The 106,841-nt window shown below is 38.3% G+C and overlaps 1 protein-coding gene and 1 pseudogene across 4 annotated transcripts; both read left to right on the top strand.

The window, feature by feature from the left end:
- Positions 1-28,124: 28,124 nt before the first annotated feature.
- hip1rb (huntingtin interacting protein 1 related b) lies at positions 28,125-100,778 on the top strand. Of its 4 annotated transcripts, none has more exons than XM_036598221.1 (32): positions 28,125-28,549; positions 57,175-57,238; positions 57,407-57,549; positions 58,330-58,386; positions 58,505-58,591; positions 58,947-59,023; positions 62,313-62,374; positions 66,976-67,116; positions 71,322-71,379; positions 71,974-72,049; positions 72,262-72,423; positions 73,545-73,597; positions 73,696-73,768; positions 74,522-74,705; positions 76,573-76,661; positions 76,761-76,877; positions 77,041-77,142; positions 77,285-77,479; positions 83,913-84,060; positions 87,075-87,161; positions 87,369-87,476; positions 87,676-87,812; positions 89,429-89,539; positions 91,378-91,436; positions 91,526-91,556; positions 91,865-91,927; positions 94,851-94,951; positions 95,122-95,227; positions 95,913-96,036; positions 96,275-96,336; positions 96,438-96,665; positions 97,101-100,778. In XM_036598221.1, exons 1-32 carry the CDS (start codon positions 28,457-28,459, stop codon positions 97,107-97,109), a joined length of 3,207 nt encoding a protein of 1,068 aa, XP_036454114.1. In that variant the 5' UTR covers positions 28,125-28,456; the 3' UTR covers positions 97,110-100,778. The 4 variants fall into 4 exon arrangements, with proteins under 4 accessions (XP_036454114.1, XP_036454116.1, XP_036454115.1 ...); XM_036598223.1 differs by having other exon boundaries at positions 28,486-28,549; positions 57,180-57,238; XM_036598222.1 differs by lacking the exon at positions 28,125-28,549 and adding an exon at positions 37,420-37,497.
- A 1,187-nt stretch (positions 100,779-101,965) lies between these two features.
- LOC118827690 lies at positions 101,966-106,636 on the top strand (annotated as a pseudogene).
- The last annotated feature ends 205 nt before the right edge of the window (positions 106,637-106,841 follow it).

Here is a 106,841-nt window from a genome sequence, read left to right as displayed (position 1 = left end):
GGTCCCATCATCATATGACCAACACAAAATCCCTCGCAATAAGACCAAGAACAACCTCTTAAAATAGGAACTATAATATTTGAATGGTAATTTGGAAGTCAAAGCCAACTGCATTTCTGAACTGAGGGCAAGGATGAAAAGAAATTGGAAGACAATCTCTTAACCAATACGTTGTATGAGCCATATTCATTTTGAAAGAGTAAGATAGGCCATGACCTTAAACACAGGCCCAGAGGCCTCTATCCTAATACAATAGAATAGGGAATTAATATTGTGCAGACAAGACCCAGTCATCATGACCCAGACTGTTAGGCTTTGAGTCAAAGGTCATGGGCCCACTGCATAATACCCAATGCATAAGAACAGTTACTAAAATATTGGAATGGGAGCTTGGAGTCGTAGGCTTTTTGAACCAAAATCCCAACCAGTTCAGATGGTTGAACAGAAATTGTGAATGCAGCTCTGAAACCCAGGCAAGGATCTGCTACCAAAGACCAAGACATTGAGACTGTAAAGTATAAAATGTGGAATGGAAGCTATGAGGCCTAGGCCCAGTGTCGTCTCACAAACACAAAACACCTTAGAATATAGCAAGTGATTTTTCTTGGGATGGCTAAGGCCCAGGCCAAGAGTATCCTGCCAAATTGCCTCGAAATAATGAAATATGGGGCAATATACTGAGGCAAATGCCAAAAGCCCAGGAACTAAAACCAACACTTAAGGATAGAGAATATAATAAATCCGTAATTACTCTCCACGGTTGATACGAAATTGCAATGAAATTACTATAGCCCAGGAAAAGAACAAGCAGCAATAACAAAGAAAGGTAGTGTCATGAAAAGGAGCCAAGGCATAACATCATCTCCCCAACATCAAATCCTTAGAATAATACCGAGAAATTTTGTTTGGTTCTCTGAAGCCTAGGACCAGGGTTTTGTTCTTTAGCCTCTTTCCTTTAGCTAAGAAAGATTAAAGTCTAGGGTTTATGTTTTAAGGCTCTGGTCCGAAGCCCCCTAACCATAAACCAAACCTTAAGACAGGTACAATAAGGATGACATAAAAGACCTAACACCCAGGCAAAGTTCCAGTAGTATGAGCCAGCCATTTGGAATATAAAGAATAAAATTTGGAATAGGAGCTCTGATGCCAGGTCCCATCATCATATGACCAACACAAAATCCCTCGGAATAAGGCCAAGACCAACCTCTTAGAATAAGAACTATAATATTTGAATGGAAATTTGGAGGCCAAAACTCAGGGTCATATAACTGCACTTCTGAACTGAGGGCAAGGATGAAAAGAAATTGTGAGAAAATCTCTTAGCCAATACCCTATATGAGCCATTTCATTTTGAAAGAGTAAGACGGGCCATGAGCCCTTAAACACAGGCCCAGAGGCGTCTATAATAATACAATAGGATAGTGAATTAATATTGTGCAGACAAGACCCAGTTATCATGACCCAGACTGTTAGGCTTTGAGTCAAAGGTCATGGGCCAGCTGCATAAAACGGAACACTTAAGAACAGTGACTAAAATATTGGAATGGGAGCTTGGAGTCGTAGGCTTTTTGAACCAGAATCCCAACCAGTTCAGATGGTTGAACAGAAATTGTGAATGCAGCTCTGAAACCCAGGCAAGGATCTGCTACCAAAGACCAAGACATTGAGACTGTAAAGTATAAATTGTGGAATGGAAGCTATGAGGCCTAGGCCCAGTGTCCTCTCACAAACACAAAACACCTTAGAATATAGCAAATACATTTTTTTGGGAAGACTAAGGCCCAGGCCCAGGCCAAGAGTATCCTGGCAAAATTGCCTCGAAATAATGAAATCTGAGGCAATATTCTGAGGCAAATGCCAAAAGCCCAGGAACTAAAGCCAACACTTAAGGATAGAGAATATAATAAATCCCTAATTAGTCTCCACGGTTGTTACGAAATTGCAATTAAATTACCATAGCCCAGGAATAGAACAAGTAGCATTCACACAGATAGTTAATGTAAAAAAATAAAAAATTTGAAAAGGAGCCAAGGCATAACATCATCTCCCCAAGATGAAATCCTTAGAATAATACCAAGAAATTTTGTTTGGTTCTCTGAAGCCCAGGACCAGGGTGATGTTCTTTAGCGTCTTTCGTTTTGCTAAGAAAGATTAAAGTCTAGGATTTGTGTTTTAAGGCTCTGGTCCGAAGCCCACTAACAATGAACCAAACCTTAAGACAGGTACAGTAAGGATGACATGAAAGACCTAACACCCAGGCAAAGTTCCAGTAGTATGAGCCAGCCATTTGCACTCTAAAGAATAAAATTTGGAATAGGAGCTCTGATGCCAAGTCCTAGTATCATGTCACCAACACAAAATCCCTCAGAATAAGGCCAAGACCTTAAGGCCATAAGGCCAGTCATTTCTGCAAAAAAACACCCTTTATATGCAATTGACCAGACCGAAAATTATTTTGAGAAAAAAATACGACTACTTCACTTGTGTGACTACACCTGTACAATCATCAAGTCGGGGTGTTAGGCTTTGCTTTACACCGAAAAGGTGTTTACTTCACTCCTCAAGTTCTCAAACGCTTTACAAAGCCTAGAAATGATACGCAGTGTTCTCTTAATGTGAACACATTATAATGATTATAAACCCATTTGTTTCTGTTGTTTACTTAGTGGCGATGGTGTTTAGATGTTGTGAAGAAAAACTCCGCCGACACTGAGTTGCTAGCAAAAGATTTATTACATAGTAAAACAGCATCATATCAAGCACTATAGAGCACCTGGGAGAGGATCCGTGCCAATTCTAAATGTCCTCCCCCGAACAGACTGACCAACAGCATATATATATGGTTCTTGTTGTTGAAACAGGAGACAGAGCATATGGTTCTCTTTAAAATGATCTCATCTATTTGGACCTAAGAGAAGAAGTAGGGAGAAAGTAAGAGGCCCCCTTCCTCTGGACCTTTAAATTAAGGGGCTATGGACCCGGAGGCCTCCTCCTGGTTCACATTCCTATCCCCTGCACAAACAGAGCACACAGGGAACTCCTAGATACTTGGAACTTCAGACATCAGCTTATACTCCATGTTAAGAGTGTTGTTGCCTTCTTTTATAAAACTACTTTTCTAAATACACTTCATTCCCCCCTTCGAGACTTACTTAAAGTCTCGAAAACAAACAAGTAGCTTATACATATTTGTAGTTGTAACTAAATAACCCTTCTTCCTATAGCATAACCTTAGCCATGCAACAGCTTTCTGGAGTGTGAGAGCGAAAAAACCTGTCAGGCAGCTATCATTCCTGAAATGTCCCTCAAACAATCTAGACAGGAAAAATTCTCTCACGGTCCCTCTGCCTTAGGCGACCACATAAAGTACTCCAGACCACTTTAAAGGAGGTATTCTGACAAATTGTATATGGATATGACTTAAGCAAATACATATGGAAACCTCAGAAAATAAAACCAAAACAATGTCCACATTTAGGCTGGTCAACCCATCGGACCTTCCAATGGACCTTTCCCTGCCTAACACCCTTATCCCTAAGCATCCGAAAAAAGAAAAAAACATTTGAGGTCCCAATGTACTTACCCCATAACAAAAACCATCAGTCTCCAAGCAATTTAAACCCCCTTACCATATAATATACTAAATCCCCTACTATGCAAATATATATGAAGACATAAAAATGTATCACACTGCAGCTCCTCAGCAGCATCGACTCTCAGTGTAGTGTCGATGATGTGTTGACTCCTGGGCATTGTATCACTGTGTCCTTATTTAAAGTCCTTCAGTCCCATCTTATTGTCCATGAACATCAGGGTCCCCGAAGATCCAGCCACTCTTGCAGTGGTCTTCCCCCAGCATTGTTCTTGAAGGAAAGAAAGAAAACCACCAACCAGTATCTTTTGCAAAAACAACAGATGCAAAGTGAAACATCACATATGGGTTAACACCTTATAAGTAAATGTGAAATTCACAGTATCATACTTTCACATTATTCCAAGTTATAAGTCCCCTTTTTCATTTCTCCCTGCTATCATTCCACTCTATAGTAAGAGACTACTAAATACCCTAAATAGTAAAAGAAATAAATGTTAGGATTATAATAAGAATAGATATTCAGAATGGATATTTCTCCATCAGTTCTCCTTCTATCACCACTTCTTCGTCATCGTCTGTGTCAGTCCTATGTAATAATGGCATCTGAACCTGATCTCCAGGCATCACAACTCCAACCCATCTCAATATCATTGCCTTTGCAAAAGTTAACACCAATGTACAGCAACAGAACATCACACTCAAGGATATAAGAACTGCTACCATAATCTGAACCAACACTGCTCCCAATGGTCCTAATTTCTCCTGCAACCAAGCATTCGCCGACCATCCAGCTCCTTCCGCTGGGCCAAACACCCCCCTTATATGCTTCAATGCATCTATGACACTAGTCATCTTGTCAGAACTATCAGGAATCAAAGTATAGCAAGCGTCATCAGTTAAGTTCAGAGCCACACATAGGCCCCCTTGTTTGGCCAAAAGATAATCAAGAGCCATGTCATGTTTCAGCATCGTCAGTCTGTGACTCTTTTGTGTATTTGACAAGTATTCAAAACCTCTTATAGTCTCCTTTGCAAAACCCTGTAGGGTGTGGGTAATATTATCAGTGTCACACCATACCATGGAAATAATCCTTCTCTCCTAGGCTTATCCTCCAATGATAGGACTCCAGATTATGAAATTGTGCTAGTTCCCTTTTCTTCTTACTTCCAGAAATAGCCTCAGATTGAACCTCATCAGAAACTTTTCCCTTCTGGACAGTAAAAACCTCATATGGCTGCTTCAACATTGCCATATAATAGCATCCTATCCACCCATACGGTAGACATCTATGCCTTATCACCACAAACCCCCCTTGTTTCCTTCCAACTGATCAGGGATTGCTGTTATCATTTTTCCCTACTGATTGTCATGCATCCCTATGGCTCAGAGGTTTCCCTGGACTCCTGGAATCCTCTGGGAGATCACATGACTCCTGAGTACTGATCTATTACACCTGTGACCTTTCACCAGCTTCAGTATAAACCTTGGCTTTCAGAACAGTTCAGTGCAGAGTATTGCTTCTTTCTAAAGCTACTGAGCTTTTATTTCCTGTGTTGTGTTTTCCCCCTTTTTGACTATTCATCTGTATTTTGACTCACTCGTTTTTGCCTCACTCCTTTTGGATTGTTTTTGCCTGCCCTTGGGTCTGCGATTTGTAACCCCTAGAAATCAAATCCATATGCCTTCCACTTAGTCTCTCTCTTCTGTAATACACCCTACTAGTCAGTCATGTCCTCTCGTGTCCAGTCAAAGTCAAAAACCCCTCTTCCACATCTAAAATAGTCCTCTGAGCTGTCACAGATTAATCTGCATCATGCTCTTCCTCCTTCTGTTCTCTAGGTTCCAAAAATCTCCTCACTACTTTTCACACTAAGCTCTATTTTTAGCTTAGGTTTCTGAGTTGTATTTACTCCTTCTTTAAAGTTCAATAATGTCATACCAGGTGTCTGTATCACCTTTTCTTCTGGCTCTCTTGACCCTTCAACATCTCCTCTCTTCTCTACCTTCCTCTGTAATCTTTCTCCTAACTTCTCCCCTTGCAACATGAGCTGACCCCTGTGCCTCCTAAATCATCAGACCTCCCTCTGTGTCAGCACTGGCCTGCTGCTTCCTCTCTCTCTCTCTCTCCTTCTCTCTCTCTCTCCACGTGCACTTTTCTCTCTTTTTCTCTCTCCTTTTCTCTCTCTCCTTCTCTCCTCACATGCACTTTTCTCTCTTTTTCTCTCTCCTTGTCTCTCTCTCCTTCTCTCCTCATTCTCTTTTTATCCCTCTTTCTGTTATTCTTCTCTTTTCTGTTTCTTCTCCTCTCTATCTTTTTTTCTCTCCCTCTCTCTCCTTCTCCTCTTCTTACACACCCCATAGGTGTATAAACATAGAAACCTATCAGAATTAAATATCAAATAAACTCACTAGGTATTTTTTAACCCCACAAAAGCCAATCTAATATGATTCACCCCTTTGTTTGCCAACACTTAGGTCATTCTTATCTACACCAAATGTTCTCCTCCTTTACATACCCAGTTATCATCAATATAGACATTTCTGTTTATTTTACTCTAATAACACCTCACATACTCATTCAATTTTCTTCACCCACACACACAAACATCCTCACTGGTCTCTCCACTCCTCTCCAAACTTATAAACGTCCTTCTTGGGGGCTCATGAAGCTTTTTTATTATTAATTTATAAAAGTCCTCTTATTCTTTATGAGGCTCATAAGTCTTAACTTTATCTTAAATCTTAAATCTAACAATGTCCCCCAGGAAAGCTCATTTAACCATCTAAAAACCATCCTCTTTAGAGGCTCATATGTTTTTTCTTTTTTTTTTAATTATCATTTATATAGTCTTAAAGCCATTTACGCAGCTGGAGCACAGCCAAGTCAAGCAACTCACTCACAGAACCCCAGGTCCGCACACACAGTAAGGGGTGGCCACTCCCCTCACACAGAAACGCACAGCGCGCTCTCACAGACACAGAAGACAAAGAACAACACTCAATCTGAAAGTCGACTCATTCATACTGATCCTATAGCATGCTTTTTCTGCCGCTCCTTTTTTCCCTTTTTCTTCTAAATTTTTGCTACCTTTATGAGGTGTGAATATTCAATAAAAAGCTGCTTCAGACACTGTTCGTCAACTAGTGTTTGAGTGGGAACTTTATAATTGAACTTTCCTTCCACACCTCCAGTTCCTTAGAACTGACCCAGAAATTCACCTAGTGATTTTCCCAGGATTTTAGGCCCGTCTAACACCGCCTCCCAGAGGGCTTTGGTCCTAATCTGCGGCTCCTTTTCACTTTTAACTCTTATCATCACTATTCTCTTCCCTTTTCTTATTTCTCTTTTCACTCATCTCTATGCTCTTTAACGTCTTTTATTCTCTTTAACTCTTATTCTTTCTATTCTTTTTAACTCTTCACTTTTCTTCTCTATTTTCTTTAAGTTCTTTTTTTCCCTTTACCTCTTTCCTCTTCTATTCTCTTTCTTCTTTTTCCCAGTAAGCTAATTTCCCCTTAATCCAATTTCCCCTTATATCTAATTCCCCAGGGCCCTGGACTGTTACTTTTCACTTTTCACTATTATACTCCCCCCTTTTATTGCGGCGTGCACAACGCTATAAACCCCCCAAATTTAGAATGGAGAAGCACTCCAAACATCCACACAGCATCGCTCACACACACTTGAGTCTTTACGGTGCAGCTAGACAGCAACCACTCAACAGCCTCCACGAAAAAACCAGTGCTCACCTGAATAGCCGGCCTGGAGCGGGAGTTAGTGCGCTGAGGCCGTCGGCGACGCAGCCAGCCACAACACGATCCCATCCTCGTCGCCAAATAATGTTGTTTACTTAGTGGCGATGGTGTTTAGATGTTGTGAAGAAAAACTCCGCCGACACTGAGTTGCTAGCAAAAGATTTATTACATAGTAAAACAGCATCATATCAAGCACTATAGAGCACCTGGGAGAGGATCCGTGCCAATTCTAAATGTCCTCCCCCGAACAGACTGACCAACAGCATATATATATGGTTCTTGTTGTTGAAACAGGAGACAGAGCATATGGTTCTCTTTAAAATGATCTCATCTATTTGGACCTAAGAGAAGAAGTAGGGAGAAAGTAAGAGGCCCCCTTCCTCTGGACCTTTAAATTAAGGGGCTATGGACCCGGAGGCCTCCTCCTGGTTCACATTCCTATCCCCTGCACAAACAGAGCACACAGGGAACTCCTAGATACTTGGAACTTCAGACATCAGCTTATACTCCATGTTAAGAGTGTTGTTGCCTTCTTTTATAAAACTACTTTTCTAAATACACTTCATTTCCAAAGAAACTGGCCTATAAACAAGTTTTCATGAGAAAGAAGACAACAGCATTAACTAGGGGGACCGAACGCATACAATACTGAAATAACATCCTTTTGTATGCGAAGATACACTGACAAGGCGTTTTCAGCACTCCTCAAGTGCTCAATCGCTTTAGGAAAGCTGGACACTCTCTTCAGTATTCTTTTAACCTAAAGACACCATAATGACTATAAACAGACAATTCTGCCAAAAATACTTTTTATATATAATGGAACAGACCTTAAATAACATTTACTTCAGAAAAAAATATAACTACCTTGACTTGAGCAAAGCACCTGCACAATCATGAAGTTGTGGTTTTAGGCGATTCTTCACACTGAAAAGGAGTTTCCAGCACTTCACAAGCGCTTAAGAAAGACGGAAAACGCTGAGCAGTATTCTCTTAGCGTGAACCTATCATAAGAGACATTTCTGCAATAACAAACCCTTTCTCTTCAAAGAAACTCACCTATATTCAAATTTTCTTAAGCAACAGCACTACAGCTTTTATCAGGGAGACCAAGCGTGTCCAATACTGACATAGTCAGTAGGGTACACTGAAAAGGCGTTTATTGCGCTCCTCAAGCGCTTAAACGCTTTTGAAAAGCAAGGAGCGCTATTCAGTATGGTCTTTTAAGGTGAAAACACTGTAATGATAAACAGAAAACAGAAATTTCAGAAAAACAGAAATAAACAGAAATTTCTGCCAAAATAATAACTTTCATATATAATGGACCAGAACTTAAATCATTTTTTAAGATAAAAATGTGTCACTACACCCAAGTTAAAGTAATTTGAGCGCTTGAAGAGTGCTGGAAACGCCTTTTCAGTGTGAAGAAATGCCTGAAACAACAAATTTATGATTTGATCTGTTGGTGCAGACACCAAATGATCTGTTGGTGCAGACACCAAAGTTAGTCATATTTTTTCTCAAGAAAATGTGATTTACTATTTGTTCCACTACGTACAAAGGATATTTTATGGCACAAATGTTTGTAAATCATCATTTCAATGAGTTTACGTTAAGAGAATCCTGTCTAGTGTTTATAGCCTTTGTAAAGCGTCTTAGCGCTTGTGGAGTGCTGGAAACGCATTTTTAGTGTGAAGAAGCGCCTAAAACCTCGAATTCAAGTTTGTACAAGTGTAGTCACCCCATTTAAAGTATCACATTTTTTCTCAAGAAAATGTGATTTACTGTATGTGCCGAGACAAATAAAGGATATTTTATGGCAGAAATATCTGTTTATTATCAGTGCAAAGAGTTCACCTTAAGACAACACTGAATAGGGTTTCGAGCCTTTCTAAAGCTTCTGAGCGCTTGTGGAGTGCTGGACATCCCTTTTCAGCGAGAAGAAGCGCCTAAAAGCACGACTTCATGATTATCCAGGTGGAGTTACCCCACTTAAAGTATTCATATTTTTACTTAAGAAAATGTGTTCCCACAGATATAAAGGATATTTCATGAGAGAAATGTTTATTTATAATCAGTATAATGAGTTCACGTTAAGATTGCACCGAATTGGGTTTCCAGCCCTTCTAAAGCATCTGAGCGCTTAGGAGCGCTGGAAACGACTTTTTTCATTGTGATGAAACGCCTAAATCCATGATTTCATGTTTGTGCAGGTTGAGTCACCCAACTTAAAGTAATCATATTTTTTCTCAAGTAAATTGTATTTTCCGTCTGTTCCCACACATATTAAAACTATTTTATGGAAGAAAGGTCTGTTAATAATCAGTATAATGAGTTCACGTTAAGATAATATTGAATAGGGTTTCCAGCCTTTCTAAAGCTTCTGAGCGCTTGTGGAGTGCTGGAAACGCCTTTTTCAGTGTGAAGAAGCGCCTAAATCCACGACTTCATGATTGTACAGATGTAGTAACCCAGCTGACTGTGGTCATATTTTGTCTTAAATAAAGGTGATTTCCTGTCTCCTCCCACACATATAAAGGATAGTTTATGGCAGAAATGTCTGTTTCTAGTCAGTATGATGAGTTCACGCTAATACAGTAGTGCACAGCGTTTCTGGACTTCAAGAGTGTACAGCTGGAGTTTCCCAAGTTAAAGTACTCATATTTTTTCCTCAGGAAAATGTGATTTCCTGCGTGTTCTCACACAAACAAAGCATATTTCATGGCAGAAATGTCTGTTTATAGTCAGTATAACGAGTTCACCTTAAGACAACACAAAATAGAGTTTTCATCTTTTCTAAAGCGTCTGAGCGCTTGTGGAGTGCTGGTAACGCGTTTTCAGGGCAAGAAGCGCCTAAAATCACGACTTCATGATTGCACAGGTGTAGTCACCCAAATTACGGAAGAAATATTTTTTCTCAAGACAAGGTGATTTCCTGTGTCCTCCCACACATAGGAAGCCTATTCCATGGCAGAAATGTCTGTTCATAATCAGTATAATTAGTTCACGTTAAGACAGCACTGAACAGGGTTTCGAGCCTTTCTAAAGCGCCTAAGGCCACGACTTCATGATTGTACAGGTAAATTTAGGCCACTTAAAGTAGTCATATATCATTTCAAGAAAATGTGATTTCCCGTCTTTTTCCAACATATAAAGCATATTTCATGAGAGAAATGTCTGTTTTATAATAAGTATAATGAGTTCACGTTAAGACTGCACTGCATAGCGTTTCCAACCTTTCTAAAGCGTCTGAGCGCTTGTGGAGTGACAGAAACGCCTTTTCAGTGTGAAGAAGCGCCTAAATCCTGGACTTTAAGATTGTACAGCTGGAGTTTCCAAGGTTAAAGTACTCGTATTTTTTCTTTACTGCATGTTCCCACACATATAAAGGGTGTTTCATGGCAGAAATATCTATTTATAATCAGTATAATGAGTTCACCATAAAATATCACAGAATAGAGTTTTCAGGCTTTCCCTTGTGGAGTGCTGGAAATGCCTAATCAGCGCGAAGAAGCGCCTAAATCCAAGACTTCATGATAGTACAGGTTGAGTGACCCAATTTAAAGTAATCATATCGTGTCTCAAATAAATGTCATTTTCCGTTTGTTCCCATACATATTGGTAACATTTTATGGCAGAATCGTCTGTTTACAATCAGTATAATGAGTTCACGTTGAGACAATACAGCATAGCGTTTCCACTCGTTCAAAAGCGTCTGAGCGCTTGTGGAGTGCTGGAAACAACGTTTCAGTGTGAAGAAGCGTCTAAATCCACGACTTCATGATTGTGAAGGTTTCGTCACCAGACTTAAAGTAGTCATATTTTTCACAATAAAAAGTGATTAACCGCAGGTTCCCACACATACAAAGCATATTTCATGGCAGAAATGTCTGGTTATAATCAGTATAACGAGTTCACCTTTAGACAATACTGTGTTGCGTTTCCAGCCTTTCTAATATGGCTGAGCGCTTGTGGAGTGCTGGAAACGCCTTTTCAGTGTGAAGAAGCGCCTAAATCAAGGACTTCATGATTGGGCAAGTGTAGTAACCCAACTGTCGTCATATTTTGTCTTAAATAAAGGTGATTTCCTGTCTCCGCCCACACATATAAAGGATAGTTTATGGCAGAAATGTCTGTTTCTAATCAGTATGATGAGTTCACGTTAAGAAAGTAGTGCACAGCGTTTCCAGCCTTTCTAAAGCACGTGAGTGCTTGGGAGCACTGGACTCGACTTTTCAGTGTGAAGAAGCCCCTAAATCCTTGACTTTAGTACAGATGGAGTTACCAAAGTTAAAGAAGTCATATTTGTCCTCACGAAAATGTGATTAACTGCATGTTCCCACACATTTAAAGAATGTTTTATAGCAGAATTGTCTTTTTTTAATTAGGATAACGAGTTCACGTTTAGAAAACACTGAAAAGGCGTTTCCAGGCTTTCTAAGGAGTCTGAGCGCTTGCGAGTGCTGGAACCACCTTCTGAGTGATATTAAGCACCTAAAACCTCGACTTCTTCATCGTACAGGGGGAAATACGCAAGTTAAAGTAATCATATTTATTGTGAAAAAAATTGGACTTACTATGTCTTCGCACACAAAGGATATTTCATGGCAGAACTCTCTGGTCATAACCAGTATAATCAGTTGACGTTATGACAATACTGCTTAGTGTTTCCTGCCTTTCTAAAGCGTCTGAGCGCTAGGGAGTAATGGAAACGCCTTTTCAGTGTGAAGAAGCGCCTAAGTCAACGACTTCATGATTGTGAATCACCCAACTTACAGTTGTCATATTTTATCTTAAGATAAGGTGATTTATTGTCTCTTCCCACACATAGAAAAGATATTTTATGGCAGAAATATCTATTTATAATGAGTATAATGTGTTCACCTTAAGACAACAATGAATAGGGTTTCTAGCCTTTCTAAAGCGTCTGAGCGTTTGTGGAGTGCTAGAAACGCCTAAAACCTCGACTTCTTCATCGTGCAGGGGGAGATACCCAAGTTAAATTAGCCAAATTTCCTTTGAAGAAAATTTGATTTACTGCATCTTCGCACACAAGCAAAAAATATTTGATGGCAGAACTCTCTGTTTATAATGAGTATAATAAGTTCACGTTAAGACAACACTGAATAGCGTTTCCAGCCTTTCTAAAGCGTCTGAGCGCTTGGGAGTGCTGGAAACGCCTTTTCAGGGTGAAGAAGCGCCTAAATCAACGACTTCATGATTGGACAAGTGTAGTCACCCAACTTACAGTTGTCATATTTTATCTTAAGATAAGGTGATTTCCTGTCTCTTCCCACACATATAAAGGATATTTCATGGCAGAAATATCTATTTATAATGAGTATAATGAGTTCACGTTTAGAAAACACTGAAAAGGCGTTTCCAGCCTTTTTAAAGCGTCTGAGCGCTTGGGAGTGCTGGAAACGCCTTTTCCGGGTGAAGAAGCGCCTAAATCAACGACTTCATGATGGACAAGGGGGAGTCACCCAACTTACAGTTGTCCTATTTTATCTTAAGAAAGGTGATTTACTGCGTCCTCGCACACATATAAAGGATATTTCATGGCAGAACTCTCTGTTCATAATCAGTATAATAAGCTCACGTTAAGACAATACTGCTTAGGGTTTCCAGCCTTTCTAAAGCGTCTAAGCACTTGTGGAGTGCTGGAAATGCCTTTTCAGGGTGAAGAAACGCCTAAATCAACGAATTCATGATTGTAAAAGTGTAGTCCCCCAACTTAAAGTTGTCATATTTTATCTTAAGATAAGGTGATTTCCTGTCTCTTCCCACAAATATGAAAGATATTTTATGGTTCAAATATCTATTTATAATGAGTCTAACGAGTTCACGTTAAGAAAACACTGAAAATGCGTTTCTTCATGTTCGCACAAGTGTAGTCACCCAACTTACAGTTGTCATATTTTATCTTAAGGTGATTTTCAGTCTCTTCCCGCACATATGAAAGATATTTTATGGCAAAAATATCTATTCATTATGAGTGCAATGAGTTCACCTTGAGACAACAATGAATAGGGTTTTCTGGCCTTTCTAAAGCGTCTGAGCGCTTGGGAGTGCTGGAAACGCCTTTTCAGTGTGAAGAAGCGCCTAAATCAACGACTTCATGATTGGACAAGTGTAGTCACCCAACTTACAGTTGTCATATTTTATCTTAAGATAAGGTGATTTCCTGTCTCTTCCCACACATAGAAAGGATATTTCATGGCAGAAATATGTATTTATAATGAGTATAATGTTTTCACCTTAAGACAACAATGAATAGACAACTTTTCAGTGTGAAGAAGCGCCTAAATAAACGACTTCAAGTTTGTACACATGGAGTTACCCAATTTAAAGAAGTCATATTTTTCCTCACGAAAATGTGATTTACCGCATGTTCCCACACATATAAAGGATGTTTTATGGCAGAAATGTCTTTTTTTAATTAGTGATAATGCGTTGACGTGTCGAAAACACTGAACGGTGTTTCCAGCCTTTCTAAAGCGTCTGAGCGCTTGCGAGTGCTGGAACCACCTTTTGAGTGATATTAAGCGCCTAAAACCTCGACTTTTTCATCGTGCAGGGGGAGATACCTAAGTTAAAGTAGTCATATTTCTTTTGAAGAAAATTTGATTTACTGCATCTTCGCACATAAATAAAGGGTATTTGATGGCAGAACTCTCTGTTCATAATCAGTATAATAAGTTCACGTTATGACAATACTGCATAGCGTTTCCCGCCTTTTTAAAGCGTCTGAGCGCTTGGGCACGTATTTTAAACGCCTTTCCAGTGTGAAGAAACGCCTTAATCAATGCCTTCATGATTGGACAAATGTATTCACCCAACTTACAGTTGTCATATTTTATCTTAAGATAAGGTGATTTCCTGTCTCTTCCCACACATATAAAGGATATTTCATGGCAGAAATATGTATTTATAATGAGTATAATGTGTTCACCTTAAGACAACAATGAATAGGGTTTTCTAGCCTTTCTAAAGCGTCTGAGCGCTTGGGAGTGCTGGAAACGCCTTTTCAGGGTGAAGAAGCGCCTAAATCCTTGACTGCTTTAATCCTTGAAGGTTGTACAGGTGGAGTTACCCAAGTGAAAGTCATGGTATTTTTTCCTCACGAAAATGTGATTTAGTGCATGTTCTCACACATGTAAAGGATATATTATGTCAGAAATGTCACCATAAGTATAATGAGTTCACATTACTCCAGCACTGACTATCGTTTACAGCCTTTCTACAGCTCCTGAGCGCTTGTTGAGTGCTGGAAACAGCTTCTCAGCATGAAGACGGGCCTCAATACCATGATTGTACAGGTGCTGTCACCCAACTTGCAGTAGTCATATTTTTTCTTAAGACAAGGTGATTTCCTTTTTCTTCCCACATATATTAAAGATATTTCATGGCAGAATATCTGTTTATAATGAGAATAATGAGTTCACGTCAAGACAACACTGCCTAGCTTTTCCAGCCTTTCTAAACCGTTTGAGCGCTGATAATGTGCTGTAAATGGTTTTTCAGGGTGAAGAAGCGCCTAAAACCACGACTTCATGATAGTAAAGCTGGAGTCACCCAACTTACAGAAGTCATATTTTTTTCTGGAGGAAATGTGATTTAATGTCTGTTCCTACACCAAGTATTTTTTGGGCAGAAATCTCTGTATATGACCAGTTTAATCAATTCACGTTCAGACAATACTGCATACATTTCCAGCTTTTCTATTGCGTTTGCGCTTGTGGAGTGCTGAAAATGCCTTTTCAGCTTAAAGAAAAGCCTAAAACTACGACTCCATCATTGTAAAGGTGTACTCACCCACGGTAAGTAGTAGCTTTTCTAAAAAAATATGATTTACTCTGTGTTCCATCACATATACAGGATATTTCTCTGGCAGAAATATTTGTTTCTAATGATTATAATGAGCTCACGTAATGAGAATACTACATAGCGTTTCCGATCTTTCTAAAGCGTTGTCAGCGCTTGTGGTGTGCTGGAAAAGACTTTTCAGTGTGAAGATGCGCCTATTTCATCGTCATCATGTGGCAGGTGTAGACACCCAGTAGTTATATTTTGCCTAAGAATATGTGATTCACGGCTGTTCAATTACTTATCAAAGGTATTTTTTGGCAGAAATGTCTGTTCATAATCATAATGGTGTCTTCACGTTAAGATGAATCCTAAATCGCGATCATGGCTTTTCCAAAGCTTTTGAACGTTTGAGGAGTGCAGTAAACGCCTTTTCAGCGTATCTTAGTGTACGTAAGTAGGATTTCATATTATATAGGTCTGGTCATCCTGGTTAGTGCTTTATTGTTCTATCTGAAGAAAATTTTATTAAAGTTGAGTTCCTTTGGACCCAAACGGTATGTAATGGCAGAAAAGTCTGTTGATAATCATTATCATGTGTTCACAGTAAAAGAATACTTCATAAAATTGCTAGCCTTTCTAAAGCGTTTGAACGACTGTGGAGTGCAGTAAACGCCTTTTCAGCGCAAAGAAACGCCTAACAGTTGTAGTCACCCAAGTGAAGTAGTCCATTTTTTCTCAAAACAGTGTGATTTACGGTCTATAAAGGATGTTTTATTGCAGATTTGTCTGTTTTTGATCATTATAATGAGTTCAAGTTAAGAGAATACTGCATAGCGTTTCTAGACTTTCTAAAGCGTTTGAGCGGTTTTGGCGTGCTGTAAACGACGTTTCAGTGCAACTTATCGTCTATGACAAAGATGTCAGTATTGTACATGTTTAGTAACCAAAGTAAAAGCTTCAGTGTTCATTCTCATGAAAATGTTATTTATGGTCGATTTCATTGCAGACAAAGGGATTTCATGAGAGGAAACTGGGCCTAGACTAGGTCCACTGCACATATTACTCTTCACAGCCTTAATGGCTTGGTACCAGATTCTTGTCTGGGCATCAGAGCTTCATGCACAATTTTTTTTTTAACCATCTTAACAGGTTGGGATTTTGGCTCAAAGACCCTTCGACTTCAAGCTCCTATTCTAATATTATAGTCATTATTGTTAAGGGTTGGTTGTTATTTAGGGGGCCCAAGACCTTTGGCACAAAGGTCAGATTAAATATTTTTTTTAAACCTAAAAGTCTGGTTCCTGGTTATTAGGTCTTGTCTTCACAATATTAATTCCATAGTCTGTTGTAGTAAGATAAATGCCTCTGAGACTTTGTTTAAGTCGTTCATAAGTTTGTATCATAAAAAAGCACATACCTGGTATTGGCTCAGAGATTTCATTGCAATTTATTTTCATCCTTAGCCTCAGTTCAGAAGCGCAGTTATATGACCCTAGGCTTTGGCCTCCAAATTAACATTCAAATTTTATAGTTCCTATTCTAAGAGGTAGGATCTTAGCCTTATATTAAGTGATGTTGTGTTGGTGATATAATGCTGGGACCAGGCCTCAGAGCTCCTATTCCACATTTTATGCTTTACAGTCGAAATAGCTGGCAAATGCCACTCAAATTTACTGGACCATACCTAAACCTAATGACAGGGACAATTTTGTTAAAAAAAAAAAACCTATATAATAACCCTAAAGAACAGTAACTATAATATTGCGATACGAGGTTGCAGTTGTTAGGTCTTTGAACCAAAATCCCAACCTGTCCAGATGGTTGAACAGAAATCATGAATGAGCTCTAACACCCAGGCAAGGATCGGCTAAAAAAAGACCAAGCCATTGAGTATGTAGAGAATAAAATGTGTAATGGAAACTCTCCACGGTTGATGAGAAATTGCAATGAAATAGATAAAGCCCAAGAAAAGAACAACTACCCATGACCTAGACAATTATTGTCTAAAGATTAAACATTTGAACAGCAGCCGAGGCCTAATATCATCTCCCCGACCATAAAATCACTATGAGTACCAGGAAATTTTGTTTGGTTGTCTGAAGCCCAGGGTCTTGGTCTCAACTTTATTTCTTAAAGTTAAGAAAAACTAAAGTCTAGGATTTGTGTTCTAAGGCACTGGTTTGTATCCCACTCACAATGGCCCAAACCTTAAGAGAGGGGAAGGGACAACAATGTTTATGTGAAAAACCTAACACTCAGGCAAAGTGACAATAGTATGAGCCAGCCATTTGAGCTCTAAAGAATAAAGTTTGGAATAGGAGCTCTGATGCCAAGTCCCTGCCTCATGTCACCAACACAAAATTGTTTAGATTAATGCCAAGACCTCACCTTTTTGAAAACTAACTACAATATTTGAATGGAAATTTGGAGGCCAAAGCCCAGGGTCTGCACTTCTGTACTGAGGCCAAGTATGAAATGAAATTGCAATGAAATCTCTTAGCCAAGACCCAGTATGAGCCATTTAATTTTGAAATGATGAGGCATGAGCTCTTACAGACAGTTCTAGAGGCCTCTGTCCTATTACAACAGTATAGGGAATCAATATTGTGAAGACCTGGTAAACATGGAGCAGACTTTTAGGCTTAAAAAAACATTAAATCTGACCTTTGAGTCAAAAGTCATCGGCCCACTGCATAATACCCAACACACAGAACAGTGAGTAAAATATTGGAATGGGAGCTTGGAGTCGATGGGACTTTAACCCAAAATAACAACCTGTTCATATGGTTGAAAAGAAATTGTGAATGCAGCTCTGAAACCCAGGCAAGGATCTGCTAACACAGACCAAGCCATTGAGAATGTAAAGAACAAAAATGTGGAATCGAATTTCTGAGGCCTATGCCCAGAGTCCTCTCATGAACATAAAATACCTTCAAACATAGCTAATTTTTTTTGGGGGGGAGAGCTAAGACCCAGGCCCAGGCCAAGGGTACCCTGCCAAATTGCTTCAACATAATGAAATCTGCGGCATGATTTTGAAACAAACGCCAAAAGCCCAGGAACTAAAACCAACACTTAGATTTAGAGAATATAATAAATCCCTCCTTAGTCTCCACGATTCATAAGAAACTGGGATTAAATTACTAAAGCCTATCAAAAAAACAAGTATCCATGACGCAGACATTTAGTGTCTAAAGTTTAAAAACCTGAACAGGAGCCAAGGCAATAGTGTTGAAAAAAAAAGACCTAACACATAGACAAAGGTCCAGTAGCATGAGTCAACCATTTGAACTTGTGGGGAAAATGAGTATATTATTATCATAATTAACGAGAAATTCATAATTATATATTAAAAGCGTATTAACAAAAGTGTATTAATCCTCTCACTAAGGGTAGGCCTTGTTGTATGTAGGTTAAGGGATTCTGTAATGGAAAATTTCTGAAGCTTCTAGAAGCTGGTGTGTTTTGCTGTAAGGGCAAGCTGACCATAAAGAGTGAAGCCAAGCTGATAGGGAACCGGACACTATCAGTGTTGGAACCAGTTTCAAAAACATAAATTGATTAAAAACCTTGAGAGGATGGGAGTAGCTTGGAATAGCTGAGTATGTAAGCTTTTAAAAAAAAAATCCAAGGACGCGTGAAAGTTGAAATAAGGGTTACCAAATGAAGCGAAAAAATAAGAAATAATGGGAACCAAAGTGAAATGAAGAAAGGTGAGAGGGAGGGGGCGATTACTTCATCTCCCCCAAACAGGGTATAAAAATTGATGTTTCTGTATTGTGCATTGCATTTGGTTGTCCGGAGCCATCTTGCCACCTGAAGCTTAATAAATGAAGAGTGGGCCTTTTCCTTCCTTCAAAAAGAACTCAACGGCTGAAGTCTTTTATTCAACTTTCTTTTATTTTTGACTGAACTTTTTATTTTGCGAGGACAGACAATTAGATTTATTAAAACCCTAAAACATAGTTATAGAACAGAATCATTTAATTTCATCCATATGTTGGGGCTTTGAGCGAGCGGGAATCGCCTTGGTCCCGACAAACTCTAAAGAAAAAAATCTGGAATAGGATCTCTGAGGCCAGGTCCTAGCATCATCAACACAAAATGATTGAAGATAACATTTTTTGTTCACCTGGCATATAAAAGGCATGGCATAAGATCCAAGAGTTTGAACTTACTGTAGTTTTTGTGAATCTTTAATTACTTTATTCATGTCATGTTCTTAAATATTGAATTATCTGTTATTTTAAAAGGGTATAGGGATTATTTGAGTTTACACATGGCTAATTTACATTTTGTTCATTGTATTACAATAGTTTGAAAGGAAAATATGTTTTGGACATTCTTGATTTGGTGTTTGTATGTGATAAGTAAGGCTATGATTTTGCAGTTCTATTATGATTATTAAATGCAACTGGCGAAGTAACTCTGTACTTGAGTAGTCTTTTTGCTAAATACTTTCTTACTTTTACTTAAGTAACAATTTTAATGACTACTTTTACTTGTACTTGAGTAATCATTATTTTAAAGTAACAATACTTTTACTTGAGTTCAGTTTTTGGCTACTCTACCCACCTCTGACTATAAGTAATTTTTATTGAGATTCAGTCCGGTCACATATTCTGACAGCAGCTGTCAGATTTGGTAACCACTATGCCAAGACCAACCTGTCCACTCCAGTCATAAGTGCTTTTTTCACTGAAAAGTTAAAGGGTTGTTGTGTCACCTGAAAAGATTTGGTTGGATAATAAAAATTTTGTGGAGATTAATTGTAGTCACATATTCTGAGAGCAGTTGTCAGATTTGGTGACCCCTATACCAAGGTCAATCTGTCCACTCCAGTCATGTATAATTTTTTTGGTTTAAAAGATGAAGTGATGCGGGGCAACTTGAAAGGTTTGGTTGGACTTTAAGTAATTTTTGTGGAGATTCAGTGCAGTCACTTATTCTGACAGCAGCTGTCAGAATTAGTGACTACTATGGCCAATCTGTCCAATTCAGTCATGAATACTTTTTTTGGCTCAAAAGATGAAGGGATGCTAGGTCACCTGACAAGATTTGTTTGGACTTTAAATCATTTTCGTGGAGATTCAGGGCAGTCACTAATTCTGACAGCAGCTGTCAGATTTATTGACCACCAGGCCAAGGCCAGTCTTTCCAATCGAGTCATGTTTCATTTTGGCTGAAAAGATGAAGGGATGGTAAGTCAACTGAAAAGATTTGGTTGATCATTAACTGATTTTGCTGGAGATTCAGTGCAGTCACATATTCTGACAGCAGCTGTCAAATTTGGTGACGCCCATGCAAAGGCCAGTTTGTACACTTCAGTCATGCATATTTTTTTTTTTTTTGCTGAAAAGGTGAAGGGATGATAAGTCACCTGAAAAGTTGTGCGGCTGTCAGAATTAGTGACCACTATGCCAAGGCAAATCTGTCCACTCCAGTCATGAAGGCTTTATTTGTTTGAAAAGTTGAAGTGATGCTAAGTCACCTGAAAAGATTTGGTTGGACTTTAACAAATGTTCGAGGAGATTCAGTGCAGTCACATATTCTGACAGCAGCTGTCAGATTTGGTGACCCCTATGCCAAGGCCAATCTGTCCAATCCAGCCATGAAGTCTTTTTTCCCCTGAAAAGATGAAGGGATGCAAGGTCACCGGAAAAGATTTGATCGATCTTTAACAATTTTTTGGGGATAGTCAGTGCAGTCACTAACTCTGACAGCAGCTGTCAGATTTGGTGACCACTATGTTAAGGCCAATCTGTCCACTTCAGTCATAAATGATTTTTTGGCTGAAAAGATGATGGGATGCTAGGTCACCTGCCAAGATTTGGTTGATCTTTAACTAATTTTTTGGAGATTCAGTGGAGTCTCTAACTCTGACAGCAGGTGTCAGATTTGATGACCCCTATGTATAAGCCAATTCAAGATTCAAGAGTTTTATTCTCACATTCACAGCAGAAACAGGCAGTTACACTGTACAATGAAATTTTTACATTGCTGTTCCTTCATTCATCAAATGTAATCTTAGAAAAAAAAAATAGAATTATAAAAAAATAAATTAAATACACAGAATAAGAAGAAAATACACAGAATAAGAAGAAATACACTAAAACAATAGTAAAAAAGTAAAAAAGTGCAGTTATATGTGCAAAGTTGAAAGCAAAATTAAAGTTTCGTGTGCGCATGTGCAAGTATGTACAGCAGTGGTCCATAAAGTGCATGTTGCAAGTAACAGATGTAAACGGTAGTGTTCTGTGCAAGTAATAGATGTAAACAGTATTCTCACAGCAGCAGTGCAGTGTATGTAAGGTGCAGTTATCGGCCAAAAGTTAAACCAGTTCAGAGTTGGAGGGGGGAAGAGGTAGTGAGTGAGGTGTTCGCAAGCCTGATGGCCTGTAAATAGAAACTGTTCGTCAGACTTGTAGTCCTGGACTTCACACTCCTGTAGCGTCTGCCTGAAGGTAGGAGTGTGAAGAGTCTGTGCTGGGGGTGTGTACTGTCCTTGATTATATTGTGGGCCCTCCTGATGACCCTGGTGTAATAAGTGTCCTGTAGTGAGGGGAAGGCTGCTCCTGAGATGGACTGTGCAGGTTTGATCACACGCTGGAGAGCCTTTCTGTCCTGAGCAGTGCAGTTTCCATACCAGACCGTGATGGAGCTGGTAAGAACACTCTTGATCATACTCCTGTAGAAGGTGCTGAGAATTTTGGCTGGCATGCCAAATTTCCTCAGCCTTCTCAGAAAGTACAGCTGCTGCTGGGACTTCTTGATGATGAGGTGTGTGTTGTGAGACCAGGTGAGATCCTCACTGATGTGAATGCCAAGGAATTTGAAGGTTTTCACCCTCTCCACCTCTGTCTCACCTATGTACAGGGGTGTGTGCAGCTCCCGCTTCCTCCTTGGATCAACAATCAGTTCCTTGGTCAGCCAGCTCAGCCACCTCCTTCCTGTATGCTGTCTCGTCCCCACCAGTGATCAGTTCAATGACTGTAGTATCATCAGCAAACTTGATGATGCTGGTGTTGTTCTGGGACAGATTGAATATGTCCACAAACACGTCATTCAGTTGTGATGAGCAAACCCTGAGTGCATGCCCGGAGATGATGTCTGGGCCGGCTGCTCTCCGGGGGTTTATTCTCTTCAAAGTCCACTTGTCTACTTCAGTCATGAATGATTTTTTGGCTGAAAATATGAACTGAAAATAAGTCACCTGAAAAATTGTGGTTGGACTTTAGCCTACTTTTTGTGGAGATACAGTGCAGTCAATAATTCTGACAGCAGTAGTCAGATTTGGTGACCCCTATGCCAAGGCCAATCTGTCCACTCCAGTCATGAACGCTTTTTTCACTGAAAAGGTAAAGGGTTCTTGAGTCACCTTAAAAATTTTGGTTAGACTTTAACTAATTGTTGTGGAGATTCAATGCAGTCACATATTCTGAAAACAGCTGTCAGATTTTTTGACCCCTATGCCAAGAAAAAGATTTGGTTGATCTATAACTAATTTTTGTAGAAATTCAGTGCAGTCTCTAATTCTGGCAGTGGCTGTCAGATTTGGTGATCCCTATGCAAAGGCCAATCTGTCCACTCCAGTCATGAAGGCTTTTTTGGCTGAAAAGATGAAGTAATGCTAGGTCACCTAAAAAGATTTTGTTGGACTATAAATATTTTTTATTGAGATTCAGTCCAGTCACGTATTCTGACAGAAGCTGTCAGATTTGGTAACCACTATGCCAAGGCCAATCTGTCCGCTCTAATCAGAAATGCTTCTCGTGTTTGAAAGAGGTAAAAGGATTTTGAGTCACCTGAAAAGATTTGGTTGGACTTTAACTAATTTTTGTGGAGTTTCAGTCCATTCACATATTCTGACAGCAGCTGTCAGATTTGGTGACACCTATGCCAAGGCTAATCTGTCCACTCCGGTCAAGAAGGCTTGTTTGACTGAAAAGATAATGGGATGCTAGGTCACCTGAAAAGTTTAGGTTGGACTTATTAATTAATTAATTTTTGTGGCGATTCAGTGCAGTCACTAATTCTGACAGCAGCTGTCAGATTTGGTGAGCCCTATGCCAAAGTCAGTCTGTCCACTTCAGTCATGAAGGCTTTTTTTAGCTGAAAAGGTGAAGGGATGCTAGGTCACCTGAAAAGTGCTGGCCGGACTTCAATTATTTTTTGTGGAGATTCAGTGCAGTCACATATTCTGACAGCAGCTATCAGATTTGGTGAGTCCTATGCCAAGACCAATCTGTCCGCGTCAGTCACGAAGGCTTTTTTTAGCTGAAAAGGTGAAGGGATGCTAGGTCACCTGAAAAGATTTGTTTGGATTTTAACTAATTTTTGTGGAGATTCAGTGCAGTCACTTATTCTGACAGCAGCTATCAGATTTGGTGAGTCCTATGCCAAGACCAATCTGTCCGCGTCAGTCACGAAGGCTTTTTTTAGCTGAAAAGGTGAAGGGATGCTAGGTCACCTGAAAAGATTTGTTTGGATTTTAACTAATTTTTGTGGAGATTCAGTGCAGTCACTTATTCTGACAGCAGCTGTCAGAATTAGTGACTACTATGCCAAGGCCAATCTGTCCACTCCAGTCATGAATGCTTCTCTTGGCTGAAGAAGGTAAAGGGATTGTGAGTCACCTGAAAAAATTTGTTTAGACTTTAACTAATTTTCGTGGAGATTCACACCAATCACATATTCTGAGAGCAGTAGTCAGATTTGGGGACCCATATGCCAAGGCCAATCTTTCCACTCCAGTTATGAAGTTTTTTTGGCTGAAAAGATGAAGGGATGCTAGGTCACCTTAACATTTTTGGTTGGACTTTAACTAATTTTGACTAAACCTGAAAAGATGTGGTTGGACTTTAACTTATTTTTGTCTAGTTTCAGTGCAGATACTTATTCTGACAGCAGCTGTCAGATTCAGTGACCCCTATGCCAAGGCTGTCCACTCCAGTGATGAATATTTTTTTGGCTGAAAAGTTGAAAGGATGATAAGTCACCTGAAAAGTTGTGTTTGGACATTAACCTATTTTTGTGGAGATTCATTGCAGTCACTAATTCTGACAGCAGCTTCCAGAATTGGTGACCACTGTGCCAAGGCCAATCTGTCCACTCCTGTCATGAAGGATTTTTTTGGATGAAAAAGTAAACGGATGCCAGGTCACATGAAAAGATTCGGTTGGACTTTAACTAATTTTCGTGGAGATTCAGTGCAGTCACATATTCTGACAGCAGCTGTCAGATTTAGTGACCACTATGCCAAGACCAATCTGTCCACTCCAGTCATGAAGGCTTTTTTTTGGCTGAAAAGATGAAGGGATGCTAGGTTACCTGACAAGATTTTGTTGGACTTTACATCTTTTTTATCAAGATTCAGTCCAGTCACATATGACACATAGTTAAGGCATCTGTCTGCAGTGAGATGGCATTAACACAGTAAAGGTTGATGAGTCAATTCAGTGATCATTAGAAAGGTGGACCGCCTGTATTTTTCTCATTTGTCTAATATTTAGCAACTTAAATATTTTTATCTACCACCTAATATCACCTTACCTACCAGCCAGACCACCATAGCAACCACTTTCAAAAACCCTAGCAACCTTCTAAAAACACCCTTACACCCATCTAATCAACACTGGCAACCACAAATGATTGCTAACATTGCTACACAGTAATCCCTTGACTTTCTTCAAGAAATGCATCGTTCTAGTTTTTTTTAGTTTTCCATTGCACGTGGCACATCAAATGTCAGATTTACAAGGACATTACATAAAATTACAGTAAATTATGGTATTTTTAAATATATGTTTTTCCTTGAAATAAACATTATTCGACAAACATATACCATACCTTTAACATCTTTTTTTCTTTAGAAATGATGGGATGATTGTGCTGAATAGTGAAAAGTTTTATACTGTAAACGTAGCAACAAATTCTGTAATTTAAACACAGTTACAGCATTACTTCTAAGGTAATTACTTGCTTATAACATTATGGTATTTTCCCAATAATTTTACCAAAAAATTGTATTTTCACAGTTAAATTTTATATTTTCTACACAATTCAGTAAAGTTCATAAAGTTATTTACTGTTTTTTGATTTAGGGTAATTCAATGTATCTATTAGAGTGAAATACTATTTTTGAATTTATAGTCTTTTACTGTTGCTATTTGATAGTTTTTTACCATACTTCCTACAAACATTTTTTACAGTGTACCATGATTAGCACAAAATCCAGGCTGAAATTTTTTCATGTATGTGATTCCTACGTATGTGTGAAAGTCATTGTGCCACAGCTTTTTCTATTGTCTTTGATGTTAAAGGAAGATTTGAGGTCTATAATTTGATAGCTTGCAGAAATCAATATTAGGTTTCTTAATATTTCAGAGATTTAATTACTGCTAATTACTGCTTAAGATTTTTTTGTGTATGGAAGTGGAAGTTTTTGAGGAGGATATAATTTTAACCAGCTCTGTTTGCTGAAGTACAGGATTCCAATCTCTCTGCAGTACTCAAGATTGGCTTTATAGGACAGCAGATTTTTAGTGGTTAATTATGCGTTTTGAAATTTTTATAATTGTTTCACTTTTTTGGAAATTATTGAGGCAATTTATAAAATCATTGCCACTGTAGGATGATGGTATCTGGAGTTCAGTAGTTCAGTTCAGAACCATTGGCCAACTGTGCTTGCACACAGAGGACTTTGACCTCTGCACTTCACCCATCCTTGAAGTGAAACACCCACACACATTAGTGAACACACAACAGGGGGCAGTGAGCACACTTGCCTGGAGTGGTGGGCAGCCCTTTCCACAGCACCCAGGGAGCAGTTGGGGGTTAGGTGCCTTGCTCAAGGGCACTTCAGTAATGTACTGTCAGTTCAGCGGATTAAACTGGCAACCTTCCAGTCACAAGGCTGGTTCCCTAACCTTCAGCACACAACTGCCCCCAGCAGCTGATTGGTTTGTAGTTAATTTAGAGATTGTGCTAGGTAATAATCTAGAATTATTCTTGATAGTTTCAATTAAAACAAATTTCATATGAGATTAGGTAATGATCTGAGACTGCTGTGCTTTAGGGGAGAATGGCTGAATGATCTATGTTTACACCAAAGGTCAAAATTAAGTTATAACATTATGGAAAACTGCATTTTCAATCAAACCCAACAAAAATCATCAGAACAGGCACATCTGCTGCAAAGGTAAAATAGGCTTTTCCCTTTCTGACTATTGAGTTGCAGGCTTCAGTGCTATTAGAGATCATGATGTAATGTATATAGCCTGCATTTGCATACTAGAGGCCTTTTTGTCTACTGTTTTCTGACATTTTGGATGTATTAATTGAAAAAATACCTAGGAATTTTCCATGTTAAAAAAATGTACCCCTGTAGCTGACATCATACGTTCGATAGCTTGTCAGATGTAGCATCAGTAAGTCAGCAGGACTACATGAAATAAGCCCTGCCACCACAACTCTGACTTCAAAATTAATATTTTAAACAAATAAAATATAATCTTTATGGATTGGGTGATAACATATTTTAGTTTAAGTGTCTTGTCAAAGCAGAGCTAACTAATATTTTTAGCTCAGTGAGTGTGCATCTGCATTAGATTGCTGTTTGTTCTTCTAAGAACATGTATTATTATGTAAGAGAGCATGATCATTTTCGCAACATAATTAAAGAATGTGTGACTTTTTCAAAGAATGTGTTATTAATTTAAAGCAGAAATTGTACTCATTTTTTAAAATATCTACATGAACAAATTGATAAGACAAAGTCCCCTAGCGTTGGGGTTATGTGCCCTGTTCTCTACAATGAACAATTTCTGATCCACATCTCAGTGATTGAGTTATGCAGACATTCTGAAAAATAAGTGGAATTCCCCTTTAAGCATTGCACTAAATTACTATATTTTAAAATTGTGCATGAAATATTTATTCCTTTCTTCTTCTTCTTCTTCTTCTTCTTATTATTATTATTATTATTATTAATGATAATAACAATGGTGATATCAATAAGATCAGTGATAATTTACAAAACAATGGCAAATCAATGCCAATGGGGGCAGTTTTGTAAAGGGGGGTGCACCTCGTCTGGGGGCACTTTTCCCCAGAGAACTTACTTCATATTTTCACCTCAAAAGAAAAAAAAACTCTTAAAACCAAATGTATTGCTCTCTTAATTAATGACATACACTCATTAGTCACTTTATTAGGTACATATTGTATCTACATTTGTTGGCTAGTTTGTCAGGTCAATATAACATATTCCATTGCTTTACATTTACACATTGTAGTCTATCAGGACCACCACTGATTAGGTTTGTTTCAAGTGATATATCATTCTCAGCACTGCGGTGACACTGACATGGTAGTAGCATGTTTGTGTGTGTCACACTGGAACAAGTGGATCACAAACAGCAGTGTTGCTTTTTCAACACTTTGGACACTTTATTAGACACACCTACTTTGTTGGATCACCTTGATGATGTAAGGTAAGAGAAGATAGCTTATTTTTGCTGCAGAGCTTGTGTCAACCCCCTTCATCAGCAGTTGGTTTCTGGCCACAGAATGTTGTTGGCTGGATATTTTGTTACTATTCTCAGCCTTGCAGTGACAGTGAATGGGTAAAAATTCCAGCAACGCTCTTGTGTGTGATCCACTCTGTGTAGCACACACACCAACATGTCACTACCACGTCGGTGCCACTGTAGTGTTGAGAAGTGTCCACCACTCAAACAATATCTGCACCTTGGTGGTACTGTGGGAGTCCTGACACTTGTTGACATGACTTTTATTGTGAAATGCGATTGACACGTGGTATGTGCATTCGTTGACAAAGTTGCAAAGAATTAAGCCACAGCGAGCGAGCCACGACGAGCGAGTGCTGTGTCTCAAGCCATATACTTTTTTCAACCTTTTGCTTTCATAAATGAGACAAGAGTAGGCGTGTTTTAACATAACACGTGACCTATTCAAGGATTGCTCTGATGTTTGACGCCATCCCTACGCTTTTGTGAGCTGCTGGAACATATTACAAGCGAGATGCTCATTATCTTTCCTACAGGCGTGCTGCAAAGCGACATGACTGTGCAAGTTTAAATCCAAGAGGCGAACGTACAGAATTTGCCACTAATGAATCCTTATACTTGACAACGTACAGGAAATTAATATTATATTGTCACTTGGTGGACAAACGCGAACAGTTCTCATTTAGGAATTAGTTTTTTTCTTTTTCTATAGCTTGCGTCAAATCTGTGAGAAAAAAAAAAACAAACTTGGCTACAAGAAAGGATGAACACAATACGACAGGTGCCATCACGGGTGAAGAGTAAAAGATCGGAAACGAATCTAGGAGCAGAAAGGGAGCATTTCGATAAACAGCAGGTAAGCTGCATATACATTAAGGACGCTGAATTTTGTTGTTTTACTGCCCAGTGCTTTGGTACAAATTGTGAACGTTTTCTTGACTAAGACAAGACTGAAATTATCGATAATATGTTGCCGCAGACGATCGTAATTGGCAAGGAAATGCTGGCCTACTTCGACCTCACTAAACACTAGGTGCTAGGTGTCTGAAAATGGAAATATGGAATTTAAAATATTATAATAAATGAAAATGGTTTTTGTCGCTAAATCTCGGGCCTACTATGTTCCAGTTTGTGTCAGGGCTAGACTATGTAATGAATAGTATAAGGAATAACAAGTTTACATTTGTTTTTGGCTTATTGAAGAAAAAAACACGATAGGCCAATGCCTGTGAAACCGGTCAGACGTGTTTTTCGTGGCATTTTGCTAAGAGGTCGTGGCACCTATCCTAGGGACTTCCGTCACCTGCTTAGGAATTCACTGGCGTCGTCGATCACATTGAAACAAATGAGTTATCACTTACTATTAAAGACACAAATGATTTTACACTGTATAGGAATTAACAGTTTTGGGTTGTACATTTGTAAGCCACACAACATTCGCTAAATACTACTACTACCACTACTACTACTACCACTAATAATAATAGTAATACCAATAACAACATGAAAATGCACAGTTCTAGTTTTTAGTTGCAGCTTGTTGAAATGAAAGTTGTTTTGGGCGGACCTATTAGTATTTAGAAAAACACACTAACACATTGGCTCAGCTAACTTCTGTCCATGGTAATGTACACATTGGTATTGAACTGGTAAAATGAAACTAGGCCACTTTATTAAGAGTTCTTATTTTATATGCATAGCCCATACGCAGCTGTGTCTCTCTTGACAATGAGTTGTGACCAAACAGTTCTGGCACTGGGGATGTACATTGAAGTAAGCTGACTAACTTTATTAGAGTTGGCCATTCGTGACTTGTTTTTGACTACAGACAACATGTATTCAGTATGCTTTATATTAAATTATGAATACTATATGTGTGTCCATGATACAATTATACAATAACAACAACATAATTATGCATTAGGATTATATATAAATACTTACAATTCTAACATCACTGTCAGAACAAAACCTTTATAGGAGGAGGAACACTGTTTTTGTTTTTTATGTATGTATGTATGTATGTATGTCACAATATATCCCTGCATTTTACTGCATTTAGAACTTTGTGCTCCCTCCTTTTTAAAGTATGGAAGTATGCTTAAGAGCATTTTCCTGCTCCAACAACAACAGGTCCAACAATAACCCAATCTTAGCCTCCTGACAGAGGCAACCAGCCACATCTTGCGGGCAAAAAGCTCTTCCCTAGGCACTTATATTTGTGGTTTGACAACAGCAGAGCATTCTTCTAGCAAGTCCTCTAACTAGTTTAATTGGACAAGGGTGATGACTGTTAATGCAAACAACATACAATCATGTACAAGTGTTAAAAGAGGAGTAAGCACTATTTATGACAAAAATAAATAAATAACACTATGTATAAAAGTGATGTAATTGTCTTAAAGTTTCTTTCATAACATGAACTTACCTAAGACAAAGACTCAAACTACTTCACAGGCCTTATGTAAACATTATGTAACGTTGCTGTATGTTTTTGGTAGCTGTTGTATGTTGGACAGTTTTAACTGGTTATGACCGGTTATGTCAGTTATAGACTACACATAATCAAAAACAAGCATTTCTTATAGTTACCAGTCACTAACCTCTGACTGAGACATCGTTTGAGCAACACTGACAACACAGCTGTGACCGTTGTTCCACTGTCAATTGCCTCTCCACAACACCGGGGGGTAGTATAGAACCTCTGGATCAGCCCAAGCTGATAGGTATCAGTATACAGTTTCAAGAACACTGCCATACTAGTTGTTTCACATGGCAAAGTAGAATGTCACTTACCACTCCTTTAACTTTGGAGAAAGTTTTGCCCCTCAAACCTTCCTCTTTACTGTGTTTGGCAGTAAAATACATTTACATCGTGTTCAAGTTTTCTAGGTTCATTATGGCTCCACTTGTGTTAATTACTTTCCTGAAAATGAAGACTAGTATTTTCAGGAGTTAAGCTACATTTGTAGTCATTGTGTGATTTATGAAACTTAGTTATCTTTTGTATTACTTAATTTGTGTTTCTCTGATTTTTCCTATGTTGATAAATTACTAAGGGAGTTAAACTTGCATATCACTTTAATTTTTATACCCTAGTGAAAAAGTGATGGATGAGTACCTAAGTCTTCCTAAAGAGTCAGGTGTGTTTAGAAAGGCATCATGTGATTGGCGATATACACTGAGTTTCAGTTTACTAGCCTTGTCTCTACACTCACTGACCATTCCATCAGCTGCATTTACCATATAGGCTTTGTAGATATGCCATTACTCACTTAGCCTGTCTGTTGCTACACAATTTGTCACTCTCTGTACCATTAATTTCTGGAAAGATATCAGCATAGATGCATCCTTTACCATTTATCATTTGAGGATGGGGACGTTTTTCAGCATAACATTTAACACAAACAAAATAGTGATATTTTTGTAGTTGTTGCTCTTGTGTGAATGTACTCATACACAGCAGCAGTGCCGAGATTTTTAAACACCTCATTGTCACTGCTAGGTTGAGAATGGTTCACCAAAAAAAAAAGTCAACAGTGGTCTTGTATTTAGAAACAGACCAGCCATAAAGGGCTAGAAAATAAACTAGCACATCTTTTACGTAAAAAAAAAGACCTATAGTTTTAGAGCTATATACATTTATTTATGTGGATATACAGGTTAGTGATAATAGTGATAACAGCTCTTGTGTTTAAAGCACGTTTATAGATAATATATATTTATTTTTGAGTAAATAAGATTGTATTGTTGGCATACAATGATGTCCACAGCAAAACATCATAATGGCCAATTACATTAATGGGGGGTGAGATAGTGTCACTCTTTCAAAGATAGTAAAATACTCAACATTCCATAAAATACTTGCTAAGTTCTCCTTGTTAATACAGTTTAGGTGTCCTTGTAAGTAGTAATAATTTATATAGTTTTCTATGTTATAGCAAAGAAACTGGATTTATAGCAGGCAGGGCATGTGAGTGGTATGGAGTGATAGCAGAGCGACTTGATTTTTTTTTGTCTTGGAGCAGATTTTCAGTATAAAAATAAAGTATATGTCCTGTCCACACATTTGAGACATAAAATAAATATCATAAAAATGGATCATATTGAGCGGACATGGAGCAGGGTTTCTCAGACGCGTGAGTAAGGAGCAAGCGGCGAGCGGGAAATACAAAATCTGAGGCGGTCTGGAGCAGTGTGATTACAAAAACACTGAGCAAGGAGCAGAAATATCTGCTGCTCCACTCCATTCACATGCTCTGATAGTAGGCAGGGTGCGCCCCACTCTCAGTGTGGATGAGCCAGGGGAGGCCACGAATTCACCACAAGAAGTTCCTTTATTACACACCAGAGCAGGAAGGCAAAACCAAAGCACTGAACTGGCAGGGGAGGTCACCGCTAGCCATCGGCTAAACAAAACAAAACGTGTACCTGGGACCTGCCTCCACCACTAGTGAGCTGGACGATGGTCACCTTGCAGCCATTTGATGTGCGTGAGCATGCGTGATCACAGCTGTTGCATGCATTTACCTGCTGGCCCAGGCTTGCAGTGCCGACGCTGGCTCACCAACTGCTCCAACTGCTTGCTGCCGCGCTTCCATGCCGAAGCCTTCACCAGTTTTGCTTTTGTTAACTCCCTCTCTCCGGCTGCACCCTGCCATGCTGCCTCTGGCCTCGCCATGCCACCTCCGGCCTCAAGTCTTATCGTGCCGGCTTTGTTGTTGAACCTTCCCATGCCAGCCCCATTGTCGGGCCTTTTCATGCCGGCTCTGCCACAGAGCCTTGCCTTGGCCTCACACATGAACAACCTATACTCTAGTCACAGAACGGCACAATTGAATACATACACAAGCCTTGACTAACAGCCAACAACATAACATTAAACAACACGTTTACAGTCCTTTTTTTTAGGAGGGCACATGGCCATGCCTCCCAAGCCCCATGGAGGCAGTGTCAGCCAGTAGTACAGTATGATATGCTACAATTGATATCATAAACAACAAGATTCTCAAATATTATGTTAGTATTATATTTTGTTCTCCCTGATCCTAAAAATTAGTCACCTTGAGTAATTTATTATCAGATACTATGTCATTTGATTTGAGTAAAATTAAATCTAAACATAATGTAACTGGAATACAGGGTTAATTAAAGGGGCATTCTGTCATTAAACGGGCAATTAATGTGCTTATCATGTTATGTAGTATTCTAACTCAGGATTACATCCCTTTAACCTCATCAGTCTGACAGAATTTATGATTTTGTGTTATTTTGTAAGTTTCTATTAGTTTTTCTTCAGTGTTCTCTCACTACAGTACCCAGCCTGCAAATATGCCATACAACCAATACCAACAGCACTTGAGAAATCCCTGCTACTAGCCTCGGTACTGATGCTCTTTTAATGCTCTCCATTTAAAATTATGAAGACAAAGTTAATTAAGTTCCATAATGATGCTGCGCTCATGACAACGAGGAACTCCAAATTTTTCAACTTGGAGCTTCCTACTTCCCACTTCAAAACATTTGCGCTGCCTCAACTGTTTAAAGTCTGGAAAAAAATGTCGATTTGCAAATGTTACTCAGAAAAATACTATGTTCAATGATTTTATCCGAAAAGTTTGTGTCAATTGTGAAAATATAATGCAAATCAATGTTCAACATGGTCTTTTTTTTCAAAACGCCTAAAAAATAAAGCAAACCTTTTTATTTAACCCAGTAGGACTGGCCATAGTTGTGGGCACTCTTGACTTTTAGGTGTTTGTTGCAACCCCAGTGCTATCCCCAGGCATGACCATGGTCCTTCTTAGAAGAATAAAAAGCTGTTTGATTTTTCGCTGGTCTGTGATATCATTTGAATTACTTCTATATGCAGTGCATTAGCAAGAGTTACATGGGGCCTGAACAGACATGACACACAGTATAGACCTTGAATTAACTTTATATTTACTTTATACACAAAATATTTTTAGTCAAATCTCTTGGAAAATGGTCCAGTAAGGACAGCTGGTTTGGCCTCCTTTGCCAGTAGCTGCCAAGCAGCATAGTGGCTCCATGGTGCTGCTGTACTTGTCTTCATAGAAACCAGGCATCCACAGGAAGTGTCTGTGTGTGTTTGCGCATGCCCATGCGCGTATGTTTGTGTTTCAAGAGGGGTGTGGTTGATGCCTTCTCTCCAGAGAAAGGGAGTGGACAGTGAGCATGCAGAGGAAAGGAAGGCTTCTCATTGCTTAACTTATACTAACTAAAAAGCATAAAAACAAAAGCAATAAGATGCATGATTTTTATCACATATAAATATTGTAGATTTCTTGGTGCTATTCCAACCTCAGATACAGAGCAATATTAAATTAAATTTAATTTGTGCCTGAATTAGTGTCAGTGGTAATTTGCCATTTAAAATCATTCACTTGAATCTGGATTATAAAGGGATGAGTAAGAACTTTGTCCTCTTTTTTGCAGTTTGCAGTTATTGTAGTTTAAACCTGTACTTTATCATCAACCAGCCTACTACCTTCTACATGGTTAGTTAGTAGCAGAATAGGAAACTACAACCACTACAAATTAATGTGAATGTGTGCAGGACAGAGAATAAGACTAACATAAGTACACCAAAGACATTGTACCTGTGTTATATACAGGAACAGATAGCACAAGAAGTTGTCTGAACACTGGATGGGTCTGGGGAGTATTAGGCTTGCGAGGCCAGACATGATGTCGTTATGAGAATACATGTCTGGAGACAGCTTGCTTTTTTTACGCTACCTCCATGGGCTAACAACATGGGCTTGTCTGTCTGACAGTGTTTATGAGCATACCATTACCCCACACCATGTCAAGCTCAAAATTGCTCATGATTGCCCCCAGACATTCTCCTTATGAGATGACATCTGGCCAGACTTGAAGTTCATACGTCATTTCACACACTCAAATTTGTTTTTTTTTTTGTTTTTTTTGTTTTTTTTTGTTTTTACAACATTGATGAAACATTTATGCAGTTGTGTAAATAAGCATGATGTTACAGAGGAGTTACCCTCTAATACAGTAAGGAAGGATTGTTAGGTTTGGTTTAAATTTAAAGTGCATGGTGTTAGCTGTGGTTAATGAGTGCTACAGCTCTGTGGGGAAAAAGCTGTTGACATGTCTGTTTGTGCTGGTTTTGATGGCCCTGAATCTTCTACCAGAGGGAAGTGGTGGGAAGAGGTAACGTCCAGGATAAGAGAGGTCAGCTGTAATTTGTTCAACATGCCTCATTACCCTGCTGCTGTTGATGTCCTAAGTTGGCAGTCTACATCCAGTGATCCTCTCCGGTGTCCTTATTATGTGCTGATTTTTGGCTTATTTTTGAGAGGTGGAGGAACCAAATCAGATGTCTGAGTGATATGAGGATGGACTCGATGATCACTGTGTAGAACTGGATCATCAGGCTCTGCAGCAGGTTGTATTTCTTCAGCTGTCTCAGGAAGAACATTCTCTGCTGCGCTCTTTTACCTATGCAGACAGTGTTCCTCTCACACTTCAGGTCCCTGAATATTGTAGTGCTCAGAAACTTGAGTGACTCCACAGGAAACCAGAGTCCTTGATTTTGAGGGGAGTGGGGAGGGGGGTTGTGCCTGAAGTCCACCTCCATCTTTACAGTCTTTTGCATGTTCAAGATAAGATGGTTGATGCTGCACCATGAGAAGCTTCTTCCTATGAGTTCCACTGCAGTGATGTCATCTGCAGACTTCACAGCTAGTTCCTCTGAGACAAACTCATTCATGTAGAGACTAAAGGTTGGTGTTTGTCAGAAAATCTGTGATCCACCGGCAGATGGGATTTGTCACAGAAAGCTGGGATAGTTTGACCTGCATCAGCTGTAAAATTCACTGTGGTGTCATTCACTGTGGTCTTGAATGAGTCCACTAACAGAACTCCACGGTAGGTTTCAGGACTATCGAGAAGTTTTCTGTATGTTGGGTTGAAGGGAATGAGACTGTGGTCGGAATGCCCGAGAGCCACGTGTGATGGCATGATCACTTTTAATAGTGGTGTAGCAGTGGTCCAAACAAATCCCTTCTCTTGTGGCACAAGTGATTTGCTGTCTTAAGCATTTGCTTCATTAGATTTGTGCTTCAGAGTCAGGGCACCACCCTGTGAGGATTTCCAAAAACTCTGAAGGTTTTTGAATAAACTCTGGAATAATATTGTGTGAAACATTGTCCTTGAAGGTCAGTAACCTTTGACTTGACTTTGACTTGAAGGTCAGTAACTGTTCTCTGCTCCAACAGACTGAGTTTGACATACAATAGATGACATTAACAAACAAAAACAAACACATAATGTAGAAGACATGTTGATAAAGTTGAAAGCTTCTTTACCAACAATTTCCTATTTTTTGCCAGCACCTGTTCCCTTTAAATTCATAGCTCTGTTTTTAAATTTTTTTTTTGTTTTGTTTTGTTTTGTTTTGTTTCTTTGTTTTTGTCCATTCCATCATGTCCATTTTGGCAGCCAGCTGGGTCTTTAATGTTTAATAAGACCTCATTTACATGTAGATTTTGATTGAATGTTGCCTAGGACATTGGTGAAAATACTGTAGCGTTGAAAAGACATTAGCACACTGATCACTGCCACAATGGTATTATGATTTTATGGACTTGAATAGGCCTTATTTACTCTGCCACATGTTATATCTTAAAATATGTTCTTGCCTTCATCTTAAGTAATGCATTGTTCTTGTTTATACTGAATACATCTAATATCCACAGAGTAGATTGAAAAAAGTTTGTGAACCTTAGGCAAATTACTTCAACAAAAGCTAATTGGAGTCAGGAGTTGGAAACCTGAATTCAATTCTGAATCCTGAATCATTCAATAAAATAAGACTGGAAGTGTGAATTAGGGCTATTTTAACTTTTATTTTGCTATTCACAAGAAGCATCTGCTGATGTCAATCATGACTTGCAAAGAAGAGATCTCAGAAGACTTACGGTCAGTAGATGTTGATTTGCATAAAGCTGGAAAAGGTTACAAAGTAATCTCAAAGAATAAAGGTGTTCATCAGTCTACATGTTTGTCTACAAATGGTGATGATTTAATACTGTATTTACTATCCCTAAAAAGTGGGTACCCAGCCAAAGGCACAACACAGAATGCTCATTTGAAGGTTTATCAAGGTATCCTACAGGACTATATTAGTGTGGCTGTCTGCCAGCTGAAGCTTAAAGTAAATCTACTACAGAATGGCTTCAAAAAATAAAATTTTCCTTTTGGGTTGGCCCAGCCAGACCTGAGACCTTGGCCCAGTAGAAATTCTGTGGAATGGTCTTGAGAGCTGTTCACACCATACATCCAAAGAATATGGCTGAGCCGAAGCAGTTCTGAGGAATGATTCAATATTACTCTTGAACGTTGTGCAGGTCTGATCCAGAGGCACAAGGAAACACTTGCTTGAGGTTACTGCCAAAGGAGGTTCGACCAGTTATTAAATCCAATAATTACTTTTTCCACCCCTGTGAATGTTTAATTGAAGTGGTCAACGAAGACATAATGCCATCGTTAAAAAGATAGAAAAGTCATATTTCTTGTGATGGGAAAGTGAATTTGGCCGCAGTCATATAGTGAATCACATGAATAGTTTTCTGACCTTGACTACCACAGTTGAAGCAGAGGCGGTTTGTTTATTTAAGCTGATAAGGAACAACAGCAAACTATCACAGTGTGGTACCAGGCGGTCTAGAATAGATCAAGCCTCAATCAGGGGAAATGCACAGTACAGGGAGGGTCTGGCATTTGGACTTGCCAATGAAGGGAAGAGAAGAACAGGTAGGTCAAGGATCATTAGGGACAAGAAAATGAAAAATGCAAAAATGATTTAATAGCTAGAGAGAAAATCATCTCCCTCTTACTTGCTATTTTCTCTACCTTTCTTTTGTCCATATGTACTCTCACTGTCTCTCTCAAACCCCTCCGTTTTCCTCTGTTTTCAGTGCCTGTTCCTCTTTTTTTTCCAAGTTATCTGAGAAGATCTATGGACAGTTTAACTTGTCTTGTTGGTACTTTAATTCCTGGTAGATTGGTAGGTTAATTCCTATTAACTTACAATTGGGACCCCACAGTTTATTTCATGTCCTTTGATCATGTTTCAGTACTTTTAATGCTATTTGGTTTGGGCAGTAAGAAATCATGCTATTTTTGTGATAAATCTTGTCAAAGACTTTGTCTGAATGCTGTTCTGAGTTGCCTATATCATGTCTAGCTTCAGTACTACTACTGCATGTATTATAAAAAGACCAGAAGATTTAGACCAATTATAGAAAGGCCTGAAAATGAGAAAAACCTGTGCATTATAACAACTTCTACTTGATCTTTTCCAGATCAAGTAGAAGAAAAAAATATGGAGTCACTTAAGGTTAAGGAAAAACTATGGAAATATCAATGAAAAAAAACATAAATAGTACTCTATTGCTTCTCTTTGGGCTTTTATTGTGGCCTGAATTCTTTGAGGTATGGATTTAAAAATTAAAAAACATCAAGCTGGTTTCCAACTTTCTCAATTAATGGTTGACAGATCAACTTTGCAGGATGGAGCCTTGTCACGCACCATCGCATTTTTTTTTTTAATTTCCACCTTAAATTTTCAGTTGGATTGAGATCTAGACTGTTTGCTTGCCATTTCACTGAGTTGATGTGCCTTTCCTGAAGAAAAGCTTTAACACTTTTTGCTCTGTAGCAAAATGCATTATCATCCTGAAAAATGACTTCATCACCAAACCTATTTTCCTTTCCATTGCTTTGAGTTTGGGTTTCCATTGCTTTGAGCTAGTACACATGTGACACTGTGGATTGAGGAATGTTAACTGCCCACACAACTTCGGAAAAGGAATGTCCCATCCGTTTGGCACCTGCTGTCATGCCTTGTTCGAACTCCGATAATTCACATCGCCTGCCATGTGCCACGTTGCCTGGCCAGTGTTCAGCCTCACTCGCTCAAGTGCCTAACCCCTGTTGTTTCGCAGCTCCAATGAAGTGTCAATCATGGAGCTGGCTCAGGCAGCCATAAAGCTATGATGTAGCATCACTCAAGCAGCCAGCACAAGCAGCCATGTGTTGTTGGTGTAGTGTCACTCAAGCAACCGGTCCAGGTAGCCTCGTAGTTGTGGTGTAGCTTCACTCAGTCACCCAGCAAACTCTTAGCATCACTTGAGTGGCCAGCCAAAGAAGCCTCCTCTGCCAGCAGGGGAACATCAAAATACACGTAAACAATACAAAACAAAACCAATTTCTATCTTGAGAGCAGTCATAGATGTCATGGCCATCAAGTCTGTAACAAAATCACTAAATATTACTGGGCAATTATGCAGCAGCTGTTTTTTTGTTTTTTGTTTTTTGCAACTACTGTAAAATAACAACACTTCTGGTGCCATCGCAAATTAGGACCAAAATCTAGCTATCAGCAAGATGCTGAACTAGCTGAAACCTTGCTGCTGTTAATGTGACTTTATTGGTTTAGCATAGTAATAATAAGCTTAGTTACTCAAAGTGATGGCTACTAAAGTGCACAGAGCAAAACAGATACATGTCTGCTTTTGACCCATGTTACACATACACCGATCAGGCATAACATTATGACGTTCTGACGTTCTGCATGTGTTATAACAGCAGTGCTCCATGTTAAAAGAGTCTGGGTGCTAAACTGCCCCGCCTGCAGTCCAGATATGTCACCCACTGAAATTTGGAGTGTTGAAATTAAAAATATGACAAATGAGCCCCTGAACGGTTGAGCAGCTAAAATCTTATATCAAACAAGAATGGGAAAACATTTCACTTTCAAACCTATAGCAGTTGGTCTCCTCAGTTCCCAAATGCTTACAGAGTGTTGTTAAAAGAAGATGTGATGAAACACCAAGGTAAACATGCTCAACTTTTTTTGGAACATGTTGTTGGCATCAAATTCAAAATGGGCATATATTTTTCAACAGTTTTTCAGTTTCAACATTTGATATGTTGTCTTTGTAGTATTTACCTTTAAAAATATGGTTCACATGATTTGCATATCATTGCATCCTATTTTTATTTGCATTCTGCACAGCGTCCCAACTTTTTTGGAAATGAGGTTGTACACGGTAGGACAGTACAGTCTCTCTACAGTCTATTTTCCAAAACAAATCACGTATTAACGTTTATATCTCGCTTTCATTTTCAAATGGTAAAATTGGCATAGACAGACTTTGGTTTGAAATGTTGTTTTTTTTTTTTGTTTTGTTTTTTTTTTCTGGCCTCCGAGTCTCCACCCATATTGTGTATTGCTGGTGGGAATCTGCCAACTCGGACTGTTTAAAGTGACCAGAAACTTTGTATCTCCTACCTTCATGGAGTCAGTAACACTTCTGTGTGAGCAGAGTCTCCTTCACTATGTTTGTTCTTTAGCATGGTATCGACACTTGGCATACTTCACACAGTATCAGTGGGTATCAGAATGTTGGTGCTGGTCAAACTTTTTTGACTACCATGCAAGTATCCCTATTGATGTGTCTCTAGTAATCACTCTGGGATTTTAAAGGGTTAAACTCTCATTATTGTAATCAAGTTAATGATTTTGCTGTGCTGCATATCTGTGCTGTAGTTTCTGTAGTTCTAGCTAAATTATCCTTTTATTCATGAATTATCCTTTTATTTATTGTATTCACGTTTGCCGATATGCCACAAACACACCAGATAACACAATATTCAAACAGTGTAAAAGACACTAACAGGGTCCTCCTGCCTAAATGACTGAGCTGCTTCTTTAAGTAATCCCTAATTGCTGAGTAGTCAGTTACAGTATGATTTAATGTTAGTCCAGGTTGTTTTCAAGAGAGTGTGCTGGTCTTCTGAAGTAGTGATAGCCTTTAACATATCAGCCTGCTAACTGAGCCTGTGTGTCCACTGCTGGGGTTTAGTAAAGGGTCATTCAGGTTTTTCGTTTGTCCTATTGTAACCAAATAGAAGCTAGAAAGTTAGCAGTAGCAATAAAGCTACAACTGCATGTTTTAGAAAAATATAACTTGCAACTGTTAGTTGGAACTGTGCGCCAGTATGTGTGTGTATGCAGCAAGTAAGGTCAGTTGTGTCTCTTACTGATTGGCTTGCGGTGCAATTGACACTTAAAAGGATTAGATTGAGTGGCTGCCTGGATGATGCAAATCTCTGGCGTGTAATGCAAACAGCTGTATGTTTTATAGGAGCTGCCCACTAACATTTTTGCAAATGCTTGTCATTTTGGATCAACTCTGCTTGCGGTTTTGGTACAGCCCTTTTTTCATATAGGAAAAAATGATGGAAATTAAAAAAAAAAGATTCTGAGCTGCATGTAAGTGTGTAACTGTGTTACAGTTAACCCCACTGTGTAAAGGCTCTACTTTATCCTGGCTGTCTCTCACTGTCTCACATGCTTCAAAACAGTGCAGCCACAAAGAGGGTGATAAAAGTAATATAGGTATGAATTTTGCGACTTATACACAGTAAAAACACTTATGAAGGTTACTTTTACGGTATAAAAGAGCCTTTAGTGTGAATGACGAGGTGTCTGTCCAATGGCTGTCAAAATATACAGATGAGATTACTATAGGAATATGAGAACATGACTAAAAGCGCGTTGTAGTCAAACTTGTTAATCATCGCCGTCATCATCATCCTAAACCGCTTAATCCAGATAGGGTTGCGGTAGCAGTTAGGAGGGCAACTTCTTGCCCTGCAACTTCTTCCAGCTTATTCCGGGACACTCAAGCCGCTCCAAGGCCAACTTGGAGATGTAATCCCTCCAGCAGGTCCAAGGATGACCTTGGGGCCTTGTCCCACTAGGATCCTGACCCACCTCAACTGGCTTCGAACAGGAGTGGGAATGGAGACAAGGCACAACCTTGGCAGAGTCCAACACTGACACTGAACAAGCTTGACCTAATGCCGAGTATATGTATACACAACTCTCAGTCCAGGTGTACAGAGACCGAATGGCCCAGAGTAGTGGCCCTGGCACCCCATACTCCCAAAGGAACCTTCAACAGGATATCTATGGGAACATGGTTGTAAGCCTTCTCCAAGTCCACAAAACATATGTAGACTGGGTTGGCAAACTTAGTCTGCGTGAGGGTGAAAAGCTGGTGCATTATTCCACAGCCTGGACGGAATCCGCATTGTTCCTCCTCAATCCGAGGTTCGACTTTCCAGTAACTTGGCATAAACTTTCCCAGGGAGGCTGAGCAGTGTGATGCCCCGGTAATTGGCACACAACTCTCAGGTCCCCTTGCTTAAAAATAGGGACCACCACCCAGGTCTGCCAGTCCAAGAGTACTGTTCCCGAGGTTCATGTGACATTGCAGAGGCATGTCAGTCATGACGGCCCCAAAACATCCAGAGCCTTAAACATTTCTGGGTGAATCTCATCCATCCCCAGTGCCTTGCCACCAAAGAGCTTTCCAACTACTTCAGTGACCTCCACCAGGGAAATGGAGTCTGACATGCCAGAAGCCTCTGGCCCTGACTCCTGTGAGGGAGGCATGTCCCCAGGATTTAGGAGTACTCACTCAAAGTGCTCCTCCCATTAACTGACAATATTCTCATTAGAGTTTTTCCACCCCTGCTGAGTACAGTCTACTGGGTCTGACCACCAGTCTTCCCTGCCATCTGATCCAACTCACCACCAGATGGTGATCAGTTGACAGCTCAGCACCTCTCCTCACCCTAGTGTCCAGCACAAATGGTCCCAAGTCATATTAAATGACAACACCTGGCGCCTCTCACCCTGTGCTACTCCCCATCAGTTTGCTTCCAGAGCTGATACTGTGGGTGGAGGTGAGCCTAACTATATCCAGTTGGTACCTCTCAACCTCCCACACAAGCTCCAGCTCCTTCCTCCCCAGTAAGGTTCCACTTGCCAAGAGCCAGTTTCTGCTGCAGGAGTCCACTGCCTATATGCCACTGCACCAGTCCCCCCTGCTGGACCTTGCAGGTGGTGGGCCCACGTGGTCCCCCCATGTTAAAACATCCAAGGTCTGTTTTACCCTGCATTAGTTTGTGTCCTGCTCTCCATTATATTCCACCAGGCTCTAGTGTGAAGGAAGTGCCAAATGAAGTCTATGGGGCTATCAGTAACCTATAGATAGGGCTGGGCGATAAAACGATAACGATAAGTATCGCGATATAACTTTTCCTCGATAGAGCGATAAGACAGGTTCGATAAATGTTCGATATAATACACCATTCTCACACTTCCACGTTTTAGCGAAAGCCCTGGTGGCGTTTTCTACTGCAAGGAAAGCGACACTACTCTGCTGTCGCCAGGAGAGGGCGCACTTCCGAATTTTTCGACTTGATTAGAGAGGGAGGGGGCCACGAGTAAAAAAAGGGTCGCCAAATGTACTTTAGCAACGGCTGAAACGCGGAGTTATACATTTCCTGTCTGAGTGGATGTTATCGGCGATCTGTTCTCCTGTGACCGAGTGTGAGTGACGAGGTCAGTGGTGTAACTGTACTGTCCTACGGTGAACTCACTTCTTTCTGTACATCCTAACAACTTCAGCGGTGTTAAATCACGTCCACAGCGCCAAACCGTCATATTTTAGTATTAGTGCATTCTCGAGCACAAAAGTGAAAGAAAGAAGTGGGTTCATGTTCGAAAGTAAACTGAGGAAGCTGTGAGGCAGCGGGAGAGCGCTGTCTTTCCAGGCTAGCTGTTTTTAGCTGCTGGCTAACTTGAAGCAGCGCTCCGGCAAAACACGGTGAATTGATGATACGGTAAATCAAACAAGACACAAAATCACCGCTTTCAGTTTAAACATGCCTAAAAGGAGGACTCTGTTTGACTGGTGTGAGAGATTTACACTGCAGATAATGCTTTTACACAGCGAACGTCAGATATACTGCGGTTCACCCCTTAAATTACTGCGATAGCATAGAGAAATCCAGTCGTTGCTAGCTGGTGTCTGAGTACTGTGATATGCTCTTACATGGATGTGGTAGGAGTGACAGCAGTGACCTACCGAACCGACGTTGTTGAGAAACTAAAGAGTTTAGCACTGTTGTTGGCCACTTGTTTAGCATTTGTAACGGGGTAGCCAAGTGCTCGTCACCAGACAGCTAAAAATAATCTGTTTTCTTTCTTAAATCATGACTATTACAAAAATTGCAGCTGTGCTTTTCAAGCTGATAAAAAAAGCTCAGAAACTTTCTCCCATTCTTCCATGACAGATTAGTGAAATGTTCCACTGTTTGCCGAGTGTTTGTCATGATCGGACCATAAGTGATAGTTTAAAACCACAATTAACCCCCCAGGAGCAAAATCAGCTTTCAAACGTGAAAGAAATCATGATTTGATTTGATTTATCACGATATGTATCGATATCGTACGATATGAATTTTGTTTATCGTGATAACGTTTTTGGCCATATCGCCCAGCTCTACCTATAGACTGCACATTCACTGTGATTATCATGAAGTGCTTTGAGCAGTTGGTCATGAAACACTATAACAACCACCTGTTGTCATCCTAGCAACAGCCTTATGTACCTTAGGAACTGCTAATGTACCTTAGCAACAACCTAATATCCCATAGCAATCTATCAATACCATAAAAATGACCTGGCAACCAGCTGGAATACCATAGCAACTGCCTCCAATATGACAGTAACCACTTACCATCACCCTAACAACCAGCTACCTTACCTACCACTTAGCAATGCCCTGTCAATCACATGGAACACCATTGCAACAGCAACACTTTAGCAATACCCTAGATTAAGCTGATCAGTCAACTCTGCATTTTCTTCGGGAAGTGCTCTTTTTTAGGTGTTAATTAAGCATTACTAGCTGGCTTTGTCAAGCCATCAACTTCTAGTTAACTTGATTGCCAACTTACTGTTGTTCTTAATGTTCTTATTAAGTTGCTTGAAAAAGTCAACTTGCTGTTCTTCATCATCTCATACCATAGATATTATAGCAGTGGCCTCCCAGCACTTTGGCAACCATCTAGGATACCATAGCTATGGCCTAGAAACACCTTAGTAACAACTGCGGATGCTATAGCAGCTGCTGGGATTTTGGGATATCATAGCAATGCCCTAGCAACACCTGAACAACCACTTAGGATACCATTATACCAGCCTTGCAACACCTTAGTGACCATCTAGGATAGCATAGCAACCGCCTGGGATACCATAGCAATGACCTCACAACTCTTTAGCAACTGACTGTAATGCCTTAGCAACTGCCTAGCAACACCTTAGCAACCACCAGGGATGCCAGAGCAATGGCCTAGCAACACCTTAGCAACTACCTGTCATGTCAACTTCGCTTATTCACAAAATTTCCCTATCTAGTTATTCTTCTGATTAAGTCCTATTCAGACAAGATTTGTTTTCCTTGGCGATGTGAGGTAATGCCAGTTTACCACAGAACGTCTGTAATGTTTCTGACTGATTTGCACGGGATAAGAAATCTCAGTATAAATGACAGAGATGGGAGTGGCTACTTGATTTATGCACTGCCTTTACTCCAGAAAAGAGTAGTAAAATGTTAAAACATGTAATTTAGCCATTACTTAATCAGCTTACCATTTCTTTGCCATCTTAAGTGAATTCATTAGCCATTAGCAGGGTTGGGCAAAATACTTTGAAAAAGTAGTGATGGCTAAATACTAAATACAGTATCCTAAATATATTCAGTAGTGTTTTCAGTTACTTCACCGAGAAACGCCTGTAAAATTTACATTAACCCACTACCTCATGTAAACTAATCTTGTCTGAGTAAGGCTTTATGCTACAAAAATTTACAGCATCATAGAACCTATCCCCAATTTTTAAGCAGGTACTTTTTTCATTACATAGTTATGACACACATCATATGACTATGCACGTACACTTAAAAAATAAGCATATTAAGGTAGAATAATTACACCACTATATACAAACTCGCACAAAAACACTCAGACTCTCTACTAACATAGAGACCACTTAGCAACCACCACATTATGATCAAAAAGTCTTAGCAGTTTGGTTCCTTTTATGGAATTTCTTCTTCTTTTATTGCATAAATTATTTTTTGTGCTGTTGTAGAAAAACATTTTTGTTCTAAGTTATGAAGGGACTGCCGTCAAGCATGTGAATCAAATGACATGAAAGCTTCACTACAAGACGACAGGGGCATGGAAATTGTAAGTGGCTGTGATTTTTTTTTTTTTTTTAAATGAAGATCCCCTAAATAAAGTTAACAGAATGGATGGGTCACATGCCTGAGAAACTCTCTTCCAGTGGCACTGGTCAGAGGCCTGAGATGAACGGGTATTTTGTCAACTGGCTGTAGTGGATGTTGACTCACAGTTTCAACATCTGCGTGAATTAGTGTTTCCTATAAATTATATGCATATGTATGTAAGGTAAGTTGAAGAGCAGGGGAGCCATTTGTAAATGATGGTAAATAAGGGACTAGTGTGCAGGTGCTTGTTTCATCACAGCTGGAACTGATTCATATGCTCAAATCACTGCTTATTTCGATGTCTAGGACAGTTGAATAACATACATAACAGAATAGTGAGAAGTAATTTAATTATGGGATCTGGGAAATAGTCATCCCCTCCCAGATTCCTTTAACCTAACCTTGCTAGTTTGATGTTTACAACCTAAAAAAAAAGAAAAAAAAAAGATGCTGTGCATAAAAGTGATTTGTCACGGTCTTTAAATTTCTTTCATGACAGACTCGCCTGTGATGAAGACTCAGTACTTTGTAGGCTTGTAAGAACCATTTTATCATAAAGGCACCAAGAGCAGAGGTGGGTAGAGTAGCCAAAAACTGAACTCAAGTAAAAGTATTGTTACTTTAAAATAATGATTACTGAAGTACAAGTAAAAGTAGTCATTAAAATTGTTACTTAAGTAAAAGTAAGAAAGTATTTAGCAAAAAGACTACATAAGTACAGAGTTACTTCGCCAGTTTCATTTAATAATCGTAATAGAACTGCAAAATCATAGCCTTACTTGTCACATACAAACACCAAATCAAGAATGTCCAAAACATATTTTCCTTTCAAACTATTGTAATACAATAAACAAAATGTAAATTAGCCATGTGCAAACTCAAATAAGGACCAATTCCTATACCCTTTTAAAACAACAGATAATAATAAATTCAATATTTAAGAACATAAAATGAATAAAGTAATTAAAGATCCACAAAACCTACAGTAAGTTCAAACTCTTGGATCTTACGCTCTGCCTTTTATATGCCAGGTGAACAAAAAATGTTATCTTCAATCATTTTACTCCCATCACTCCCATTTTGCAAACAGTTTCTGAAACAAATGCAAAATGCAATATAATATATGTACTCTTGACTTTTCTTGCAGTCTTAACTTGAAATTTATGTTGACTGAAATGCATCAGTGCTGGTAAAATTGCATTCTTGCGTGTAATGTCTTTAAACACCTTGTCACGTTAACGTTACTTGCTTATATTTATCTTTTCATCATGAAAGGTTGACACAGTTGTGTTGTCCAGTTGCCTGACCTGTTTCAGAAATGTCACAAAATTCTCCAGTTTCTCAAAATATCTCATAAATGTGGCCTGTACCGTAACGTTAGCTGTGGGAGGCAGCGTGTGCTTTACACAGTTTACAAATCCGTCGGTACAGTTTTGCTAACCGAGAGTACAGTTTACAAATCCGTGGGCACAGTTTGAAAACTGAGAATACGGATCACTAAACTGCGGGGACAGATTTTCCTCCTCTCAATTTTTTCTTGTTAGTGACCCCTACGGGGCTCCGTAGACTCATTACAAAGGCCCATTTAAAAAAAAAAAAAATGCCAGCTAGAGAAAGCATTGGCAAACTTAGCTCACTCAAGAAGTGAACTAAAATACAAGATTATTTTGTATGCAGTGGTCACTATTAACATTACTAATATAATCACTGCTAAAATAAAACAACTTTTAACATCATCACCATTACTTACCGCAACATGTTTTCTCAAGTTGGATGTTGAGTTCTTGAAAGCTGAAAGGTTCATGTTTTTAGGCTGGCAGAGAAGGCAGCGCATGACACTATTGGTTTTGGTAGCCTGTTGAGAACACATTGTCGCATATGAGGTCAAGGATGCTCTCCTTCCACAGTGTCGTCTGTTTGAGCCATCGCAGTCCAGCAACGAGCTGTAATCAGTGATTCCACAGAGCCCACGGCTGTTAACGACTAGGTACCTGTAGTTTTCAGTATACATTTGAGTGCTATACATATGGGTTTGATTGGTCAAATGAAGTCACGTAAGATGCTTTTGATTGGTGAACAGACTTGCGTAAGATGATTTTGATTGGTGAAGGGAGCGATTTAAGATGCGTATGAACAAAGCAAACAAAATGTGCATTGAATTAAAAATTATTTACCAATGTAACGTAAGGAACGTAGATGAATATAACGGAGTAAAAGTACATTTTTGACCTCGCAAATGTACTCAAGTAAAAGTATAAAGTAATCTCTTTTAAAACAACTCTTAAAAGTACAATTTGTTTAAAAAGTTACTTAAGTAATTGTAACAGAGTAAATGTAGCGTGTTACTATCCACCTCTGACCAAGAGTAGGTACACACATGGGCGATGGCATGTTTAGATCATGTGACAACATGGGGAAAAATTGCAGTAGAAGAAAAAGATTTGCATGCTCGTTGGTTAAAGTTGTGAAAGCTTTGCTAGTCACTTTGTGAAAGGTTATTGCGTGTTGCCAAATACTGAATGGAAAAAATTATCATGGAGGATCGTTGCTGCTCTTTAGAAGCAGGAAGTTGGCAGCAAGTAAAAATTGACCATGTAAGGGAAAAAAAGGAGAAGGAGAAAGGAGTCTGTGCGTGCATTGTATATTTTTTAAAAGTATAAATATGCATTCATACAACTCTAGTTTCCAATCTGCAACACTTATTATTGATATAATTGTGCTTGGTACCCCTTCAGGAAGAGTAAATATCAGTCTGACACTTTCTCAGTAACATCAGCGTCAACTGCAAGTGATAGCAATATAGCAGACAGGAAATGATTTACTTTCAGAAATATCTCAATCTTAAACAAACATTATGTAACATTGCTAGGTGTATTTGGTAGCTGTCGTGTGTTACTTGAACAGATAACTGTTACTGTCTCAACTGGTTATGATAACAGCTGTGTCAGTTATTTCTTATAGTTACCAGTAACTTTTGAGTGACGCTGTCAAATAAAGAAAGGACGATTGGAAATTATTATTTATTGCCCTTTTAACTTTGTTTTACATATGGTGTAGTCTCTTTCATATGCTTGCTCTCTCTTTGTCTTTCTCTTGCTAACTCTCTCAATTCATCATGAAGATTGGCCAAAAGCCACAGTGCTCACTGGCCATCTGTCACAGACTTTGTGCCAGCATGTGGCACTCATCCAATTCCGTTCTTAAGCTCAACTGTCAGGCATTGGTCCCCTGAAGTTTATCTTTTGTGCAGAACCCCTACTTTCACTCCCTCTTCTTCTATGTTGCTTATGTTGGTAAATGGTTAAATTTACTAATTTAATTACTTTCTCACTATTTAAACATTAGTTAACTGTTCATTTAGCATGGTTCATTACTTGGCTACTGATTAAGTACTTAGTAAATAGTAATTGAGTACACTCCTAACTGGTAGATTAATTTGTCCAAAAAGAACCCGTGGCACCTTTAAATTTAAGATAATAAATATTTTGACAGTCTAATTTGCGTGATATTTTCTATTTAAAATATGTGGTTATTGATTATAACCCCCCCCAACAAAAAAAACAAAAACAAAAATCCATGCTGTGGCTTAAACCTGTTTTCTATTATTTTTTTAAAGTATTTATGCTTTTTTGAACATAAATGTTTTAATGAAAGTAGTCTTTAATAAAACCACATATTAAGTAATGTAATATTGAGAAACTCAGCAGCTTTTGAAAACTACTTCAGTTGTCTTTTTAATTGATGTTCCCGCACACACATGCATTTATGAACTTCTTCTGGTGCAGATTTATGGTGATTTGTGCGCTAATAGTGCACCCTGCTGGAGAAATTTCAGGAGAGAAGTCGTTTCCAAAAGCATGTTCACCTATTCATATTTTTAAAACATTGTTTTAATTTTAATAATTCAACTAACCCCAGTTAGGCTGTTCAGAAAATACTACACATTTTACTAGTACATCACAGTTTGTATTACACAGAAGAGACAGTGTAGCAGTAATGTAGCCTTTTAAAGACCCTTAAGTCATTGTGTTAACAATTTTTAATGTGTAATATTTGATATTATTTATTACCTTGTTTTTGATCCTGTTTTCTTGGCCGTGAGTAGGTATCAGAAGAACTTTATTTCCAGGTGGTTTTTAATACTATTGTGTTGAACTGATCACTGATCAGACAACTGGTCAGTAAAAGTAAAAAACGTTCTAATCATGTATAATCATTGCACTACATTTTATCCTATTGTGTGATGCACTTTTTTCTGCCATGGACCCCATGAGTCATGGAAACCATTTGCAATTGCCACACAGTCACCTGACACCCCAGTGTTCTCACTACAATCCTCTCTCCTTTAAAACAGTTTGCTCCATCTGTCGGCCTGAGAAAATGTAGACTTATACAGAATGGAATGAGGTGTAAACAAACAATTAATTTTCAATCAAGCAATATTTACTCCTCTACTGACAAACTAAGGCAAAGCACCTGAAAAATTACAGATGATACTATTATTAAATCCATCAGCTTCACCAGACTGGCTCAGATTTCCTTTTCATACATTTTCTTTAAATTACATTAGTTTTTTTTTTTGTTTGTTTGTTTTTTTTTTTAATTTGTGAGTTAAAAAAACAGGAATTACACATACAATATAGAAATAAATAAGAAAAAAACAGAGCTTTTCTTATATTCTAAAAAGTATAAAAATGGAAGTAAAATAACAAAAATAAAGAATACAATGCTTATTGCTTATTAAATATAAATGTGAATCAAGAAACAGCTCAGAGCAATAACAAAGTATAAAGACAATTCAATTTCAAAATGTCTGTAAGGGATGACACTACTCCAACATTTCAGAGAGGTAATTCAGTAATGGGGACCAAATCTTTTCATGTAAATATTACTTCCCTTCAGCCTTGCAGTTAATCTCTGTAGGGGTAGAACTCTAAAAATATCCCTGTACCACTGTATTATTACTGTGTTACCATTTTGCAAGGCTTTTATACATTTTCAGATATAAAATACTATTTATACTGTGGCTAGGCTGAATAATTGATGTTTTTTTTTTTGCTGAGAGATGTGCATTCATACTGCCCAGTATGCCCATCTAATTAGCATTTCAAATTCAATAATTAATCAACAGTCAGGGCAATCCATTACTTTCCATTTTGCATTAGTCCAGAGTTGTAACTAAAGCTTGGCTGAGAGACTAGATAATGATTTTTTTTGTTTTAAAATGATCTACTCCTATGAGGAGTGTGCCATCAAGCCGATACATTATCTGGACTGGTCTCCACAGAGGTTGCTGCTGCAAGTTTCATTTTGTACAGGCGCATATGAACATGTTTACGCGCAATGGGTTATCTGTATCAAACAGTGGTTTGTCAAGTCAAGGCTTTATTGTCATTTCAGCTAAGTACAAGTACACAGTGAAACAAAACATTCCTCCAAGACTATGGAAAGAAACTGTTGCACAGTCTGGCTGTGAGGGCCCAGATACTGTGGTACCTTATTCCAGATGGCAGAAGAGAGAACAGCTCGTGTGAGGGATGTGTGGGGTCAGTCACAATGCTAGTGGCTTTTCGAATGAAGCGCGTGGTTTAAATGTCAGTGATGGAGGAAAGAGAGACCCCACTGATCTTTTCAGTTGTCCTCACTATTCACTATTGTAAACACTGTTGCCAGTTGGCGTTCATTTCACTCTCAATTTTGTCAGCCACGGAAAGTCACAGAATACAGCCCTGCAAGACAGACTAGAGAGAGATGCACTGCCCAGACAGCACGTCACATTTAATTTGTTTCTTTTATTTGTTAAATGTTACTGTTATATGCTGACATCACACTTGGAGAACAGGGAACACAAGTTCATCTGATTGCTGTTCATGAAATTCATTCTCTTTTTTTTTTTCTTTTTCTATATCCGTGACCAGATGGGTAGTTCATCCTCTCATCCAAAATGTAAATGATAAACAGCTTTGAGGCAGGGCCCTTACGTAATTGGGTGTAAAGAGCCGACCGGCTCTGTAAGTAATACTACTTATACTGTTGGGCACAGTCAGGTTTGTGAGCAAAATGTAGTGGGCTCTTTGGAACACAGACACACTCATGTTATAAGGCTGAATATTAGGGATGGATATTGAGAACCGGTACCAAAATTGGTACCAGCTCCTGACTAGTCAGTTCCTGAAATATTGATAAACTCCTGGAAAAACTGTGCTGCTGTCGGTATTCATGTAACAGTATTCATGTAACTTTAACTCATTCTACATAGCATAGATGGTAATGGTTGGATCAGTGGGAGGGGTGCTCTACTCCGTGTGACAAAGCACTTAAATACCTCTGACTACTTTAACCATTTTGAATGCCAAGTGTCATTCTGTGCTTTCCAGTCAAGACTGAAAGGGTCAGACATTCAAAAATGTGGGCTCACTTTACTAATTTCATGACAAACAGCTAAATACAAAACAGTAGTTGCATGTCAAGGAGTTGTTACACACTGGTTTTCAGCCAGCTCATAAAACACGTACAAATACAACATTGTATAAATCTGAAGTAGTGTGGCGTGTTTGCTTTAGCAAAGCCACTGCTCCACCTATGTCCTCAGAATTGTGTTTGCCTTGTCAAAGTATATTTATAGGTAGTGAAAGGTAAATCCCTATGTAAAACTAGGTGAGATAGACTGGTAGCTTAAATCAACTTATTTAAAAATTCTATTAGCACTAAACTTCAAAGCTCAAGTCAAGTCAAGGTTTATTTATATAGCGCTTTTTACAAAGCAGCTTTACAGAAAAATCGGGGTCCAAGCCCCCATGAGCAAGCCAATGGTGATGGTGGCAGGGAAAAACTCCCTAAAAGCAAGAGGAAGAAACCTTGAAAGGAAACTATCCTCCTCTGGTCGACACCGGATAGAAAACAATATTTGTATAAAATATTAAAATACAGAAATGGGGAAAAACAGGTGAAGCAATGGTTACAATTAAATAGTCTGAGTCTGTGCAGCAGCAGCAGCATCAGAAAGGTCAATTCACTCAGGTGAGGTTTGCACAGTGTTGTACAGTGAGAAGCTCCCTAGTGGTCAAACCAGTCCAGAAGGCTGGCGAGCAGTGGGCACCCGATCAAGGCAGAAGAATCAACAGCTTCAGACTGCACAGGATGGGCAGCTTCTTATTCTCCTGCTTCTTGTTTGAATTTTCCCTTTCCACCTTTTAAGGGTGCAACAGTGTATATGCGGGGTCTTCAGGCTTTATATTAACTGCTGCACCATATAAGGTGGAATGGAAAAATTCGAACAAGAAACTAGCAGATAGGAAGCCAACTTGGACAAGTCAGACAGTTTGATGGTCTAAATATTCTCATAAAAAATGTTTCCAGCATTAAAAGAATAATTACAATCATAATTAAATCATTAAATTATTAAATCAGCTTACCAGCAGGAAGTAGTAATATTAAGCTAGGTAGGTAGCCTAAGTTTGAGCTTAGTGTAAGCTGTCCTGACAACCAGGGATAACTAGTTTTGTACTGCTTATGGTTGTTAATATTTTTAACTGTAGGGAAATGATCATAACCTTTTCACATCAATTAGAGTACTGTTAAGTGTCTGTATTGATATCTGTATCAATAAAATCCTAACGATACCCATCCCTACTGAATATTATCCATAGGGGGCATCTCTACGCTCTGTGGCATCTTTACTACACTCTCACAAAAAATGGTAGTAAACTGTCACTGGGGCGGTACCTCTCTTGCCACTGGTGTAGCACCCTCAAGGGTACGTAATTGTACCGTATTCCATTGCAGTTATATTGTTTAAGTTGTCTTGACTCCACACACCCTGTCTCGTCTTTAGGCTTTTTATTTTATTGTTCTGTTTTAAAGCTTTAAGCTTTCCCTATGAAAACCTCATTCAAGTTACACAGGTAGACTATAAATTCATTGCTGGACAAGTGCAAGGGCACTTAAGCCACGTACTATCAGCTCAGGGGATCAAACCGGCAACCTTCTGGTCACAAGGCTGGTTCCCTAACCTCCAGCCCACGACTGGCCCCAGTGACAGTGATGTAATGTCATATTGTTGGGCATATGTCTAAGCTAATAGGTAATACTCCACTAATGTACAGAGATAAGCTTTAAATTTAAATCTTTACTGAAGGACTCACTATCCAAAGTAAATAGTTTTACCTAAACGTCTTTTATGAGCTTCAAATGTCTGTGCCTAATCTAGAGGGTTGCTATATATAAACATTTACCACTGATAACTTAATTACAACGAATTGTTAATGAATTACAATGTTTTTAAACTAAGCATTGCTGTGTAATGATGTGATTAGCTTGCATATGCTCATAATTTTGTGACTGTGTATGGTCTTTAGCAAGCTTAAAAAGTCGAACATGTATGGTCTGTCTTGTTGTGCTCTACAGCAGCCATAGTTTTGCTCTCCACTATCGCAGAAGGGCCATACGTTTATCTGCCCCCTCTACTGAGACAACAAGAACAGTGGTCATTAATGTGTAAAATCCTGGTTGATAAAAACGAGACTTGGCTTCCTTCTTACCAGCTACTTTTTCAAATTTTCCAGTCCATTTTAAACAGTGCAGCAGTTACATCACACGTGTCAGGATCCAGTCCTGACAGGCCAAAACACTGCAGAATTCAGCACACTTCAACACCTGCAAGGCCTTCATAAACTAAATGCTAGATCAGGTTAAACACTTATCCTTGCAGCACTTTGTGTACATTTTTGGTAACAGATAAAATGGAATACAGCAATATTTCTAAATCTTAAGCCCAATCCCCTTTCACCCCTCTCCTCTACCACTCAGTCCTACCCCTCTGTTTCTTTCTTTGTTGAAATAGAGGGGTAGGGTGAAGTGTTAGGGCTACAAGTTATTCAGCGGCACACTCCAAACAGAGTGTTATGAGGGGGAAAAAAACGGCAAGATGGCTGCACAAGCGAACAAAGAAACCCACAATTGTTAGTATTTTCTGTGTTAAAAAATTCCAGTAACCACTGTTTTATCTTAATTTAATGTTGTTTCAATGTATTATGGTCCTTGTCTTCATAACAGGCATAAAAAATCACTAATAGTATGCTGATGTCTCTGTAGCAAGCTAGCTAAATTTCCTGTTCAAACTTAAATTTTAGGTGGAACGAGAAAATTCTAACAAGAAGCTGGCAAATAGCTGACTTCAGCTTCATATTACCGAAGAATTAGGGGTGAGCAATAATAAATATTTGCCCCTTTGAAGGCATATGTAACTGTAACTAAATATAAACTTATGTAACTAAAGCCCAGTAACAAGGTTGCTGAACTTTAACCTCCTCTGCTTTCACTGCAGACTGGAAGGGTCGCCTATAGAGCCCCACCAGTAGCCTGTTAATGAAGTAATGTTCTTTTTTTATTTGAGGTTTGTCCCATTTTATAGGGAAGATTTTAACCCCTACCCCTCGTAACTCCAAGGGGCATGATGACACTCGAAAACAAGGGGTAGGGGTTAAAAATAAGAAATGGGATTAGGCCTTACTGTGTATGTTAGAAGATGGACCTTAATGCTGGATTAATCTTTAGTCTGTAGCCTATGGCCGGCTAACGCCGACAGTAATTTTGACCCATGACCACTTACTAAATCAGAAAAATTTGCAATACGTTTGACTAAATATTGTTGAAGGACCATGTATAAAAACCTAGTAACTGTCACAAGTGGATATATTGCTCTGTTTCACTCCATCTTCTAATGTAAGATTGGCCGAAGTGGTCCAGATAAAATCTTTTTCGTTGCGCATGCTGTTGGTCCTGCTCTGACGTGATGATTGACAGGTTGGGAAGAAATGAAAGAAATAAAAATGCAGTCTGGTCAATGCATTTTCAAAGGCAATTTGACACCGAATGAGCACAGTAGGTGACAATATGTAATTGTGAAGAGAGCTGCTGTTTCCTTTTTACATTTGAATTTTAATATTTCTTTCTAGCTTGGTGTTCACTTTGATAATGCAATTTCAAAAACATTGTTAGAGAGTGCAAATGCAAATAAATTACATTTTAATCATTATTTTTGACACCATTATTGCATAATCACATGAGGCATGAATATGAAGTTCTGGAACTTAAAGCTGTTTATAAAGCATCTAAATGTCTGTGTAAATGAAATTCATTACTAGTGCACCAAATGGCAAATGTTAAATGGAATTATTGAATTTGAATTTTCATTTTGTGCCCAAACTTGCATTGAGTGGAAACTTTACATTCAAACTTGGGACTATGTAGCCTTTTTGCATATTACATTTTCGCTGTCATTTTGATACTGATATGCTTTCTTACACTTTCTCAAAACTACTGCAAAATCAAAAAAGTCTATTTGCTCTAATAATGCAAGCTATGTTCTGATATCTGAAGGCTAACCAAATTGTAATAGAAACAAAAACTGTCACAATGGAGGATGAAGTATTAATAAAGTATCAATGAAATAAAAACAACTTATCTGTGTAAGAGAAAATGCCCCTGAATACTCAAGTACAGTAACTTAATTATTTAACTTGTCATCATGGAAATTGCAGTTACATTTAAATGGGAAAACAGGGACTTTGTTATTGACCAGGGCTGATGCGCATCTTTACCACAGCCAGAATTAATTAACTCGGTGTTACCCAGTCTTTTCAATCCATATTCAAGTCCTTTATGCTACAACCTATAGTTCATTATATGCTAAATGTAGCATCCTCAACCTACAGGGAAAAATAAGGTTTTTTACATATGGTAGACAATATATGACACTGTTATGTAACAAAATATTCATGTGCTGTTATTAATAGGATACCTCACCTGTCAAACGATTTCCTTGTGACTGGAGAATAAGTTACTACTTCAATAATAACAAAAAAAATGAATTTTTGTTTTTTTATTTGCAAAAAGTGCCAAGCTTACTGAAAAAAATAAATATAAGATGTGTAAGAAACTATGCTTTTCTAAGATTAGCATGAATGTACAGAATAGGGGCACCTATCTTAAGCTGTTGAATCCATAGGTTTTTGTTTCTCTTAAAAAAAAACAGTTCTTTATTGGCAGATTAGGTTGAACGAGGTAGAACGTAACAGTCTTTTTCTGGGTATGTGGACTGAAGCACAAAAAACATTTCCACGATGTTAGCTTGCACAGTGGTCTTTTTAAACAATTTTAAGACTTGGCTTTGCTCTGTGTGCTAAAATGCACTGAATGGTATGCAGTATGCAGTTTTGTGTACAGTATGCTATTCGATTGTATTAGTGTTCATATTTTCCCTCTTTCCATCAGCTCAGCAGCATCAGTAAAGCTATTAACTCCACTGAGACACCAGTAAAGGAGAAGCATGCCCGCAGTATCCTTCAGATGCGTCTTCACCCTGAATTCTTGTTCTCATTTAATAAAGCACTATACTTATTTATCAGTGTACTGACTTATGTAAATTGATAAAGGTAACTTGAAACTGACATTTCATTTTTATATCTATTATGTTATGTTCTATGGTCCTTGACTCTGAGTTCAGGAATTATCTTGGGAACCCACCGGGAAAAGGGGGCGTACACTTTCTGGTCTTATGCTATTGGTCTACCTTTGTCCAGTAGTGCTATTCTTAGTTGGAAGTTTTGCCACGTTTTGCATAAAGTTCTCCGTGATGGTCACCCAAATGTAAGTGTTTTCTGCATTTGTCATTTTTCTATAACATTAATTAATCCATTACATTTTCTATGACATGAATTGATGCATGTTTCTTTTTATGTATTTTTTCAATCCACTACATTTTACAATATTCAGTATTTCTTTAAAATTTGTTACATCATAATTAACTGTGTTTTATCTCACTCTGCTAACTTACTTTTAAGATATAATGAGTCACTGGTTATAGATATCTTTGTAAATCTTATATATGTGTGTATGATCTAGCTGTAATTACTAGTAGATTTCATAGATTATTAATGAACAGTATGGAAAGTATCAGCAGTGTCTGACAGCTCCTAATATCGTTCAAAGATGATTAATTTCTTTTTTTTATCAGAATGTTAATTTTGAGATCATAAATCTTAGAAAGGGATGCTTTATTTTGATATAAAACAGTAATTTAAAGAAGTACTTCACTAGTATGGCTAAATTTATGCGTATTAACTTGGGCATGAATGGGAAGTTTATAATTTAACTCTATTGAAATTCATCAAATCAAAGCTAAACATCTGTATCAGAGCGCTAACTTTAATAAATGTGAGACAGTCTTTCTTGCTTAACTAGTATTCTGGATTTGCTGAATCCTCTGTTCTTCATAATGAGGCTTTGGCAATAGATCCTAAATCTTCTTTAGTGCTGAATAAGTGCCCTTTTCTGTGAGTTTTTGTTGAACAGAGAGAACATGGTATTCTGATAATAGCATCCAAAGGTTTCCTGAGCAGCTATATTGACTCTTAATTACTTCAACAGAGCTTGCAAGACTGCATGAGATATTACAGTAACATTGCTGAGACAGGAATACTATGGGTAAGTTAAAGAATGCCACAAGGGTTATTACCTAAATTATTGTTTAAAACATGTTTCCTCTTTTCTTATTAAGTGACATATTAATGTCCTTTTAGTGATTATTCAGTATTGTCTCTAGGGAAACCTCAGGGATAGATATGGATATGGCCAACTTGTTGCACTGTATACCAAGCTCCTCTGCTCCAAGATGGAATTTCATACCAAGGTGAGAGCTGTAGATGTAGATTTGGATTCCTTGGTGCCAGTTTGAAGAATACATTTTTGTAGAAATATTTGCATAGTATAAATTCTAAAGGGTTTTATTTTTCAAACTTGCCATCTACAGTATTCGTAGGCCTAGAGCATCTTTGTTTTGAACCCCACTTTGTAATATTTGAATACAATCAAGAGAAAATGCTGGTTGGTTTTTAAAGCCAACTTGAAATGACATTTTGAGGCAAAACTTCAGAAAGTCTTGTCTATGAAACATTTACAAAGAGTAGGCTCTGTGGGGGTAACGATAGGAACAAAGAGAGACTCCAAGAGAACAGTAAAATTCCTCTTCTGTTGTCTTTTTGTAGCATCCAGATATCCCACCCAACCTGGAAGCCACAGATGAAGTCCTGGAGCGCACCGCAGGAACAGATATCAACAATGTGTATGTCATACCTCATTTTACTGTTATGCCCTATGTTGTCATACATAAATCTTGTGGGCAAACACAAACACCTTTGTAAAGATGTATTGGTCACAAAATTGTAACATACGTTGAACACCGACAGAAGTTTTTCCCTTCTGTATTCCCTAGTCAGAGCTCAGTGTTTTTTTTGTCTGTTTGTTTGTTTGTTTTCTGTTTGTGTGTGTGTGTGTTTTTTGTTATATAGGCTAAGTGAAGTGCCAGTTATAGCATTATAGGCTGTTGATGACATTCATGATTTGTTTTTCTCACACTTTCACAGAAAAAAATATTAAAGATGGTCAGGTTATCATTCAAATAAATCTGTGTGCAAGTGACCATGCGGTTAGTGATTCAGGACTGATATAACCGATGTCTGATGTAACTCAGTGATTCTTGCAGCTTCATTGTATAAAAGCATTCCATTTGATCAATGACAGGTAATCACAGGATTGTGAAAAACTCACTAATCAGCTTAGTTATTTGAGCCTGCTTTCATCCCTCTGGATGTTTTTGAAATTATAAACATTACTGTGTTAATATTTGGTTTAAAAAAATTAAAATTTGAAATTTTGCCTTAAAATGCAGTCAAATTAGTCAAACTCTGTGGATTTATTTGCAAGTCAGAAGAAAAAAACTTTTTTTTTCAGCTTTGTTGTAAATCTTTGTCCTTGTCAAAAGAAAAGAGTCGGGAGGTCACAGGATACTGGAGCATTGTTTAATTGTAGAGTTCTCAAGTCCCAGCCTAGCTTGGCCAAAATGTGACAATTCTGAACAGCAGGTTTTGTGCAATGCAGTTATTAATGATTAAACATTATTGTAGTAAGTAAGGAGACACAGGAGTAAATACTTCTGTTAATAACTGTTTTGAATACAGAGCTAGACCAGAGTCAGTATTTGCCTTGATTAGTCATGTGGACTAAGACTAAAGGAAACAGATACTTACCATTGGCACTCAGACGAGTCTTATGAGTGGTGAGTGAGCCTTAAAAAATAAAAAGGAAATGTTCTATAACTTCATTTTGCAATGACTTACCCATGAATTACTAGCAGATAAAAACAGAACTGTGAAGCATTACACAAATAAACCATGTTCTCATCACTGATTGTCAGTTTTTTAATGCACAAGTTTTACATGCCAAGGGATAGCTGCATACCTTGAGCTGTATGAAGCAATTAAATATGCAGAGCTCTGTTTTTGAAGTTTCATACATTGAGCTCTGCTTACACCAATGATATTTTCAGAGGTTTTGATGGTATAAATATCCTTTCACACACAAAAAACCCCCAACAAAACAACAACAAAGAAACAAACAAAAAAAACTATTTTTCACATACTTTCATTCTCCCTATTTATGGTCAATTGGAGCCACTGACAGACAAAATCAGGACTGTGAAAATTTGAAATCACAAATCAGCCTGGTCAATTTGAAGGTTATTCGTTTTAGAAAATAAAGCTCTGAAGCCTATTATTTCGGAGTGGAGAATGAAATCTGAATTCACAAATCAGTACCAGCAAGGTTTAGGTTATTGCAGCACTAAGTAATAGTTGAAAGAATCACTAACAAACAGAGTGTCTACAAAGGAAGAATGATGTTCGTGTGAGTGTGTGTGCATACATGTCAAAGTCAAAGTTTATATATAGCGCTTTTTACAACAGGCATTATTGCAAAGCAACTTTACCGAAAAATCAGGTTCCAAGCTCCCATGAACAAGCCCATGGCGACTGTGGCAAAGAAAAATTCCCTAAGAGCAAAAGAAAGAAACTTTGAGAGGGACTAACACTGAAAAGGGGAACCCATGCAAGAGCCCTACTCCCTCTTGATAAAACAGAATATGGAAAAAAATGGTGTAGAGTGGAACCTTTAAACAGGATTTTTGGATTTTCAGAGAACGTAGACTTTTAAATGTCAGAACTTGGTTTCTGATTGAGATCATAAAATGTGGTATGTTTGATTTTTAAGGAAATTCAAAAATCCAAACTTTACCAAGTGAAGGTTTTCTGCAGGACAGCACACATGTAATTAAGAGTGCAAGCAGAGAAAACAGCCTAGCTATGATAGCTTAAACAATAAGCAGAACAGGCTCCCTAAGATATTAGCATCCCTCTGCTCCACTGTCAACAAACCGGAGTGAGTGCATGAGAGCAACAAGATGATGGCACCGATCTCGGCTCGCCCTAATTCATGGACCCCTGAATTGGCACCTTTTACATAACAAGTAAACATACTTACCAAAGCCTTGACTAAACAAGACAGCTTTCAGTCTAGACTTAAAAATTGAGACTGTTTGTGAGTCCTGAATGCTGACTGAAAGGTTATTCAAGGTTTCTGAGAGACATAGAGCAGTTAAAAGCCTTATGAGTAATAATTTATTTTACACTGACTGCATAAGATGTGAGGGATTTCATATTCAGCACTCCTAGTTTTAAATCAAAGGTGCCCTGTTTTCAAATTGGCTAAGCTAGTTTCATATTAATTATGTAACTAGAACAGACCTTACAATGTTTTATGAAAGTGGTAAACCAATGGGAAACATGCACTGGTTTACATTGTTGACCCCCTGGCCTTTGTTATGTCTCATGGACATGGATTCTGAGCTTCATTCACCCCTAGCTTGCTTTTGCACTGAACTTGTCTGTTGACATTACATTACATAGGCATTTTTTCTCCAGAAAACTCCATGAAGTGCCTTCTTTGGTATTTGCCTTCAGATTGAATTTCAAGAAAAATACTCAAATTGTTTGATTTACAACTAGAAAATTGTGTCCCAATTTAATTGGGCCATGTTGTTGCTCACAGTGTAGAATGAGTTCTATTTCTTGTTTTATTTTTATTTTCTAGGCTTAAAGGTCTGCTCATTTGAAATTTAATTTAAGATGTCATGAATTAAGGAAAAATATTTCGCAAACGTTAATATTGATTGTTAAAATGCAATAATGTCTGAGATCTTTGCTTTTCGGCTCCACTGACATTTGTTGTGCTATCTGTGCTTTGGGTTTGATCATCTCGGTTGCACTCAAAAAGCTTCTATTCATACACCCTTTAGACAATCCCAGACCTTGCCCAACCAGTTACACTTGTTCCCCAGTAGTCATGTGATAAGGTCATTTTTACAGTGTTTTTTTTCCTATTGTTAATTTTTGATGTTGAATGGGGCACAAACAATATTGGGCACATTTGATAATGAATCTAATTACAACAGAAGACACCGACAAAATGTTAATTCAAAGTGTGACATAGCTGCTTTTGTCTTGTTTCTTGGTACTCAGGTTCCAGCTCACTGTTGAGGTGTTTGATTACATGGATGTAGAGCTTCGGCTTGCAGAGTCAGGTAAGTGTCTTTGCACCATTGTTTTAAGGATCAGTCTCCTTGAAAACATGGTAAACAGGAAGTTCATGTACAGCACTGTACATTCCAGACTTGTGATGTTTCTACATTTCATAATATACCAGCCAGATCCTGTTTTAGGCCATCTTCTGTTAGTCTAACTGATTATACTTCTGATGATATTTCTGTAGAAATTTGTGGTGATTATTTATTGTTAAAATTTGTACATTGTTTTATATTAGTATTCTATTTGTCTATCATGGCCTTGTGTCAATAGATGGTGATTTTTAATAAAGCATGACCTGCACAAATGGGTTAACAATCACAAAGTTATCTTCCTTGCAAAACGTACAGCAGTTTACCAGTTTATCTGCACATGGTCTTCAGACACAATCAGTGTTTTGACTTTCTACCCACTATTCACCTGCCTATGATAAACAGTCTGGTTCTGGAAGCAAAAATCTCATTCCTAATAGTCACAGAGAATTTGATGTTTAGCCATCATATTTTAACTGGCCAGGGTAGACTTACCTAAACTAATGAGATTGGCAAGTGATGGTTCTCTCCTGTTGAAACCATAAGTCAGTGAGATTTTAACTTTTATTTCCAAAATTGCTTTAAACAATTGCTTTTATTTAATAACCCATAATCCTAAAGTGAGTTGCTCTGATCAGTTGTGTTGTTTGGCACGAGGAAAGCATGACAGCGTCTCCATTGGCTAGTGGCATACTGTACAATGGTTACATTGTTGGATATGATTTTTTTTTTTTAAGGATGAGGAGAAGAGTGCTCTGAAGGGGTGAAAATCACTATGTCAGACCGTGTAGTGTTTGTTCTGTCAGTGTAGCTTGTTTGTTCTGTCAGGGCCATTATGAAAGACAGGACGTATAGGGTGCTGGGTTTTTGCAGTCAAACGTGGTGGTTAAGAACAGCTAAAACTGCTCACAGACAGACTTGAGTAGTAAAGGGCATCATAAAATGGGATGAGTACTAACAAAAAAAAAAACCCACATTTTTCAAGTATCCAGTGCAATTTTCTGTTTTGCCTTGTTTAAAGATGTTTTCATTAAATTTAAATAATAATTTAAAAAACATTTATTTTTATTTAATAATAAAAACGAACAAATAAAAAAAAATAGAAAGTACTTTAGTATAGTAATCAATGTCATAACTAGAGGGGGGCCCTGGTGGCAGTTGCACTGGGGCCTATGGGACTCTCACTGGGGCCAAAGGGGGACCCGCCCTGATCTGCCCTTAGTTCCTTTCTTTCTTTCTTCTTCTTCTTCTTCTTATTATTATTATTATTATTATTTATTTTATGTTAGTTCCCCCCAGATTCAGACAGCCCGTTGGGGGTACCAGGAGATTGTCTGGCCAGTAGCCTGACCTGTCGGTTGGAATGTCCAGACCAGTAGCACATAAGACTAAACTAGAGCACACTGCAGCCACAATCATCAATATGTGAACTAATCCTCCCCTGGCAGTCTGCCCCTGATATCTTACATGATTGGGCTTTCTAAATCAGGGTGTAAGCGTGATAAATGGTATTGGATCAGACGTGTTACAACTAGTTGACTTGCTAGCTTAGTTGGTTAACTAGCCCACAGCATTGCAGTTTGTGTTCACAACTTTGCAAAATTGAAAAAAGATGAGAGAACAGTGCAGCTGAGAGGAGAAGGGAGAGTGTGCTCAGAATAACTAATGTTAATTCAGCAAAAGAGCAACGTCTTTAGCATCCTCTGCTCACCTGATAACCTAGCAAGCTGCTACTGCTGTCACATTAGGCTGTTAGAAGTAATTGATTTTCACTTAACCGATTTCATTAATGACTGCATGTATTGTTACAGTCTTCAATCTTGTGGAACCTTTTCCTTACATTTGTAGTATCTCATCAACTCATTTGCGATATAACAACCAATAGACAGGCAAATTGCTCCATTTCCAAAAAAGTTGGGATGGTGTGCAAAATGTAAATAAAAGCAAATCATTTAAACCCTGTATTTTATTGAAAATAGTACAAAGACAACAAATCAAATGTTGAAACTGAGAAATATTATTGTTTTTTTTTTTGTTTGTTTTTTTGAAATATATGCCCATTTGAATTTGATGCCAACAACACATTCCAATAAAGTTGGGATGGGGGCATGTTTACCACTGTGTTTTATCACCTCTTCTTTTAACAACGCTCTGTAAGCATTTGGGAACTGAGGAGACCGACTTCTGTTGTTTTGATAGACTCTGAAAGACTTTCCCTGAAAAAGATGTCGTTTGGATAGCAGCAAATGTTGCCATAACATGTACATATCATTCAGCATTAATGATGCCTTCACAGATGTGCAAGTCACCCATGCCATGTGCACTAATACACCCCTATACAATCATGAATCATACTGGCTTTTGAACTGTGCGCTGATAACAAGCTGAGTGGCCTTCATCCCGGAGGACACAGCGTCCATGATTTCCAAAAAGAATTTCAAATGTTGATTCGTCGAACCACAGGGCACTTTTCCACTTTGCCTCAGTCCATTTTAAATGAGCTCAGAACCAGAGAAGGCAGCAGCGTTTCTGAGTTCTGTTTGTATATGGTTTCTTCTTTGCCTCTCTGGGATGCTCATTTTATTGCCAACTAACCACCAGGTGTTTTTTTTAAGCATTACACAACTTTACCAGCCTTTTGTTGCCCCTGTAACAACTTTTTTGGAACATGTTGCTGGAATCAAATTCAAAATGGGCATATATTTTTCAAAAAACAATAAAATTTGATATGTTGTCTTTGAAGCATTTTCGATGAAACATAGGGTTTAAGTGATTTGCTCGTTACTGCATTTTGTTTTTATTTACATTTTTCACAGCGTCCCAACTTTTTTGGAAATGGGATTGTATATTGAAAGTAACTTTTGTGTGGTTGGGGTACCCATTCATTGTTTTTGCACTGGGGCCTGTAAGATCCTAGTTTCTCCACTGATGGGTAATCCTTTGAATTGTGTTACAGATTACACAGATTACATAATTTTTTTGGAGGTAATCAGAGGCAAGATTCACTAAAGCTGTCCTAAGAAAAAACTTACAAAGAATCTTTAGACTAACACTAAATTCAACAGAATATTCTTGAATGCAATTCTTGGAAAAAAAATGTTCTCAAATGTTCTCAACATTGTAATTATTTTTTTAACAGAATTTTAATTGTTTTTGTATATTATGGGTAGAGTATCAGTATCATTTTATATTTTACAGATGTGCCAGAAATTACACATTTTTCATCTTAACTGGTTGTTCTGTTTAATCACATCAGGAGGTAAAACAAAATCAAACTAAGTGTTCAAAAAATGTATAAATAAGAAGAAACAAGAACTCTAGTCATGTTCTTGTTGATGGTGTAGAAAATAGCCAACAGAAAAAAAAATCTTTTTTTCTTTTTTGTTTTGTTTTGTTCTTTTCTTTCTTTTTTGTTTATTGCAATTATATTTTGTAAAACTCACATAGAGGTTTACCTTGTTTGTTCTTGCAGTCTAAGACAAATGTGAGTTTTCTTCCTTCACTTTTGTGAATCTGGCCCCTGTACTGACATACACTTTTAATGCACACTATTAAAGATAAAGATGCTAGATAGTGATGCACAACTCATGGTCTTCCGGAATGTAAAGAAAAGAATGGAAGTAAAGTTTTACTGTCGGAGCAGTTAGGCGTTATCTTATTTGTCTTTTCACAAGGCAGAAGTAGGCTTATTCACCAGTTTCTTATTCACATTTTTCATTCTACCATGAAACAATGACTTTAAATTATGTACAGCGGAAGAATATAACTGCAGCACTAATCTTGTGCGAAGTATTATATGCTGCTGTTTTTTGTTTTTGTTCCTTGTACCATTTGCTTGTTTTTTGCAACCCTAATTATGTTTTTGTCAGCAACTGGTGAGCAGTGTTGGCATATCATGGTAAACAGCCTTACGCTATTTAAACTCAACACACACTACTGTGGAATTTCATTCCTTCTTCAATAATGTTAAGTACCTTTGCCTTTTTGTCTGTTTTTCAAAACTTTTTATTTGGTATGAATCTTATTGGTAAAATTTTGTACAGTGTTTGACCAATAAATGCTAGAAACTTTTTTTGTTAATGCCTTTAAACAGTGTGTTTCTATTGAACATCATAATGTGCGTTAAGTAGTCTGCCTAATTTTGAGTTCCTGTTATCAGGATAGAGTAAAAAGGAAAGGGCAACTTCCTTCTCTCTGATCTCTTTGTGAGCTCATCCTGTCCAGCCATAAACAACCCCAAAAATGTAAACACTGTGTAAATAAGATCAGACATATTTTTTATTGCCTGGGAATTGGCAGCTTTAATGGATAATGTACTGTGCCTCGCTCACAAGTTAATATACATAGGATATTAGGACACACACAGTTTTTTGAGAACAGGATTAACTCAGTTGAGTCCCATATTCAGTCAGTACAAGTACACTAAGTAACGTTGTACTAATTTGTGATTTAATGGTCTGTTGTAGAATTTATTCTTTCTGTATTTCTGCATTTGATAGTATTGGTAAAAAGGTACTTTGCTATGAACAATGTAAGTACATGCCTTATCATTTTCTGTTTTTTCACAGTCCTACGACAGCTCAATACCTCCATTGCCATCTCAACCTTGACAGCAGGCCAGTGCAAACTAGCTCCGCTAATCCAGGTCATCCAGGACTGCAGTCACTTGTATCATTATTCCGTCAAACTCCTCTTCAAGTTACATGCTTGTGAGTGTCTTTGTACCACTGCAGTGCTAAAAATGTATGCACATAATTTAAAGAATGTAACACAAATATGTATGTTGTATGCAAAAGTTTGCATGTCCCTAGTCATATTACTTGTTTTGTTGATTTTCTAAGTGAAAATAAGGAGTAACGTAGAGTGAGGACCACACACTTAATGTGCTGTACTTAGTCTCACTTACTGACAGCTTTTGACCTTTGATGTACAGTACTGGATGATCCTCCTCCTCCTCCACCACCTGGGACAAAACAGCCCCCAGCCCGCTGTCTGATGCGTTAGTCTGCAAAACAAAAGGAAAGAAAAGTCAGGAGAATGCAGCCCCCACAGAGAACTGCTTTAACCCAGATAAAAGCCTGTTGGCACTGCTCTGTCTACTGGACTGGTTCTGGTGCTCCCTTTTTAGTGAGACCAGTCAGCAGGCTGGTGACATCCAAACAGTCAAGTACAAACCTATGATATAAGCCGGCCAGCTCCAGGAACTGTCTCACGTCCTTTTTGGCCTTCTTTGTCACAGTTGCTGCATTCTTATCAATTTGGAGATGCACCTGTCTGTGATCCATGTGGAAGCCCAGATATTGTTCCTCCACACATCCAATTGCACCCTTCTTTGAGCTTGCTGTGAGTCCAAGGGGATCTGCCTTGGTTAAATCCACTGTTGAGTAAAGAAACAAGCAATACTTAATCGATCAAGCAGCTCATCAGTACATGGCATTAGGTAGGCATCAAATTTAGACACCGCGATGACTTTTCTGTAGTCCACATAGAACTGAACAGTCCTGTTGGGCTTGGGGACAAACACTTCTGGCCTGCACCAGTCACTGTGAGACTCCTCAGGTACACCCATGTCGAGTATAGCCTTGATTTCATTCCAAACCATTTTTTTTTTTTTTTATGTTCAGGTAAGCGATAAGGCTGGCTGCCTACAACCATGCCAGGAGTCCTCCCTCCGCCATGGTTTTAGAAGGCTAAGGTGATAGCTCTAAAGCGCTCTGCCTCATTCTGACCGTCTTGCCTTATTTTTGACACTCGCTGTGTGACCTCGAAGGGTCATTGCAACTTGGTGCGTAATTTAGAGCTTGACATGGGAGTAAAACGAGCGCTTTGTCTCCTGGTGTAATCCCACATAGCGGAGTGCCCCTTTTGTAGGTGCGGCTTTGATGTTTTGGAGCTTGGAGCAAATTCCCTTGAGTTAAGTGCCCTAGTGTGTGGAGTTTTGCTCACATGTCAAGGACATACTGAATTTAATTTTTGCTGTTCGAAGGTCCCTCCTCCCAGTACTCTCTGATGGCATATAGGGTGCCGTGGGGCCACCTCCCATATAATAATTTGAAAAGGGAGAACACCATGGAGGTTTGCGGCACCTCTTCCACTGCAGACAACAGGGGTTCTAGCCATTTATCACAGTTTTAGTGTCCTTGTGAACAAACATCCGAATCATATTTTTGAGGATCTGATTAAACCGCTCAACCAGTCTATCCATTTGGGGGTGGTAAACACTAGTGCGAATTGATGTAATGCCCAACACTTTGGGTAAATTGTGTGACATGAAAGTAGCGCCCTGATTAGTCAGGATCACTTTCAGGATCCCAACTTGAGAGATCACTCGGGAGAGTGCGTGCGCCACACTACATGCTCATATGTTGCCAAGAGGCACCACCTCTGGGTATTGTGTTACATAATCCACTAGGACCAATGCAAAGCGGTACCCTTTCTAATGGTCTGATGAGGTCCATACCAATTCATACCAGGGCACCTTGATTAAAGGAAGCGGACACAATGACACTTTTGGGATTGCCAGGGGGTTTACGTGCTGACATTCATGGCATGACGCACACCACCTGCATACATCTTTGTGAATGCTCGGCCAGTGAAAACAGATCATTAGATGGTTTAGTGTCTTTTCCTCCCCCAGGTACCCTGCCATGGGATAATTATGAGCTGCATGTAAAAGCATTTCCCTGTGGCTTTTTAGAATGAACAACTGTGTTATCACTTCTGCCGTTTGAGTGACCCGTGCCACTCTATATAGTTGGTCTTTCAAAATAACAGAAATGGGGATAAGATGGGGTATTCCCTGCTCGAGTAACTGACCATCAGTTACTTTCACCTGCTCACAGGCATGCTTCAGAATCCCTAAGGGGAGTCACAGGGACGAAGTCCTGGCGGGTGGCTTTCCTTTCCTTTGCTGGCCGAGGAGCTGTCTCTTGACCGCCCTCTGGAACAGCCCCAGACGAACGGCTTCCCCCGCTAGCAGAGGGAGTAAACGGACCACCCAGTCCTTCTTTGGCCACCCCCGGTCCTCCACCACTCTTTCACTAAGCTCCGCAAATGCCTCTGAGTCTAGAGCCGCACATATCCAACACCATTTCTTTCATTCATTTGCAGGACCCATCCTCTAATAGTTCTCTCAGTAACCCCTCAAACTAGGCCAATTAGTAAGAATCTCTTTTAGTGAGGACCAAAATCAGAGAATTAGAAAGGTGAGGACTAACTGCCACCTTAACGCTATGCTTTTTACTCCTAAAATAAGTAGTGATTGGAACAAGTGGATAATCTTGAATGTCCCCACGAACACACCATACCTTTACCCAATAAGCCTTCTCTGATGCAACGTCTTGAATCAAACATTGGTGGATTGTGGTTTGATTACAGCCAGAATAAACCAAGGTTATAGAGGACTCAAGTGTGAGGAAGGGGTTTGTAGCTCCTTTTTTGAGAGAGAGAGAGAGTTCTCTTTGCATATCAAGCAGAGTTTGATGTTGGGTCTGCTGCAGGAAATAGAGGGCTTTGATAATTTCCCCAAGTGGACTCCATGGTGGCATTTGTTCTGCACTTCCCTGGTTTCGGCACCACTGTGGTAACCCTTTGATCTGCTGGGAGGACATAGAACACGGAGCAGGATGTGGAGACACTGAGCTTTCTATTTGTTACACAACACCAATACCTAAGCTTTTCAGCTTGTACAACAAAATAAGAATTGCTTTGCTTGAGACTTTTTAGCCTTAGTTCTGCTCAGCTTGCTCTGTGTCTCACTTGGTCTCCTTCTCTCTCTGGTCTCCGGCAGCCTACTGGGAAAAAAAAAACATGACTATAAATAGGCTGACAGAAACAACACACAAGTGAATACCATCCACTACTCAGCCAGCTGATTTACCTTGACTGGCTTTGTCCTGCATGTGACACTCTGCCTTGCCCCCACCTCCACAGTCCTCTACAGAGATTGTACTTATGCACATTGTAATGCATAATTGCTGTTTATTTGCTGAATTTAACATAGTGGAAATAATAAAACAAAAAGGTATGACACATTTCATATTTTGTTAAAAAGCGAATAAATAGAAATTGTGCATTAAAATGTTTAGAAACATGTTATCTAAGTTTGTTCTCTGGAGTGCTAACTTGTTCTCACTTAGAAAATAAAAAACTTGTAATGTAACCATAATTCATATCGTAAGCTTGTGCATGCAACTGTGTAAGTATATGACCTGTCCAAAATCTGTATCCCCTGCCCAAATTACATCATCTCGATTTCTCTGGTAAAAAAAAAAAAAGTAAAACAACATCTGCAGAAAAAAAAGCTAATAAAACTTTTGGTCCACCTTGGTGTATAGTAACTCATGTCTTGCTGCACAGTTTGTTAGTCATTCTTTATCCTTTGTCCTTCATCAGTGGTCACAGGACGCTGCCCATAAGATACTGTTGGTTGGATATTTCTGATTGGTGGATTATTCTCAGTCCAGCAGTAAAACTAAGGTGTTTAAAAACTCTATGTCTAATCCAATTGTACCAGCGCAGTGCGCAATAAATGCCACCATCATGTCACTGCTGTGCTGAGAATGATCCACCACCCAAATAATGCCTTCTCTGTCATAGTCTTATGGGGTCCTGGCTATTGAAGAACAAGGTAAGAGGGGGACTAACAAATTATGCAGAGAAATGGATGAACTACAATCTGTAATTGCAGAACTACAGAGTGCACCTATATAGTAAATGAAGTTGATAAAATGGACAGTGATACAAGGATGTGTTTTTAATGAAGTCACCTGTGTGTGTCTGTGTGTGAATGTTTTAAAATGTATTAAAAAAATACATGTATATATTTTTATATATATCAGTGGTTAGTGTCATGTTTTCTGCTGCCAGTGGTTTCTGATGTAACTGTGTATGTGCTTGTATATTCTGGGCTTAGGTTTACCAGCTGATACACTCCAGGGCCATCGTGAACGTTTCCACGATCAGTTCCATAGGCAAGTAGCACAAACACTTTCGTACTGTGAAATATGCTATTATTTTACCATTATTTTACCATACCATTGTTTTATTTTGTTCTTTTTTTTTGTTTTGTTTTTTTTTTTGGCCCAATGGCAGTAGCCTGTCCATAGATAAAATAGTAGTTGTATTCAGCTGTAGCTGCATCAAAAATTCTCCAAGTACCTGGAAAAACATTTTGTAATTTTTTTAATTGGACGAATGAATAGCTGTCGTCATAAAATTTAACTGGCAAATACTACTGGCAAATCTCACTCAGTGCAAATAATATTATGCAAGCCTGATGCAGTAGCAACTTAAATGTGTTGTGTCTACCGCATGGTGGGGACAAGAATCCTGAAAAAAAGTTGAATAGTCATTTTGGATAATACTATTTTGGCAGTGGAATTTTTGTCACATTTAATTAATTTAAATCTTTTACAACAGGTATGGTCATTTAATCAGCTTTATAGAAATCCAGATATCTGCATTTGCACATAAAAGAATATTTAGAAATTTAACCGGAAACTATGTTGTCAATGATTTATATATGTGGTTGAATGTTTTATGTGACATTTTCATTCTTTTTTCAGTCTCAAAACATTTTTTAATAAAGCAAGAGACATGGTGTACTTCAAAAGGCTTATCCAGATCCCAAGACTACCTGATGTAAGGAAAAGTAGTCCTTTTTATTTTATTATACAATAATAATTTTGTGCAATTTAGAGGTAAATATTATAAACTAGTGTTTTAGGGGTTTAATTTAATATTGAAATAGTTTTGGAATGCCAAGATGTTATTAAATAACCTGTGTGTGTGTGTGTGTGGGGGGGGGGTGTTTATTTATATTATATAATATCTATGATTTATGATCTATGCAGTCCCCTCCAAACTTCCTTCGTGCCTCTGCACTAGCAGAGCATGTGAAACCAATGGTTGTCATCCCAGATGATGAGGAACCTGAGGAGCAGGAAGAGGATGAGCCTGAACCACTAATAGATGTGAGTGAGGCTCCTCCAGCCAGCATGGCTTCCCAGCCACAGGTGAGCATTTTCTGTTGGTAGAAGCAAATCCAGAGATTATTCTAAAGGAAAATGACACTGCATTGAACACTGCATTGGACACTACATTGTTTTATTAATACTGTTTTCTATTGTGCATCACACCCTACAATTCCTAAATTAAAATTCCTAAATTTCCCACCTAGGATCAACATAGTGTATCTCATTTTTTTCTTACAATTCACTGAAGAAATAGAACATTGCTATAATTCACTGAATAAATAGAACATTGGGACAAAAGTTGGGACACTCTGTAAAATGTAAATAAATGTAAAAAACAATACAATGGTTTGCAAATCTCATAAAACTATATTTTATTCACAATAGAACATTAAACAAATATCAGATGTTGAAAGTGAGACATTTTAACATTTCATTTTAACAAGTTCATTTAGAGCTTGATGGCAGCAATGCATCTCAAAAAATTGGGACAGGGCCATGACTACCATTGTGTAGCATCCCCTCTTCTTTTAACAACAGTCTGTAAACGTCTGGGAAGTGAGGAGACCAATTGCTGAGTTTTGGGAGAGGAATGTTGTCCCATTCTTGTCTGATGTAGGATTCTAGCTGCTCAATAGTCCTGGGTCTTCTTTGACAGATTTTTGTTTCCTGATGCGCCAAATGTTTTCTATTGCTGAAAGGTCTGTACTGCAGGCAGGCCAGTTCAGCACCCAGACTCTTCGTCTGTGAAGCCATGCTGATGGATGCAGTATGTGATTTAGCATTGTCTTGCTGGAATATACAATTCCTTCCCTGAAAGAGACATTGTCTATATACTGTTCAGCATTGATAGTGCCTTTTAAGCTGCCCACGCCATAGGGACTAATGCAACCCCATACCATCAGAGATGCAGGCTTTTTAACAGTGCACTAATAACAAGCTGAATGGTCCCTCTCCTCTTGAGTCTGCAGGACACAGTGTCTGTGGTTTCCAAAAAGAAGAAAAAAAAGGAATAAAACAGTTTTGCTCAGGTTTTTTTGCAGTTCAAAGTTACTAGTCTAAGTGGTTAATGACCCAAATTGTATGCATGTCTCAAATTGTATGCATATTGGACTGTAGTCTTTAATTTCTTGTGTTTTGTTTTGTGTTTTTTTTTTTCTCAGGTTGACATATTTGATCAGGCATTTGGGCCTCCTAATAATGGTTTTGACGACAGGTATGAAAGATTCCTTTTTTTTTTTAAATGAACTATAATCAACAGTTTCCATTTCTCTTTTGAAATGTCGCATGGTATATGTTTTCTCTACTCTAAAGGGACCTCCAGATTGAAAGTCTGAGGCAAGAAATTGAGTTACTGCGAGCAGAACTTGAGAAGATCAAAGCTGAGGTAGGGAAAAAAAAAACATTGGTGCAGTTTTATACTCCAAGATTGCATAATATTTTAATAATTGTACTTACCTAATTTTTGTATTGGGTGTGCCAACCACACTAGGGCCCTGCTTACTGATGCAGTTGTACATCTTTGCCTCATAGAAAGACAGCAACATAATTATTTTTGGCTTTAAAATCTAAAATCAAAATTGCTCAATTTAAAGAATGCATAAATGTTGTCTAAAAAAATGTGCAAAGGCCTTGGGAATCTGTGTAAGATTTGCAGTGGTGTGAGTCAGCTAAACGTGACATGTTATTATTGCAGTTGAAATTAAAATTAATTTTTATATGGATGGTCCACTTTCTTTCTTTCTTTCTTTCTTTCTTTCTTTCTTTATTTATTTATTTATTTATTTATTTATTTATTTAGCATTGTGGACTATATTGTCCCTTTATCCCTAATCCCTTTATTCTTTTGATGAATTTTAAACCTGATCACTTTATACATAAAACAATGCAAAGGTTTAATGTCAAAAAGAATGTTATTAAGACAAGATTTAGACCAGCTTTAGATATTTTGTTGAGGATATGTGGATGTGTTCTGCATTTGTGAGTGCATACGTAGTGTACCCACCTATCCAGATAACACTGATTAAATAACTGCATTGTAGGTTCTCTCCCTTTTTAATGCATACTGTCCTATTCGCCAAATCTCTCTCTCTCTCTCTCTCTCTTTCTCTCTCTCTCTCTCTCTCTCTCTCTCTTTTAGGCTCAACGCTATATTACTCAATTAAAGTCTCAAATCAACAGCCTAGAGGCAGAGCTGGAGGAGCAGAGAGTGCAAAAGCAGCGTGCCCTGGTGGAGAACGAGCAGCTACGTATGGAGTTGGAAGTCACACGAAACCGTAACACAGAGCATGAGAGCATGCAGTCTACCTTTGTGGAGGCAGAGAGTAAGTTTAGATGTCTTTATGCTGATTTGTAGCATACTGTTTCACAACAACATAAAGTATACAGCAAGAATGGATGTGCCCTGTTCAATATCCCTAAAAAATATTTGGAAAATTACAAAGTCCAATACAGCTTAGTTTGTTTTGATTTACAAAAACAAGAACAAAGTGGCTCAGGTATTGTGTGTGTGTGTGTGTGTGTGTGTGTGTGTGTGTGTGTGTGTGTGTGTGTGTAGAACTGTTTAACTATATTGTAATAAAGTGTTGAGAAATTAAAAGGAACTGCACTCACACCCTTTCCTAGTGAGATTTCATTTGTTATTTTTTTGACATTTTATCCACCTTGGTTGTTCAAGCCTCCTTGGTATAGATAAACGTAGCACAACTCTGTGTGCCATTATTCACAGGGGATTCTTTTCAGGTCCTCTTTGCTTCCCTTCTTTTTGCTTTAAGATTCCCAAAAGATGTTCTGTAGGATACAGGTGAGGTGAAATACTTGGCCAGGTGATGCTTTTTAATTTGTTCTTCTTTAAAAACTCTTGTGTGCTTTTCACAGTGCGGATCATTGTTGTGTTGGAACATTTCATTTGTTTCAAGTGTTTTGAGAGTTGGAAACTTCTCATTCGGTATTTTGGTGTACATGTTACTGTTCATGATGCCATCTGTAAATGTCACCTCTACTGTACCTGCTGAAGTCATACAGCTCCATATTAACAGAATACATCCCCTGTTTCACAGTTGTAACTGTGATGGTCCTCTTTAGGAATTTGTGATCTTGTGTCTGCAAGAATTCATGCAAATTCAACAAATCCTTGCAGTGTTTACCAGAGCTCACAACTTTTGTCCTATTACTGCATTATTTCAGCACTAAACAAGAAATCTGTGAAATGCTTTCAAAATGAAATGTGCAGTGTCCATGCTGCGTGCCGGTAAGCCACAGTTGCTCCTAAGCCACTGCTAAGCTAAGCTGGACGCAGCTAAATTTTGTTAGTTCCATTCAGATTGCCTATCTTTGTGTCTGTGTAAACACTCCTCCCTTTCTTTTGCAAGCAGTTGCCTTCTCTTTGTGCTGTGACTGAGCCTGCAATGTAGCAATGCTACATAACAATACGTAATACATAACAATGTAGATGCTGATTTGAAAAAAAAAAAAGTTCACAGCATAACATCTTTAAAAGTTATTTAGTAGTTTTATTGGAAGCACTTCGTAACTTTAAAGTGAGATATCCTTGTGTTTTGGCTGACACATATCCATTTGTTTTCCTCCTGCCTTTGCATTTTACAGTAAAACACCAGTCAGTTGTTGGTTATTTTGTATGGCAGTCAAACGTCCCTTTGTCAAAGTAGGCAGTTCTTGGCCTTGTTAAGGCAGAAGTCTCACTTGCAATTGTGAAGCCATGAGTAACAGATCACATGTACCAACAAACATTTCAGCTGTAGACAGGGTTAAGAGGTACACTTAATTTTTTTATTTGTTTTCACAAAAATGAACTAGGCTACATTTAAGTATTTAAGAAAACTCACTTTTGTCATGAACTGTACATATCTACACTGACTTGTAGAGGTTGCTGATATAACAATGTTTTGTTTGTAAAGACAATTTATGTATAAAATACACTTTTATCAGTACAGTATAATCAGTACAAATGCATGTACCATCAAAAGACAGATTTAGACCAATTATAAAGAGACTATTAATAATAACCACAATCAGTGTATAGTTACCGCAAAGCCACATACAATACCCAAACCTTTACACTTTAACCCAAAGTTCTGTGTTAATATATTGTGTATTGTGAAAATGTGTTTGCCACATCACCCACCCTCACTGGATTGTTAAGGGAAACTTATGCTGACTTTTTCGCTACAGAGAGGGCCCAGGCTACAGAACTGCGCTATAACAAGCTAAAGGAGAAGCATGCTGAGCTAGTAGCCAACCATGCAGAACTCCTTAGGAAGGTATGACTGTGTGTCTGTGTCTGTGTCTGTGTCTGTGTCTGAGTATGAGAGAGAGAGAGAGAGAGAAAAATGTTAAAAAGCATTGTCTGGAACTTGCAGAGTGCGGACACAGTGAAGATGCTGTCAGCCACTCAACAGACACAAGAAGAGGTGGCCAGAACAAAGCAACAGTTAGCATTTGAGGTGGAAAGAGTCAAGCAGGATTCTGACATGAAGGTCTTTCACACACATACACATGAACCCACTCATCTTGTCAGCTGGATGATTAATGTTCAAAGAAACTAAAGTCATGTTTTAAGCAAGCTAATGGCTTGGTTTGTCTCTTCTTACTGACCAGTGAAACATCATAAATTTGTGTATTATGAATTTCTTGTTTCAGGTGGAGGAGCAAAAGTTTGAAATGGATAAATTGAAGCGAGTGGTGGAAGAAAAGATTGGAGAGATCCAACGAATCAAGGACACCCTGCAAACTTGCGAAAAGGTGTGTATTTGTTTGTATCTTGTTAAAAGGTGTGTGTCTCCATCTTTGTGTATCTTGTTAGAATTTATGTGTCTGTGTTTATCCGTCGATAACTGATCTTACTGATGTGTATGTTCACATTTGCTCATTACATCCACTATAGGCTAATGAGCAAATGAACACCTCCATGACCTCACTCCAGGTGGAAAAGGAGCGCCTGATGCGCTGTGTCAGTGAAAAAGAAGCTGAGCTCTCTGCCCTAAGGCAGGCAGCGCAGGTAAAGGAGTCCGCCCTTGTGCAGGAAAGGGAGAGGAGCACTAAGGAGCTTGGAGAACTTCAGGGCAAGCTGAAAGAGAAGGTAGGCTGGACCTGGAAATATATATGGGTTAATTCAGCTTGGTTACAACTGAACATTCATCTTTAGAAGCAGAAGCAGTTTTATCTTAATTCTTGAAATAGTTACAGAGCTGTTTACAAGAAACTGGTTACAAAACCAGTTCTGCTGGTTTTATAGGTGTGCCAGAAGCAGAGCAGCACAACTGGGGTGTCAACTATACTGCTTTGTGCAATGCTTTGTTGTTACAACGTGTAAAGAAAAATCATTGCTGGAGAATATTTTGTAAATGTGTTTCCACTTGGGGCAGTTGGTAAAAGTAGATTTGAAGCCCAAAAATTACACTTTGGGTGCAGTCACTTTTATTGTGGAGTCTTTGATATTGGTGACCACAATAAAAGTTATAAAATGTTCCATTTGTCCTTTTAAAGTTATAGATTTTAAGGTAATATGCATATTATGCAAAATCGCTCAAATTTTTGAGAGAAAAAACTAGTCCCTGAGTTTTTGCACAATTTGCACAAATCTGTTATCACTTGAATCTTAAGAAGCTGAACTTTAATAACTATCAAAAAATGTTGGAATTTCATCACTGTGTATCATCCAGGCCCCACCCGAAAATGTGGGTGGAGCTCAAATTTCAAAACTCATGCATATACAGCTATAACTCAGAAACGCATTGACCAATTGTTACGAAACTTAACATGCGTGTAAGCTATGGCAGTCGTAGACGATTGTCAGAGTCTGGTGGAACTGCATCACTAGGTGACGCTATAACAAGCAAAAAAGTGTTACGCAACCAAAGGTTGTCTGGTTGACTTGAAAATTGGCATGTTGCTGCAATGTGCTGTCCTGGATCAGGATCTATGAGACTAATGTCATATTCAAAAAAACATGGCCGCCATAGGCCAATCAGATTTCAGCAGGTATTTGACAGCCTTCTAATTGGCCAATCACCACGAAACTTGATAGGTATCTCTAGGTATGGGCTCTCTACTAGCCATTGAAGTATGACAGATATTGGCCACTGGTGGGCACTGCTCATGTTTTAAAACACTAAAATATCTAAATAATAACACTATAGTATCAAATAATGAAGAAAAGTGATCATGACAACTTTGCAAGTGCAAGTCATTCACTAATTCTTATCATTTTTCTACAAATGCACATTGTTTGAATTTGACCTATTTTGAACTAGTCCTACAGTTTACATCTTATCTCAAATCGGGTCAAAAACTGAAGATTGGAGTCTGAAAGTAAATAATTATCAAAAAAATCTAAAGCATGTCTGCAACATGTTAATGAATCCATCTGGGCGGAGTGTTTACGACTCCATTATCTGTAATTCACACATACATCGTCTGATTGAAACCAAATTTGGTACAGACATACAGAATAATACTCTGAGGAAGCACGCCGATTGTGGTCTAACCAGACCTTCAGGGGCGCTACAACATGTAATCATATTTAAATTATGCTAAATTATCTCTCGCTCAGTTTACACTAAAGAAATGCAAATGTTGAAAAAATACTCAAGTGTTCAGACAAAACCACTTTGCCCTTAAACATGTTAAATTTTACTGGTAATCGAACATTGTGATTGATATATATTTTCATGACAGTACTGCTATGACAATAAGGCATTGTTCGATTGACACCAAACTTGGTATGCGTGCTCAAACACTAAAACAAGGTTAGTGCAAAGTTTAGTGGACATATGGTAATAGAGGGTAATCATTTCACATGGTGGGCATATATAAAAAATCATCACATTATAAAACAATAATTTCATACATGTATTCCAAAAACACAACAGATATTGCTTCAGTGCCTGTCATACTATGCACAAACCAAAGAAGAAGTTGTTCTACTGCAGCATGTAAAAATCATTTACTGCCGAAGTTGTGAGATCGGTTCATTAAGTTTGCATATTTGCACCCCGTCTGATTGGCTCGTAAGTCAATTTTAACAATTTATAAAATGAGTATTACCAATAAGTAGACCACCAAAACAGCAACCTTTAATTTAACGTCTTTCATATTATGAACATATCAAAGATGAAGTCCAACTACAGGAGCATTTTAAAGTAATTGGCAGCCAAAGTTACCAAAAAATCAGCTCATTTGTACCCTGTCTGATTGTCTCATGAGTCAAATTCAACACAATATAAAATGACCCATTCCAATAAGTAGACCAAAATAATACTATGAACATATGAAAGATAAGGTCCATTTACTGCAGAATTTTAACACGAAAGGCTGCATTTGGAAGCTTTAAAATTTTTCAATGATGATTAAAGTTATATACAAATCTTTACTGACATGTACCCCTGGAGGGTCATGGCCAAAATAGCAACTTTCAAAGAACGCTTGAACCCCACAAATCGCCGCTTGCAGCTATATGTACTATTATTATTATTATTATTATTATTATTAAGTTGGCTTGTAAAAGCCGACTAACTGTTCTTCGTAATCTTCTTATTTTTATTCTAGCCTCAAAAAATAAAATGCTTCTTGTCCCACAGTTTTCAAGCTAGAGCCACGAAACTTTGCTTGAAACTGTGTTTTTTTCCTAAAATTAACGTTCAAAGCCTATATTTTTTCCCATAATAAATGAATGGCAGAATGTTCATGACATTCAAGTCCAACTGACACAATTGACAAATCATGTCACAATACACATCTCTCCCACAGACACTCACAGTACACACAGACTCACACGCTTACAGCCTAATGCACAAATATTAGCACAAATAATAAATTAAAGGTAGCACCGCATGTAAGGTGGCACTGCTTTTAAGGTGGCGCTGCATTTAAGGTGGAATTGCATTTCAGGTAGCACTGATTTTTAGGTGGCAGTGAATTTCACATCAGTAAATTTAAGCTGGCAGTGGATTTAAGCTGCCACGGCATTTAAGGTAGCACTGAATTTAAGGTTAACTGCATTTAAGGTAGCACAGATTTTAAGGTGGCAGTGAATTAAAGGTATTAGTAAATTTAAGGTGGAAGTGCATTTTAAGGTGGCACTCTATTTAAGGTGGCACATAATTTGAATTTCAGGTGGAGTTACAATTAAGGTGGCACTAAATTTAAGGTGGAATTGCATTTAAGGTAGCACTGAATTTGAGGTGGCAGTGAATTTTACGTATCATTAGATTTAGGGTGGAACTGCATTTAAAGTAGCACTGAATTAAAGTTGGCACAGAATTTAAGGTGGAACTCCATATAAGGTGGCATTGAATTTAAGGTAGAACTGCACTTAAGATAGCAATAAATTTGAGGTATCAGTACATTTAAGGTGGAATTTCATGTAAAGTAGCACTGAAATTAAGGTGGCACAGAATTTAAGATGGAATTGCATTTAAGTTAGCACTAAATTTAAGGTGGTAGTGAATTTAACATATCAGTAATTTTAAGGTAGCACTGAATTTAAGGTGCAACAAATTACCATCCACCTTGGATACTGTAGTAACTGCCTAGCAACATTTTAGCCTTACTTTAACAACCATCAACAGACTTCCACCAGTTTAATGTTTTAATGCAATTAGTTGGCTTTTTCTAGCCAAATTGAAGTTCCTTCCCTTTCCAGTTAAGTTGGCTTGAAAAAGCCAGCTTACTGTTCTTTGTAATCTTCTTATTATCCTACACTCAAAATATAAAATGTTTCTCATCCCACAGTTTTTGAGCTAAAACCACGAAACTTTGCAGGATCATAGGTCCTATACCCACGGAGTGTGCTTGTGCTTTTGTAAGCAATTTGTCGTACGGTTTTTGTAAAATTATCGTTCAAAGACAATATTTTTTCCCCATAGGAAATGAACAGGCAGAATGCTCGGGACATTCAAACTAACTGCCACAAGTGATGTCACAATTCACATCTCTCACACAGACACTCATACACAGTACACACATGCTTACAGCCTAATGCACAGCAATATCAGCACAAATAATGAATTTAAGGTGGAATTGCTTTTAAGGTGGAATTGCACTTAAGTAGCACTGAATTTAAGGTGGAACTGCATTTAAGTTTGTACTAAAATTAAAGTGGCACTGAATTTAAGGTGGAACCGCAATTAACATAGCACTAAATTTAAGGTGGAACTGCAGTTAACATAGCACTAAATTTAGGGTGGAACTGCAATTAACATGGCATGGAACTCTGTTTAAGGTAGCACAGAATTTAAGGTGGAACTGCAATTGGCCTAGCACTAAAATTAAGGTGGCACAGAATTTAAGGTGGAACTGCATTGAAGATTGCACTGAATTTAAGGTGGCACAGAATTTAAGGTGGAACTGCAATTAACACAGCACTAAAGTTAAGGTGGCACAGGATTTAAGGTGGAACTACATTTTAGGTGGAACTGCAATTAACATAGCACTAAATTTAAGGTGGAACTGCTTTTAAGGTGGAATTGCACTTAGGTTTGCGCTGAATTTAAGGTTGCACAGAATTTAAGGTGGTACTTCAATTAACATAGCACTAAATTTAAGGTGGCACAGAATTTAGTGGAACTCTAAGGTAACACTAAAATTAAGATAGCACTAAAATTAAGGTGGATCTTCATTTAAGTTGGCACTGAATTTAAGGTGGAACTGCTTTTAAGATGGTACTAAAATTAAGGTGGAACTTCATTTACAGTAGCACCTTGCACTGCTGTATCATCCGCCTTGGATACTGCAGCATCCACTTAGCAACATTTTAATAACCATCAGCAGTCTTCCACCATTTTAAGATGCCTTTTCAAGCTAACTTAGTTTGTTCACAAATTTTCCCTTTTTTAGTTATTATTATTATTATTATTGAATAATTGAATGGTGAAACAATCAATCTAACTGCCACAAGTAATGTCACAATGCGCATCTCTCACACAGACACTCATACACAGTACACACAGACTCAAATACTTACGGCCTAATGCACAACAATAACAGTAGTGATAACTGTAGTTAAAACAGTAGTAATAACAGTAATAACAACTTAAATGGTAATAATAGAAATAGAACAGTAATAAAACAGTTATAACAGCAATAAAATAGTAACAACACTAGAAACGGTAACAATACATACTCAACACACCACACACATATAAAAGAACACACAGAACACGAATACACACACACAATCAACAGAACACACACACACACATACATACATACATACATACACCATGCAAGCCACACAAACCACATTACCTCAACACACCACAAACCACTCTAACTTAATACAACTCACCACACTCAGCACAACATACACACACACCAAACACACAAACCACACACACACAACACATACATGTACATACACCACAAACACAACACACACGCTCACACATACACCACCACACATACCACAAACACATCACACATACGTACCACAAACACACCAAAAACACACCACGCCACATATCATATATACACCACAGACACAAAACACACACTTAACACAACAACCACACCACAAGCACTCTACACACCAAACACTTTACATACCACACAGACTCAACTCTACACACCACACACACTCAACACACCATAGGGTAGCAGTGTATTTAAGGCACCAGTGAACTTAAGGGAGCAGTGCATTTAAGAAATCGGTAAATTTAAGATGGCAGTGAATTTAAGGTGGCAGTGAACTTAAGATAGCAGTAGATTTAAGGTAAAAATAGTTTTAAGGTATCAGTAAATTTAAGATAGCAGTGATTTTAAAAGTGGCAGTGGATTTAGAGTACTAATATTAAGTATCCGTGGATTTAAGATATCAGTGAATTTAAGGTAGCAGTGGAATTAAAGTGTCAGTGGATTCAGGGTATCAGTAAATTTAAGAAGGTAATGGATTTAAGGTAAGTGTGGTTTTAAGCTAACAGTGTATTTAAGATTTAAGGTGGCAGTGGATTTAAGGTAGCAATTATTTTAAAGTAGCCTAAGATTTAAGGTGGCAGTGGATTTAGGGTATCAGTAAATTTAAGGTGGCAGTGGATTTAAGCTAGCAGTGAAAATAAGGGGGCATTTAAGGTTTCAATGAATTTAAGGAGGCACAAGATTTAAGAAAGCAGTGGATTTAGGGTACCGGTATATTCAGTAGCATAGCAACCACCTAGCAACACTTTAGCAACAGCCTGGGACACCCTAGCAAGCACTTAGCAACACCTTAACAATCTTGAATACCATAGCAACCGCCTAGCAACATCTAAATAACACTTTTTAGCAACCATCAACAGCCACCATTTTAATGTTTTAACGTAATTAGTAGTAATGCTCCATTTTCCAGTTTTTTTCAACTTTGCTGACAGATTAGAAGCTCATAAGCTGGAATCTCTGTTGCTGTACAATGTTGGTAATATGCATGAAAATGTCTTGATGGTCATTTTCCCTATGGATACTGCTTTATTATTACCTGTGATTAAGTAATACCATAAAAAGCATCAAAGTAATTAATGTCTGCATATGTATGTCTGCAGCTCAGTCGTGAAGAGCTGTTGCAGAAGAAGTTGTTGGAGGAGCAATTTGCCCTGCTGCAAGGTACAGTGGCAGAGGCAGAAATCATCATTCAGGATGCTGTGGCCAAACTGGACGACCCTCTGCATATCCGCTGCACCAGCTCACCAGGTACTACAGACTTATATACATTTCCAGACATGGAGAATCTTTGCTAGTTACAAATAGAAAAAGAAACAGAATTAAACAAAAAGTGCAATACAATACATTTCAGTAAGTGCTTAAATTAGTGCTCACATAAATGCTGTAAAAAGAGGTGTGTCTTCAGTCTGTGTTTGAAGACCACGAGAGAGTCTGCTGTTCGGACAGCCAGTGGGTGATCGTTCCACCACCTTTGTGCCAGGACAGAGAACGGTCTTGATGCTTGCCTTCCATGTGTCTTGAAGGATGGCGAGTCAAGCCGAGCTGTACTTGAAGCTCATAGGGCTCAAGGTTCAGTTCGAGTTTTGACCATTGCCATTAGATAGAGAGGGGCTGGTTTTGTAGGCAAGCATCAGTGTTTTAAATCTAGCCAGTGAAGGGAGCGCAGCAGTGGAGTGACATGAGTGACCTTAAAAAGATTATAGAACAGTAATAAACCAGTTATAACAGCAATAAAATAGTAACAACACTAGAAACACTAACAATACACACCACACATATATAAAAGAACACACAGAACATGCATACACACATGCAATCAACAGAACACACACACACACCTTGCAAACCACACAAACCACATTACCTCAACACACCACAAACCACTCTAACTTAAATACAACTCACCACACACACACCACAAACACACAAACCACACACACACAACACATACATGTACACACACCATGCCTTCCAAGTCATGCTGCTGCATTCTGGATGAGTTGCAGGGGCCTGATGACCCACATAGAAAAAACAGCCAAGTGTGCATTAGTCAAGCCTTGAGATGACAAGAGACTGAACTAACATCTTAGTGGCCTCTTGAGTAAGAAAGGGTCGAATCTTCTGGATGTTGTACAGGAGAAACCTGCATGACTGAGTCAGGTTTGCAATATGAGCTGAGAATGATAACTGGTCATCCAGAATCACGCCAAGACTTTTTGCATTTTCAAATGGAAGGATCAAAGAGTTGCCAAATGAGATGGCAAGATCATGGTGAGGACCTGTAGTTCCAGGGATGAATAGCAGCTCAGCAGAGAATGAGTGAAAAAAGTGAAAGTGAAGTGAAAAAAGAAGATGACCCAGCACCAAGCCTTTTGGGACACCAGTGGAGAGCCTGCATGGAGTGGATGTTACCTGACGAGAGCTCCCCTCCAGATTGGATTTAACCACTTCCATGCAGAGCCAATGATTCCAAAGTTGGTAAGGACAGACAGAAGGATCATGTGGTTGACCGTGTCAAAAGCTGCAGATAGGTCAAGAACATTTAGAACAGATGACAATTTGGTTGATCTTGCTGCCACCTGGAGGTTTTCTGTCACTGTTATGAGGGCGGTTTCTGTTGAGTGCGCCGGTTTGAAGCCAGACTGGTTGGGGTCCTGGAGCAAAAGAGAAGAAAGAGAAACAGTTGATTATAAACTGCACGTTTGAGAATTTTTGAGAGGAAAGAGAGGAGTAATACTGGTCTGTAGCTGTTGACATCGAGCTGTCAGGCATGGGCTTCTTCAGAATCGAAACCACCCTTGCAGTGTTGAATGCTGATGAAATGTCACCTGATGACAAGGAGTTGTTTATGAGAAAAGTTGATAAAGGACAGTGGATCTATGGAGATTGACTGGAGGAAAGAGGAGAAAATGCTCAAGAGCTTGCATAGATCAGATGCTGATGCTTCCAGTTTCCCTCTGTAGAAAGAGGACTTTACAGCAGTTACTTCAAGTGAGAACTTAGAAAGGAGAGGTTGGTAGGAGCAAAGATTGGAGTCAGGCTGGGATTTCCTTCACTTTCTCTCAGCCTTCCTTAGCTCTTGCTGGTTGCTGTGCAGGACGCCTGTCAGCCAAGGGACATGGGGAGGATCTTGCTGGCCTGGAGGAGAGGGGACACAGAAGGTTAATTGCAGATGAGAGTAAAGAAAGGACTGTGTCTGTAGCTGTGTCTAGTGAGAGAGAAGAAAATGCATCAGGATGGGGAAGGGTAGTCAAGATAGTTTAAGTGAGAGACGAGGGTGGAATGGAGTGCAGGTTATGCTGAGTAAAAGAAGAGCATGAAGGTTTGGTATGGACAGGAGTAGCAGGGAGCTAGAGTGTGAAAGATAGAAAGTGGTGATCAGAGCAGTGAAGAGAGGTTACTGTGACATCCAGTGTTGGGGTAGGTCTGCTGAATATCAGGTCCAGAACGTTGCCTGTTCTGTGTGTCTGGTTAAGGGTGAGGTCAACAGATATTAGCAGTGGTAGGAGGCAGGATGACTGCAGCTTGTCAGATGGAAGGTTGAAGTCACCCAAGAGTATGAGTGGGGATCCATTGATGGTGAAGAGACTCCAGCCCTGCCAGTCTCTCTCGGAGAATGGAAAAAAGTTAAAGGCAGAGGACAGGGCTGCTGGAGTCGCTGAGTTCTTGGTAGTGATCCAGGTGCCTGTCAAGGCCAGGAAGTGCAGTGAATGGAAGGATGCTAGGGCTGAATGAAATCTGCCTTCTGGACTATGGATTGGCAATTCCAGAGCCCACCTGCCACCCTGGTCTGAGATTCTGACAGCCATGGGGAGTAGATAAGGTTACTGGAATTGCAGATCCTGTGACGATGAATGGTTCTGCTAGATCTATGAGATAAGTGGACAGGTATTGGAAAACCTTTGAATGTTAGATGTTCAAAACTGGAGACAAAAAGAGATAAATGAAGAATAACAAAGTAATACTTAGCCAATGTTAGCCAACCACACTTTGACTAGTAATTACAATTGAGCACTAGGTTGAACAAGACAGCCTTGTGACTAACAGAGTCTAAGCTAAAGAAAGTTTCAACTCAGTGTCTGCCTTTACCAGCAGAAAGACAAATCTCAGTCAGAAGACATTTAATCTACAAAAACAACTTTGTATTTTGTTTTCATTATTTTTGACAAATGACCAAGAATACTCTGGGTTGCTCTGATGTGTAGAAATGAGCATTATGGGGGTAAAGAAGAAATGTAATATCTTCTCATCTTCTTTCCTAGATTACCTTGTAAGCCGTGCAGAAGCCACACTGAGCTCTATTGATAAAGTGCAGGCAGGCCATGCCCACTATTTGAAGAATATGGGAGGTGAGGTTTTCCTATCTTTTTCTCTTTTCCCCTCTGAAATATTACCAATTATTCAATAATATAATTGGACATTATTAAGGATTTTGCTGCCCCACAAGTAGGTGAGAGCGTAGCATGTGTGTTAGGTTGTGCTCTACTCTCTCCAAGTCTAATTTGAGTTTTGTTGTGTCTGGCTATGTGTATTGTACTCTCTTCTGTCTGATCCAGATGCTGGGGTTCTGTTAAGGGCTCTGGCTCAATTTTCTCATCTGACTGCTGACACAATCATCAATGGGAGTGCAACAGCACACATGGCACCAACTGATCATGCTGACCGTAAGACTTACCACCAAATTGTACAAACATCACAAGCATGGCTTCATGATAAAAAGAAGAGTTGCCCTCTACACAATTCCAAATTCTCACACAGACACATATAATGTACATTTGTAAACTTGCTGTACTGTGCCAGTTGTGTTCTAATGGATTTTATTAGTAATCTTCTTGACTTATCTGTCATGTATGGTGTATGCAGGATTGACAGAGAACTGCAGGGGCTGTGCCATTCAGAGTTTGCGCTTCCTGCAGGAGTTGAAGTCTAAAGCATCCCTAAAGGAGGCTGACCCTGCCTCTATTCGCGTGATGGTACAAAAGATCCAGCGAATTGCACAGGTGAGGCAGAATTGAACAGAGCAAAATAAAAAGCTACATAGCAAAAGTGACATTTATTCTATACTTGCTGCCTTCACTCTAACTGTGGCACCAAGAGGTTAGAACTCTGTGATGGAACACATGACATACACACAGCTGCCAGTTTAGTGTGGTTAAAATGGGTCATAACCAGTGTTGGGGTAGTTACTCAAAAAAGTAATCCATTACTGATTACTCATTACTTAACTAAAATTGTAATGGTATTACTTTACACATTACTTTCTGGAAAATGTAATCTCAAACCTTATTACTTTACTTTTAAGTTACATTCTAAAACCCATACAAAATATACTGGAATCAAATCTACAAACGTATCTGGAAAGTACAAAAATGGTAGATAATAGCTCTTTCCATAGGTTATTTAGGAATAAAATGTACCAGTAGCAGCAACGTTAGACGTGTATAAAATGAATTTCACTATATTTTGTGCTACTATTTTCTCTTAACAAGTCCATATGTATTTAAACGATAGAAAAGTATAGTCCAATAAAAGCTTCTTCCACAGCAGAATTAGATTTTTAGGTAAAAATCTTAGGTTGCAGTAAAATAAAGCTCTACTGATCGTTCTAACACAGTTTTAACAATAAATTATTTTAAACGCTGTAGTTAATATAGCCTATAACTGCTAATTCACTCTTTAACCCTGAAGGTTGGCGCACAGACTACTGGTCACACAGCAACACAGTCTCGCCTGGCTAATAGTTAAAGAAAAGGCTAAGAGGAAGATTTAAGATGAACATCGATAATTTGGAGACGAAAGGAGTTATTAGCATTCAGAATCACTCCAGCTGGTTTCTTGCCACGAGAAACTGTCAAACCACTAAGAAGTCGCGAAGCTGAAGTCAGCTTCTCATTCGAATTCTCACGTTCCACCTTAAATGGTGCAGCAGTTACATTCTGGCGCCTCAGGCACCATTTAAGGTGGGTTGCTGACTCCTGGTCTAAATGATGGCGACTCTACATTAGACATTGGTAGCATTTCCTCGACTATGTATCTTGCTACGAGTCTCTTTATTTCTCCCTGAGTTACCTTCATCCCTGCTGCTGAATGAAAATTCAGTTCATCTTGTTTGGTTGTTGGGGAACTCTCTCTTTCAGTGCAGGGGTCTTTAGCCACGAGTTTTGTTTTAGCTTGCACCCTTATTAAGTGCTTCAACGAATTGCTTGTTGAGTTTTCAGCAGTTGAAAGGTGCTTTTGGCTTGGACATGGCTTACACTTCACGGTAATAATTTAGTCTTTGCGTGAAACAAATTCAAAATAATGAGAATATCTCCCTTTGTGGAAACATCCGCTCTAATCCTCTGCCATTGTTGCCAAACTGCGTTTGTGCTGCGCTTCTCATATTCGTAGTCACATGACCAGTGCAGTCCACAAATTAACAGAACCAGGAACAGTGCAGTCCACAAATTTAACATATAGGTGCACAGGGGGTATACGATTATTGAATGGGGCCATCTGTTGCTGCGCAAATGTGCATATTTAACATACATCCATTTTTATTGACAAAATTATATATGCAACATATATTAAGGTTATTATCCATCTTTCTCATTTTTTTCCTCCTGCCTGACATCAGGATCTGAGGCCTAAAGGAATGGATGTTGGAAAGGATGAGTTGGGTGACATAGTAGATAAAGAGATGGCTGCCACTTCTGCTGCTATAGAGGAAGCTGTGAGGAGGATTGATGTAAGTTTGAGAACAAGAGAGGCCACCAGCATGACTGCAAAGACTTCCCAGCTAACTTTGCAGCCTGTGTTGGAGAAGCTATCAGATTGTGAAAGACTCACTACAGTCACAGTTTTAATAACTGTTTGTTTTGCTCTCAGCTTGTATGGTAGTAAAAACTTTGCCTACACATCAGTGAAGTGCTTTGAACTTGAATGGAATCTGAGCTGTGTCATATGTCATCTACAGGTGCATCTCAATAAATTAGAATATCATCGAAAAGTTAATTTACTTCAGTAATTCAATTCAAAAAGTGAAACTTGTATATTATATAGATTCATTACACTCAGAGTGATCTATTTCAAGCGTTTATTTTCTTTAATGTTGATGATTATGGCCTATAGCCAATGAAAACCCAAAAGTCAGTATCTCAGAAAATTAGAATGTTGTGAAAAAGTTCAATATTGTAGACTCATGGTGTCACACTCTAATCAGCTAATCAACACAAAACACCTGCAAAGGTTTCTTAAGCCTTTAAATGGTCCCTCAGTCTGGTTCAGTAGGCTACACAATTATAGGGAAGACTGCTGGTAGGTCATTGCTAAAGAAGCTGGCTGTTCACAGAGTGCTGTATCCAAGCATATAAATGGAAAGTTGAGTGGAAGGAAAAAGTGTGGTAGAAAAAAAGTGCACAAGCAATAGGGATAACCGCAGCCTTGAAAGAAAAGATTGTCAAGAAAAGGCGATTCAAGAATTTGGAGGAGATTCACAAGGAATGAACTGCTACTGGAGTCAGTGCTTCAAGAGCCACCACACACAGACGTATCCAGGACATGGGCTAAAACTGTCACATTCCTTGTGTCAAGCCACTCATGACCCAGAGACAACGTCAGAAGCGTCTTACCTGGGCCAAGGAGAAAAAGGACTGGACTGTTGCTCAGTGGTCCAAAGTCCTGTTTTCAGATGAAAGTAAATTTTGCATTTCATTTGGAAATCAGGGTCTCAGAGTCTGGAGGAAGAGTGGAGAGGCACACAATCCAAGCTGCTTGAGGTCTAGTGTGAAGTTTCTACAGTCAGTAATGGTTTGGGGAGCCATGTCATCTGCTGGTGTTGGTCCACTGTGTTATATCAAGTCCAAAGTCCGCACAGCTGTCTACCAGGACATTTTAGAGCACTTCATGCTTCCCTCTGCTGACAAGCTTTATGGAGATGCGGATTTCATTTTCCAGCAGGACTTGGCACCTGCCCACACTGCCAAAAGTACCCAAAGTTGGTTTAATAACCACAGTATCGCTGTGGTTGATTGGCCAGCAAACTCACCTGACCTAAACCCCATAGAGAATCTATGGGGTATTGTCAAGAGGAAGAGGAGAGACACCAAACCCAACAATGCAGACGAGCTGAACGTCTCCATGCCACGCCGCATTCATGCAGTAATTCATGCAAAAGGTGCCCCAACCAAGTATTGAGTGCATATACTGTACATACTTTTCAGTAGGCCAACATTTACGTGTTCAAAATCATTTTTCAAATTGGTCTTATATAATATTCTAATTTTCTGAGATACTGACTTTTGGGTTTTCATTGGCTGTAGGCCATAATCATGAACATTAAAAGAAATAAACGCTTGAAATAGATCACTCTGTGTGTAATGAATCTATATAATATATGAGTCCGACTTTTTGAATTGAATTACTGAAATAAATCAAATTTTCCATGATATTCTAATTTATTGAGATGCACCTGTATGTCATGGAGCCTCCTACGGGAGAAAGAACATTTGGTAGCAGTATTTTAAATATGATATTGAAATTGATATACTTGTAGGTTGTTTAATTACATATATGTTTTGCCTCTAGGAAATGATGAATCAGGCTAGACGAGACACTGAAGGAGTCAAACTGGAAGTGAATGAGAGGTCTGCCATTTTTTTTAATTAGAGTAAATGTCTCAGGTTTGTGTTGCTAAACTTGATGTTTTATTTTTTTCAATTGTATGCCTTTTTAGAATACTGAATAGCTGCACTGATCTCATGAAGGTAAGATGGAGGTTTTCAAATAATGAAGATCAGCTCTACCCTTTTATAAATATTGTCAGCTTAGAATTATAAGGTTCTGTCTGCATTCAGTGCAGTTTTGAGATATTGAGGAGCAAAAAAAACTCAAAAGCAAAACTCCAATGTAATGCAGTTAACTTTCATATCCTAAGAAAGTCATTGTTTTTAGATACTTTTCACTGCTGAATGTTAAAATCTTAGGATATTTGGTGATAATCTGCATTTTTTCTTTGTCAGTCTTATCTATAATTCATTCTTCCTTAATGCACTTTGGTTTCCCTTTCTTACAGGCTATTCGCCTCCTGGTACTCGCATCCACAGACCTGCAGAAGGAGATTGTGGAAAGTGGAAGGGTAATTTTGAGTTGTTCTATACATACAGTTGTGGGACTAGCTTTTGTCTTAATACCTGATATGTCTTCTAGCTGTTGTTTCGCAGCAATTAGCAGACATTTAGCGCACATTTGTGTTTCTTTTAATATTTTTGCATAGTTTTTCTCATGTAAGCTCTTTGTGGTAGAATGAACAGACCAGATGTTAAGTTTGACTTAGTTTTACTTTACTTCTTTTGATAGCTTTATTAGAAGCTTGTTCTTGTTCAGTTTTGAGAAGTTCATGTTGTGATATTGCTGTAGCATAAAGATTGCCATGCTAAATTTGCTGTGGGCTTTGTGAAAACAACTCTTTCACTAGCAAGCCAACCCTGGAACATAGCACTGCCTCTTCTATGCTTAGTCATGGGAACTGCGGATGTGCATGCGGAATTCATGTACATGGTCATAAGCCATACTAAACTGAATGGCTTATGTACAGTAAGTGGCAAAAATATTGGGACAGTAGGGGTAAAAAGGGTTATTTTTGTAATATATTCATAAAATTTGTATTATGTACAAAACTAATGCATTTCACCTCATTGTCCCAATATTTTTCTTTCTTCACTGTACCTCTACTATAAAGACATGATTATTATGTCTATTTAATAATAACTATAACAATAACTTCATTTATAGAGGCCTTTTCATACCAGTAGCAGCAAGCTCAAAGTGCTTGACAGACAGGTGATAAAGTTTAGCAGTAACAGAACAAGTTAAAGTTGGGTTCAGACATTTTTTTGTGTCATGTATTTTTAACTAATTTGTTACTGTTTGGTAACAGCACACCCATTGAGGATTTATAACCTTATGAAAGTGATGAGGATGTCTTAGTAGTAGTTTTTGCATATTGTTACCTTTTCTCTTCTACTTTTCTTTTTTTTGTCTCCTCCTTTGTTTCTGATCTTTGAAATAGATTGTGAGAGGAGACAAGATCAAAATGTTTACCAGTATTTGTCAAGTAAATCTTAGAACCCTAGGGTAATTTTGTGTAATTGTTTGATATATTGGACACTTACAATTATGAAGTATTTACATTAGACAGTCATACATGCCATATGCTGTTTGGAGACACTGGGCTACTCAGATGTGCCATTATTTGACATGTAAATACTAACAGAATTTTGATATCTCTGTTAATTTGGCTGATTTTTGTTTCAAATTGTAGTTAGTGCCTGCCAAATTTTGTACATTTTTGCTTATAAAGATTTTGAAAACACGTGACACTTTTGTTTGTCTAGAGTGTCTTTGAGCTGAAAACACACAGCAAGAGAAGACTTTATTTTTAATTTCAAATTGAGTTGCATATTTACTATCAGCTCTTTTTAATATTAAAATATTGAAATATTAAGTGATCAGAGAGTCATCAAAATCTATCTATTAAGATACTATTACTAGTAAGTCTGTTCAAACTTTTGCTTGGTGTAGTATACATATGTTTTCATATTAAGTAAGCACAGGCTTTGTTTAATTATATGAAACGCTAAGAGTGCAGTACTAGTAGTGTTGTACTAAAGGCCAAGTATATATATTCTTTTTAAAAATTTATGTAAATGACATTGCCACCTCAATTGTTGACTGCAAAGTACACTTATATGCTGATGACACTATCTTGTACTGCTCGACAGACTATATTGGTACTGCAGTAGATAAACTACAACATTCTTTTAATGTCCTACAGTCGGCTTTTTACAACCATAAACTAGTTTTAAATGTTGAGAAAATTAAATTTATGCTTTTTTTCCAGAGCCTCTAACATTGATTTTAGCACTTCTAAAATCACAACCCTGGAGGGATCTGACATTGAAAGAGTCAATGAGTACAAATACCTTGGCATATGGCTAGATGACAAATGCACTTTTAAACAACATGTTAACAAACTTACCTGTAAACGGAGACAAAAACTTGGCTCCCTGTATCGTAACAAAGTATGTTTCCCAAAGCACACAAGGAAAAAGATCATTGAAGAAACATTATTGCCTGTTCTGGATTATGGTGACGTGTTATACAGATATTCACCTATAACTACTCAGAAATCTCTAGACTCTGTATACCACGCTGCCTTAAGATTCATTACTGGTGACCCCTACAACACCCATCATTGTATACTGTATGAATAGGTTAACTGGTCATCTCTGTCTCTGCGTCAGGAGACACATTGGCTTCTTGTTATCTATAAAGCGCTATAAAGAGCTGAGAAAATCTGCTTTTAGCTACAGTGCACCAGCGAGCTGGAATTCATTACAGGAAACTTCACTCTCTGGTGTCACATGAACATTTTAAACTTTTAGTCTCTAACCACCTCTGCACAGCCTGCAACTGCTTTATTTGATTTTATTTAATTTTTAATATGACTTTTGGTATGTTTTAGCTATGTCTTAGCTATTTGTTATAGCTTATTGTTTTTTACTTTTACTTTTACTTTTACTTTTTTACTTTTGTACTTTTATCTCTCTCTATCATTCTTTTTTTTAATTAGTATTCTTTTTATTTTATTATTATCAATTTATTGCCTTACATATATTTCTTTTATTTCATTAATTTATGTTTTTATTTATTTTATCCTTATCTGCTCTGTTACTTAATTAAAGTTATTATGTTGTAATTTTAATCATCTATTGATTTAACAGTTTATTGGTACCTTCTTATTATTAAATTTTGCTTTTATGATTATTTAATTATAGCAATTGATTATTTTTTTTACTGTACAACTTCTCGATCCCTGATTCCTGTATTACTCAGCTATATTGTAGATGAGGGACTCCCTCAATGTATTCCAAGTTTAAATAAAGGCTGATTGATTGATTGATATTGTTTTGTAGACAGTTTATCTTGTTTCTCCCTGTGTTTTAGTATGTTTCAGTTGTTTTTGAATAAGCTCTCTTGCCATTTTCTGTTGTCCCTAGGGTGCAGCAACAGTGAAGGAGTTTTATGCTCGAAATTCTCGCTGGACCGAGGGGCTTATCTCTGCTGCCAAGGCAGTGGGCTGGGGGGCAACACAGATGGTGTATGTATTCCTGCCAAATTTGATTTGATTTTCTGGTACTACAGATTTTGTAATTTCATATATTATTACAAAACATTTTACAAATATTTTGTATTTTCTGGAGAGTTGTTAAATTGTTGCACTCTGCAGTAGAAGCATGGTGATTCATCCCCCCTCTCTCTCTTTGTCAGTGACTCTGCTGATAAAGTGGTGTTACACACGGGCAAGTATGAAGAGCTTATTGTCTGTTCCCATGAGATTGCTGCGAGCACTGCACAGCTGGTTGCGGCATCTAAGGTTTGGAGTTAACAGTGCCTTCTGTCTCTGAGATTTTTCTGCATTCAATCCATCCATCTTCTTTAAGGCAGTCAGTGTCAAGCCCTCAAGTCATGTAACTTTCTTATGGCTAAACAGAAGGGTGCACAACATTTGTGCTTTAATTTTTTTTTATTGATTTGTGAAGAAACTCTCCAGGCTTTTACCTCCTTTTCAATGCTGAATTAGACTTGCAATGTCTCACTTTTACCACTGTGGGTATTATACGCAGTGGGTAGCACTGTCGCCTAACAGCAAGAAGGGCCTGGGCTCGATTCCCGACTGGGCGACCAGGGTCCTTTCTGTGTTGAGTTTGCATGTTCTCCCCGTGTCTGTGTGGGTTTCCTCCAGGTTCTCCAGTTTCCTCCCAAAGTCCAAAGACATGCAATCCTGGCCAATTGGACACGCTAAATTGCCCCTAGGTGCGAGTGTTTGTGTGTGTCTGTGTGGATGTATATGTCCGTCTGTCTGCCTTGCGATGGACTGGCGACCTGTCCAGGGTGTATCCTGCCTTCCGCCCAATGACCACTGGAATAGGCTCCAGCACCCCCTGCGACTCAGAAAAATAAGCAGTTTAGAAAATGTGTGTGTGTGTGTGTGTGTGTGTGTGATCCAAATGTTGATTGAGATGGACAAATATATAGCATAAGTAAACCTTTCTTTACAGGTGAAGGCAGATCGTGGCAGTAAAAAGTTGTCCAGTCTTCAGCAAGCCTCTCGTCATGTGAATGAGATGGCTGCAAATGTGGTAGCCTCCACTAAGACAGGGCAGGAGCAAATTGAGGACAAAGGTAAAGTGAAAATAAAAGTGTACTGTGACAGCTTCAAAGCACATTAGAGGACTCCTATAAATGAATTTGTCAGTTACTCAAATTGTGTTGAAATGAATGATGGCGAACTAAGCATAAAATATAAAATATGCAAAAACTGTTAAACTGCTTATTGGTTTACATGAAAGGTTTGTTTAACAGTTGTAAGTTGAATATGTCACAAGTTAATGGCAACTCTTATTTGTACTTGTATATACAGACACGATGGACTTTTCTGGAATGTCTCTGATCAAGTTGAAGAAAGAGGAGATGGAGTCCCAGGTATATTGTTGTACATTTATTAGAATAAACTTAAGCAGGAATGGCATGTATGCAAAGATCTAATCTGAACAGCATTCATCACTTGATCACCCTTCCCTCAGGTGAAGGTCCTGGAGTTAGAGAACATGCTTGAAAATGAGCGCCTGCGTTTGGGAGAGCTGCGAAAAAAGCACTATGAGATAGCAGGAGTTCCTCTGGAACAGCTAAGCCAAGACAATGGGCTGCGTGCCCCTTCACCCTCTGCCCCCTCCTCTCCCAAACCACCTAAACCTGCGTTAATGAAGAAACCAGCGCTTGGTCAGAAACCCAACATTCCACCCAAAAACCTGGTAAAATGCCTACTGACTTGTGAATCTTTACCATTAAGAAGTGCTTTACTTCAATGTTCCTTGACATCCTTAGGTTCTGATGTATAATTCACTGACATGATCACATTTTCTAATTTGTAAGTGGTACACATTAACAGAAAAATTAGATAAATTAAATGAATGTAAACTGGGAATGACTCCTCGACAATATAAAGAGCAGCCTCCCTCAAGGCAGGGTGATAGTCTTTTCTTTTGTTTTTCATTTTGGTTTGTTGAGCCCAGCCTTTTGCTCAAATTTTCTTAGGATAAAAGTTAGGCTAAAGTTGAGTGAAACAAAGTGAAAGCTCTTAGAACAGGCAGCTGCTTGAGATTTCTTACTTGCAAAAGCTGTAGTCTGTTCAAGATGGGTTTGGTGTATGTCTTACAAGTTTTAAATGATTGATTCTTTTCTTCCAGTTCAGGTAAAAATATTGTGGATGAAGATCGTCGAACCTGGATCTCAGATTGATATTCATCCTGCTTTAAGCCAGGTTTAAATCATCTTAAGAAGCCCATCTCCTTGTCCCCTATGTGTGTGCCTAATTATCTTACATTCTACCATATTAAACAAATCATTATTATGCCTTGTTTATTAAGCGTTCCTCACAGAGGTAAGCTAGAAGCATTTTTAAAATCTGCACTATGGAGTAGTAATGCAGTAATCTGTAAGATCCCTTTATTATTCACAAAGATTTTGAATATAAAGAGCTCTCGGATATTAAACAAGAAGATTTTTAAACATTAATATATATCATCAAGATATTTAAATTGTTTAACAAAGTAAAGAACGTAATGGTGGATAAAGCTATTATTTGGGACAGTAATACAGCCTGAAAGTTTGATGTTACTGCTTTTTTATGTTTTGTTTATATTGGTGATTTAGGATTGGGGTGTGTAAAGTAGGCTGCATTTGTTTGGGTTCAGTATTTGACTTTACTAAAACTATTGTGTACAATTGAAATGATCATGAACTTAGTAATATTTTCTTTTTCTTTTTAATATTGAGATGATGAGACATGCTTATCCAAGAATAGTCTTCCATAAAATCTACATATTTTACCAAGAATTAATAATTGCAATATTCAAGATTACAAAATGCTTGTGTGTTTTATTAATCTGAGTCTCTGAGACTGCTCAGTTTAAGCTCTGTTTTGACACAAAGTAAGAAACTTAATGCTCATTAGACTTAAACTGAAAGAAGTTGGAGTTCATAGGAAATAGGGAGGTATTGATCAAGATCAATTACATATAATAAGACCAATATAATAGTTACAATATTTGATTGTTTGAAAAAAGTGGCAATCCGACTATGCTCCCGGTGTGACTACTACATATCTCTTCCACAATGAGAAATAGAAGAACATTATGTCTATGATAGTTTAAGCAGAGAAAGATGAAAGAAGAAAGATGGGTCAGACCTAGTATGATTTACATTACTAATTTTAAATAGAGTACAAACACAGGGTATTTTGTTTTGTGGTGTTGTTTTGTTTTAGTTTTTGGTCAGTGAGTCTTGCTACCCATGTTTCCAAGTTCTCTCAAAATCTATACTTCTCACTGTTTTTGTTTTTGTTTAATTATTGATTTACTAATGTTTAATCACATAGAGACACACTACGCTACATGAGCATTGTCTGTTTCAAGATTCAGTTAAAAAAACATCTCTTAAAAAGTGCCCGTTTTACCATTTAATGTCAGTTGATTTTGGTTTAGGGGCATGTCTAAGAAAATCTCATTATAAATTAGTCCATTTCTAGTTGGAGCAATGAAGAATTCTCTTTGGTCTTCAGTCTCAGGTTTTTAGGATTATTTTTATTAAATGTTACATAACATTATCACTGCTGTTTTCTAAGGTCAAAATGAGGATGTTACAATGGTGGTGGAGGAGAAAGCATATGTACTGACTACTACAAGTGATCTCTTACCATGGGGTGTTTTTGATTCTGTGAAAGAGTATCTTAAAATATTTTAACTTTTTATTTTCTTTCATTTTGTTTATCTAATCTTTATAAATCTTTACAAATCATTTAATATATCTTAGTTATGTTTGGTGGTCTCCCTGTACTAAACATTAAATTAATAATAAATATTTATAATGGAAACTTTTAATTGTCCATATTGATTAGTTTGTCTGAATGCCTTATTTATAAAGGAGTAAAGGATTGCAATGACTCTGATCTACTTATAATGGATTGTAGAGATGCAGGCTTAGTAAATTGAATGTTCTAGTTTGATATTTAACAGGTTGTTAAAGCAGACTTTCCAAGGTTGCCTGTAGTTTTATTTGTTTTTTTGTTTGATTTAAGAAAAGGCACAGTCTAGGCAATAGATGGAACTTATATGACAAGGTAGCCATCAGATTTAGTTGGTTTAGCTGGTTTGTCTGCTTCCTGGCCTCAACTGTACTTACAATTACGATTGTTACTACATACAAACTGTGTCAGTTTATGAAATAAGGGGGCACCTCCATCCCATGAAGTCTTAAATCCAAAACGTCCATTGCTTTTTACATAAAGAGGCTCCACTGCTGCTGTGCCTCCATTGGGCATGTCAGACCACAACCTGGTTAATCTCAACCCCACCTATAGCTCTGTAATTCACTTGCCACCTGTTACCCACAAGACTGTGAGGAAATTGACAGAGAAAGCTGTGGAGTATTTGCAGGATGGACTATAGAGGACAGACCGGGACTTCCTTTGTGCATCACCTGCAGACGACATAACAAACCATGAATGACCAAGGACCCACCTAACACCTCCATGTCCAGTTCTGTTGTGCCACCCTGGGGGGAATAGCACCTGCTGGATGCTACAGTACACTCTCTCAGTTCTGTACCACAGTTCTGGGAGGCTTCCTGCTTAGTTCTAGTTCTAAGGACAGCGCCCTTAAGGACTACAGACCTGTTGGACTCACTCAATACATCATAAAAAACTCCCATAGACTGGTATTTCAATCAGCTGCAGCTTGCACCTATGGTCCCTTCACTTCAGACAACGGACACACATAGGTGTGGATGATGCTATGATCTCTGAGCTCCACAGAGTAAACTCAAAACTGGACAAAGCCAGAGACACCGTCACAACAATGTTCTTTGCTTTCTCTAGTGCTGTTAACACCATCCTGCTTCCACTGGGAAACAAGCTCATGGTTTTGCTTGTTGATTCCCCTACAGTGGCCTGAATCATGGAACCAGACCAACAGGCCACAGTTTGTGAGGTTCCAGCGCTGTGTGTCGGAGATGGCGGTGAGCAGCACAATCCCAGGGAACTGTCCTCTTCACTCTAAACACATCAGAATTCTAGTGTAACTTATAGTACGACACCAGCTCACCAGCCAAACTACAAAAGTTCTCTGACTTCCATTGTACTGTGTATTCACACTGCAAATGAATCAGAGTACAGGAGACTGTTGGATAACTTCTTGTGGTGCAGGAAAAACCACCTGCTGCTTAACATCAGTAACACAAAAGTGATGGGTAGTTAAGGGGCCCAAGAAATCTGTGATCATCCAGCAGGATGTGGGGATCCACCTGAATGATGGTCTGGACTGAAATCACAGACAGAAAAGACAGAGTTGGCTCTCCTTCATATAGATGCTCAAGTCTTTTGATGTGTGCAGCTAACTACTGGAGTAATTGTTTCAATCTCTTGTGGCCAACATGCTTTTCTATGTTGTGGTCTGGGCAACTTCACTGTAGGAGATGCCAAGTGTGTCAGTAAACTGATCAGAAAAGCCAGTGCCATCACAGGACTGACTCTAGACTTATTGGAGGCAGTAACAGAGATCACAGAACAAAGCAAAATCTTCAGAGCATTTTAAACAGTTCCACTTATCTATTCCAGGAGCACCTTCCTTCATCTGCTCATTCCAGTAAGGTTTCAGGATACATTTTCAGGGCCCCACTTGTCACACAGTACTGAATATTAAGGTTTCAGTTGATGTCAGAGACATAGTCTCTGCAGTTCTTCATGTTTATGCACTGATGTCTTTGCACCAGTATGTGTAAACATTTGTAGTAATTTGTGTATTTATCATGTGCTGTATTCTTTTGCTATTGAAGCATCCAAACTCTTCAGGATCAATAAAGGACATATGTCTGGCTGTCTGTTTGTGTTCTTTAGTGAAGAAAATGGTTCTATATAGAACCATGTATAATCACATAACCCTTTGCATGATTAAAGGGTTCTTTGCACTGTGAAATAGTTCTTCAGATTGATGGAGAATCATTTGTACATGGTTCTATAAAGCACCAAAAATGGTTCTTCTATTGTTACGATGTCAACTTGTAACAATAGAAGAACACTTTTCGGTACTATATAAAACATTTTTAAAAAGGTTATATGTAGAAACCATCTAAAGCACATTCTCCATCAATCTGAAGAACGCTTTCATGATGGAAAAAAACTTTAATCATGCAAGGGGTTCTTTGAGTGTTCATGGTTTTATATAGAACTATTTCCTTAAAGAAACCTCAAAGAACCATCTTTTTAAAGTGCAAGTCAGCATACGTATTTTGTAAGACTTGTAAGACTTTGTAATTTTGGGGGTCACATAATATGCAGAAACACTGCTAGAACTCCGTATTGGGCATTCTGCCACATCTTGTACCTGCAGGGGCATCACAGCTAGGGAAATAGTGGAACAAACTATCCAGAGCCTGAGTGTAGGGGTTGGTGGAAAAGTTTCCTTTGGTGTACAGTTTTACGTTTTTAAGTAATTATCGAACATTTCTGAATATTGACAAAATAAATAGGTTGAGACTTAATTTTGCATCCATGAAAAAAATATTGAAGGCCCTCCCCTCAGTAGTCTTCACTCCCTTCTTCTGGGGCACAAATGGTAAAGTCGGCACTTTCACTGTATTTGAACGTAGATAATTGTGGTGACTGCTACTGATAGAAAAGCAGACGTGAAAAGCAAATGCAGGCTAATAGGGAGTGCAGTACTACATTCTTTTTCATACAGTCTGCTGTAATTAGTTTTGAAAAATTTTAAGAGATGGGATTGGGGCTCAGAAAGGCTTTTGCTTGTTTTATTATCGCATTACAACGCATTATTTAGGCTTTATAGAAATCCGTTACCCTTCGGAGCATAAGAAGGAAATACTTAACGCTCATAGTACCTTCAAGAATTTATGCTCATGAGGAAATGGGTAGATTGTTTATGGAGAGTCAGAGTACTGCTTTAAATAGATTCGCACAGACTGAAAATGTTGATGCCACAGTTTGAGCACAGCCACGATCAGCACCATAACTTCGGCATGCGCACTGCCTTTCGACCAAAGATATCAAATGTCTTTAGCCCTTGTGGCTAAACCACAATTTGGAAATGGCTATTTATGGACACGTGGAACAGAATGTATTAGTAGCTGAGTAACTTGGCTGTTTATTGAGATTTGATCTACGATAAACATTAAAGAACTTCCCGAAACGTGCTTTTAATGGATAAATTGGGAAGCGTCCTGGAGAAGAACCCTGCAGAGCTGACCGCTCTGGCTGTGTATGATATATATCCGCAGTGCTGGGCCAGGAATTCGAACATATTGTCGACCAGTATGGATGCGAGTCATTAACTCGCCTAATGCCTAAAGTCGCAAGGATACTGGAAATATTGGAGGTTCTGGTCAGTCGGAATTACAAAAGCGCAGAGAACGACGAATTGGAAATGGAATTGCATAACTTGCGGCTCGAACGGAGAGATCGCATGGAGAAAGAGAAAATACGTGAAAAGGTTGCGGAGTTTTGCTGCTTTTCTGGCTTCAAATAACTGTGGGTTACAGGTTTTGTTGCATGTCTGAGGCTTTAAATCACCACATTGCAAGACTGGCTGCAATAAATAACTAACCTCAGTAGGAGTCGCTAGAGTTTACAACTAAAAATCTGTACTGCTAGTACTGCGTAGTACTGCTTTCCCAATAATAGCAGTTTGGTTACTAATCTACCTTTTCAGAATGGATGAGAATGTTTTGGGTTTTTTTTTTTCAGAACTTGCACGGAATAGAGTTGATTAGTGCACTGCAATTTTTCCTTTAAACATGCCTGCGACCACACGATGCTGCCAAATACGCTAGCCAATATCATGAACTCCAGACTCCAACTTCTAACAATTAGGAGTTAACAGCTTAAGTGTGGCACATACACTGGTAATTGTTATTGTACTTGTGAATTAATACTGTAAAGCCTTGACTATATTGTTACAACGTCCACGCCGCTATTTCCTTCTGCTAAAACTGAGAAAAGAAGGCAGAAAGATGTTTTGTAAGGGACAGTTGTATTAGTGATGCAGTATTTTTACTGTATAACAAACATATGGATTAGACTTCTTGGGTCTATCAAATCAACGCTGTCATGAATTACAATATATAACATACATGTATAAAAAAACGAAATGATACGTTAATGACAATTATAAGTTTGGCAATACCATCTCAGTGGAACATTTATATTTGATATTGGAGTGTGCAATATCATGATAAAATTTTGTCAACGTGATAAACTTTTGCTTTTCTGAGGATATCGTGGATATCGTGCATACTTAATGAACACTGACCTAATACATGCTTCATTACAAAGAGAGGAAAATTAAGCCTGTTTAATTTGATCTAGCACAGTACAGTATGTGAAACGAGTAAAAATCATTGTACTCAGAGTTTTGATGGCTTTTTTAATGTGGCACTTCTAGTCCATTGTGTCTGTGTGTCAAAATATCATGATATGTATCGTACATTGTGAAAGTGTCTTTAAATGTTGTGATATGATATTTTGCTGTATACTTTTGCCCACCCCATTTGATTATTATTTTTGATATATTTATTAAAGGAGAGTGCTGATACAGTTGTGCTGCAGTTATGATACTGAAACACACACACAATTTCACTTTGTTCTACGGAACACAGTAATCTGTGTGTCTTTCCCTCTGGATCTTTGGTAACTTGATCATAATTCTTTAAAATTCTTCCCTTTCTCCTCATTTTGAATGCTTACCAATGTCAATAGATGGGTGTGCATCAGTGAGTACTCCTCACAGTAATATAATACACTTGCTCCATGTATCATATCACTAATTATAAAACAGTGATATTCTTTAATTGCTGTAAAAGGTAAATGCTATTGTGCTTACTTGTTGTCTGGTATATTGTACCAAAAGCAGCTCTGAGTATTTTCTGTTTGCACATAAAAATACAAAATAGTAGTAAAACATTTTACATACAAAATATTTCCCTAAGTCTTCAATTACAAAATTCATAGTCTCGTGTTTAGGTTTAATGTAAAACAAGTAATACTGCTTGCATGGTAATAGGGTGCTTGTGAACATCACTGTCTTTATATCTGTGTTTGAATTTAAATGCTAGGTGTTTCTGCCTGTGTCAGGAGCTTGAACAGGTAGAAGACATATGGAGGAGAGAGAATCAGGACTTACTGTCACAGATTGCTGACCTATATATAATTTTGCTGTCCAGAACAAGTCACTGAGATTGAGGCTGTCTCTCAAAGAACAGCAGCACACTGAGGAGAATCTTCAGCAAAATTAAGGTATCAGACTAAGGGATATACACATCATAACATTTTCGTACTAAGGTCAAAAATACATTTTGTGTGAATTATTGCAGTTTATCCATTTCACTCATCATTGCCTCTGATACAAAGAGAATCCAGTTTGATAAGATATTATTGTTCTCAGACTGTTCTATTACTGTTGTATTGCATGCAGTGATAACAACAACAACAACAGTAAAAAAACAAATAAAATAATAATAATAATAATAATAATAATAATAGTAATAATAATAAGGATATTCTTTATATAGCACTTTCATACTGGTGGCAGCTCAAAGTGCTTTACAGACAAATGATAAAGCTTAACAGCAATACTAGAAATTATGAGTATTAATTTAAAATCATCTAAGAAAATGCCAAAGATTGAATTAAAAATGTAAATACCAAGAGACAAAGGGTTTTAATTAAACATTAAGTTAAAGAGATACATTTTAAACAAGCTTCTAAATATGAAATATAAAGTCTTTGTATTATTTTAAATCCAAATGGCTGGAGTGCAGGGCTAAAGAACAAAAGTACAGAAGACAACAAAATTGATTAATTAATTGTACATTAATTTTAATATTAATTAATAACATCTCATCAATATGTTTTGTGGGTCACTATTTTTCTGCCTATATCAAGATTAAAACCACTTTGAGATCAAATGTCTTACATGAAATATGTTTTATTACTGTAATATATTGTGCATGCTATGACTAGTGAAATGTAATTAGGTGCTATTTTAGAGCATGACATAAATACTGTTTGGAGTCTTCGAGCATACTGTATATTTAGTTGCAATCATGGAACACTATCTTTCCTGTCTTTCTCACACACAAACACTTCAAAGGCTGTCACATTTGGGGTATTGATAAAACATTACAGTGTGCTATATTATAGATGGCACTAGTAGGCTGCCATGCCTATACAGAACCATACCCGAATGTTTGTATGAATTTGTGAAACTTAATTTTTTAATGTACAAAAATGAATTTTGTTGTTGAAATTTGCAAAGTTAAGTGACTCATGCTTTAATATCTTTGGACAGGGAAAAAGCTGAAGGAGATGGTTGACCAGCAACGAGAAGAGATAAAGGCCAAAGACTGTGAAATTACACTGAAAAATAATGACACTGAAATAGTGAGGTCATACGGTCATACTTTATCCTATATGCACAGCCTACCATGCATCGCTGAATGAAAAATTCCTTGGTATACTATGGCCAAGAAACATCAAAACACTATTTAATTTAAGTTGAAGTTCAAAATAATTACTGTTCATTCTACATGTGAACACAACTAGTACCTAAACAAATACCTTTGTTTTCACAAATACATTTGTTCAGATTTATCAAAATGTGTTTAAAGTCATTTTGCTCCCCATTTGTCATTTTGTCCTATGAAATGGCAGTTTAAATTAAATGAATTACTAAAAAAGACCTCTATCTAAAGGGACAAAATGCATGTCAGGTATAATGGAGTGAGACGTATTTTAAATTATATTTATGTGAATGTAGAAAAAAAGAATGACGTTGACACAATGTTGTGTACTTCCATTGTAATATGTAGGGTATTCTTGGGTATAGTAAATCAAATCCAGCCAGTGTAGATTGTACTTATTTGGTTAGGGGGCTAAAGTATAAATGTACTAATTTCATACCCATAATCAAATAAATGAAATGTAATTTAATTGTTAGAAGAGCTTAAATACATGCTAATGTGGCTGACAAAGAATGGAAGTTAGTAACTAGTAGTGGTGTATTTCCATAATGCTGTTAATTGACATAATGCTAGTCACTTTATTAACTGCTCCATATTTATCAAACTTTTCATAGTAACTGTGCTGTTCTGGGATCAATTTATGACATAACACTGAATGACATAGCACTTAGATCTCATTTTAGATCAGTATTCCTCCTGAGACACTTACATATGAGGAACTGTCAGCAGCAATACTATCTCTGTAATAGCTCAGAAAGAGAACCTCTAAAGTTCTCTGTAATCATTTTGTCCATTTTTCAGTATCATTTAAGATTATGCTTAATCCATGTCTTGGGAAAATGGCCCATAGTGTAGCTTCATTTGTGATATTTTTTTGCTGTTTAACTATTTATCCATGCACTGTTCTATTATCTTTTAGCTTCACATGGAGCAGCACAGGTTAATGAAAATGAACCAGGATCTGAAACACTGGATCTCCATAGTTGAAGCCCAAGGTAAAGCACTCATCCAGCAGAGGGCTGAGTTGGAGGCTTTGTCTCAGGCCAGGCAACAGGAGCTAGGGTCAGTGAAGATGTAACTGGCCTATCTGAAGGAGGAACACCAGGAAAATGTCCTAAATGTAGCCACAGAGCTGGTGGATTGCTCATCTCCAAGACAGCTATACCAGGCATCTATACAGCTGGTAATAATGTGAACGCCTATTGATTCATGGTTTGTTTACCTGTAAGAATAGAAAATGAGTAGTGGTTAAAATATAAAAACATAAACAGTTAAATAAAAGCAATCACAATAATGTAAAATGCAGAAATGTAAAATGTTGCTTTGTCCCCAGTCTAGCCCAGGTCTACTCCAGGAGCAGATGATATGCAGACAACTGTTTGGGCAGAGTGTGAAACAGA

This window comes from Colossoma macropomum, unplaced genomic scaffold (assembly GCF_904425465.1).
Source record: "Colossoma macropomum unplaced genomic scaffold, Colossoma_macropomum, whole genome shotgun sequence".
In the NCBI taxonomy this organism is placed as follows: Eukaryota; Metazoa; Chordata; class Actinopteri; order Characiformes; family Serrasalmidae; genus Colossoma; species Colossoma macropomum.
Note: the sequence above shows the minus strand (reverse complement) of the source record. Positions and strands in the feature narration are given on the sequence as shown.

What these genes read in the sequence shown, in the direction of transcription:
- hip1rb (XM_036598221.1), top strand. Translation starts at nt 28,457, where the DNA reads ATGAACACAATACGACAGGTGCCATCACGGGTGAAGAGTAAAAGATCG. An exon ending in CTGAGACAGGAATACTATGG is followed by an intron (nt 58,387 to 58,504) that starts GTAAGTTAAAGA and finishes TATTGTCTCTAG; the next exon opens with GGAAACCTCAGGGATAGATA. An exon ending in TTGAGAAGATCAAAGCTGAG is followed by an intron (nt 73,769 to 74,521) that starts GTAGGGAAAAAA and finishes TCTCTCTTTTAG; the next exon opens with GCTCAACGCTATATTACTCA.